The 144,179-nt window shown below is 40.2% G+C and overlaps 5 protein-coding genes across 7 annotated transcripts; 2 read left to right on the plus strand and 3 right to left on the minus strand.

Moving 5' to 3' along the window:
• Positions 1–422: 422 nt before the first annotated feature.
• On the minus strand, positions 423–19,208 carry mef2b (myocyte enhancer factor 2b). The gene is made up of 9 exons (XM_036141375.1): positions 18,921–19,208; positions 12,901–12,976; positions 10,252–10,455; positions 9,636–9,764; positions 9,301–9,484; positions 8,387–8,535; positions 8,046–8,160; positions 3,517–3,613; positions 423–2,348 (listed from the first exon to the last, which is right to left on the minus strand). The coding sequence occupies exons 2-9, from the start codon at positions 12,952–12,954 to the stop codon at positions 2,033–2,035; spliced, it is 1,248 nt and encodes a 415-aa protein (XP_035997268.1). The 5' UTR covers positions 12,955–12,976; positions 18,921–19,208; the 3' UTR covers positions 423–2,032.
• Positions 19,209–29,287: 10,079 nt separating this feature from the next.
• tmem221 (transmembrane protein 221) lies at positions 29,288–35,191 on the plus strand. The gene is made up of 3 exons (XM_012871652.3): positions 29,288–29,945; positions 32,006–32,091; positions 32,792–35,191. The coding sequence occupies exons 1-3, from the start codon at positions 29,641–29,643 to the stop codon at positions 33,322–33,324; spliced, it is 924 nt and encodes a 307-aa protein (XP_012727106.1). The 5' UTR covers positions 29,288–29,640; the 3' UTR covers positions 33,325–35,191.
• Positions 31,607–39,943, minus strand: borcs8 (BLOC-1 related complex subunit 8). 3 transcript variants are annotated; one of them, XM_012871656.3, is made up of 6 exons: positions 39,785–39,933; positions 39,471–39,583; positions 37,632–37,696; positions 37,420–37,527; positions 35,301–35,392; positions 31,607–32,624 (listed from the first exon to the last, which is right to left on the minus strand). In XM_012871656.3, the coding sequence occupies exons 1-5, from the start codon at positions 39,819–39,821 to the stop codon at positions 35,323–35,325; spliced, it is 393 nt and encodes a 130-aa protein (XP_012727110.1). In that variant the 5' UTR covers positions 39,822–39,933; the 3' UTR covers positions 31,607–32,624; positions 35,301–35,322. The 3 variants fall into 3 exon arrangements, with proteins under 3 accessions (XP_012727110.1, XP_012727111.1, XP_035997269.1); XM_012871657.3 differs by lacking the exon at positions 35,301–35,392 and having other exon boundaries at positions 39,785–39,934; XM_036141376.1 differs by lacking the exons at positions 35,301–35,392; positions 37,420–37,527; positions 37,632–37,696 and having other exon boundaries at positions 39,785–39,943.
• A 16-nt stretch (positions 39,944–39,959) lies between these two features.
• On the plus strand, positions 39,960–52,166 carry rfxank (regulatory factor X-associated ankyrin-containing protein). The gene is made up of 9 exons (XM_012871653.3): positions 39,960–40,190; positions 40,289–40,393; positions 40,558–40,659; positions 48,758–48,823; positions 48,903–49,003; positions 49,093–49,218; positions 49,340–49,406; positions 49,509–49,589; positions 52,100–52,166. The coding sequence occupies exons 2-9, from the start codon at positions 40,291–40,293 to the stop codon at positions 52,150–52,152; spliced, it is 699 nt and encodes a 232-aa protein (XP_012727107.2). The 5' UTR covers positions 39,960–40,190; positions 40,289–40,290; the 3' UTR covers positions 52,153–52,166.
• A 93-nt stretch (positions 52,167–52,259) lies between these two features.
• On the minus strand, positions 52,260–58,120 carry LOC105932467 (nuclear receptor 2C2-associated protein). Its single transcript, XM_012871654.3, has 5 exons — positions 58,042–58,120; positions 57,811–57,901; positions 54,056–54,161; positions 53,860–53,927; positions 52,260–52,808 (listed from the first exon to the last, which is right to left on the minus strand). Exons 1-5 carry the CDS (start codon positions 58,077–58,079, stop codon positions 52,686–52,688), a joined length of 426 nt encoding a protein of 141 aa, XP_012727108.2. The 5' UTR covers positions 58,080–58,120; the 3' UTR covers positions 52,260–52,685.
• Positions 58,121–144,179: the final 86,059 nt, after the last annotated feature.

Genomic DNA, 144,179 nt, shown 5'->3' on the forward strand with positions numbered 1-144,179 from the left:
CCTTGAACAGGATGAATAAAAAGCTTATAAATAAATTCACCTTTTATTGCAAGAGCTTAATATCACACTGAAAAGAAAAGAAAAATGTAACATTTAATCTTACTATCATTGTTTATTAAAAAAAAAAAAAAAACACAATGGATCCCCTAAAAATTTCTCTAAAAATGCTGCAGTAACACTTTGTAGTTTTGGGCCCATTTCAATGAGGGCGCAGGGGGAGGGGGGACAAATGAGTCTCCATAAGAACCATTAAAAATAAAAAGCGATCCATATGCCAATTGATGTGTTTGGGAGGCGTGTGAGGAAAAAGCCTTTTTCAAGCTCAAACTTGAACTGAAATATAAGTCCACGGAGACTAAGACTGAGTTTACGGCAACAAAAACTTCAAGTGGATTAAGTGTAAAATAAAGGTTGAATATCTTGTGTCTACTGATGATTACGGTGGAGGATCTAGGCGGCTGTGGGCCTAAATATCTTCCACTAGCATGACATCCTGAGCTTTTTAAAATACCAGGAGATTTAAAAAAAAAAGATTGTTTTCTACCAGAAGACCAAAACGGTGTCACCCCAGGGTGTTTTAACAAGACTACGATCCAAAACCTACAGCCAAACTAACCCAAATAGTTCACCTGGTCATATCAGTCTCTAGACCTGCTATGAAAAAAAACAAAAAACGGTGTTGAGCTGAAGAGAAGAGCTCATAAGCGAGGACCCAGGACTACGTAGTGTACCACCAAATAATCGTGTTCAACTTAACGGATTTCTCTTAAGTTTTCAGTGTGACACGACGCTGCCACCGTAAAAGATTTGTTAAACGTAAAGCCTTTACACATCTCTATCTGGGCCGTCTATATGTCTACAGGGCCACGTGGATACGTCTTTGGCTTTTGCTGCATTTAAGGTAAACCCTGGGGGTATAGTATTTGTGCGTCGGTTAAAACGATTTGCCTCATTTGGAGATAAAATAGACTTAAATCCTGAAATGTGTCAAGCCTGAGAGCGAGAAAGAAATTAAAGGGTTAGGCTCCAGTACTGACCGCTCTGCTTTAAGGCCGGCATGTTCGCTTGAAGTGTGAAAATGCTTTAGTAAGCGTTTAATTGATCTCAAGATCATCTGAGAAAAAGAATCCAAAACTACAGGGGTACAGTCTTTTTAGAGCAGTTAACATTTGTGATTTAAGAGTAGAAGCTTTGTTTTTTTGTAAATTGTTGGTTTTACATACAAACTAACCCTACTGCATTCTGTTAGACTGTTTCCTGAACAAGACCCGTATAGCTCACTTCAGATTCAACCCTTATTCTTCCAATCGAGCCTCTTGTTTTCTGTTGCAAAAAATTTCCTCACTTTATTTTTTTATTTATTTTTTTATTTGGCTGACCCATGCTGATGTTGTAAAAAACACATATCTCATGTTGTGTAGGAGATTTTGCCCTACAAGTATATTTGATTGTACTCTCAACAAACTACAGTGGAGGATTAAGGCAGAGTTGCTGTTAAAGCCTCACTTTTCTTTAAAGGCGAGCAAATATGTATGGCAACGACAGGTTTTAATGCATTTTAAATACATCTCCATGTTTGTATAACTTCTATATATTGTTTTATGTTTAGGATCAGTTCAGACTCAGAAAATGTGTCGTCTTAAAGGGCAAGTTAAATTTGCAGAAACCTTCAAACGACTGGGAAAACTGAGCCGGCCGTTCGGTTCTGCTCTGCCTATTTTCAAAAAGCTGCAATACAAAACAAATAAAAGAAAAAAAAAAACATAATCAAACTGTGTTCTGTTTCGACGCTGAATGATCTAAAACAAAAACAAAAGTCTTTATGCATCTATCTCCTCATAGGATGAAGCAAGTGATTGAGGGGAGAATTTCTTTTCCACCCTGGAGAGCCCAGCTCTGCGAGAGGAGACAAAGAGGGGTGTCCCTCACTGGAAACGTCTCGACCCCCCCCCCCTCCCCTCTGGGTTTCTTGGCAGCTGTGTGAACGGGGAGGTGGTGGTGGTGGTGGCACTGCGCAGGCTGCGGCATCCGGCTATCTCTGCCAGCCGTCGCTCATCTCCAGCTGCCTGAGAGGCTGCCCCCTCTCCTCTCCGTCTTGCGGGTAGCCGCCGGCTTTGGGAAGCTCCTTCGTCCTGTTGGCCGGGTGGGCTTCTGGAGGGCTTTGGCGAGCTAAATCGGGGTTGCTCGAAGGAGAATGCTGCCTGAGGTGGTGCAGGCGAGGGGAGGACCGAGAGCACATGTGGTCGGGCGAGCTTCGCTCCGACTTGATGCTGAGGTTCAAGGAGGGCAGATGTGGAGAGGTTGAGGAGCAAGACTGAGACGGGAAGGAGCACCCCCCGCTGGACATCCTGGATACAACAATTAAAAATATTAGTTTAAGGACATTTGTACTGTAAGGGCCTTAGGCCTGCTTAATCACAGCTTGTGTTAGTGTGGGAATGTATTGTTCTCATGCTGATTCAAAATCAAGTTTTCTGTGCTATGCTCAAGTATTCACACCCCTTGTCTTTTTCACATTTTACCAAGACAAAAACCCCAAATTTCAAAGCATTTTATTAAAATCCTAATAAAATGCATTGAAATTTGGGGATTTTATGTTGTACACTAACACACACAAAAAAATCTGCCCTTTAAAGAATAGTGGAGAGAAGAAAATATTAGAAAGAAAACTGTAAGGAGTTGACCTGAAGATGAATGTGGCTAAAAACAGAGCAACACTGAAAGAAAACCTGCTAGAAGCTCCAGAGGACTTGAGACCTGAGTGACGGTAAACTTTCCAGCGGAGCTACAGAGAAATAGTTTCTATCAAAGCACATTTCATGTTTTAAAATGGCCACGTCAAAGCTCAGATCCAAATCCAAATAGAAATCTGTGCCAAGACCTGAAAATACCTTTTCCACAGACGAAGAAGCACATATTTCCATTTCTGGTTGAGTTAATTTTATAGCAGGGTACACGCTCTTTGCTTGTTAGTTAACATGTTTTACATTGCAGTAGTCATGTCAAATTTAAGCAATAGTATCAGCTGAGCCATGCTGAACCAAAAAAATAAAACACACCAGATGGCCTCTGACTAAGCTATTTGTAATTTTATCACAGACTTTTTTTTTTTGTTTTACTTTAATTGGAGAGAAGCCTGACCACGATTGTAATCTATCAACTCTCAGTAACCTGGCGGATAAAAACCTTATTTCCTCTTTTCCGTCACAGAACTCAGTCTTTCAATGTTGAAGGTATTCGTCTTCAAACTTGTCTCTGTTTAAAAGGGTAAAATACTGCAACAATATTCCTGTCGTTTAAAAAAAAAAAAGTTAAATTAACTTTTCTAGTCGGCTCCCTTGAGGGAATGAGTCACATCGATGTGAGAAAGGTGACGACTGAATCATGCAAAAGTTGACGCATTTTTTTGTGCCTAATTTCACGAAACATAGCCAATCCCCAACGGAGGAATAGTTGAACGAGAAACTGTTTCAGACGAAGCTTTTTGCATTTACAAGAGCAGCTTTTACGGCTTACCCTGAGCTTATATGTGGCCCCTGAGACTCATGCTGCCAGGGATTCGCCGTTCCTCGCTGAAAACTAACAGAGTGGAAGAAGCCAGGCTGGCTGTACTCTGAAACACAGAAACACACAGGGATGTTAGGATGATTATTTTTTCAAAATGAACGACACACATGGACATAAAACATCTACGGTGTATTACAAGATGCACCTGTGGGGTATTTTTAGGAAATAACTGATACCAGCTTTCTTTCTCAGAATAAGATAGGAAAACGTTGTACACAAAAATTGCACAATAAACCATGCTCATTGTTTTGTTAATCTAACAGATCTGGGATTTCTTGGTAGCTCGGTTCAGGTTTGCCGGACCAGGGACACGTCTAAAAGTAGCAAGACACCAGCCCTAGCGGCCTCACTTGCACAATGATTCATAAGTCCTGTCCTGTAACCTCAGGTCACCTGTTGCCTGAGGTTATCTCATCGATCTAGCAGTAAGGGCTGCACGGAAAGCGAACGAAACACTTATTATGTTTTTTGTGGTGTTAATAATCTAGAGAAGCAGAAAAACAACTTCTGCAGTAACTTCTTTTTTTTTTTTGCACTGGTTAACTTGAACTGCATCAAAGTACGCTACGGACTGAACTTTCAAAGAGTCGTATCAAGACACAGTAAACATGCCAGCCTTTGCTTAACACTTCAAAAAAATCATCAAGAGCGAGACCTGACTTTTTCGTCGAGGACTGCAGCCGCACGTGTCGAGTTAAATATATATTTAGAAACATAAGGCCGTCAAGCAGCAGCCGCTGTTAAGACAAAATATCTGTTGCTTTTAAGAAAAATGGATAGTGCAGCTTCCAGAATGTCAGTGCTAAGTAGTCAAAATATAGATGAAATGTAGGTTTTTGCTTTACTGCACTTGCTGCTGAGTTTTCAACCAGATACACGGCACTGACTTTAATAATCGGACTATGACTCAGTATTTTCAAATGCTTATGCCTAAATAACTCAGACGGACATTGGGGACAAAAAGTCCTGATCATGACATGGTATAAAAATGTAATTTTACCCTTAGCAAATGTAAAGCTATTAAAATAATTTCCCACAGTGTGAAAACTCCGCTTTAAAACAGGATTTTAATTAAGTTGAATTTCATATCTTTTTGGAAATTATTCAGCAAAATTCCAAAAATGTTTTCATTTTTTTATGATGATGCAGAATAATGCCGAGATGTTTTTGTTGTGCTCCCTTATCTTTAAGACGGGTCAGCTCGTGGAGCAAAGATCCGAGGACAGAATTTGATCCTCAATTCCCCTTTTAGATAATTATGCAGTGGCCGCCGCCGCCGCTCTCAGGCCTTTTCCCTACTTTGTAAATTCTTACTTTCATGCCCCATTCCCTAAACCAACCACCCATAACCTTGACAACTCAGCCTAGCCCTACTCCTGACTCACACCCTGATCACCAACTACATCGATGAGCCATCAAATTATTTATATACCATTATGTTTATTAGCCAGCGCGCAGTTGTGAACTGAAACAAAACTTACACAGGAACCGAAAGAGAACTATACAGGTTTTCCTCTCTGCATGCCCTGATCGGACTTGACATCATTCACGAGCCGGAAAGGCTCTCAGACTGTGGCCGCTCAGCGATGTACTGGGTCTGATAGCGCTGTTGAGAGATTCTAGCTATTTACTATTGCGTGTTTGAGGCATGCAAGCCTTTAGCAGCATGTATATATGTCACAGGGATGGAAGCAACAAAGAGTAGAAAAGCTCAAAATTAAATTGCAAATTAGGCTGCTCTATGACTTTTGGGAGTTAGCAAAATGCCATTTTAGGGTTTAAGTTATTGATCCCATTACAGCTGGTGTAAAGTGTGATTTTGTTATCTTTCTGGACAGCCGAGGACCATTTAGCTATTCCTGACCTGCCATTTGCTGTTAGGAAGCTGCATTTGAAGAATGGACAAGCTGGGGTCAAGAGTCCGTGAGCAGGTTTCATCGCAATCGCAAGCCAGGAAAGTTAAAATGCTCACAAAAAACCCAGGAAAAAATAGAACAGGGAAGTTGAAACTGCCAACAGATTCAAGATTCGTCTTTAAAACGGATGTACTTCCCACTGCAATGGAGGTGTCACTTTCTTATTAGCGTCACCTGCCATTTTTAGTCTTAGCTCGTGAAGAGTGCAGCAGGTTGAGTGCACCTCTAGCACAAGCATTTACATTTGTGGTCTTGTTTCGGCGTCTCAATTTGCCCATCCTACGGATATCTAACAAGTCAAGTATAACCATTAGTTCACAGCCTTCGGCAGAGACGTTGGGCTTGTTGGGGGCTCTGCCTGTCCACAATGCTTTAAAAATATACTGTTGGAGCTAAAGCTAAAGCTAAAATATATATATATATATATATATATATATATATATATATATATATATATACTGTTGGAAAAAGAAAACAGACCAACGCAAAATTGGGAAGGAAAACAATACATTGTTTCCGATTTCTTACAAAAAAATCTTAAAAGTGAGCCGTGGATTTTTATTTAGGCCCCTTTGATCTGATGCCTCTAAATATAAATTTCCTTTAAAAGAATAATTAGCAGATAGGCACCACTTGTGTGTAATTTTATCCCAGAATAAACACAGTTGTTCTCCAAAGGTCTCAGAATCCTTTTTTTTTTACAGAACACTGCTAAACAAACTGCATCATAGAGACCAAGAAAACACAGCAGACAGACCAGGGATCAAGATGTGCAAAAAACTAAATCTGGGTTATGTTATAAAACCTAAACTGATAATCCAGCCATGGAGAGAATGAAACAGCCTATGGTCACTCAGGAAGCGCCACAGACATCCACAGCTCAGGTAGGGGAATCTGTTGACAGGACAGTTATCAGAAGCAGGAAGAAATCTCAATCAAAGTTCCCCATAAGCCATAATGGATACACTGGAAGTATGTGGACGAAGGTGCTCAGATCAGATGAAACCAAAACAGAATCTTTTTGGCTCCGTGCAAAACGCTGCGTGGGGCAGAAAACTAACACACCGCATCGCCGTGGACCAGAGGTGGGAAATCCAGGTTCAGAAAGTAAAAAGCCTGTGCATAGTTTAGTTTCAACCATCTGCACTTCCAGCTCCACAGCAAAGACCAGGACTAATGTTTAAATTACAGTGGTCTCAAATCCAGTTCTCCAGGGCCGGTGTTCTGCATCTTTTAGATGCACACCAGACTCCTCCTATTTGATGCAGAGCTCTGCAGAGCTTGGCTCAATCTGATTACCCTCATAGAGTAAGGACTCTTTAGCCAAAGCGGAGGGATGTCAGCAGTCGCCATGATAAGTGCTGTCCCAATAGTGCAGTCAGCAAGGAAGGAGGTAGGAAAACGAGCCTGAATGCTCCCTCCCGTGGCTAGTTCTGCCTAGGAACCTCCCGACGTCCCAAAAGGTATCCCACAATTCTTTGCATGACAGGACGTATAAGCACAGCCACCTCACGGAAATAAACGAAAATGAGTAGAGAGCGAGCGGTTTGTAGTTCATTCACAGAAGGCTGTAGCCCTGGATTTGACTCGCATCTTCCGTGTGCGTTTCCGTCACGTAATGACGTCGGAGGTAAAGGTTGTCGGAATTCGGCACAGCAGTCCGAAACTCCTTTCCTCCCCACCATAGAGTTCTTACACCCTGTGAACGGTCAAGCAACAGGAGCTAGGCATTTCATTCAGGTGTTTAGGGCGAGAGACACGTCTAAAAGCAGCAGGGCCCCAGCCCTCGAGGATTTGAGTTTGGTGCCAGTGGTTTAAAATCCTATTTTTAAGAGAACAAGATAAAGAGAAACCAGGCAGGGGTTTTACTTTCTGAAGTAGGATTTATCCCAAACTCTGCGATGATCAAATCTCTCCCCAAAGTGAAACGTGGTGACGACAGCATCGTGCTGTGGGGACGCGTTTCTGGAGCAGGGATAGGGAAGTCAGTCAGAGTTGATGGGAAGGTGGATGGAGGATGAGAACAGGGCGATCCGAAAGAAAAATCTGGTGGAGACGACAAACGCCTGGGACTGGGGTGAACGCTCATCTTTGAACAAACAGCCAGAGCCACAGAGGAATGGTTTAGATCAAAGCATATCGCAAATCAAGGTCCAGACCTAAACCTGGTAATCTGTGGAAAGACTGATCCCAGATGTTCTCGATCCAGATTGACTGAATTTGAGAACTAATTGGTTGAAATTTCAATCTCTAGATATGCAAAGCTGGTAGAGGCATTCCCCAGAATTGCTGCTATAACTGCAGCAAAAGGCATTTCGACAGAATACAAAGATTTTTATTTTTTTTTGTAAAACAAAATTGGAGAAATCATGTCTAATTTTCCTTCTGCTTCACAATTCTAATCGGATTTCTGTTAGTAGCAAAAAATATCTACAAAAATCAATGCAACATAAAAACAAAATGTGAAGAAATGCTCCAGGGCTTGGAAAGCGTCTTCAAAGCCTTTTACCCACTGGATTACATATTTTATAATTCGAGAGAAATAATTAAAAACAGATTTACCAGCGGCTCCAGGGGAGGGAAGGCCGTAGCCCCCCAAACTGTGACCGAGGAGCCCCGCTTTACCCATCGCCACCATAGAACTGCCGCCGTGCAGGCCCTGGTACAACAGGCTCCTCTGATGATCAGGAGAAACACAGACAGTCAGACACAAAATGTGCCGTTACATCAATCTCTGCAAGACTTGTGATCAGTAATACAGTGAGAAATGAAGTTATGCAAAAAAGCAAACTGTGAATTTATATTACAATCGGCATACATATATAAAAAAAAACATGTATTGGCTTATAAGCTCAGCAAGTGGCGGATTGTTTCATCTGAATTACCACACCGGTGGCACTCACAGCAGAGTTGTGGTTTGCTCTTGCAGCCCCCATGGCCTGATTAGCAGCATCTGCCCGCAGGTTTTCGCTGCCCAGGCTCAGAGGAGGAGGGCTCTTCATGTCCAGAGCTCGGTTCAGGTTGCCATGGGAGAACACAGAGTAGCCGATGCCTAACCAGAGGAAGAGACCGGCAGGACGTGAACGGAGCCCCAAGCTTACTTCACTCATTGAGGAATCATTTATTCAGTCACACATTTTTTCCACCTCCCTCTGCTCCAATCTAAAAGCAACAGAAATGAACTTGTTGATCTAAGAAAACTTGACATATTCGGTTTTGAGCTGATGAAGATGAAGATGTAAAAAAAATATATATATATATCATTCAGAAACAGCACCAACCAGCCAAACTATCAGCAGCTAATGACGGGGTGATGAAGACTGTAAAAGAGGCCGACGTGACAGGCAGGTGTGATGCATTCTGTGTAGAAACCACAAAACTGGTTCTCGCTGCTGTTACACTGGTGGAGGGCCAGTTTCACAAAACAGGCTCATTGCATGTGTGGATTAGTGTACACACACCCACACACACACACACACACACGCGCACACACATACACACACTTCCTGTGAGTTCACAGCCAGCTGCACTGAGGGCTGACAGCATACACATGAAATTCACAGCGAGAGCGCTCAGGGAGAAAAATAAAAAGAATGGCGGATGGATTTCTGCGCCAGGTGCTCTGCCTCACGTCGAAGGCCCTACTCAGCTCAGGGAAGAAATGCTTCAAATGTGATTTAGAGTGAATTCTTCTTTTTATTACTTCTTTTGTGTAATATATATTTTTAAATCACAATAATTTGTGGGTAAATCACTGTACCGATTTTGGCTCTGCAAAGAGATTCATTCTGTGTTTTGTGGGAGCTGCTGTGCTCACCTGCATGTGGCGACATGAAGGCGGGGTGCGGGGCAGCGGGGCTGGCAGATCCTGGGCGAGAGCTCAGAGCCTTAAACCCGCCGGCTCGGTGGGGGGCCGCGCCGGACGCCGAGGAGTTGGGGAAACCGTTCTCACAACCGGCGGACACGAGGAACTGAGTCTCGGGCGACAACAGAGAGGGAGGCTGAGGGACGAAAGCGTAAAGAATCAGAACCACAGTGCAACTCTTAAACTGCCACCACCTGGACGTCCGTGGTGGAAAATCTGCGTGTGTGTGTGTGTGTGTGTGTGTGTGTTGAGCGAGTGAGCGAAAGCAGAAGTGTGTGTGGACTGACACAGAAGCGCTGGCGAGCCACAGAGAGATCCATGCTGTCGCTGCCAGGATACTTGTCCGCCGCAGCCTGCACGCTCTCCTCGCTGTCGAGCTCTGAGCCGTCCAGGCCGACGCCTTTTCTGCGCAGCGTCTGACCCGGGGCAAAAGAGCGCACGTTGAGACACACCCGATCACAGCCGCATGGTTTGAAACTACATCATCCTGCCTTAAAATTTCATCATCAAGTAAACTATTCTGGTGATAAGACCCTAGCAGGGCTGACACGATGGGGTCATTTTCAATAGATCTCATCTGTCACTGCAACCTTTTCAACACTCTGCGTCCTTTAATATCTTTGACACTCTCGCCTGTGTTAGCTGTGTGAATGCAAATAGCAAAACATATTATTGGGATGCAAAGTGTGAATTCATAACACTTACGATGCATGTGAAATATATCAGCAAACAATTGTTGCACTCCAAACAGTGCCTTGCGATGTTCATTTAGCAAAAAAAACCCCACATTGAGATGACGACTCATGGTCGATACGCTGTGGCCAGACTTGTGTTTTTTTTTTTCTCTTTTAAGGTTTTGCAGGATTTCTTTTAAAAATCTGAACACCGCCCCCCCCCAAGTACCTCCAATATGTCGGTGTTGGTGCGACTCTCGTGCGGCTCGCTGTACTCTGTGTATTTCAGCAGCACTTTGTCCATGTCGGTGCTGGCGTACTGGAACAGACGGTTGGTGCTGTTGAAGATGATGAGGGCGATCTCGCAGTCACAGAGCACGCTCAGCTCGTACGCCTTTTTCATCAGACCAAACTTGCGTTTAGTGAAGGTCACCTGCCACGGTAGGAACAAAAGTAGAGCTAAACAGCATGCCGCGAATAAATGCAACACATAATATCCTTCATTTGGCTTGGATGATTTATTACATTAAACTAATAATAATAATAATAATAATAATAATAATAATAATAATAATAATAATAATAATAATAATAATAATAATAATAGTATTAGTCACTGCATATACAATTATGCATATACCTCCTGTTACCCTCCCCCCAAAAGTCTAAAAAAGTCTCATATTCACACATCGTTTATAAACTATAACAGTCTAGACCAGGGGTCTGCGGCCTGCAGCTGCAGAACCGCATCCGGATCTTTGGCCCCTCCACTGAGGCTCTCATAGACCCGAATGATGATGATGAACTTTGTTGTCCCAAAGGGAAATTTGTCTTGGTGACAGACTCTGGCTGCTCTTTGTTCAAAAACAATGAGAAATGTTTTTGAATAAACGGAATAAGAGAGGGTGGTTTTAGCTGTTTTTTTTTTCTGCTATTGACTCGCATTGTAAATTTGGCAATAGGTAGATGGACATGAAGGCGGTTGGTGTGACAGAAGGAAATGCAGAAGATAGTGTTAGATGGAGACAGATGACTCACTGTGGCGACCCCTGAAAGGGAGAAGCCGGTTTTAGCAGTTTTTCTGTGCGTTAATATCCTGATAGAATATCTACAACGGAAGGGCACCGATGGTACAAGCCTTTCATTTGTGGAAGGAGATCACGCCGCTGGCCTCATTTTAAAAAATAAAAAGATTTTTCCTTTGGAAAAGTAACAGGGTTTATTTTATTCACAAATCTGGAAACAGAAACACCATTTTGTTTAATTTCATTAGCTTTCAACAGGAAACGCTCCATTTTTAATGTGATAAATGCGGCCTTAGACAAACTTTTCACTTTATTGCAACGGGGGGCAAAAGTGGTTCTTTGAACTGAAATGATAGCTGATCCCTGGTCTAGACCGAATAGCGCACATCCGCCAAAATACTTTTCACTCTGATAGAGAAGACTGCACAATGCGTTCAGACACAAGCACCCTCATCCCTCAAGATGTGTCAAATACTCAAGACACATGGGACTCAGACAACACAAAACCAACCGTGTTGAACATCTAGAGAAATAAACAAGTTGTGCACACTGGTACTTTTGTCTTGTGACCTCAGACTTCGTTCACCTCGGTTTTCATTGCATATTTTTAACCTCCGATGTTCGCCAAACGGCAGGTTTGGTGAGCTGTGTACGCTAACCTTTAAATTAACCTTAATTGACTCTAAAACACTTTGCAGTAACTTTATGTTGGCGTGTCCAGTTAATTTCTAAAAGCTCTATAAATGATGAGTTTGTTGACCTTAAGATGAGCTTTGCATTAGACAGCAGGACTTAGATCTGGTTAAATTTACAGCAATGCTTCATAGAATTTCAGTAAACTATCAAATTAACCCACTGGAACGCATCCTGGGCCACTGATGCAACGCATGTCTCAATAATCTCAATATGCACCGTTTCAGCGTCTTGCCAAGACTCGGATAATCATTTCAAAAGCTGGTTACTCACTGGAGGTTTTAACAGCTTTTATATTTAAAACACATTTGAAGTTTTTTCTTTCTTGTAGGACAAACTGCCACCAGTTTCAATTTGAATTGAGCAAAAACTGTACTATATTATAAAAATGTAGCTGTTTGCAAAGAGTATTTTTGGGGATTTTCAGCAGGTTTGCTGCAAAGTGCAAACACGATATAAAACAGGATCAAACCTCCCAGTCAAAATCTCAACACTATGAGCTTTTCTGCCTGTCTCATAAGCAAATGTTTCAAAGGCACTGTCTGACTTAAAACAAAAGTTAAAAGTTATAAAAGGATTTACATGCCAAATAGGGCAGCCATTGCTCTGGTTGTTTTGCACATGCATAATATCACCCTGTGTTATTTTCTTCATGTCAGCACTGCTACGGCTTAACATTTGTATCTAAATCATATCAGTAAAAATATGTCCACCTGAAATCTGACTTTTTGACATTGGATTTCTGAATTGAATTTTATTGCAATCCGATCTTTAAATGTTGACGTCGTCTGCTTCTTCTAGCCTCTTCCTACGTATAATGGGACACATTTCTTTTTTCATGCTTTGGTTTTCTTTAACCTTTTACAGATTTTTGATCTTCACTGCTTCTGTTTTGCTTTGTAAAGAATCTGTTGACCAAAATTTTGTACAAAGCCTGCTATATTAATAAATAAAAAAACTTCAATTCTTGTTACATACATTGCAAAGTTTCAGCTGTTTTGAAAAAATTAATTTTAATTTGGAAAAAAACAAATAGGAATGTAGTGTGAATGAAACACTTTCTTGGTTCTTTATGAAATGTTTGCTTTCAGCAGCAGGTATGAAGGTGATACAGAAATGCACAAACAATCTGAGACAGTTATTTTTGTGTGTCGACTCACCTGTCTGTTCCTCTGGTCAAGAATACGAGAAATTTGGATTTTCTTTCTCCCCATGTTTTCTGGCAATACTCTAAACCTGTGAACAAATAACAACAAATATTTAGGTCACTGGCCCTGGAAATTTTTTCCTCATATTTTGCCACGTGACAGCCATAAAGTTGCCAGTTTCACAGCTAAAGAAAAGCATCCCCACACTATGCTGCAGCCACCACTATGTTTCACCATGAGGATTTTGTCCCACTGGTTATGGGTTGTTGAAACTGCAAATGACACTTCTTATGGCTTATTGCCACTTTTAAATAAAGTCTAGATTTGTGAAGCATGACTAAGTTGTCCTGCCAACGAATTCTTCCGGCTGAGCTTTTTATTCACTAATATTCTGTATTAATTAAATCTCAGAGGCCCTTACATTACACCTGTGTTTCTATTTGAAATAAAATTACACACCGATGGCTCTATTTACAGAACAAGTGACTCCTAAAGGCAACTGGTTGCACTGGATTTTATTTTAGGGGTATCAGAGTAAAGCGGTCTAAATACAAATGAAGGTAACATTTGTCAAATTTCCATTTATACGGAATTTTGAAAACAATTGTACGCTGTAAGAAAATTTGTAAACATTCAGTGTGCACAAGCACTTTTGCATGGTTTTCCACAGAATAATTAATTGGGGTTCAGAGAAGTTTATGTTTTTGGAATATGTGAAATGGTGCATAAAAGAAAATATTCTGACACATCTCATCTGCCTCGGTTCTTCTTGTAGATTGTGTTTGTGCATAATAACATTTATAACGTTCTTTAATTTCCTTACAGAGGGGCAATAATGGATGTTTCTATTCCATCCTAGTCTAATTTCTGTGCAAATATTTCTGTCCTTATATAAATGCGTTTTAACGGATCCGTATCCTGGCAGCATTAATCTTGGTCAAGTAAATGTAACCTTTTCTGGTTACATTAAATCAAAAATGTTAAAAAAGTGGACAAAAGTAGACTTTCATATAATACAGAATTGGAATTTTTTAAAGTAAAATTCACCTCTTAATCAACAACAGTAAATGCTCTCACATCCGTATATTTCTGATGAGAAAATGTCCTTCGTTCGGTTGAAGTGACTCAGGTTCCTTCCTCTCAGTTCACGTTGAGGGGGGGGAGTGTTTATTTTTACCACCATAAGGCGATGCGGTCTGAAGTCAGAGCCACTTTTGCCAGACCATTTGTCCACGCAGACTGAAAGAGTCCGCGCGTTACTAACCCCCCCCACCCCCCCCCCCCCCCCCCAAGCCTAGCAGCGCGGTGCTCGAATGCGCCGCTTGGCCCCAAGAGACGGGGTTAAAAATACAGTCCACGGCTCCTTTTTAGAGGTTCAGCAGGCAATAGCTTAAACCAAACAGCAGAAGGAAAACGATGTGAGTGTGTGTGTGTGTTTTTGAAAGATGGCCCAACAACGTGAGCCACCCACTCCTCTCTCATGCACAGCTAGGTTGGAGAAAAAGCGGGACCCTGAAGGGGCAGAGGGCAGAGACATGGATAGATTGCGGCTGGCTTGAGAATGTTTTGAAACTCTGTTTTCTTTATTTACTCGGTGTCAAAAACCTTGCTGTTGTTCCTTCTCTAAGGAGCTTCACTTTATAGAAAAGAAAAAATCTGCTACCGTTGCCGGAGTCCTATGCGCTTTGCTTTTACCTCACATTGGTTATTTCATCGTCGTGACATGACCGTACGATACATCTCTAAAGCCCGGTGGAATTTCTGCTGGTTTTTCCCCCTTAATTCTGGACGTGTAGCGGAGTTTTCTAAATTTAGCCCGCTTGCCCCTGCTTGATGCTGCTCGAGCGGATATGGCGCCCGTGTTCCCATGACCCCTGAAGTGCCCGCTGCCCCTCAACGTAAGCTTGGCACAAAGGCATCTGGGTCACATCTGGTGGAATCCACCTCTTTGACAATTACCTTATAAAGTTAGATGAAATCTGCTGCACCGTGCATGAGACACACAGTAAAACCTGCCGACCAGCCAGCGCTACGGTCAAACAAAGAGCGTAATGGACAAATCGGACCACAAAAACCAGTGTTGGTCTATCTGACTGACAACTATGATACCACAAAGAATTCACACTTGGCTCGGGGGCAAGCTGTTGAATTTTTTTTTTTTTTTCTTTCTCACACCAGAAGTGAGACAATTTAACCTCATATCAAGACATTTTATGGGTGGAAAGACGGGGAAGTGGGACATGTTTGAAGCAGAGCAAAAAGATCCTTATCTCGCGTCTTTACAGAAGGTTCCCCTCGTCTACCAAATAACCAAATTAAAGCTATCAAGCGCCACAGACTGCTCTGTGAAAAACACATCACTAAAAGAGTAAATATAGCCACGCATCCAGCCAGGGAGCGCAGAGCTGGCTGCTGAGCTCTTTGTGGTTTCACAGGTTTGTCAAGAGCCTAAAGGCCAAGACAGGCAGGAAAAGCCTGGCTGCGCCTCACAACTCATAATGCAACATTTCCCATATTAAAACGGCTATTTGAGGTCCGCATGTATACAGATCTAGTCAAGGCAGGTGGATCCACCTACTCCTCGTGACCTTTCATCTCTACGGTCGACTCCTGAACAAGCCGACCCTGAAAAAGAAAAAAAAAAAAACGTATCCTATTTGTATTTTCTTGAAAACCTCATGAATACAAGGCAGAAGTACTGTCTGTACTGTTGATTGTACACATAGAAAGCTGCCCCTGGGTCTGTGATGGGAAAAGACTCCATCAGATCTCTAAGAGAGAGCAGAAAACACAGGGCACCAACACTCGGTGCGGCGGGTATGCTCAGTAACCCACCAGGGATCCTCTCACTGATTACAGGCGGAAAAAAAGGACAGCATGACTCGTGTAGAAAAAAGTCACCAAAATTAAAGTAAAACAGCCCAGGCACATTTCAATCATGCTGATGTTTTATAGTGTATGGTCCATGTGTTCCTCCTGCAGTAAACCTTACACATGAATGAGAAAGGGGGGGGGGGGGGGGGGGGGGTAAAGTGGGGCATTTGCAGAGAATTGAGGGTTCTGCTTCGATGGTTTCCTTTCCATGAGTCATTCAGCTCATGGTGGCATGTAAATGTTTCAGAAACATGGTAGACACGTGCACGCACATCAAAACTGAGGCAGCTCGCAACTGATCGTTTACATCAAAAGAAATTTCAGAGAGCTATCGGCATTATAATGTGTGTTAAATGTGGCGAGATAGGAGGTCATTTGTGGTGAGGGAGGAAACGCACTCAGTCTCTACGTTCTCCACTTTGCAGTAAAAAAAAGAAAAAAACTTTAGGTTTTTGACAGAGGGGTGAGTGAATTCAGACAGATGCCCGCTATTATTGTATGAAATCTAAATGCAGCAGAATTAATGTGGATAACACCAGAATGGATGTGAGATTAGATTCACAAATGGACACAGCCCGATCATTCTTTAAATGTTTTAAAATTCTGAAAAAGGGGAGGTAGCGGTGTGTGTAAGGCAACTAATTAATGGTTAATATAATTAATGCCTTTTCTGTCAAACTGATGTCCTCCAGCGACAGAGCACGGTAAATTTGAGGAAGGGCAGCAACAAAAAGCATTTTAGTCCTTAAAAAGGTTAGCTGTTTAACAACGTATCATCCATTCTTTGGGAAACATTTCCGTTTAGTCACACTAGGTTTATTTGTACGACGCCAAAATACAGCGAATGTTGTCTCTAGGCATATTGCAGGACAAAAACTTTGCCCAATCCCTTTTCAGTTTTACAGGTCCAAATGCAATTCAAATTCAAATCAGGCCAAGTCATTCTAGTAAGGTCTACTTGTCACATTGAAGACTAGGTTATTTAGAGTGTTTTTTTTAACTATTTTTACGCTTTATGATGTCACATGTGCACTGTTTTTTTTTTTTGTCTTTATCCTATGTGTTTTTTTTATGCTTGTTTTCGTCGCAAAGCACTTTGTGGCTTTTGACCTGTAAAAAGTACTATATAAATAAAATGTACGTACTTACATGCAGGACCAATTACATGTGGCCATTTTGGGGCCAATCATAACGTAGCAAAATTAAAGCCCGTTGATCAGATGACGCCACTTGGTAAAAAAAATAATCTAAGGAAGCGCGGCCGATTGTCTTGGGTCGTTGACTTTGCAGGAGTCTTCGTGTTACACAGCGGCAGTAATGTGAGGCACACTAACATAGATGCAACTTTATGTTCACTCCCGAGAGAAAATAATAATGCAAAATATATTTACACAGGACTATAATACGGTATTTAGCCATAATTTATTTATATTTTACGTTAAAGGGTTGTTGTAGCATTGCACCGTTTGGTTGTTCAGATCGTGTCACTAGTTTTTTCTTTTTAAAATGGAGGTAAGCCAATGTGGGTAGCAGCTTTGCCAGATTTGAAAAGCATCTTGGCATCTTTTTTTTTTTTTTTTTTACAATCAGTCTGTGAAGGCCTTATACACCACTTGTTTCTCCTTTTTTAAGCACATTTTAATATTGCATGCGTGTCAAACCATGCTTCTATTTTTTCTTTTTTTAGCAAAGGTGACAAAAGAAATATGAACCAATCACGCTCAGCTTAAGGGAATGCATTAAGGTTGTATAAACACAAGGCTTCCATGCAGTGCAGTTTAAAAAAGATATTTTGTTAAATTATTGGTAGGTGCAGACGTTGTGTGGAGCGATTTGGTTCTTCCCTTCAGTTTAGGAACCTTTTAATGTCTGGATGACACTTTGTTGAGGGTCACATAACTTGAAAGGTAGAAAAGGTGTGCATACGACAAATGTTTTTAAGGGGATAGACGGAGAAGGAGTGGAGGAAAAAAAAAGGTCACTAGGAATTTGAATTGCATCAAGCTTTTCATTCAGAGAAACAAAACAACATTAACGACAAAAAAAGACTTCTTTGGTTATTCCGTTAGACTTTGAGACCATGACAAGATGTGGAATATTGCGTTCATGCAAATGTTATGTATTTATATATTTTTACACATTAATTAATTAACTTGCATCCCAGTGGTCTGTGTTTACATGTGGGAGCACAAAAGTCTATTTGTGTGTGTGCTTGTCAGCGTGAGGGTCAGACAGTTCATCCGCTCGCTTCAGGCCTGAGCAGAGCAATGGCGAGGAAATTTTTGTCTAATTTTAACTGGAGATAATTCAATTGCCTTGATATTTTTTGATCAGACAGGCACTGGTGGGCACGATTGGGACTTTTGACCTTTCCGTGAATAGAGAATAAAAGATTTCAGGACTTGTATGTATTTGGTGGGCAACCATTCAAAGGTTTCTCTGTCTGCAAATAGGAACTAGGCCTCAGTGAAAACTTACCACAAAATGGCACAACCTCAATTTCCTGCAAAAATCTATCTATCTATCTATCTATCTATCTATCTATCTATCTATCTATCTATCTATCTATCTATCTATCTATCTATCTATCTATCTATCTATCTATCTATCTATCTATCTATCTATCTATCTATCTATCTATCCATCTATCTATCTATCTATCTATCTATCTATCTATCTATCTATCTATCTATCTATCTATCTATCTATCTATCTATCTATCTATCTATCTATCTATCTCAATACTTTTGGAAGAGGAGGTATCATGACGTGGGCCCATTTTCATACAATGGAGGGTTATATTTATACAATGACCCGTATGAACCTAAAGTCCAAAGAATCCCAAAATACAAAGCCTGGAAAACGTTTGTGCATGATTAAACCTAACAAATTGTTTATGTCAGTCAAAATAGAGCGTTTAAGAATAGCCCGTCTGTCCCCGAGTTGCCAAGCACCTCTGTCTAATATAGCTTCATCCACAGACAGCTCTTAATAACACAGCAACAGGTACTTAACTCACAGCTGTGTCATGAAATCTGCCGCACAGGAAACCCGACAAAATGCTGCTCATTTCCCTTTAAACTCCCCAGAAAAAAAAACACCTATATTTACAAATATCTAAACATATGTCATTAATAAAAAATAGAGCATAATCTCACCCTTTTTTCTGTCGAAGTCCTCTTTTTTTTCCTGGGGTTCCCACTTGATTTGTTTAGCAATTGTTATACCGCACTGGACCAGTTTTAGAGACGACAAAACAAAAAACGTGAAGTTGGCAAAAAGGAACCGCAGGGGTTTATTAAAACGAGCAGAAGGAGTCCCGGCGTGCGCTCTGCTGCGACGCTGATGAAGAAATATTCACCTGATGCGGACGCAGCGGGTGGTTCAGGAGCGCAGCGCTCCGCTTTCCAACAGCTGGCCGCTGCTGCGCGCCGCCCGCCTCCCTCTCACCGCACACCGCCTCCCCGCTCCTGCCATTGGACGCGCTCCTCCGCCTCCCATCCGGATTCAAACGCACCCTTCTCCAAAACATACCCGCAGTTTTTGAACAAAAGGATGAAAGAACAACTTTTTTTCTATATATGTAATACATATGATAAAGAACACCGACTGACCCAAAAGGGGATTTTTTTTCTTTCAATACAAGTTAGATTTTTTGTGGGAGTGCAAAGTCTTCACATGAAGGAGGTGGCAGGGTTTCCATTGTAAAAAGACAATGCCGTCTGAATACAAGTTCGATTAAAGACGGTGTCAAAGTAACAAACAAAAATAAAATAAAATAAATAAATAAATAAAAAACGAAGAGGTTCAGATAAAACCGAATTTGTTTTGCCTTTTTTCATCTAAAAATCCCACACAAATTATTGAAGTTGTTTGTCCAAAACTTAGAAAATATATGTATGTAATTGAATTTATACTTGTAAAAGAGGTAGTAGGCACATGCCACCAATAGTAAGGTGTACCAATACTACAAAATTTTAAAAACACTAACGTTTTCCAGGATTGAGACAATATATTTAAAGTTCTTTTAAATGAGTTGAATTGCTGTTTTGAGTGTTTTTTTCTGGATGTATGAAGCATATGGGGTAACTTGGCTGCCGTTCCCCCACCTGTTGCTGTGCACATGCCAGCTGGCTGAAAAAGATAAAAAACATGTCTAAGCATAATATTGTGGGAATATTTCAAGTCTTGGAAAAATATGGGCAGTCATGGCGTTAATAACCAAAGGATGCCAACCAACCATCTTATTAATGTGTTGTTAGAAAACTAGCAAGCTACAAGCCTGTAAACTAGCTCATTGTAGTCTATGTCTCAATGTTGCATTGTTTTAGCCGCAGTAGGAATCAGCGTGCCTATTTGTGTTGAATGAAAGCAATGGAATCATGGCATGCATTTTTTTTAAATAATTGTGTAAATACGGTTTTATATATATATATATATATATATATATATATATATATATATATATATATATATATATATATATATATATTATTTTTTTTTTTTTTTACAAATTGTTATAGTACTATTTTGACATCTGTGGAACATTTTCATCACGGTCGGGTCTGCAACACAACCCCAAAACTCAACAACTTCTCCCCTGTGTTTAACAGTCGGATAGGTGTTATTACTTGTGAGCTTCTGCTACTTATCAAAGGAGGGTTATATTTCTACCATGCTATAGTCTATCTAATGCTGCTTTCCCACAAATTCTAAATGTTGTTCTGTTAAGACATTTCCTTTACCTTCTGGCTGCCGGAGGAGCTCGAGCCAGCTGAGTTTCCGTGTATGACATCAAGAATCTAATTTCTTCATAAGCTTCAAAATCTGCATCCCCTGCTTCTGACCTGTAGTTTATGGTGAGCTCATGTCTTGTAGACATGCCAAAAATGGTGCCTATGTATCACTTTTGCTTAATTGTTTAAAGGTTTAAGGGCCATAGCAACAAAAATGTTGATTTTTGGTGCCCACACCTTGTAGCAAACAATGCTATATAAAGCTTTGACTTCTTGTGAAGATTCATCACCATTTGCAAAGTTGTGAGCAGTTCAGAGTTATTTCCGCATTTAGAGATTGCAACCTGGATATCGAGTCAGTTTAAAATAACAAACACTGCATAATTATGAAGCAGATACAAGAGAGAAGGTCACTTATGCATGCTCTTTTCTCAGCTTGAACACTAATCTTAAAGCATCTTTTAAAGTAGTAGGGAATCAATAGGCAAAACTTATTTTCAGAGCTATATAGCGGCAACTAAAAACAGCTAAAACTGTATAACATTGGTTTAACCTCTGCATGGAAATAAAGGAAATGTCTAAATGAAGATAGCAACTGAAAGCACAACATGAAAAATGTTTTATTTCTGGAGTCAACAGTAATCTGAGATTGTCTGACTGTTAATTTAGGCAGAGTGATTTTAAATACAACTGTCAGAAATAGAATAAACTTATTTTATTTAGAGTTTATAACATGAAGGGAGTTTGCCATATCATAGCTGGTTTATCAACTTTATAAGGCCGTGTCAGGATTTAAGCAAATCTCACTGTTTATATTGACAGTACAACAACGAGACCAAAGAGAAATCTTTGAGGACAAATCTACATTTTTCTAAACAAATTAACACAAAAAAGAAGCACTAACCCGTGACGTAATTTTTTTTTTTTTTACCTTATCTTTAAAAAGCTTGAGAGGAGGGTGATATCTGATTTAAGGGTTCTTGTGTTGAATGCAGCGGCGGTTCTAGCATGATCATCACTCTGGGTGACAAATGTAAACAACATTTTTAAGAGACCTTTAAAAACTATAAATGTTTTATTTATAGTGCAAATGTTTAAAAAATCATTAATGTGCTTGCATTCATAGTAAAATAATTCAGTTGAGGACATTTGGCCTTTTAATGAAATTCTTTGAAGAATTTACATTTGCAGCAATATCAACTACATTTGGTTTATACAGTGATGTTGTGGCCTCTTTAGACTTAGACAACTTTATTTGTCATTTAGTATGCACAGAGTGCATACAGAACGCAAGTCTAAGTAGGTGTGCGGAGTATATTGCACATTTATCATTATCACTGTACATATCGTGCATATAGAACAACCTGGACTGCAATAAGTTTTACCTAACTAAGCTCTGTGTGCTAAGGTGTTGCTCAGCCATAAAATATTTTTGAAGGTGAAGAAGTGGTTAGGTCAATAAGAAACAACACTTTTTAGTTACTTTTCTAAATCGGGAATTATTAATGCAACTTTCACTAATATTAACACAAAGCAAATGTTTTCCTAAAATCCTGAAACTCTAGTTTAAAGGAATCTCTTTTTCTTAATAATCTTGTCCAGGTTCTATCGGACTAAGTATTTCCAATATTGAACTATGGATGACCAAATGCTGTCCAAAGTCCTTATGCCAGTGGGACAAAGCCCTTGAGTTTAGAGCTGGATGGAAGTGTCACAAACAAATATGGAAATAAGCATTAGTAGCCAGCTAAGGTACACACCTCCATATGTTTTTGGAGTGCATAGTTTGTACACAACACATGACATTGCAGATCCAGCATTTGAGAAATGTAAAATGGTCTGGAATTTAAAGCAACAAAAAACAAAAACGTCCTGTAAGAGGTAGGGGCATCAGAGTTTCCGGGGTTATCACATTATTTAGTGACAGGCAAGGGTGTTATGGTTTAGCATAAAATGGAGAGACCAGCAAAGGCTTAGACTTGTCAAGCAAGAATGGGCCAGAACAAAATAGTAAAGAATCCAAATCTCTTAACAAGTGATGCAGATATGGTGAAAAGACTGAGAAGGTTTAGAAGGTCTAAACCTTGTGTGAGAAAGACCGTTCATATAATCATGATTACTATATAGATTTAAACAAATCAAAGTCTACTGAGCACTCAGACATGTAATCAGTTACTAGTCTATACATATTAACTTTGTGTTGAAATGCCTCCAAATTCCATTGGTACAAGTTCACCTCAGATGAATGAAAATACAGTCTACATGTGCTTTGTGGTCAAATGAGTTAACGTTATGCCTGCATTTGGGAATGTTTGGGTTTGGGTTTCGCCGGCGATAAAGACGATAGACCACTTAACTATGAAATGTGGTGAGACTAGCCTGTGTAAATGTTTCTGGATGAGAAGACGTGGCTGATTTGAAGATCTCTATGGGCACTATTGATGCACATGAGTATTTGTGACCCTGACCCTCAATGTGACGACTTGCTTAGGGTGTCTTTGGCTCTTTGAACAGAGCAATGCTAGACATCATTCTGAATGACTTGCAGTACCAACACTTTTATCGATATAGTTTGTGCGCTTGAGTGACCTGTCTACAGTCTATATTTGCATCAGACGAATAATGAAGAGATGAATCAGATGAGCACAGACCGTGGAGCGGCTGGATCAAATACAATTAATCTATGGTCATTTTATTGAATAGCAAATAGTATACAACAAAACATCACATTGTTTACCTGGGATCATTCAACAGATATAGCCTAAAAATATCTTAAATACACTCAACAAAAATATAAATGCAATACTTTTGGTTTTGCTCCCATTTCTTATGAGATGAACTCAAAGATCTAAAACTTTTTCCACATACACAATATCACCAAAAATTTATCACAAACCAGTCTAAATCTGTGATAATGAGCACTTCTCCTTTGCTGACATAATCCATGCCACAACACAGGTGTGCCATATCAAGATGCTGATTAGACACCGTGATTAGTGCACAGGTGTGCCTTAGAATGCCCACAATACAAGACCACTCTGAAAGGTGCAGTTTTATCACACAGCACAATGCCACAGATGTCACAAGATTTGATGGAGCGTGCAATTGGCACGCTGACAGCAGAAATGACAACCCGAGCTGTTGCTCGTGTATTTAATGTTCTCTTCTCTACCATAAGGCGTTACACAACCACAAACCATGTGTAACCACACCAGCCGAGGACCTCCACATCCAGCATGTTCACCTCCAAGATCGTCTGAGACCAGCCTCCCGGACAGCCACTGAAACAATCGGTTTACATAACCAAAGAATTTCTGCACAAACTGTCAGAAACCGTCTCAGGGAAGCTCATATGCATGCTCGTCATCCTCATCAGGTCTCCACCTGACTCCAGTTCGTCGTCGTAACAGACTTGAGTGGGCAAATGCTCACATTCACTGGCGTCTGGCACATTGGAGAGGTGTTCTCTTCACGGATGAATCGCGGTTTACACTGTTCAGGGCAGATGGCAGACAGCGTGTGTGGCGTTGTGTGGGTGAGCGGTTTTCTGATGTCAGAGTTGTGGATCGAGTGGCCCATGGTGGCGGTGGGGTTATGGTATGGGCAGGCGTCTGTTATGGACGAAGAACACAGGTGCATTTTATTGATGGAATTTTGAATGCACAGAGATACTGTGACGAGATCCTGAGGCCCATTGTTGTGCCATACATCCAAGAACATCACCTCATGTTGCAGCAGGATAATGCACGCCCCCATGTCGCAAGGATCTGTACACAATTCTTGGAAGCTGAAAACGTCCAAGTTCTTGCATGGCCGGCATACCCACCAGACATGTCACCCATTGAGCATGTTTGGGATGCTCTGGATCAGCGTATACGACAGCGTGTACCAGTTCCAATGAATATCCAATATCCAGGAATGGCCATTTATTGTGGGCAGTCTAAGGCACACCTGTGCACTAATCATGTTGTCTAATCAGCATCTTTATATGGCACACCTGTGTTGTGGGATGGATTATCTCAGCAAAGGAGAAGTGCTCACTATCACAGATTTAGACTGGTTCGTGATCAATATTTGAGGGAAATGGTGATACTGTGTATGTGGAAAAAGTTTTAGATCTTTGAGTTCACCTCATAAAAAAATGGGAGCAAAACCAAAAGTGTTGTGTTTATATTTTTGTTGAGTGTAGATATAACACAAATATATAAAAACATTTGAGATAAAATATATAAATGGGTGCAATAACAACATGCAGAAACTTAACAGCTGACTGGCATTTTCACAGCTTGCAGCGAATGTAATTGGCTGTGTTTTCTACATGTGAAACTCATATATACATGCATTACCTCCAGACTGACATATTACAGCCTGTTTCTTTCTGTTAATTTTAATGGTACCTACTTATAGCTAACAAAAACTCAAATTTCAGTTTGTCAGAAAATTAGAGAACAACAAAAAAGAAGTTTTTAAAAACACATGTTAAGGGGGCCCAGTCATGTACTAGACCCCTTTATAGTGCATCAACAGATTTCTACCCAGGTAGCTCTCTCTGTGGTTGCATAAAAAGGCTTTGCGATTAAATTATCCTGACCTGCTGACTTATAATAATAATAACAATAATAATAATATTTAATGCGATTGCAACATACATTCCAATGAAATTTGTTCTCTGCATGTAACCCATCCCCTTGGGGAGCGGTGGACTGTGCAAGAAACCTTTCAGGCTCAAGAAGGATTAAGAAAACAATATCAAGATGAACACTTCCTCTGATTTTACACTGAAAGCTGTTAGGGTTTAAGGTAGATCTCATATAAAGCTGTACATTTTAACTAAGACGAAGACATCCAGAGGGAGCAGCGGTGTGGTTTGGCATAGGTGGCCGCTATATGGAGCTCAGACACCAGGAAACCCCTGGAAGCTCGCTCGGCTGAGAGGGCCAAAGCTTGCGAGCTAAATGGTTTGTCTCCGCCTCTCTCTCTCTGTCAAACATACAGTTTCAAAGAAGATAGCAGAGGAACTATGCTTTATTATATTATTAGATGTGTGATCCATATATTAACCAAGACAATCTTGCATAGGCTATACAGTTATTGAAACCTTATTTGTATTTTTTCTTTTATTTATGTTTCATTTATAATGGATTATTTTATTAGTAATATTATCTTTATTGTCATTGAAACATACATTACAACAAAATTTGTTCTCTGCTTTTAACCCATCACCCTTGGGGAGCAGTGGGCTGCCATGTGCAGCGCCCGGGGAGCAATCTGGGGTTAAGGGTCTTGCTCAGGGACCCAGGGTGCCGGCACTGGGGATCAAACCGGGTACTTGCATCCTTCTCTGAGTGCAAACGCACTGCTCTAACCACTCGGCCAACACTCCCCTTGTTTACTATTTCTTGCAGATTTCTTTAAAGTGTCACCAAAAACATATAGGCTTGAGGTGTATCAACCTATGTATGATTCTAATATATGAGCTTCAGTTTTTTTAAATTCAGTGACTGAAATAAATCAGGTTTTGGATGAGACTAATTTAATGAGATGTTCCTGTAAATGTCCAATTCCTTCGTTTCAAACAAGCACACAGACCAGGAACATCTGTTGCTACAATGGATCGGCTGAAATCACTGATAAAAGCAGGCGACACACAGCGAGAAAGGGAGCAAATATGGAAAAATCTGATTTAAAAAAAATCAAAAGGAGGAGCAGACGTGCTGTCAATTAATATATTTAGTGGCAACAAATGAATCACTGCGTGAGCCACATTATTGTCTATTTCTGGGAGGCACAACAATGTAAGGCACTCCTAAAAATAATAGGGTGACAAATTAATAGCACAGATAATCTGCGTAAGTGTGGATAACAGCTTCATTTCACTGCCTCACACACAGTAAGACAAACAACATGCAGGGGCATACGACAATGCATGCTCAGACACACACACACCATTTGAAATCCCAAGAGGTTAGTCTCAAACTGTACATCTGATGCAATAGTTAGCAACATCCCTGCAGACTGCCACCGCCTTTACCTCCAGGATTCATCTACGAGGGGGCCGTGAGCCTCAAAAAGAATAACGCAAACGGCCCTTCTGCACACACAGCAAGCTGATCAGCTGCTGCAGAGGAGAAAACCCATCTTTCCAAAGCGGGGTCTTTATATGAACGTGTTTTTTTTTTAGTCAATTTATGTGAACTCTTTGTTAGTGTAGTGGGTAATCGAATCACTACCTTATTCACTCACTACTTGGAATCAGTGACAAATCAAGTAAAGGAGAAGCTGTGCAGAGATAAAGGTGCTTTTGAGAAGTTCACATCTTTTTTTCTTTCTTTTTTTTTTTCATTTTCCTGAAACTTCTCACTTCTGCTTTCGACAAGATCAGCCACGTCCCTTTTAGAGCATGTGGTGAAGCTGTCGGATTCAGAAATAGCCTGCATGGTCAGTGTACATGTGTGAGAGCAATTGTTCACATTGTGCATCTTTATAGCTACAGCCTTATCTACATCTCAACAGAATAAGGGTTATACCTTTACCTTCCCACCAACCCCCAACTTGTAGAAGAACAAATAGGCCTTTGTAGCAAAAGTCACTGGCTTCAAGTGTGTCAAGGGGCTTGTGGTCTAGCAACGTGTTGATGAAGTACATATAAAAATAATTTTGCCTTAAGTGAGAATAAAATGAGAGGTAACTTGCTGTTAAAATGCATCTCATGTAAACTGTATTTCCAGGGAATCGAGAAAAGGGATTTATCAAAAACTGGATAAAAATTAAAAAAGCACATTTTATATTATGAAGCTGCTCTGCTGCAAGATTTCCAAGCTTCAATGTAATGTACAGCTGACCCGATCCCATCTTGGACACGAGGAATTCTAGGAATGTCCAATCTAGTCATGCAGGGAGAAAAAAAATCTGCGTTATTCATCACGTCTCCTTAGTTTAAATGCTTTATTCTACCTGCAATAGATAATGTAGTGTCCTGCTGAAAAGACCAGCAGTAATCCTTTAATCTCTTCACGACAATGGCTGTTCATATTACAGGATAAGAAGTAGGCTAATCTAAAGTTAGACGGGGGCCTTTTATCATATCTACACACGTGTTTATGAGGCAATAATTTTGCAGCCAGTTTCTGAAGGCAAACTACATAGCAGAATACATAGTGGCATGCATGAATGTAGTGTCATCCGAGTGAGTTTGGAAAAAACCTCTTACATCATTTTATGTACAAAATCCATTTAGTATATTTTGTACATGCAATTTGTCAAACCAAGTCAAACACCTGATTTGATGTGATGTATGTGGGGTTATTCATTTTTCCCTAATTCATTGATTTCAGTTGTTTATAACCAAAAGGCACATGAAGGACAAGATGTGGGCGTATTAAATAAACAGCTCTCTCCATATTGACGGGAACCCCGTTTTTAAAGCCTTAAAATAAATAGATTTTTCATTACAATCTCACTGTAATAATTGAAGAAATACCCAACCTTGTAGGAAAAATAATGGTGCATGGCAAATTGTTTCTCAATATCTCAGGGGCCGCATCTAATGGCACCCTAACATATTTTTTAAAAGGAATGAGCATTTTAGGTAATTTATATTTTACTTTTTAGATTGATCAGAATGAACTTTTCAACTGTAATCCATGTCTTACTGTTTCCCTTGTATATAAATATGACATGATACCAAAGCACATTTCTCTTGACCATACTTTAAATTGTGAAAGGCAAGAGAGCATGCCGTTGAAATAACGCCAGTGTACGTTGATCTTAAAGCCGGAAATGCCTTAAATATAGCTACTCGAATAAATTTGCTAATTCTAATCAAACATAAGTAAAAAGTTTAAAATGCCTGCTGTGATGAACAAGTTTTGAAGACTACGGGCGTTAAAGACACAACGCACAGTGATGCGGAGGGTGAGAGAGGTGAACAAAAGGTTCAAAGTTCACAGTATAGCCAGGAGGACATTTAGAAAGGACTTAATGGGACAGTAGTCATGGGCCCCAAGGTTTCGAAGGTCCCAAGAAAGTTCTAAGCCCACGTCACTGTGAGCGGCTTCTGTTTTATGGATTTTGTGTATACTCAACGTGCAACTTCTTGAACAAGGTCACAATTAAAGGTACAGTTCAGGCATAAAACCAGCAAGCTTATACATCACCACGGCACATTCCGACCTGTAATAACAATAGGGGCAGTGTTTTTGTATGGAAGAAGTCATTTCTAAAGTTTATGCCCAGTTTATAAGGAACATTTTAGAAAACAAATAAAAGAACCATCTTGTAAAAGCTCTATTTTCATGTAAACAAGGTAAACAGTCGATGAACTAAATTCGTATTTCACTATCCAGTTATTATATATAACAGCTCCCCTCCATATTGACGGTACATATATATAGCAACTAGGGTCTTAGGGTCCCAAAAAAGGAGTCAAGCACAGGGGACCTCTTCCTCATAAATTCGGCCGTTCATTTTAATATTTTTTTATTACTATTATTCTGTTAAAACGCGTTACCAGGGGTGCCTACACGTGAACATGGCCTATCTTCACCTTCATTGAAAACAAAAGTGGATGAAAACTGACCATAAATCCTTAAGATAAATTAAGTCAACAAGAACAACAATACATTGAACTAGAACAAATGAGTCTATACATTTTCAAAAGATGTAACTCATTTAAGATTACTTTATGAGTAAACCATTATTTATCAATCCAAATTCCAATTGTCACAGAAAAAAAATAGAAACTGATAGTATTTTATTTGTGTCATATAACAAATATACGTGACACAGAAGTTATATCATGTGCTCTTTCACAGGTTCATGTCTTGGCTCAGCGCGCTCTCCAATGGATCCGCCGAGTCATTGTTTCCGACTGTCCAGGAGAAAAAGTCCTTTGTTGCCGCGAACTTTTTAATCTGGGGATTTGAAGGCCATCACATGCTCAGACGGAGCAGCGGGGCGCACTGCCGCTTCCAGCTCAAATCCGCATCGAGGAGGAAAAGTTTTCCTGCGGACAGGACAGCCGGCCGGGATCACTGGAGGCGCGCAGCGATGCCAGCAGCGCACGGCGCAGGACCGTAGGGACACTTGGGACTCCCGCTGGGGGGGACAACGGGAAACTTCCCTGTTCAAATCCAGGATAAACATGGCGCTCAAGTACAGCCAGCGATCTTTAATTGTTCTGTCTTTACTGGGGGTGCTGTCGGCCATCATGGCCGTATTATCGGTGATCTTGATATTCCAGCTGCAGTCCCAGCGGGCGGCGGTGAAGGAGCCCTCCACCGCCGCCTCCTACTCGTTCATACCCGCTGACGTCTGGGCCGCCCTGCTGCCGGTCTCCACGGTGCTCTCGGCGCTGTCCCTCACCCTCAACTTGAGCTCCGTGGTCGTGTGTCTCCTCCACAGCTACTTTTCCACGGAGGTCTGCAGAGGGGATCAGGACACGGAGAGGTATTTGGCCCGCAGCAGCTCAGCCAACTGCCTCAAGGCGCAGTCGGTTCCGTCCAGTTGTGGCGCAGATTTAAGCCTTCGTTTTATGGCTAATTAGAGCATTAATAAAGCCTGTTGAAGGAGTATTTAAACTGTGTTTAAACTAGGAGAGATTCGTTTTGTCGCTGCAAAGTTAGATCCACTAGTTTTAACACGCAAACTGCTTTGTTTACCAGACATTAGAAAGACTCCAGTGTTACTGCGGGGAAAAAAATAGTTTAGCAATTTTATTGAACGCTGAAAATCCCCATTTTAAAGGTCCGAACTGTAAAGAAGTAGAGCGTTTGTTATTAAAGTTGCTATGTACCTTTAGGGAACTTAAATGGTTCCCAGAAAGTCTCATTGTTTATATTGGAACTAGCCCTCAGAGAACCTTTCAGGAACATCCTTTAAATGGTTTGTTAAGGCTTCAGATGCAAGAAACATTCTCCTAATGATCTCTAAAGGTTCTATTTGGGAAGCTGAATTTAACCTTTAGGGATCTTTTAGGGGACATTCTCCAAAGATTCTCTAAAGGTTACATTATGACAGGTGCAGATCACGTGAAGGGAACATTTTGCTTTTTGCGAGGAAAATCTGACATACTAGCCTGGTTATTCTTTAGGTCTTCATAAGGTTCGCTAAAGGTTGTCTGACGATTAAACTGTAAAGACTGATCATTCCCCGAAGGTTCATTACAGAATGGCTAATTTAAAAATTACAGATAGCCTTTAAGGAACCTAATCTGTTCACAGTTCCTCAAAGGTTACATAAAAGTCGTAGACAACTTTTAAGGAACCAAATAGGAAAACACCTCTCCTGTTATCAGAAACTCTCACTGTCGATGTTGAAGCTAACCTTTCAGAAATATTCGGTAAAGGTTCCCTTAAGGTTAAAAAAAAAATCAGGAACTTTCAGAGTAATTTCTCAGTGTTCTATGAATTCCGGCTAATTGTTTTAAACTTTAGGGAACATTCCAGTAAAGTTAGTTTGCCGGGAAAAGTCTTGTATGCTAGCTTAGCCTAATGTTTTTTTTTTTTAAGGTTCCCTAAATGTTCTCTGAAGGTTACCCGTGGAAGTTGACGGATATCTAAAGAGAACATGCCACAATCCTTTCCTGAAAGTTGCGCTTTGAGGGAACTTTTCTTAAAGGTTCTCAGGCGGTCAGATATAACTTACCCCCAGACAACGTTCCCTGAATGTCCTTTGAGGTTCATACGCAGCCTAAACTTTGGGAAACATTCCCTGGAGGTTCTGGCAAAGTTTGTGATTGCTTTTAGCCTTTTAGTATTAAATGCATCTTTTTGCAAAAATTCTTGAATATAAATGGATTTGAATATAAACCAACTTACAGAAGGTTAAACATCACCAGAAGCCGCTCCCTTAAACACGGTAATCCTGGAGTTAGGTATTTTAATCTTAGTGAAATATATCTGAACGCTGCTTCACATCCTACATTGGTTTCTCTTTTCTATTCAAAACAGTTGCTAACAAAACAAACAAAAATAAGCTGCTTGCATGCGTTTCTTCTCGTGCCCACACAATCTTCTTTCATTGTTAATGCTACTAACCACAGCCTTGTTCTGGATACTAAACTTAACCTTTATACTTAGTGTTAAAGAAAACATGGTTTAAGAGGTGTAAAAAAAAAAAAAAAAGGAAAAAAGAGGGGCTAGCTTGTGTGCCAGAAAGCAGAAACACACACACAACGGATCCCATCTAAACAATGGCCTTCCTCTTATTATGCACCCAGCGCACGGCCTCTAGCTGGCCCTTCCCACGTCAGTATCAACACCAAAGCCTGGGACCTCCCTGGTCCAGGCTTTGGTGAATAAAAGGAGAAATAATTACTTGTGTCACAGTATGCATGTCTAAAAACAAGCAAATAACCAGAAATCGCATGTTTACAACAGACAAGATAAACTTTTCTGGGAAAACAAATGCATCAACACAAAGATAATGTTCCATCTTTATTAACGGAGCATCAAAAAAAAAAAAAAAGAGTGCAAACATGGGTGCTGAAATGGGATCTCTTTCAACAGAGCCGACTGGTTCCTTCTGGATAGCAGAGCTGTACGGCATGTGGCTATTGGACTATTCTGCCTGGGGGTGTCTGTCTATTTGGCAGGTAAGGACAATGGAAAGAAAACCAACAGTACATTTTCACAACGTTCAGTTACTAGTATTTGCTGTTAAAGCATCTATCCCTAAATCTGACATGTCTGATCGTCTATAGACATCTATCTGTACCTAAAAAAACCCCATAAAAATGAAAACTAGCATCCACAGCAACGCTGTTAAAGTGGATTTTCAGCAACAGAGGCATACCAGCGCTGCTGCTTTTCCTCTAATCCTGCCGTCCAGTTTCAGAGAACAATGCATTCTTTGAGCAGCCATGACTTCAGTGTTTCTAATGCTGAAGCTGGCAGTGCTGGGGTACCCCGCTCCACAGAGTGACTTGTGCTTTAGCAGATGGGTGGTGGTGGAGGGGGGGGTCGCTTCATTGTGATGCTTGGTTGTCTCCCCTTGACCCCACTTCAGCCGCAGTCGAATGGTAGACGTGCAAGAGAACGTCGAGGCCAACTCAGGATGTCGCGTTACATCCCAGAGCTGTGCCTCTCCCCCCCTTCCTTCAACATTCCTGGGTCCATAGTCCGTTTCCTGCAGGCAAACAGGATATCAGTGAGAAAAGCAGCTTTCATTATGCGTTTAGTTTACGGTTATCTCGCCCCTTTAATGACTTTTATTGTTTACTGGTTGTGTATAAAAGTGCTTTCTGCATGGGTAAGTCTTCAACCTTTCTACGACCTTCTCCTCTTTCTTGGCAGCAATGTCCATCTTCATGCTCCTGATATGCGAGATGGAAACGGGTATCGCCAGCGCCTGCGTACTCTCCTCTGGGATCATGATCCTGCTGGTGGCGGTGATACACTCCCTGGTCAAAGCTTCCCAAAGCGCCAAGCACTACAAGGGCGACCTAGCCGACACCCTCTATCAAAACGACCACGGCGGCATGCCCATCTCACGGCCCTGCGAGCTGAGAGTCGGGGTGGACAAACCACGGATTCACCGCAGCCAGTCTCACATCCAGCATCCGATCTCGTACCCGCCGTGCGGCAACATCAGGCAGCGAGAGCTTTACCAGCAGCAGTACTCCCCCACCGAAGGCTCTCAGAGCCAATCCAGTGATAAGGATGGCTTCAGCGGCGGCGGGAGCTGCCCTCGCATGCACCGGACCTTGTCCACTGAGTCCGGCTTGCTGCAGGCTCAGGTGAAACCCTGGAACGGGGTCAACAACGAGATGAGGAGCGTTTTAGCTCGCAAATCAGGGATCTCGGCAAAAGACTCAACCCTCGTGTGAGCCGCGGCTCTTTTCAGAGGACGATAATTAGAGAACTGATACACGACCGCACGTGAGTGGTACATGTGAAACCCCACAGCAGAGGGAAAGCTCACAGTTTCTTCAATGTACAAAAGACAAGTTTATCCTGTTTGGCTGCATTCAAAAAAGGCCCGGGTTTTAAAATGGTCAGTTCACGTTATGCGGTTAATATCAAAACCTAATGCAGCAGTTTATTTGACACAGGCGTCGACTGGTATTAGATTCCTACGGTATGATAACCTGAATGAAAAACACCCAGGTCTTACAGCATCGTGTAATTTACACCACAAAAATAAAACAAGAATTTATTACGATGAAATTGCTTTTATATAAAACTGAAAAGCAACAATTAAAAAACGAATCAATTACAGTACACTTTTTTTTAGATACACCAGTGGTGCCATAGTTGGGGCCTTTGACTCCACATAGGCTGAAAACCGACAAGCAGGGAGTCTTGAGATCCTCTCCAGGAATCAAACAATATAATTAAATTGATCATTTAAAGCCTTGAATCTTAGAGGTGATTGAAAAAATACTTAGAAATAGATAAAAATAATACTTTCCCTGTTGATGTTGTTTTTAATAGTCCTGTATAATTGATATGGTAGCACATTTGAGCTCAAAATGAGTCATACCCCTGACAGATTTAGATTTAGGGTAATCCTCGAATTTGACCAACAGGTTTCTTGTGACTGGGAGTAATATTAATAATTAGGAGCAGTTCAGCCAGAGTCCTGACTGGATCAGAATCCAGTGATCCAGTCAGGACTATGTGCAGGGAGATAAAGATTAGCGTCAAGGCAAGGAGGCCTTCCAACCTCAAAGACCTGCAGCTCATCACCAAAGTTAAATGATCAAAATAGCAGCGGAAACATGGAAAAGCTGATCAGCAGTTTTAAGAGAAGCTGAATTTCCACAATACCCAAAATGTGCCAAAAAGGATTTTTCCGTCAGTTAACAAAAAGGGTATAAATAACGTGTTTTTCATGATTATCAAAATAAAAACTTGTTTTTTTAAAAACATTTTTTTCATTATCTTGTGAGAGATGCAGGTCTCATTTCCTATCAAAACAAATATCTTGGTTGGGTGAAAATAATTTTGCACCTAAATTTGCCAGGAGTATGAATAGTTTTGGGCTTAAATAAGATTTGGAGCCACAAGTCTCTTCCACTTTTTTTTATTTCATGGGTCAGAAACGGACAATTCTGGCAACCACTGATCTATACCATGTATTTATTGGTATTTTAATAATGGCTGAAGCACAAATGTATAAATCTAGTGCTGAATTGATCAGTAGTTCTCAAATACATGTGTTTTTTTACTGGCAGAATTTCCTGTTGCTGTTCTGCATTTTATAGATGAATAGCAAGCAGATAATTGTTCAGGCAAAAGCTGCAGGACTTGAGATTGGTGGGATTGCATTCACTTCCAAACCAGAACTAGACATATTTTTTATGTAGATATTTCATGGCAATATTTCCAAAGAGCTGAATTAGTTTTTCTCCTAAATGAGGGAAAACTATGGAATATATTAATATAGACAATTGACCAGCAGTTCACAGTAGAAGAATTTAAACTACAAGAACACCATGATGGAAGATTTATGCAAATTAGAAACTCTGACGTCGTTGAGCAAGTCCATGCCTAAAACGACCTTTCATGAACTTGATTTAAGTAATATACACACCAATCAACTATTGATCTGGCACTTCCATTATAATACCAAACACACATTACTGTATTAAAAGGCTTTACATCAGAAATGTATGACTGATGTGCAAATGTATGCTTTCATGTGTTCAATATTATCTCATATACACCTTAAATAAACTCTAGAAAAAAAAACAATTTCTGAACTTCTATTATGCTCACAAAACTCTGCCACTTTCTGAGGCCATTCAAAACAAAGAGACGTTGCCTTTCAAAGCGCGTCACATCTAGAGGAACTACTAACCTTGGACACATCTGTCCAACGTTCATGAGGAAGCAGATGAGGTTTGGGCGGCAGGAACAGGGGGGCCGGGAGATGAAGTCTCATCATTTTGTCTGCATGCAGGTGTTTATGGGGGAAAATGAGCAATGGAATAAACAGGTAAATGAACAAGAGAAAAGAAACTGAAATATTAACTGAAATGTTTTTTTTTTTTCAAATAAGGAGTAAATAAAGCAAAGGCAACAAAAAAATATAATATGGTGGAAATGAAAAAAAAAAAAAAAGTACAATGATCTGTAAGCAGCAGTTTGCCTTTCTTATGAGGAGAAGAGGACAGACGAGGTTAAACCACGTGTTTAACCATGGGCAGTCAAAGCCCATATTTACATGGCATGTGAACCCTGATACCAGCCTAATTAAGCACTTTTCAACAGCTCGTTATAGCCGTTTCAGCTCGGAGAAAAGGTCACGGTCAAAGCAACCAATAACTGAATTAGGTTCTATGGAGAAGGCCAATCGGTGTCACGTTTCACGGACATGAAAGAGCTCAGCCATACTTCCTACAGTCACGTGAAAAACTACAACACCCCATCTCTGGTTCAATTACAGATAGACACCAACAATGAACCTTGCTTCATTCATGAAATAAAACATAGAGTGCCTTGCAAAAGTATTCACCCCTTCAGGTGAATGTACAGGGGGTGTAAAGTGTGGGTGAGAGTTTTTTGATTCTGACTGTGGTAAAAATGATTATTGTTCCAGGATCTGGAGACTTAAGTTAAGCTGAGCAGTCTGAAATATTGCAATGCATGTAAACACAGATTTTGCCTTGTTAGGGTTTGTAAAAAAGAAATCACGGGAGCACCATCTTCAGCTTTGTTAAAAATCTGAAGTGATTAAGGACACATTCATTTTACCAAGTCTGAAAACATCACAACAATTGTATTCTGGTGATGGTAATTTGTCTATGGTCTTTCCTGACAGTAGACAGACAAAATGATTTACAAATGAGAGGTGATTGGTACATGCATGAATAGATACGGCTGGATTGTTTATGTTAAATAAATGATGGCGTTAAAACAGAATGGTGTTTATTTTAAAGCATACATGGAAGCTCTGAGATGTTGTGCTGTCTCCCAAACATCTCCAAATTGAGTCATTACCCACCATCAAAACGTCTAGAGCCTAAAAAAAAATCCCGCTAACGAGCCTCCATTCATGTGTTATTGATCTGCTAAATTCAATGGAAGTACAGAAACAGCATGTGAGAAAAATTAATGGCTTCAATGACTGAACGGCTCACAGAACATCCTTCAGCCACATTTACTTCAAGCGATCCTCTTCTTCACGACTCTACAGTCTCACATTATTGAGGAGGAATTTTGATCCTCTTTTCTTCACAATGATGCTTTTCACCGAATCTTTGGTCTGGAGTGTGACTGGGCTAGTGCAACAAATTCAGCCGTTCGATTTTCTCAGGCATTCTTTTGTGCATTTGCAGCTGCGTTCTGGAGCAGTGTGCAATACATTGCTCAATTAAATCAAAGGAACATGTTGAAAACACATTAAATCCCAATTGGGAAAAAAGATCCTGCTGGATATCCGTAACATTATGGAATGGGTAAGGTGTTGGGAATGAAAGGATGCCACATGATTTGATGAAAATGATCAAACCACGGAGGGTTTAATCTGAAGTCACAAGGAAAGTGAAACTGAGACATGAGGCTGCAGGCTGGTCCAATCGGCTGAAAGGTCATTGCAGCAACTCAGAATGGTACTCAGTAGTTTGCCCCCCACCACATGCTTGCATCTATACCTGACAGCGTTGGGGCATGCTCCTTATGAAATAACAGCTGGTGTCCTGGGGAATCTCCTCCCAGCTCCTCGGCGGTCAGAGGTGCTACCTGGTGGTGACGTTTGAATCTAAACTTTATGCCCGTGAGAAGTTCTATTAAGTTTAGATCAGGAAGCATACAGTCCAGTCAATGGTATCAAGTCCTTATTCTCTCTTTGCTTTTAGGGATTAACATTAACACGAGAACAGCTGAGGCTGATTAACAACCAGCTAAACTGCTAAACTGACCAGATCAATGCTCCAGAAGTAAAAGCAGTTGTCGTCAGATTTAGAAAGAGTTTGTACCTGCGTCCATGACTGTTACTAATCTGTTCCTTCATGGTGATGGCTTGTCGAAGAAGGCTGTCAATGTTTTTGAAATACACACTGCTGTTGGTCATGCTTTTCACGGCACTGCATAAAAAAAAAAAAGAGAGAACAGTACAAGAATAAACTCCAAGTAATTGGCAGATGAGGTTCCGCTTAATAAAAAACAATCACACCATGAATCTTCTCACCTGCATGCATACTCTACAGAGTAGATGGCCCCCTGACTCTGTTCTTCCCAGCTCTGCATGTCTGTCTGTGCAAGCGAGGAAGGCGATACCATCAAATAATGTAGACAGATGTTGAGATTAACAAACTTTTACAGCCAACAGTGCAGTTTGTTTAATTGCAAGATACCACTTCGTGCGTGCTTCTTCTCAGAAAAAAGGGTCAATGTAATGTTTTTTTATGAAGATAAGGGAGTTTTTCTGTCAGGTATTCCCTTGAATTCCGACATGATTCATTTAATTTCCAGCTCAAGTTACTTTTGGCCACCATGTGTTAGATTGAAAAACGGGATGTTTAAAAAGCAGAACTCCGAACGGGTTCCTTTAAATACTCTCTGTCTTAGAGGCATTTCCTATGATTTGCCTTGTGTGCGTATGAAAATCAGAAATTCTAATATCCTTGTTGCCAAAGTGAATCAACAAACACAAGGATGATGTCATTGAAATAAAAGATGCATCACCAAAACACTAATCTGTCCGATTGCTCTTTGCCTCCTCTACTGCTGGCTGCTAACACAGCTTAGCATGCGTAGCAAAATACTGCAATGTGCCTGTCAGACAAAGTTGTCCTGTCGAAGGAGATTTACACACGATGTCACAACGTTAAAATGGTTGTTTGGCAGGCGCACCACACATTGCGTTTAGATATTAAATATATATTAAAAATCAAATATTCAAGCAATAATCTCTTGAAGGCTGTTACAATTGTCCCTATACAAGAAAGACAAATTGGCCTTTGTGGAAATACTTTACAGCGACAGACCGTGTGTAAAAACTACACAAGTTCTCAATGTCAGTCTGATCAGGGTTATTCACTTTAAAAGCCTCTGAGCAGCCTGACTAATTACCCAGTTGACATCAACTCCTTATGCCCCCCAGTGTTATTGTATAAACAGCAAAAAGGCAGAAGGTATAATTTCTGCACGATATGCATTTGAAAACTACGACCACATTCAGTAGGTGTTTATACCATGTTTTTGCTTAAGCCTATGTGTAAAAAATGAAAACAACGTATAAATGTAAGCACTGATAAAACTGAAATAAAAATGTCAAATGATTATAACAGCAGTAGAAATAACTGTTGTATTCCCATGGTAAATAAATGCAATTAAATCCCTTCATATGCTTTATTTTTTGCATAAATAAAGTGTGACTGTGAAACTGTTATTTTTTCTCCGGGTTATGATACTGTTAGAATATCATATTGACTCAGGCCTATATCCTTGTATGTATTTTACTTCATTTTCAAATGGGCTTACAGCCAATGATTTGAATCACAGTAAGCTGAACAGATATGTAGCCATTGTTTTCAAAATAAGATACAAAACTAGATGAACCTTTTAGAGGAGGGGGAACTTCGGTCCTCAGGGGTCGGTGTCCTGTAGATTTCTGATCCGTCCCTGCTTCAACTCTTAACTCAAACTATTGAACTACCTTAGGACACTGGCCCCTGAGGGCCTGGAGTTGGCCACCCATGTTGGGGACAGTTTTGTAAATAAATTATTTGCTTATTTCTGGACACCATTTTACACTGGAGCAATAAATATAGGTAGCCAAGCTACGTAATTTGCGAATCGCAGCTAAACAACACAGGTCGTAATGCTTTACCAGGCAGATCCGAGGCCAATCTTTGCGTCCACTAGACGCAAAGATTAGATCCACCAGACTAGATCCACTGGAAGCACAATGCGCTGCAGATTGTATTTTAGAGACGCTGCAGATAGATGTTTGTATTTTAGAGACGCTGCAGATAGATGTTTGTATTTTAGAGACGCTGCAGCATCGAGCAGCAGGGGGGAGTACCTTGTGTTGCACCAGCTCGGGCAGGGACCTCCTGACGTGCTCCTGCAGCCTGTAGAGAGCCACTGACGGCTCGTTGGCCAGAACGTACATGCTCTCCGTGAATTTGTCACTCACTGTGGGGTCAGACAAGCCCAGACAGGAAAAAAAATACCTTATTCGTGTCATAAAAAAACATTAAGAGGGATACAAACACTTAACGCCGTCATGTGTACGCGTTAGCTTAGTCGCTAGCTTGTTTAGCAAACACCTTCTAGCGCAGCAACGTTACGGTTCTTACAGAGTTACAGGTTTAATTAATCTACTTATTTATTTACCTCTTCTAACTTTTAGTTGCATTTCTTGGTCCTCCATGACAAAAGCACGTTATCTCTCTCTTCTGCAGCCGACAGCGTGAGCAACAGCGTCAGCTGATTCCCACTTCCGTATTATTGTCCAGCTGTGCAACACAGCGAGCTTCCGGGCAGAAACACAGACTCTCGTTTTCTTCCTTCGCGAATGTGGCCACAGATGCTTTTGATACCCGAGACGGGCTGCTGAGCCAAGTGTAATTTTATCCGATCCGCTCGAATAACACGTTTACTGACCAGCAGGAAAACTCAACAACTTGATAGTTGTACTTTCAAAACTGTTCGGAAACCCAAACGATCCGGTGTTGGAGCTGAAAATATTTACTTTCAGTTTTCCCGAAAGGAAGTGCGTCTGTGAATACGGCTAGATGAGGTGAGGGGATCTTTTATGTTTTAAAACTGTATATTTCTAGTTAACTCTCGCTTGTTTGTAACTGTCACGTCATCTGTTATGATGTTGTTTTTACGTAGTTATGATGGAGAGCAGAGATGATGAAGAGGTAGCAAATGGCCATCACGTCCAGCCGTCTAACGCTGCTGAAATCTCCTCCAGTTCAACACATGGAAATTCAAGCGGTACTTTATTCTCCAAAAGCGTTCAGCGTCCTGACGCATCACCTTATTAATGTCATCTGAGGCCGATAGTCTTTGATTGGCAGGACTGTAAAAAAAAAATAAAAAATAAATAAAAAAAAAACCCACCTCCGTGTTTACTGATGTTCTCTCTGATTGGTCTCTAGAGATCATGGACGTGGATGAAGATGACATCTTTAAACACTCCACCACGTTGACCAACAAGCAGCGTGGGAATGAAGTAACAGTGCGGCCAGCAACATTAGACTGTAAGTAAACACACTTAGAAGCTTGCGGTTGCAAAAAAACAGGAGTCCAGTCATCATGGGCCATAATGATGATGATAATTTCCTTAATTATTTGGAACTTTTGATCTTCCGTCCCAGATATTCACTCAATTATTTTTTTTTAAAACAAATTGGGTATACATTTATTTAACAGACTTTTAGTCCACATGCACGTGAAAAACAAAAATAAAAAACACTGTAAAGATTCCAATTTATTGTGGGCTTTTAGTGTGTTCAGGAACAGTTCAGGAACCACCAAGGCTGGAGCATAATATAAAATGCAATCTGTTGGAAAACCAGTGTCACTGTCCACAGTGAGAAGTTGTTTTGCATCACCATGGACTGAAAGGTTGTGAAACCACAAAGAAGCCCACATTTGAAAACCTTGCAGATGCCCACATGGAGACTCTGAATGCATTCTGGTGAAAGGTTTGGTCGGGGCAAGGAGTGCATTTGGAGTAGCAGAGGCACCAAAAAACAGAGTTCCAACTGTGCACCATTATAGCGTCATCCTGTGGGCCGTCAGCTACTAGAGGCACTGACGCATTGGAATGATTCTTCAACTTCTCATCTTAACACCTAAACAGTGACATCAGTGGTATTTTCAGCGTGACAGCGATCTTAAATAAGCATCAAAACTGGTTTTGGAATAGATAGAGCAGGCTAGCATCTGGTTTCTGGGATAGCTCCATTCTCAACCGTATTGAAGATTTATGGACTTTGCCTAAAAGTTGAGCAAGAAAAACCAACCATTTTAAATGAAATGATCTCTGCCTAAAAGAGTGGTTGAATATTCAGTCAGAAGTTTGTTGATGGCTACAAAGAGCCAGCAGTAGGGCTACTTCTGGCTGAGAAACATTTAACCAAACATTGGTCGGGGTGAATGTGTATATTAGTGCAGGGGTCTTCAATTCCAGTCCATGAGGTCCGATGTCCTGGAACCTTCAGACCTGAATCAAATGGCTGTGTTACCTCCTCAGTGTGCCGTCAGGGGCTGCATCAGAAATGTTCTCATTATAGCTCCTAGCTCCTGTTCCTTGACCTTTCATGAGGTCAACAGTAGGAACTCTATTGTTGGCAGGAAAGGAGCTTCAGTCAGCTGCGCCGTTTTCGGCCAGCCTTTAACTCCGACGTCATTACGTGACGGAAACGCACGTGGATGATGTGAGTCTAATCTGGGCCTACAGCCTTCCCAAAAAGAACTACAAACAACTCAAGTTAGGCAAATATATATGCAAAATAACCAACGTGTACAGCATGAACACAAAATCAGAGTTTAATTTTCAAGTTTAATGTACACATACATTATAATTCATCACATCACAGTTTAGGGTTCCTTAGCGCCAGTGAGGGACATTGCAAGCTCCCTATGCTAGGAAGCATACAAGCTCCTTTTACCTTCCTTATTGACTGCACTATTCAGACAGCACTTATGGTGCATGCAGATGCACTTTTGCTTTGGCTAAAGAGTTCTTATGATTAGACCCTGTCACATGGACGACCTTGAGCGGTTGGGTTTTTGTTCAGTGAGACAGAGTCTTGAACCAGAGTCAGGTGGAGAACAGCAGCAGTTTATTTTCCACTCAGCATCCACACAACACTGTCCTTCACAGCTGACACTGCAGTCTTAAATAGTCCCAGCTGTGCCGGACCAAACCATATTAAATTGACAGGGGAATCTCTTAATCAATCTCCACCAATTTACATAAAATACATTTTATTAAATACCATACTTCTATTTACTTTTTATAAATATTTTTCCATTACACCTTAAATAAACACCACAAAAACCCCCAACAATTCCCCACCCCCTAGTCTCCTCAATGGCCTCTCCCAAAGCTATATATGGCGTCTGGACCCCCGGGGTAGAATTTGTCCAAACACCCTGGAGAGGACACAGAAAAGACAGGTGAGTCACTTTACCACAGCACTCCTCACTCAACAGAGTATGCACACATTTGCTTAGTTTTTCCTCACCATTAGCTCATTGCTCTGTGGTAATCATTATGCTCCTCCACAGGCACCAGCAACCAACCTCCCTCATCAATGAGGAGCAGCTGTGCAGAGCCCAAAACAAAGGCCACATACCAATCGCCAAAATGCTCAATAAATATAATTAAAACTTCTTGTGTGCAAACTTATTGCTGTGCAAATCTCTGCTTAAAGTGCGAATGCTAAATAAAGTGTTTGTTAATACAGTGCAGAAATACCTTTTAAATGCCATACAGTGCTATATATGTAAAATAGTCCCAGTAATGAAGATCTCTTCATTACATTTCCTCCCTCCTCTCTTAAAAACACAGTACCTCAGTCCTCCGACATTCTGGATAAACAGTCAGCAACCACATTAGCCTTCCCTGGCTTGTACTGCACCGTGAAATCAAATGGCTGCAGTGCCAAGTACCATCCAGCGATGCGGGCGTTGGCATCCCTCATTTTTCTCAACCACTGGAGGGCACGATGGTCAGTCTCTAAAATAAAGTGACGTCCCAAAAGATAGTACCTTAGAGCCTCGATAGCCCATTTCATGGCCAAACACTCCTTTTCCACTGTTGAATATCTTGTCTCCCTGTCAAGCAGCTTCCGACTCAGAAACACCACAGGTCTTCTTTCACCGTCCACCTCTTGTTGAAGAACGGCTCCAAGCCCCACTCCTGAAGCGTCTGTTTGTAAGATGAATGGCTTAGTGAAGTCTGGTGTGTGTAAAACTGGATGAGTACATACTGCTTGCTTGAGATCCTTAAACGCTCGATCACAGTCTTCCCTCCAGCACACTTTGTTGGGGGCTGCACCCTTTGTTAGATTGTTCAGTACAGCTGATCGCTCTGCAAAAGAAGGTATGAATTTCCGGTACCAACCCACTAAACCAAGAAATCCTCTCACCTTCTTCTTGGTCGTTGGAACTGGGAAGGAATGTATTGCGTCCATCTTCCCCACTTGAGGCTTTATTTTCCCAAACCCAATGACAAAACCCAAATACTCCACTTCTCTCTTAGCTACATTACACTTCTTTGGGTTAACAGTCAGTCCAGCCAACCTGATGCGGTGTAGCACCTCCTGCAGGTGAGTCAGATGCTCCTCCCAAGACCGGCTATACACCACAACATCATCTAAATATGCTGCAGAAAATGCTGAAACATCTCTCAGTACATGATCCATTAAACGTTGGAATGTTGCGGGCGCACCCTGGAGCCCAAATGGCATGACTCTAAATTGGTACATACCAAAAGGAGTTTTGAAGGCCGTCAGCTCTCTCGCTTCTGGTGCCAAAGCCACTTGCCAGTATCCTTTGCACAGATCCAGCGTTGTGATGTAACTTGCCGAACCGACTTTCTCCAGTAAGTCATCCACCCTGGGCATCGGGTACGGGTCAAAGTTGGACACAGCATTTAAATGTCTAAAATCTATACAAAATCTCAGGGAGGCGTCTTTCTTTGGCACCAGCACAATCGGGCTGCACCACTCACTCCTAGACTCTTCAATTATTCCCAACTCCAACATCAGCTTTATTTCTTTTTCCAGTACCGGAACCAAACGTTCTGGTATGCGATAGCTCTTTTGCCGACTCGGTGCATCTTCTTTCAGCCGAATCTTATGTTGGACCAGTGATGTAAATCCTGGAACTTCTTTAAAGAGCTGAGGGTCCAAGAACGGTTTGATTTTTTCCTGCTCAGTAGGAGACAGATGAGAAACGTCAACCAAAGCACAGTCTGACATGCTAGTTGGGAGAAATTTTTCGGTCACTTCCTCATCCTTAACTGCTCTCACAAATAACTCCTGGTGCACAGGCTCTTGTCGGCTGCGAAACTCTTTCAACAAGTTGACATGAAAAGTCTGATGCTTTTTAGCTCTTTCCGGCATGTACAGTTCATAAACCACTTTACTCACTTGTTTGGTGATCTCATATGGTCCATGCCATTTTGTCAGCAGCTTGTTGTCACTGGTAGGCAACAGTAACAGAACCTTCTGTCCTGGCAAGAAGACTCTGTCTCTGGCCTTCTGATCGTACCATGTCTTTTGATGTTGTTGAGCTGCTTTCAGGTTGTCCTGTGCAAAAGATGCCATTTCCTGCAACCGCTCTCTCATGTTAATGACGTATGCTGCAATGTTTTCACCCTCTGGCTTAGCGTCTTCCCAACAGTCCTTCAGTAGATCCAGCGGACCTCTCACTTGGCGGCCATACAATAACTCAAAGGGTGAAAAACCTGTAGACACTTGTGGAACCTCCCGGTAAGCAAATAACAGGTACGGCAGCCATTGGTCCCAGTCGGCACCTGTGTCAGAGACAAACTTGCGCAGCATATTTTTAAGAGTCTGATTATATCTTTCCACTAACCCGTCCGTCTGGGGGTGGTAAGGGGTGGTCTTAAGTCCTTTAATCCCTAATAATTTATAAACCTGCTGCAAAAGTTTGGACAAAAAATTTGTTCCACAATCTGTGAGAATTTCTCTTGGTATTCCTACTCTAGAGAACAACTGCAGAAGACAGTTAGCAACATGTCGGGCTTTAATGGATCTGAGAGGAAAAGCCTCAGGGTACCGTGTCGCATAGTCACATATCACCAATATGTAACGGCAACCTGTAGAGCTCCTCTCTAATGGACCCACAATATCCATGCCTAGCCTCTCAAACGGTGTCTCAATAATTGGCAGCGGCTGTAGGTGGGCTCGGGCTACTCGTCTGCCTGAAGTCAACTGACATTTCCCACAGGAACTACAAAATTTTGAAATCTGGGTATACATTCCCGGCCAGACAAAACGGCTACTGATTCTACTCAGCGTCTTATGAAAAGCCATATGACCTGCCCATGGAATTGAGTGGCCCAGCTCCATGACTTTGTACCTGAACTGTTGTGGAAGGGCTAATGCGTCACCCTGTCCCTTCTTCTGATACAAAATGCCTCCTTTAATAATGTAAACTGCATCTTCCACGAAGTCTAACCGGCGCTGATGAGTTCCCCCCCCAGTTACTTTTTCAAACCACGGTTTTAAAGTAGGATCATCTCTCTGGAGTGCACCTACATCTGAGGGAATGTCAAACTCCAACAAGTTATTTGGCTTAGACAACTGTCCTATCCCTTCATCACCTGAGCCTTTGAATTTCTCCATTCTTTTCTGAGCTCTTGACTTTTTAGTTTTTCCCGGCTCTATTTCCAGAGACTCCCCATAAAAAGGCAGCTCTTCCAACACCGTCTTTGCACTTTGAGCTCTTGTGACTATATTACAAGGTTTCAGTGATTCTACTGGTATATCAGATTTTGGGCATAAATCCTGGGCCTCTCTGTTGGTAAGCATATTCTGACTGGTGAATAAGGTCAAAAAGAGTGGGGATATCATTACCAAGTATAACGGAGTACGGCAAAGAGGGAACTACAGCTACATGTACCAAGTATGTTTGACCTCCCACTGTCAAATACACCTCAGCACTAGGGTAGACATGTTCATCTCCATGTACACATTTTATCTTAACCCCCACCCCACTTAGCTTTTCTTCAGAGATTAAGCTAGCATGCACTAGAGACTGGAAGCACCCAGAATCAAGCAAAGCTTCTTCTTTTTGCCCATTCACTAGAACAGAAACTGTACAAACCTTCTTTTGCACAGCCTCAATAGCTGGTCTTGGCACTGAACACAAAAGTGATGGCTTTGATTTAAGGGCGGGGCAAAAATGTTGCGTATGGCCAAAGCCATTACAATTGTAACATCTAATATCTTGCGCAGAAGACTTGTGAAATGACTTTTTTACATTAGGAGGTCTTTGAGAAGGGAGCTGCTTTGAACTAGAAAAATTTCTAGCCTGACTTTGACCAGAGCCCTGTTCACCCCCAGTGGACTTACTTGATGGGGCATAGTGAGTCTCTCGGCCAAAATAGGTGCTCTTGCTCCCTTTCCTGGCTGACGTGAAGACCTCTGCAAGAGTAGCTGCTTCTTTTGCTGTCTTCGGGTCGCGCTCACGGATCCAGATCTCCAACTCTGGATTAACCATTCTTAAAAACTGCTCCAGAATTATCTGCTCGGATATTTCTTGCACAGTACATTTATCAGGTTTAATCCATCTTGAAAACAAGTCTTTTAATCGCACATAAAGTTCACGTGGCGTCTCACCTGCTTCAATCTTCAGGCATCTGAAGCGGCGTCGATACGTATCAGCAGTGATTTCATATTTTGCCAGAATTGCCTCTTTCACTTTTTCATAGTCCTCAGAGTCAGCCATATCCATTAGAACATAGGCTGTGCGGGCCTTACCGGTCAACAAAGGGACCAGACGAACCGCCCACTCATCTCTAGCCCAGCGACACACCTGGGCCATCCTCTCGAACGTCGTCAGGAAATGCTCAATGTCATCATCCGTGGATAAGGGAAGAAACTTTGGTTCAATTATGGTCCTGGAACCACGAGCCAGCTGGACATCACCACCATCTGATTCTTCTGTAGGTGCTTCAGATGTCGTGGGTTGAAGATGTGCTTCTGATACATCAGATTTTCCAAGTACAGCATGCACTTGAAGCTGCATTTGTTGGAATTGATGCTGTATGCTTTTCCACCTCTGCTCCTGGCGGGAAAAATCTTTATCAATCTTCAGGTCTCTAGCCACTTGAGACCGCATCATAGATTTCACCATCACCGCCAGTTCCTCCAACTTATCTTCAGGGTTGGTTGTTGCCATTGTCTCCATTTCAGAGGAAGCTCCAGCTCCTTCCTCAGGCTCTCCCTCTTGGCCTGGCTTTTTTCCTCCTCTGGTCATCATCTTCTCTGGCATGAACATCCCACTCCTGACACCACTTGTCACATGGACGACCTTGAGCGGTTGGGTTTTTGTTCAGTGAGACAGAGTCTTGAACCAGAGTCAGGTGGAGAACAGCAGCAGTTTATTTTCCACTCAGCATCCACACAACACTGTCCTTCACAGCTGACACTGCAGTCTTAAATAGTCCCAGCTGTGCCGGACCAAACCATATTAAATTGACAGGGGAATCTCTTAATCAATCTCCACCAATTTACATAAAATACATTTTATTAAATACCATACTTCTATTTACTTTTTATAAATATTTTTCCATTTTATCATTACACCTTAAATAAACACCACAAAAACCCCCAACAATTCCCCACCCCCTAGTCTCCTCAATGGCCTCTCCCAAAGCTATATATGGCGTCTGGACCCCCGGGGTAGAATTTGTCCAAACACCCTGGAGAGGACACAGAAAAGACAGGTGAGTCACTTTACCACAGCACTCCTCACTCAACAGAGTATGCACACATTTGCTTAGTTTTTCCTCACCATTAGCTCATTGCTCTGTGGTAATCATTATGCTCCTCCACAGGCACCAGCAACCAACCTCCCTCATCAATGAGGAGCAGCTGTGCAGAGCCCAAAACAAAGGCCACATACCAATCGCCAAAATGCTCAATAAATATAATTAAAACTTCTTGTGTGCAAACTTATTGCTGTGCAAATCTCTGCTTAAAGTGCGAATGCTAAATAAAGTGTTTGTTAATACAGTGCAGAAATACCTTTTAAATGCCATACAGTGCTATATATGTAAAATAGTCCCAGTAATGAAGATCTCTTCATTACAGACCCTTTCTGATGCAGACCCCTGTGTTAGACCTATGTATAGTTCACACTGTGTGGATCAGAGAAAATCTGCAATACATTCAAACTTCCAGTGTACTCAGTGCTTGTTTTCTAAAATCATTGAAGTTATTTGTCATACCATCGGTCCATCCAGATAAAATTAACTCGATTAGAATCAATAATGAAAAGCACAAACGAGTGACTTATTTCCACAATGAATACATTTAAATCTCTGTTAATCAGACATGGTGACATTTGCAATAGTAGTTCCACTTGAAAAATATTCTTTAATGCCTTTGTGTCACAAAAAATATTAACTTTTACATTTACACTCTACAACTTTGAAGGTGTTTTATTTCAGATATATCATTTCAGGCGGAAATTGCTCCTAAAACCCTCTGGGCTTAAAAACTGTAGATGTTTCACTATGTCTCTTTTTGGACTAATTTGACTTTATTGGATTTTATAACCCTCTTCCACATGCACCTCACCCCCCACTAGCCCTGTCTATACATCAGCTGGCAGCTCAGGGTGACGTTTTACAAGTGGCCGCACATCTAAGTAAAGGTAATAATCATGTCCTGCTGTTAAACATTAAAGGATTCCAAGTTTCTGCACATGCAGTGTGTTATGTTTTATCTTGCAGACGGTTCGGTGCTCAGCAGACAGGATGAGCGAGGCTTTACGCCTCTGATGTGGGCTGCTGCCTTTGGAGAAAAAGCAATGGTGGACTTTCTATTAGAAAAGGTTTGGGAAAAAAACAGATACGTGTTGAATGGAAACTCCTTCTACAATATTCAACAGAATAAATATTGCATAGAAATATATTTTTAAAGGGTGCGGACCCCAATACAATTGCGAGGGAGCGAGAGAGCGCCCTGACTTTGGCCAGCTCTGGGGGTTATGTGGACATCGTTGAGTCTCTTCTCAAACATGGAGTGGACATTAACACCTACGACTGGGTACAGTTGGGACTTAAGATGTTTCCTTCACAAATACACAAGATATATCAGCAAAACAAGTTATTATATATTAGAATATAACCATAGATTCTTCTTTTATTGTTTTTTTTTTTATACTCAGAACGGTGGAACTCCTCTTTTATATGCTGTACGAGGGAACCACATCAAATGTGTAGAAGCCCTACTTGGTACGTTGCATGTCTTCGATTCATAAAAAAAAGAAAAATACTAAAAAAGATCAGTAACACTTGGTTAAATTGGTTTTGTCTAACAATAGTGCTCTCTTCCAGACAAAGGAGCAGATATGACCATTGAGTCCGACTCTGGCTACAGTCCAATGGCCTTAGCTGTTGCACTCGGACACAAAAAAAGTATGTACCAAAGTGAACCACAAACTTCAGTGTATTTTATTCTGATTTCATGTGATAAAAAAAGGAAAGTAGTGCAAACTGATGAAATGAAATGAAAGAATAGTTCAATGTAAAAAAATTTCATAAAAATCTGAAGTGTGGTTTGTTCAGACGAGCTAAATATGTCGGCAGTTTCAGCTGCAGGTCTGTGGAGCTCTAGCCACTTTGCATGTAAGAGATTGGAATATTTGCCCATTCTTCTTTTCAGTATCACTCCAGATCAGTCAGATTGAACGGATTTGGATCTGAACTGCGACTGGGCCATTCTGACACATTAATATGACTCGATCCAATTCAATGGTTCTGGAACGTTTTCCAGGCACCAACATCTTCACAGGCTTGTTTAAATCAGTAGTACAACAGGACATATGCTAACAGTTTGCAGTGTTACATCATTGAAAACAAAAAGATGTTTTATTACAATAAATAAATTTTATCAATAAATGTATAAATGTATAAATTAATACATTTTATATTTTAACAAAGAAATAAGTTGGAATGTTAATTTAAATGTATTTAATTCTCTCACACACATACAAACTGCAGAAAATACAGGCAAAGTTGTTCCCGCTGCATTTATTCCCGTTGGCTGCTAAGCCAGCCAAGAACAGGAGAGACCAATCCAAAATGCTGGCGCCGCAGGATGCGCTCCAGCACGTAAGAGGTATATAATGGTTACGGTACCATCCCCACAGCATAATACTTCCCCCACCATGTTTCGCAAATGTGTCCAGGGTGAAGGACAGGGCTAGATTTCCACCACACATTCTGCATGTACTAGATGAAAAAAGCTTGATTTTTGATCTGATTGTTGTGCTTTTAGTGGATTATTTTTTTAAACATAAACCCATTTCTAACTACCAAACAACTTGATTTGTGGCCTTGTTGTGTTGCTTTGTCTACATTATGGTGTTTGTTCACCAACGTCCTTGACACAATGTTTGGGATCTTAATTCAGCCTGGGAAGAAGTTACACAATCAAACTCAAAGTATCGACTTCTGGTTGACATTTGTTGCACAGAATTTTGTTCTGGGGTATCAAGAGTAAAAGGGGTTGAAAACATAGCAACACACACTTTTAGGTTTTTGTTAAAAAAGGAAGGCTATGTATCAATCATCACTACTTGCTGGATTATTGCATGAAATCCCATTAAAAGCATTAAAGTTAATAGTTGTAATGTAACAAAAGGTGAAAATGTTTAACGCACAAAGCCTTTTGCATGGCGCTGAATACAAAAGGATATCTTCTCAAACTATTATAATTACACTAGATTAGCAATATTTTACTGCAAAACTACACTGTTCAAAGCAATTAAAGAAACACTTTTAATTAAGTATAACATCAAGTCAGTGAAACGTTTGTAATATTGATTTGGTCAGTTCGGGAGTAGAGGGGTTAATAATCAGTGGTGTCTGTTTTGAAGTGAACAGTGACACTAAAGGGGCAATGAGACAACCCCCAAAACAGGAATGGTTTTGCAGGTGGAGGCCACAGACATTTTTCCCCAATTCATTTTTTGACACCTTTTTAGTAGTTTAGCACCTGAGTAGGGTCAGTGTCGCTGCTGGTAGCACGAGGTGATACCTGGACCCTGCAGAGGTTGCACAGGCAGTCCAACACCACCAGCATGATGCATCTGTAATCGTCATTGCCAGAAGGTTTCCTGTGTCTCCCAGCACAGTCCAAAGAGCATGGAGCATGGAGGAGGTTCCAGGAGACAGGCAGTTACTATAAAGAAGCTGGACAGGGACGTTGGAGGCCCTTAACCTGCCAGCAGGACGGGTAACAGGATGAGCACTGCTGGAGCCCTATAATGAGCACTGGTCTCCTACTGGTGCATGAAGATGCCCGGCCTTTTGTGGCAAGAGTATAGTGCCTGGAGGAAGGTATTGATACCATTGACTGGCCTCCATGCTCCCTTGACCTAAATCCGATAGAACCTCTCCTGGACATCGTGTTTAGGTCCATCTGACGCCTCCAGGTTGCACCTCGGTCTGTCCAGGAGCTCAGTAATGCCCTGGTCAAGAGATAGCCCAAGAAACCCTCCATCATCTCATAAGGAGCATGCCCCTATGTTGTCAGGCATGCATACAAACACATTGGGGGCCATACAAGCTACTGAGTACCATTCTGAGCTGCTGCAAGGACATTTCAGCCAAATGGACCAGCCTGCTGCATCAGGGTTAAGTCCTCTGTGGGTTGATCATTTTCATTTTTATCAAATAACGTGACATCCTTTTGTTCCTAACATATTACCCATTCTATATTAGTATGGATATCCAGTAGGACCCCCCCCAACTGAGATCTGATGTGTTTTCAAAGTGTTCCTTTAGTTCTATGGAGCAGTGTTTTATCGATTTTCAGGAGACAATAAAAAAATATATAATAAATCTAATCCAGAACACACACCATTTTTTTAAGGCTGCTGTCATTAATAATCTGTAAAAACATATTTTTCTTTCTCTTCTAGTTCAGAAAGTGTTGGAGGACCACATTTTGAAACTCTACAAACCACCGACATGACGGCAGTTACAACACAAAAAAATAGGTGAAACAACAAAAAGGCTTCTCTGAGACCCACGCAACGTTTAGAGATGGTTAAAAACATCCATCACAGTCCATGACTTTTTTTTATGACTTAGAATGTGTGTAAAAACTATGATGATAGAATGAATAAAACGTGATATGTGCTGCAGAATTATTTTGACTAAAATTGAGAAACAGCATTCTGTATAAAAGTTGAAATAAATTTTTATTTTTTTTGACGCGAGTGGTCGTTTAATTCAAAAAGGCACGGCGTGCATCTGGAAACCCAGCAAACCTTGTACATCACCTTTGACCACCGACATATCCAACATGCGCATATTTCTCTGTTTTACTGATGTAAAGAGTGAAACCTCTGAGCGGATGTCTGAACGCAGCCATACCAAAAAAGGCCACGTTCGCATCAGTTCACAAGGTGGCACTGCAGATGACATGTTTTCCAAGTGTCACCACACCACCGCGTACTTTGGCCAGGGGTCATTTCCTCTCTCATGAGAGCATAAAAAAGATGGTCACGAGGTTCTTTCCCCCAAAATGTCCAAAGAGTAAACAATGATTCTCCCAAAAAAGTCTGCACTGTTCTCAAACAGTATTTTTACTTTGTCCACGGTGGGGGCCTCCTGTATGGGAAAGCTGTGGGTGTGGAGTTAAGAACAAGATAAGGTTGGTAATAATGAACAGTGTGTTCAGAAAAAATATTGTCCGATAACTATTATGAGCCAAACAGCACAGCAACAGGAAGCGTGTTTTGCTCTTTACAGTAACATTTATGAAAGTAGATTAAATTTGTAACAAATATGTCCTATTAATATACTGCAAAAAATACCAAATAGCTAATCTAGTCGTTTTTGTTTTCAATAAGAGGAATAATATTGGCAGTTTATAGTGGCTTTAAACTGTCACCAATATATTAATTCAGTCAAATCATCTTAATCTAGAAGCGAATCTCAAATTTCTTTTAGTAATTGAGCTCAAAAAGTGAAACTCGTGGTATAGATTGATCACACACAGAGCGATGAATCTACTTGGACTTTTTTAGAGCGCATCCTTCCGTCTGATGGCAAGCTTTATAGAGAGATGCAGACTTCATTTTCGAGCAGGACTTTAAAGACCTTGGCCCCCCTTAGCTTTATTACTCAGGAAACTAGCCCATCTTAACGTGAAAACCGAGAAATTTTGAAGGATTGCGGAGAAGATGGGATACAACAGAGCCAACAATGCAGGCAAGCTGAAGGTCACTATTAAAGCAACCTGGGTGAGTTTCATGAACACCTCAGCTGGCTGATCCCCTCCATGCAACGCTGCATTGATGGAATGATTCATGCAAAAGGGGCCCGGACCAAAGACTGGGTGCGTACTGTAAAGTCCACGGACATACTTCTTATTAAACTTATTAGATTTATTTGTTAAAAATGTGTTAAAATGTACAGTTTTATGTAACATTCTCTTTTTAGAAACAGAATTTTGGGCTCGCATCAACTTTAAGCCATGTTTAAAATAATGACAAGATGTTTGTAATATCGCTCAGTGAGTAATAAATCATTATAACATACATTTTTCACTTTTTGAATTGAACTATAGATATATTTACTGGTATTTTAAATTTGAAGAGAAACCCCGTCTTGCAAAAACGCTACAACTTGATTGTAGCCCTCGTGTAAAATGTTCAGTGAGGAGGGAGGATATCTGAAGACAGTTATTGTCTTCTGGGTAAAACTGGCTCAGCCCTAAGAAGTCTCCGTCTTTGAGGCGACCTGCAGAAAGCAGACAAATAAAAATAGTTTACACCACCTTGTCATGCTTTGCTACAGGAAACTCTATAGTTAGACTGGTGATTACTTCTTTCAAAAAAGCCACAGGTTATGAGATCGTCAGCTCTTACCTTCTAATCTGCACGTCTTGGCCGAGAAGCCTCCCTGGAATTGCAGTTTTACCTCAGAGACTTTTACAGTTTGGGGAAACTCCAGCGACACCCACTGACAGTCCCCCTGACAAAGATAAGGTGTTGATAAAATTCACACTGTGACCTGTGCAGAACAATGAAAGATCTTTTGAAAAACTGCAGTTTTTTTTTCTGAGCTTCCTAAATGTCTAGAAAATAAGATGCACTTTGAAAAAGGAAAAAATAAAGGTTTAAACAAGCAAATAGTTCATCGATGTTTCAAGTAAATACTTATTAAAAAAAATTATTAATAAAATCTGATGTTGTGAACTCTCAAATCATGAACTGAGATGCATATGCAGCATGCTCAGCAACAGCAATGCAACCATATGTGATATCGCTGCAATTTCTGCCATTTCTATGAATATGAACAATGAGCTTTATGAACATTTTTTAAAACAGGAAAAAAAGTTTGCTTTGAACCATTTATAGAGAAACATAAGCAGCCTATACTGTGTTTGCTAACATTAGAAAAATGTGCCACTTTTAGAAAGCCAGCTCTCCATGATAAATCCTAATGTTCTAAAAAAAAAAAAAGAAAAAAAAGAATGTTTTTAGTTTTTAACTGGACATAAGATAATGGTATTAAGGCAAACCGTATAATTTTAATGTCTTGCTTGAAAAAAAAAAGAAAAAATGCAATTGCTAGTATGTGGTACTTTACTACAATTAGCATCAGAGTTGAACTACCTGGCATTACTATAAACTATTATAAACTATCTTCAGCTCACTTTTGCACACCCAAACAGAAGACAAAAGAAGTCTACACTAGTCTGGTTTAGGGCGATACATACTATTGTGAATATATATTATCATAGCAATATCACTGTGCTTAGTATTCATATCACAGAGGACAATAATTGTTTTCCTAGTGCCACAAGCTCACATTTAGTACGGCTTAAAATCTTACAGCAGGAGAAGCCCACACCTGACACAAATTATAAGGCCATAATGTTTAGCTCACAGAGACAGTACAGATGAGAAGTACAGTAGGAAGAACAGTGCTGAATTTATCACAACCGATAGAGTGATCACAATATTTACCAATAATATCGGCAAGTTGCTAATATCCTAATATCATGCTGCTCTTCTCTGGTGTAGTGGTCCTGAAACATTTGTAACAGGGCACAACTGCTAAATTGGTCTAAAATCTATATTTCAAAAGTCCAAAAATGTCAGATGGGGTAATTATGTGGATAAGGCTGACCCCACAGTAGATGATCAGAAATGCAGGTTCCCAAAAATAGCATTAATTCAAACCACCAGGTGACACACCCTCAATACAATAATCTGACAAGATAACATATTTTAAGATCACAGTGTGCAAAAATATAAAGTTAGAGTCTAATACCTGATAGAGTTATCAGGTATTAGACAAAAACAATAAACAGAGTAACTAGATTTCAGGGTCAAATCCAGTAATTAAACCAAAAAAAATATGAAATGTAATGATATTTTTGTTTTTGTTGCATAAAAATTATAACTTTAATTTTAAAAGCGGAGACAATAAAACACAACAGCAGAGCAGGTAAAGAATTTTTTTTTTAGATAAATTACAGTGTCTATACATTTCAAAAAGAAATACATAATTGGAAACACATTAATGTATAAAATTATCAATATTTGTACCATATTGCTGTGACTGTGTTAAGACTCCATGGTCCTTCCAGCTCGTAGGTTGGGAAACATTTCAAGAGTTTTAATTAAAACTAAATAAATGCAAGAGCTGAAATAAAAAATTAAATGATAGCAAGAGCTTAGAGCAACTGTATTTTAAATGTTGCACTCTAAAATTTCACAAGTTTGAAAAAATTAAAACATTTATCTATTAATGTTTGGCATAAAAAATTAACTTATAAACCATTATGTGTTTTATGAATACCGTACTTGGAAGTTGGCATATCTGCGTTCCAACAAGTAGATGAAAGAAAATGACTTTAGATCTGCAGTTGTCAAGGTACCACGGTTTTCATGAAACACCCAGTAGCACCCTGTAAGCCTGGCCAATAAACACAACTATTAGAAAATCTTCCTGGTATTTTGACTTGCAACCAGAACAGTGTAACATCATTTTCAGATCTGTGCTCCAACTTCCAACTAACATCAAACGCAGCGTTACCTCGTACTGACATGACAGCATCACACAATTCTGCAGATCTATCAGCTGAACATCCCAAATATGTTCTATTGGATTGAGATCTGGTGGCTGTGCCGGCCACTGGAGAACAGCAAAGTCGTATCCAAGAAACTAGTCTGAGATGAGTTGGGTTTGGTGACATGCTGCATTCTCCTGCTGCAAGTTGCACAATGTGGTATTAAGGAGACGGACATGGTCATTAACAGTACAGTGCAGTGTTTTAATGATATTCAGTTGGTGCTAAGGGGACCAAAGCTTGCAGAGAAAGTACCCACTGTCCATTATACCACCTCCACCAGATGGATCCAAACTTTCATCTGGTCTACACCAAATTCTGGCCCTACCATCTAAAAGACTTGTCGCAGAAGGGAAAGTTTTTTTTTACTCATCGTCCAACTTTGGTGAGCCTGTGCGAACAGTAGCCTCAGTTTTCTGTCATTACCTGCTGCTGGTAGAGATGGTATAAAGCAGAACTTCATCCAAACTGTTGCCTTTCAATCACCTTGAACCAATTTGTTCTGTCTTCGCTGACCTTTGACATTAACCAAGCAATTTACCACATCCAGATTTTTTTTCCTCTCTGTCTGGAGTATTCTTTGTAAACCCCTGAAATGGTTGTGAGTCAAAACCCCAATGGAAACTGGCATCAGACCAACTGATACCAAGAAAAAGGCCACGTTCACGGTCATTTAAATCCCCCTTCTTTCCCATGCTTAGTTTTAAACTGATCTTCACCAATCTACATGCCTAAATGCATCACGTTGGTGTCATGTGAGTGGATTATTTGCTTTGAAAAAATAAAATAAAAAGGTCTTTCTTTGAATTTTAACATTCTCCATCATTGCCTGGTTTGGGAATACCATCTTCCACAGGATACACTATCGGCTGTACGTGAGCAGCAAATGGTGTGAAAAACGGGAGCCCAAACCACCGACAGCAGTGCGAGTTCAAACTGCGTCCCTCAGGCCGTGGATAGAGGCACAGGAGTCAGGAGCAAAAAAATGTAAAATAAAATCCTCTGTCCCCATACAACAGCTTTTTTTTTTAATCACACAAAGTAATCTTATTATTTTCTAATGATTTTATTTTTGGTGAATTATAATGTTTTGTATCGTGTGGGATGTTGGATGTGAGCCGAATCTTCAGTTGCACTGTTTAGAAACCAAGTTTCCCATTTGGGACAAATAATAGATAGTGATTTAAATTAATTAATTAATAAATAAATAAAATCAAGCAACTGATGAGGTGTATTTACATGGCCAATGAGTATATATGCTTTATGTATTTTTTAACATATTTGGTAACTAATTTTGTAAATTATTTTTACTCCTTAGAAACAATGGCTATTGATGAAACTTTTATGAGGAAAAAATAAATAAAATCCAAAGCTCTCTGGGATGGGTTTAAGCCCCCATGTTTCCAGGCCTGAAGAACACATCTGTCAAGAGGATTTGTTTCTTCTTAAAGAAACAAGAAAACACTTTTTACTGGAAGATATAGAAAAATAAATAAATAAAAAAACCTTGGAGACTGGGAATGTTTTTTGTTTTTTTTTTACCTGGTCCGAGCTCCAACAGGTCTCTTCATTACAGTCGAACATGAACTTTTTCCCATACTGCTTTACGTCCCTGTTTAGCACCGAACTCACCCTAAAAGGACAATAACAGGAAGTTATCTGGAAGCTGTGCGGAGCAGAAAGTCAAGACGAACTGATGAAAAGCTGCCGACCAAACACGCTGCGGGAGCACATTAACTGTTTCTAAATAAATACCGAAACACTTTTATTTACCTGCTCTGTGTTTCGCTACAAATCAACGAGGAAGCCATAGCCACTGCTGCTGGAATCTGCCGTCAAGTGTTGCGGCAACGAGGTGTTTTCTTTTTACGACAGTAACATCAACACGTTTTCTTTCAGACGCTAGATGGTGCTCTCGATCCATGTAAATGCTGATGGGATTCTTTGGGATCATAAATAATACTTTTATGTCTGTGATTGATGTCGCAGGCAACAGAAAGACAGGTCAATCCATTTTCATTGACATCTCCATAGACAATATATAGTATAGAAAAAAACAACTCTATGGTTAGTGAAGTGTCATTACAGTTGTCCAGCACCCCCTGCTGTGGTCATTGTTGATTAAAGGTCACTGAGATAAAAATCTATTCAGAAGAGAGAACCACAGTCAGTGAAGCTGAATCAATCAGCTGCAAATGATGAACAGATTAATAAAAGAGACGTATTCAGAAAGACTGTGCACAATATGTTTTTTAACAGCTGACTGCATAAACCTACAAAAAAACAACAACAAAGAAAACTAAAACAGCAATATTAGCTCTGGATTTCACCGCTTCTCTTTGAGACCATATATGCACATCTCTATTTCATGACTTGGCAACCATTAACATGGAAGAGCAAGTATGTGTGTGTGTGTGTGTGAGTGTGTGTATTTGTGAAGAGTTTAGCCTATCCAGCTCCATGGTTCATTACTGATGGAGAAGTCCTGCAGAGGCTTTGTCACAGAGTCCCCTCAGTGCAGATAATCAATAGGTCTGAAATACAAAACCTGATGAAAACCAGCCTCCTCCTTGAAGACTGCCCATAAGGGGGTTCTGAAGGGTGATTGTGTTGTCAGGTTTGGACTCTCTGCCCCACCCTGTCATTCAGAAACCCCTCTGAGACGTGCACCACACACACACACACACACACACACACACACACACACACACATACAAAATCATAGCTTATCTGCACCCAATGTCACTTTGACTTTGTGATCTGATGAAATGCTGGCTCGCAAACGGTGATTGGGTGGAAATGCAAAAAAAACATTTACATGACTGCCAGGTGGGAAATATCTCAAGCTTAAGATTGCACTTTGCCAATTTTTTCCCCCCCAGTATTAATCTACTTGTTTGTCTGGTTTGTAAATACCTCTAAATGCATTTAAAGCTGCTAATCAGATGTGCTGCCACAACAATTACCTTACCAGGTGCTCATTAGTCTGCATGACAAAAATAATCTCCCGAATCGAAGCCACGTGGGATGCCCACCTGGCTAAAAGTCCCACGAGGGCCTCTCGTGAGTGAGTGATGAGCTGTTGTTCCGAAATAAAATGATGCCCATGGGGGTCGCTAATGATGCCAAGGTGGGCTGCAAGTGGGCCATTTGAGGTGGTTAGCTTACAAACCAATTTCATGGATATCATTGCTTTTCCCAGCTTACATGTAAATATGGCCCCCTTTTTCTCACAGTGAATAGGTAATAACTGTGTGACTGGCTAAATACAGTCTGTATCAGCAAAACCAGAAACCCAATGTAGCTTTAAGATGGGGTTTCAAAGAGGAATAAAGAAAATCAGTTCAAGCACATCTGTGAACCATATGAGTCCCAATTATTGCTCAGAGTTTGTTCTGCATTAAACCTAATTAAGGTTTAGGCTCACAACATGGGGCCATTTTGTAGCCTGTGGACAGTCCCATGCGGTGTCCAATATTTATCCCAGTTCATTACCATATGGGTCTCATTTATAAATGTTGGCTGAGTTGTAATGAGTTGTGGTGTTATTGCAAAAAATAAGCATTCAAATTTTGCAAAAAGGAAAACATCTCCGGGGAAGTATGGTATAAGTGAAGCTTGGGGTGCTGTGTCCTAAGGGGGACAAAACTGAGCCTGGCTCAGGTCACAAACTGACTTTCTGTCTGGGAAGGTTCTGGATAAAGCGTGCTTGTCAAATCTGTAGGCTTATCCATGCTGTGTATGCTGAGGATTAAAAATCTACTTGGTATGTTTGAATATTTAGAGCCTATTTCTACAAGTACAGCCTAAAAACTTCAGTACCATTTCAGAAAGTGAAACTCATATCTAGATTTATCACATAGAGTGAAATATTTCAATTCTTTAGTTTTTTTTTTTGCAATTTTGATGATTACGGGTTACAGATAATCGAAACAGAAATGTTCAACTTCTGAAAAAATATGTTAATTTCTATGCTCTCAATACTAGGTTGGGCCACCTTTTACATGAATTACTGCATCAGGGCAGCATGGCATGGAGGTGATCAGCATGTGGCGCTGCTGGGGTGGAGGAAGCCCAGGTTGCTCTGAAAGCAGCCTTTGGGTCATCTGCACTGTTGGATCTGGTGTCTCCCATCTTCCTCCTAACAATACACCACATAGCGCCACTAGACAATGAATTCAGCATCTTCATAAAGCTCGTCAGCAAAAGGAAGCACGGAGTGTTCTAAAACTTCTTGAAAATGGCCGACTTGACTGTGGACTTTAGATAACCCAGTGGGCCAACACCAGCAGACGAAATAGTGCCCCAAACCATCCACTGACTGTGGAAAACTCACCTTGGACTTCAAGCAATGGGGATTCTGGGCCTTGCCACTCATCCTTTAAACTCTAGGACCTTGATCTCCAAATCAAATGCAATCTTTAATTTGATGCGAAAACAGGACTTTGGAGCACTGAGCAACAGTCCAGTTCCTTTTCTCATTAACCTAGATAAGATGTTTCTGACATGGTCTCTGGTTCAGGTGTGGTTTGACAATATCTGTTGCCCATATAGGGTATTTGTCCATGCATAGTGGCTCTTGATGCATTGACTCTAGCGTCAGTCCTTCCCTTGAGAAGCCCACTCAAGTTATTGACTGGATTTTGCTTAACAATCCTCTCAATGATAGTTATCGGGTTCACCTTTTCCTACCAAACCTTATTCTTGCTTTCAGCTTTCTAGGACTAACTTTTCACAATATTCTTATATTCTGAGACAAACAACTTTTGGTTTTCCTGAGCTGTCTGCCATCAAAAATACAATAATGGCTTGAAAAATTTCACTATGTTTAGTCTTTATAATATATGAGTTTCCCTTTCTAAAGTAACAGACAAAAAGATTTAACATTTTCATGATATGCTATTTTTCCAGCTTAAGTAATCAAAGTTGTAGTACATAATTTAAAAACCTTAAAAAAGCCTAAAGCCTTATGCTTCATAAGCTGTCTGAAATTAGTCTGACATGAAGACCCTTAGTGTCCGTAAATCATTTAGTTCAGGAATACATTTGGTGTTCTTTGAGGCTAACTAACTTTATTAAAGCAGGAAATGGGGAGAAACACGAGGCACATCTGTCGAAAAGTGCAGCAATTAGCAAGATCTTGCGTCTGGATGCTGCTGTCTGGCAGAGCTCCACGTTTATATCCATGTTGGAATTTCATGCTCCAGTTTAAATGAGGTTTGCTAATTAAGTTATTAAAAAAACAGAACCTTTGCTCAATACGTTCTGTCGCTTTTTACAGAGTTGAATCATTTGTGAAATAAATACGAAGAAGAAATGTCGGTTTTCATTTGATGACTATAGATAAATTTGTCATTGATAAATCAGTGGGCTCATTTTCTTACCTCAAAATGCTAATCACACGAGATTTAGACAAAATACAATGGCAAATTTTAACTGAGAAATTTTACTTTTTTTTATTGTTTATGAATTGTTTAATTTAAATTAAACAATTCATAAAATTGGCAAAAAATTGGCAACACCATTCTTGCAATAATAAACACAAAGTAACTGTACATGGCAAGACCATTTAAACAATGATAAATAAAATGTGAAAACCAGAACCCAAACATCCAAGAGAAAAGAGAACATGGAAAAAGTGTAAAAGAAATCTCTCAAGACACTGGAAGATCTCCAGAAAAGAGGGTTCAACAGTGATTTACAAAAGGAAATAAATCCATATTACACATATTGTAGAAAACTAGCTAGATTTAGGAAACAGAAAAAATGGGCTGTCCAGATTTTTTCTTTTACAAAAGAGAACACAGTTTAAACATGGCACAAAAAACCTGAAACAAAACAAAATGATAATTTAATACATGACATTTTTAATCAGACAATTTACAAAAATGCATCGCATTTCCCAAAACACAGCATTCCAAACACCATGTTTAGCATTTCAAAGCATGTCTGTTTAACTTTAGAAAACAGTCCTAAAAATATTTTCAATTCACTAATTTGCAAAGATGGATAAAAGACAACAGGATTTTTTTTTTAAATCCTAAAACAAATTTATAAATTGAAGAGAAATGAAGCAGCAGAATGTCTGAGCTAAATCCAAATGCTCTTAAGCATCAATAAATAGAGGCAGATGACATAACGAACACACCATAGAACGGCTTCCCTTAGATGTCTGAGACTGAGATAAAACAGCAGCTTTGTAAATATACCAAGTGGCAAAAGGCCAAAGTTTTAAACAGCCATCTCAGCTCAAATGGAATTGAAGACAAACTTTAGTTTTTTTTAAAAACAAATTATAAAACCTTAACAAGCTTCTAAAGCAGCAGTCTATTATTTTAATAATCCAAAGAAACTTCTAGGTTCTCAGCTGAATTTGATTGTAAAGATAGGATCCCTTCATCAGTCTATTTTTATCCGAACTGAAAAGCTTCAGTTGCTCATGTAGCACACACCAACACCTCAAATTGACCCAGTCACTTAGAAGAACTGGTTTAGAAGAACTACAGATTCCTTCACAATTCAGGTGGGATCCTGACATCTTCAAAATGCCTATTGGTGTCAGAAATCAGTTTGTCATGATTCTTGTTCATTTAGCAATACAGAAAGCTATGCAATGTTCAATGATCAGCTATAACTTTAAATATTGATTGTTAATGTGTTAAACTATGAATTTGAGTGTTTTTTTTAGTCAATGACATAATTATGTTAAAACCTCTTGGTTTCCCTGTAAACGGCTGACTGAGTCAGAAAGGGGCCATTCAGTTGTTTTTTTTTTTGCATCATACAGAACGTTCCTCTATTTGTGTGTAAAGCCAAATTCCGTTTTTTGGCAGGTTCTTATTTTCCTTGGTGACCTGGAAGCAACAAACACAGCTGAGAAGGCTCTGGTTGCAGACCGTGGAGATCAGTGACAAGCTAAGGTGCGGTTCCAGATCTGGCGGGACGCTCCATGACAGAGGGTGGACAGACCAGATGTACAGCAAGACGCCAGCAGAAGTGGAGGAGCTTCAGGTCGACTGGAGTGCCAGGAAGGCTTGAGGAATTCAGGAACTTTCAGAGGACCAGGATGATGATGACCAAAGAAGTGGGAGGACCGGGCAGAAACATGAATGGATCTGTGGAGGTGAAGCCAAAGGTTAGGCAAGGAAGCAACATGAAACAGGAGACAAAACAAGGAGCAAGATTCTGGTCAGGTACCGCTCAGGTGAGCTAATGCTCTGACACCTTCCATCTGTCTCCAGCTTGCCTTAAATGCTCCCCTAGATGGGCAAAGATGGGAAACACCTCTGCTGGCATCCGCCTACCGCACCCTGCAGAAGAAAGGTAGGCAGAACAAGCACACACCTCTGCTGCCCTGAACCACATGCCTGATAGGTTTATCCTCAAAACACTTCTGTGTTACGATCAGCATCATTTAGTAACTTCTAATTCTAAGAACTTTTCTTTTTTCATCCAAACCAGATCCAGATCAAGATCCGGACTAACCAGCTGCTCAACGACCTGGACAAGAATGGACAGCCTTAAACTCTTTACCGACAGAGCCAGCTGTTTTAATGCAGCGATGTAGTCCATTGTCTTATCCAAGAGACAATAGGATGTGTACCACACACCTACATCCAAGCAGTTTCACACAACAACCCGGGTCGGACCGTTCTAAAACACACTCTCCAGTCCTGCTGTGGTGGTTTCGGTGTCCCAAGAACTAGTCTGTGAAATTGTCAGGATCTCCACAGATGTGATTACTTATGTTAGGTCCTTGGGGATCTTGCTATTTGGCATTTTATGTTCAGCCCTAGATTCTCGTGTACGGTCATCTATCTAGTTTCTATTCAGCATATATACATAGACGCCCCGCCGTCGGGTAGGCCATCTTAGGTCAGACCAAGCTGCAGTCAGAAAGAATACACGTCAATTCAGGAAAATGTACTTTATGTTTTCAGACACTCTGAATCCAGTGAATTCTCAACCGATTTCTAGATAAATTAGCTGACTGAAACGTCACCCTTTTAGGGGCTACATGAGATCAATTGATTTAATTAAACTAACTTAATACATAATTTCGATTTTGTATTGACAGAGTTAGCAAACTTCCAGAGCTCCGTCCGAGGATGCCCGATTTTTGCTCTGCTTATGGGTGCGCAAATAAAAAGACCCTACAAACCACATCCTGGGGAATTACCTTCCATAAGCTGCCTCCTATTCATTTTGACAGCAGCTGTCTGATCTGTGGTCTGACCCAAGATGGCCGCCCTGTAGGCACGTCGGCCTAGCGGCCGGCAGCGTCCAATGGGGCGTCTACGTATATAATGTCTATGGTCAGGTCAGCCGTCTTCATATGTCATGCTACCTTGCTTTGATCTTAACCCTGCTGTGTGCCTGATTCATGTAAGTCTCTGATCCTGTAAGTCTGCGCTTTGAGTCAATAAATTACATTCAACTCATCATGCAACTCCCCAGCTCTTGTCTGCACTTCGGTCCGGCTTCTGAAAACCTGACAGGAATCCCTTTGTATAGATTTCTGAGAGAGGATATCTTGATGAATGCTAGATTTTATTCATGTCATTAATTTCATTATTTATAGTGTTTATTTCCTTGACATCGAAACCCCTTCTTTTAGTCCAAGGCTGGCAGAATAATGTTTTATTTGTAAGTCAGTTTTTGTGTGTTGCTTTTGATTTAATAATTTTTAGTCAGAAGATCGTAATTTGAATATTCATAAACCTTATAGCTGATTCAACCTATTATTACTTATTTTGTACCTGTAATGTTTTAAGCATACTTTTTAAATAGATCTTAATTCTGAGGAAAGTACAGAAATCTCATTCCTTCGTGTGATAAACAGTGCTCAATGTAAATGTCAAGAATTCATCCTTCAAACTGATTTTAATTGATAATCAGATTGGTTGGTTTATAAACATCAATATCAATTTAAGAGTAATAAAGCTATACTTAGAAGTTCTGAGCTGTCACTATCTATCTATCTATCTATCTATCTATCTATCTATCTATCTATCTATCTATCTATCTATCTATCTATCTATCTATCTATCTATCTATCTATCTATCTATCTATCTATCTATCTATCTATCTATCTATCTATCTATCTATCTATCTATCTATCTAATCAGTGGACAGGTGGTGGACTTAATCTCTTCTTGTAAAGAATAATTTCAAGAATGAACGGTGTCCAAAATAAAATCTTTGTTAACCTTCAGAAGCTTTGCAACAAAATGCAATAACCTTCTTCGATACAAATCTATTTAATAAAATTAGGCCTGGAAAGTCCATTTGTATGTGTGATACAAAATGTTGCTATGGAAACACTGGAGCACATCAAGACTTAAGATTTCAGACAAACGTGTTGGCCTTTCTTACCTAAATAGAAGAGGATGTTTGATCACCATTGCAAAGTTCATCCGGTGATTTAGTGTGGACATCTGAGATGATATGCAGACAATGTGGGACCAAACTGAATGCTTGCAACCCATCCATGGTCCTCCTGCAGGAGCAAGCTGGAGATATGGCTGTGAAGAGAGCTGACTTACGCACTGCAGAGGTGACAGACAGGATTACAAAGGCTGAAATAAGTCCAACAAGGGAAAACCAGGAAAATCCTAGAGACGCGATCAAGCCTGTGATAAGGCAGGTAGGCATGAAAAGGAATGATGACCGTCTGCTTAAAGTTTTCATTGTGCTATTCAGGTGAAACAAAACTGTCCTTGCACATAAAAAATCTGTATTTTATTTAGAATTTAGATCTTGCCTTGACTTCCATTCATTCATGTCAACCTTTTCTATGGTATAACCCTAAACCTAACCACTACCTATACCCAACTGACACTTTAGTCCTAAACTTAACCTCTAGCCCAGAAAAAAAGGTCCTCACTTTACATCAAAGTCCTCACACACACACACACACATCCAATGTGACATTGTTTCACTAATACAAAGAGAAAACCTTAGTATTACACAGCCGCACATTTGAACGTGTAGACAATATATTTTCACATATTCAGCTAGTCTTAATACACAGTCGAGACTTATTCAAGCCTGTGCTTGCTCTATGCCAACCAATTGCATAGCCTGTAACTAGACAGAAGCCAAACTTGTTATCAATGCTGTCATGATATGTTACATTTTCTGAAGGATGGTTAGATGCTGTCAGTTCACGTTGCTGCAGATTCACTCTACAGAGAGACTGCCTGATTGGTTGAACAGGGAGGGATAACACGGCGTGAGTCTAAACACACTTTGCTAGTTAAAAGGTAAGACTCAGAAACGAGGCAAAAGTCAAACATTCTCTAGAGACTTGTTTACTAAGACCAAACTAGCTGATGCTTGTCAGCGGTTTATAAGACAGGTGTTTTTCTATCACAGTATAGCTGAAGGCAGGATTCACAATTATCAGCAGTATGGTTCCTGAAGGCTGTGTATAGCGCAGTGACAGGTCATGGTTCATGAAACATACCTTTTCCTCCTTCACGCACCAGCAGTCAGAATCCCTGCTTGCCCATGATGTGGCTTATGGGCCCAAAGGACAAGCTTCGATCACCCCTGTTCGAGTCTGTAATCCCACAACCACAACTGCACCCCTGGCCTTTGATACCCGAGCCTATAGTAATGAGCGATGCGCCGGCAGGTCTCACAGGAGACTGAGGTGTGATGAGACAGTCGAGCGTATCATTTTATGGTCGGGTCATGTGGATTTGTCCAGAGGAATAGCATGGGATTTTTCATTCTGTTGAAAATGCCGGTTCAGGTTGTGGAGGGAGAACAAAACAATGGGGGAGAAATTAGTTGGAGGGAAAAGACTGTGACATTCTTGTTGTTTCTCCAAGGTGCTGGTACATTTTACAATTACACACCAGCTACAGAGCAAAGACTGGTATACTTGCTTTCCTTTCTCTGAAGTCAAACACTTGTCTGTGTTCTCTTCCCTCAGACGAAAGCTGCTCAGACTTGGAAGGGAGCCACTTCTTATTGTATGTATTCCAGTGGGGGAGAATGACAACGCTGGTAACCCAAACCCTCATCATCTTAATCTCTTACCTTACTTTATTCACAAAAACAGACCTTGCAGAAATGATTTATACTCTTTGAATGTTTCCACAGCTTACTGCAACCATGGAGCTTTTAAATGAAAGTAGTACATAGGTGAAAGCAAAACATTTATGGTTTTCAACCTTTTTTATGAATAAATATCTAAAAGTCTGGGATGCATTAATATTAAGCCCCCTTTACCCTAGAACCCCTAAATAAAACTCAATGTATTCAGCTCACCTTCAGTAGTCCCCAAATTATTAGAACGTCTACCTATATGTAGTTTAATGTTAGTATGAATATGTCTGTTCTTTGAAGATGAAGGAATAAGCTGGACAGGAAATGGGGGAAAACTGCCAACCTGGCAAGACATGGCAGGTTTGCACCGTGGGTCTGCTTTCCTGACATGGCCTGTCTCCTAAACTGACATGTTATGACAGGAAAATTAGCCCCAAATAAAGGAAATCCTGGAAGAAAAGCTGTTAGAAGCTGCAAAAGACTTGAAACTGGGGCAGATGTTCACAGACCAGGAGGACAATGGTGCCAAACGTCATGTTATGCGTCCAGGGAGTTTCCTGACCCACTTGCAAAGACTAGCACGGACACAGAAGTAAAAGGGACGTTTTAAATGTTTATTTTCTATAATAAATCAAAACAGTCTGCACACTCTGCGGGGAAACTACTGGAGTTGGTGGCATCGAGGGAAGGTGGTCACTTGACACAGGGGTGGATGATAATCCAAAGATGTGCGGAGCAGTAGAGGTAAAGGCAAACCCAGACGATGCTCGGGTTTAGCATCCCAACAGGAATTGGAGCAGTTAACGTTAAAAAATGAGCAGGCAGTGGGCTGCAGGGAGTTCGGAGCGGCAGGGGATTTCTGTGGCGCCTCCACAGCAAGGTCTGTCTTGAAAACTTTAAGCACAGGAAATCCAGAGCAGCATGGGAAACCTGCAAAAGCTCAGCAACCTGAGAGGCAGAAAGATGAAGAATGACTTAGAGTTGGTTTAACAAACACAAAGCAAAGAATCTCAAAAGACAGAAGTCATGAAGAGTTTGACTTGGCTCTACCAGGTAGGTTGAATGTCAGGTGAAGAAGAAGAGCCGTCTCACAGCTCCTAATAACTATCAGCACCCTGACGAGGAAATTGCCTGCAGGTGTGCATCAGGGGCCGGCAGCAAAGCTCACCAGCAAAGATCCTCTGTTACACACACACACACACACACACACACACACACACACACACACACACACACACACACACACACACACACACACACACACACAAGCAAGACATCCATATGTTACAGATCAATCATATTCACGTGTTGAAAGGGGCCCATTAAAAAGCTGATGGCTGTTTTCATTTTGTACAAAACTCCTGAGCCTAGCTGTTCTTGCAGTAAATACGGCAGTAGTCCACTTCATGGCAGGGAGGAATTTATTTTTGCAGTTCAAACATGATGCAAACAACCAAACATTTTCTGCACACAATCTCTGTTGTAAAGCCATTTCCTATTGCTTTGTTATATATATCTTTGGTCTTTAATAATTGTATTTATATGGTGTAATACAGTGCATTACAAAAGTATTCATACTTTCCATATTTTCACATGTGACAAATCATCTAAAAGCTTTGTGTTTCAATGGGATTTTATGTGATAGGACAAAACAAAGTAGCACATAGTTGTACAATTGAGGCAAATTTTCTGGCATGCTGTTTTATGCGGTCTCAAGGGGGTCAACTTGTGGAACCGCCTTTTGCCGCAGTTGCAGCTACAAGTAATTTGTTACTGGGCCTTGGTTCCAAGTGTTTTGCTGTCTCTAACAGCATATCTTCAAAGATTGTATTTGCCTTTATCCCCCCATCAACTGACCAGCTTCTCTTTCTAAGCTGAAGAAAAGCCTTCACACAGCATGATGCTACCACCATCATGTTTTACCCCAGGGATGGTGTGTTAACAAGGGATTGCAGTGCTATCTGTTTTTTGTCACACATAGATTTTGCTAGTAGATTGAAAGTCACATTTTGACAAACTGCAAGCTGGAGTTATTATTTTCTTTTAGCAATGTCTTTCTTCTCTGCTCTTCCATAAAGATCAGATTTGAAGGTTGCACTACTAATGCTTGTCCTGTTAATAGATTCTCCCAATGAGGCTTTGGATCGCTGCAGCTCCTCCAGAGCTATAATTCGCCATGTCGCTGCTTCTCTGAAATAAAGCTCTCGTTGCCAGTCCTGTCAGGTTAAATGGATGGCCATGTCTTGCTTGGTCTGCAGTTGTGACATATTTTAAGATGATTCATTGAACAATCTAATCCTGCTGTGAAGCTGTCCGTTGTGGGTTTTGATCTTCATGACGCTGTTTGATCACCAATGCGCTCTAAGAAACCTCCGAGGCCTTCACAGAGCAGATAGATTTAATCATTAGAATGAACTCTAATGATTAATTGTTCAGCTTCCAAATGCTATTGATTGGGTTTTATTTAAGGGGAATAGAAATAAAGGCCTGTGAGCGCAGATCAATTTCCCACATTTCAGATTTATATTTGTTACAACATTTGAGTAGCATACCCCTTCCATTTCACAATTGCATACTGTCAAGTGCTAGTCTACCATATAAAACCCAATAATGTACAAGCGTTTTGTATGTGATAAAACACACAAATGTTTCCGAGCTATGAACACTTTTACAACACTCTGTATGCATTTGTGGAGAAACAAAAAGGAGAAACAAAAGAGTATATAATCTATAGAGTAGGTTATGATATAAGAGACAAGTGAGTAAATGATTGATTGGATACATGATTTAGAAAGAGACAAATTTAGGCTGAACCCCCATGTGTATTTTGGCACTTACTGTTACTGACCCCTTAATTTTTAAAGGCACAAGATGAAGCCATGAAAAGTTGTCTCGCAAAAACAGAACACCACCTCAAGAAGCCACTTAATACCATAAATTGCTGCAGATCCTTTTTACTTAAACACAAACAAAGCCAAGATGTCCGTGCATGCCATGTGAATAGTAAGGCCGCACCAAACATTAATATTCTACCTTATCATTTTGTTAGTAGAAAATGTTGTGTTTTATGCCGTTTGGGGATGATTGAATCTGGTTCCAATCTGATAACGTGCTGAAATGTGTGAAGGTGGATATAAACAAATATATATATTCATGAAAACCTTTGGAATAGAAAACAAAGAGAGCTTAGGCGGCTTTGTTTGAGGTACTGCCTTGAAAAATCTCAATTAGCCCTAACACTTCACCCTCCCCCTACCTCACAATGAGGTTGGAGAACCATTATTCACCCGTGTGAACTTGTGAAAGACAACATTGCATGTATAGGGGGATAGAGGGAAGGATCGAGTTGGTATTCGGCCTTCACTTCCAGACAGCTGTTGTGCATCTGAATTACAGGAGTGTTTGTCTTAACCCCCCAGAATTGTTTCTACAACAATCAAACAAGATAGTGCCTCCAATTAGGAGTTCTCACTCTCATTAAAGCTTGTTGTTTCCTTGTGGATCTGACAGGTGTGCAAAGCCTTGCTTTGCTCTGTTAGGAAGGGGAATGTGTGCAGGTCTGCTGAGCTGACAGCGTGCGCACGGATATGTCGCCAAGAAGGTCTGGTAGGTGTTAATGCTGCGGAGCGACGGCAGCAAGGTGACGAGTGTGAGGGTGATGTTGGTTTTGCACAGACTGGTCGGGGTTACATGGTATGCACTTCACAGTCTGTGTGTTGGCATGTGTTAAAACATGGAAGTGTTTCCATGCTATAAGGTGGGCTTCCCCTTTAATCTATGCAGACAGGTTTGTAATGGGAGCCCCGAATGGAGATGGGGGGGCGCCCTCAGCTCATAGTCCACCCCCCGTCTGAAAGATGAAGAAATAATAGAGGTGGAGGATGGGCTTGTGTGTGTGTGTGTGTTTGGAGGGGTGCAGATGGGTTAGTTGGTGTGGAAGTGGGGGGTTCGAAGTACAAAGACAGGCGACGTGTTGTCCTGGGGATCAGGGGGCTCTCAGTCTGTCTCCGAGGCAACAGCATCAATGTCAGGGTCGATTTGCTCGATCCCCACCTGCTTGCCCACTCAGTCTGGCCAAAACCAATTGAGTCCCCCGTATGAATGGATTTCAAAAGCATCACTGATTTTTATTTCACTGCTTTTCATGTGCATTTCAAACACTTTTTTACTTTCAAATCTCCCTATCCCAGGCCTCACAATAATGTGGGCATCTCCTCTGGCCTCAACTTTCTCTCACAAGCACACCCACAGCACAAGAAGATGAACTCACTAGACAGATGCCATACTGCTGAGAATGACAATTTGCCTTTGGAAATCAGTTTCTGGCTCCATTGTGTTCCCTAAAATTGAGTTAGTCCATCAGTAGAGACTCAACAGCCTCCCCGTTTTCCTTCCCACCCCCCTTTTCTGCTTCTGTAGAGCCTTTAATGATAAAGTTAGAAGAGGGCTGAGCTTTTATGGTAATGTTTTAAATTAGAAAAGCGCAGCACATTATGCAACTTCCAGAGAAATGTGTTCTGTAAAAGTTGTAATGAAAAGTTATTGTGCTGGGGAGCAGGCAACAGTGCACAAATGGCAACATATAACCATTGTTAGGTTTAAGCTCGTAATTAATGGGTAAAAGTGCAAAAGTATATAAAATAAGTAGTGTCGTGTAAAGACCTCTGTGTTTCTGCTCTTTTAGAGCAGACTTGTAGCAGCTTGTGTGGCAATTTTTTTTCTGATGGGGTCAGGCAGTATGCAGCCCGAGCGAACAGCATAGACAGCAGCCTAATTAACGACTGAATTTAAAAGCAAACAAGTTTTCCATAAGAACAAGTGGTTTGGAGATCCATCCATCTCATGTTCACCCGCAAAACATCTGGAACCATTCAGTTATGTTCTTTTGCACAGACAGCAGGACTGAGCAGACTATAGTAAAACAGTGCAGGGATGGCTGGAAGGCAGCAACTCCAATCAGGCAGAATTTCCTTATTGGATAATTTAATTAAAAAAAGAATAGAAATGACCTTTATTATCTCTCATTGGGGAAGTTCACGTGTCCTCCCAACAAAGTGAAATGTTAGTGGAAGCATGTAGATACAATGGTAAAAGATATAAAGCAAAAACTAAGAATAGAAGACTATGCAGTTAGGACAACATTGTAGCACAAAAAAGAAAAAAAAATACTGTTTAGTCAGTTGTTAGAAATAACAATCGATGAATCAACTAATTAAGGTGATTTTAAGAAATGTGCAAAACGTGTATGTATATTTATGCATGAAAAATCACCAACAGACTATTGACAAGAATGAAAAGACTGGGCAAAACCTGCGGAGATGTAAACAGCAGTGATGGTTATAAAGTCTAACAGCCGCTGACTGGAAGCACCTGCGATAACTCTCCTCTGTGCATTTAGCATGCAGCTAGCTGTCCATGAATAAGCTTGCAGCTCTGCAACAGCTTCATGCATGGGGTGGGAGACACTGCCCAACAGTGATGTCTACATACAGATATCCTTGCAAGGTTACCAGATCTCAATCTTCTATGGTGACCCTCAAGCTTTACCAATAGTTCTCACTCCAAATAAAGAAAATGTGCCAGCTCCCAAATCAAAATACCTTCTCAAATGTTACTGATTATGATTTCAGCTGTAGTCTCCTGAAGAAAACCACAGGCACAGAATATGCAGCTGGATCATGACAAAGTATTACTGACCACATTTTTTCAATGTTTGACAGAAATTAAGTTACTAGTAACATCCCACTTATGTGAAGCTGACCTAAACCCACACCCTAGTCTCACTCAATTTGCCAATCCAAAACAGCCAATAAATCTAAAAGGAAACAGAAGCCAGAAAAGTGTTTGAAGAAAAATGCAACCGATTTTTCTATAGAGCCTGCGAAATGATCTAATATTGAATTTTAACATCGCCATGGTAGGCGGTTGAAAAGTGGGAATACCGGTGGGCTATGGCGGCAGAAAACAAATGTGTCTAAAAGCTCTGTAGAGATTCCTACAGAGCCTTGTAGTTAACTTTAACATCTAAAAGGCAACGAGACGTGTCCATGCACGGGAAAAAAAATAAGTTTCAACAGAAAAGACCCTCAGTTATTAACACTAAAGCCACATTCACCCAATCTCACTTGAGAATGCACACACATTCATTCACCGATTTGCAGATCGGTAGGCAGTTTGGGGTTAACAAGGTGCCTTGCCCAGAAGCACACTGACATGTGAAGCTGGTATCGGATTCACAACCTTCTAATTGCAAGACAACTGTTACACCCACTAAGTAGCAGGAGCCTGGAGGAGTCTTCTCCTCTGAGAACGGGTCATCAAAGGACCTTTAAAAACGAAGGAGATACAAACCTTATTCCCTATGCCCTTTTGATTTTCTCTCCTCTTCGTACTTTTTAAGGAATGCACTGATATGAAAATTTGGGCCAATGTCAATATCCGATATTAAAATGTCTGTTATGTCCGACAACCGATATTTACCAATGTGCGCGCACACACACACACAATTCTGTGATCGTACAATTAAAAGTTTTGTACAGACTGAAAACTGCTATCAGAATTTTTTAATATGGGTTACAGTCTAGACTGTTTTCTTTTTAATCATCTCTGCATCATTTAAAACCCCCACAACCCTGGCTGTGATGCATCATTGTCACATGCAAACGAAAAACACATGACCAATCCGCTGCCCTCCCTCTCTTGAAACGCAGGCACAAAGGGCAGGTAGTTGGAAATAAACATTGTGTAATGATTAATGCTGGTGAACCCGATAGTCAGGCGGACACAGAGTTTTGGCAGGGCACAGCACAAAGGATGAGATATGACGTACTTGTATTGAGTGGACGACTGAGGCAGGTATATGCTGACAGGTGAACAGGTGACCAGAGTTAACAGTAATCAGTAGCAGCAGGTGGAGCTGATCTAGAGCCGATTGGTGGCTGGAGGGAGACTGAGCTGATTGTACAACAGCTTAGAGGTGAAGGCTGATGAAGAAAAATCCAGAAAAGTCCAAAGCAAAACAAACAAAAATCTAAATCATGACACATTGGTTGTTAATGTCAGCCTGCTATTGGACTGATAACGAAAAACACTGGCCAATAACGATGTTAATGCTGATATACCATGCATCCCTACCATAAATAAAACATAAGAACTACAATCCCATGATATCTTATGTTAACATTACATGAATAACAAATTAAGGTTTTAAATAGCAGCAGACACCCCCATTTTGCTAATAAAAATAAATAAAGCGCAGTATGTTAAAATTATTAAGAGATCAAGAATTTTTACACTCTTTTCAAATGGTAATTTGGACTCTTGAGTTCTAATAACATCGTATCTCTAACTGTGACACTGTATCTTATAAATCAGCATTACAATCCAGGATGTAAAACAAAATCTTAGGTACAAGACGATCTGAAAAAAAAAAAAAAAAAACTGTTACGGACGAAATGATGGAGAATAAGCAATGAGGTCAGCTCTCTAGCAATTCACACTTCATGCTTTGTTTGGCATTAAGTCCTTTCAGCAAAATGTTTTTCACTACTGAAAGAAAAAAACTTTTATGAACCCATTGTCTTCAAGTAAAATTAAAAATGATCTGCATATTTGGTTTGTATTTTTTGCGCCTTATTTAAAATGTCTTTGCTCCAAACGTATTTTTTTTTTAAAAGTCTGATTACAGCAATCATCCTTTCATCAGAGCTTCCAACTATTACTGTTTTTCAGTTTCTTTTAAACTTAATAACAAACATAACAGCAAAAAGCGAATTTAAAATAACCTATTATCTTTAATAAATGTTACCATCTGGATTAACAAGTCTCGAAAGTTGTCATCTAAATTATTTCTTTTTTGACTAACAACTTAATTATGACTGAGTGCACCGTTGTTGTGGGCTGTATCAATCTTGCTCTCCAGCCATCAAACATGCCATTGTCCCAGACTGTATAATTTACTCTGAACCCCCCTCTGGCGCATTTTCGAAACTGGATAATTGTGTTTTTGTTTACAATTCAGAAATTTTGTACTTGTCTGCAGGTGGTGAAATCTAGATGCAATTACTTGGAGAGTGAATGTTCTCGACTCAAAGCAATGCATCAACGTCAAGCAGGACTGATATGTGCAGGTAAAATATGGTTTTCTCTGCATTTGGTGAAATAAGTTCCCAACCCTGGTAAAATGAAAATAAGCTCCTGTGTATGCCTTCCACAGGCAGTTTACCAGATATGGAGGTGTAGATGGTTGGTGAAGTGATAAAGAAAAATAAGAAATAAACACAGTGCACCTAATATCTACAAGAATGCAGCCAGATCCTCCATTCACAGAAAGACATTACAGATGGATATGGAAGTTCAGGGCCGCACATCCTCTGCTTGTGAATGAGATTATGGAGAGAAATTTGATTTGCTCTTTCATCTCTATCTAACTACTGAGCTTCATGCTCAGAGAGATGTAGGTTTTATGAATGCACTCTAACAATAGAATCAGCCCACCAACACTCCAGTGCTTGCTGCAATGCAGACTGGGATTCTGAAGAGGTAGTTCAAATATCTTAAAGTAATGTTCTGGTGGGGATTTTAATGCCTGCAGTAGACAGCAGTGAGAACAACCTCACATTTGAATATCAGGAAATTCTCACAGGAAGATCAAGTCAAAGGCATGTCAAAGCAAGGACAGTCCCTGAGAAGATAACAGAAATACCTCGGCGACAATCTCAAACATTTTTAACAATTCAAGAGACTCCTTTATTATAAAGCTTTATACAGATTTCAGTTTTGCAGTTAAGATTGATCTACACAGAGATTATAGTCAAATATTTTGGAAGGAATCTATGACTGATTACACCAAAGACTGTAACGAGAAGGGAGTTAGTACCAGTACAAGGAAAATAGCAAAGGATTAAAGGGGAAAAAAGACAAATTAACACTAAAGAGAAGCCCAGGAAAAACATAAAATCACAATAAACCAGTGCGCAAAATGATCTACCCACTGAACAACTCAATACAGCTCTATAGACCTACCCCAAATTTAGGCCTCCCCCTGGAAAAACAGTGATAGAAGTACATGATAATCAGAATACAATACAAAAATACACAAAAGAAAAAAAGAAAAATAACTGACTGGAAAAAACAAACTTTAAAGTCCTGAGGACCATGGCAGCTTTCTTGATTTCTACGATGATTTAGCTAATTTCTCTGGCTGGCTCGTACATCACAGGCTCCGTGACATTTCACATTAAACGTTGGTCTTCAACTGGAGGATGTCTCTGCATCCAGGATCATCACCACACGGGCAAATCAGAGATCCTGGATGACCAAAGAGGTATGAAATGCAGCGTTAAAGTGTGGCGACAGGGAGGCACTCAGATCAGCCAAGGCGCACCTGAACAGTGCCATAAGAACAGCAAACCGTGCCTGTGGCCAGAAAATCCAGGGATTTTTGCCACAAGATTTATGTGGCAAGGCATGCACACCATCACAGACTAGAAGGCTGCTCCTTTATCCTGTGAGGACGACACAGACTTTCTCAACGCACTCAATTACTTTGGTCGGCTTGAAGCTCTCAACAACACTCCTGTGAGAAAATCCACACCTCACCCAGATGAACAGGCACTTGTTTTTTGGTTTGCTGCTACATTCCTGACAAATGTCACAGTATTTTTACGTGTTTCTATTTCTTTCCCCTTGTTTTTATTTTATAAGTTTGTTTTTTATTGCACATGCTCATATTCATAATTTTCTTTTTGGAGTTTTTACCCGGAGCCTTACATGAAGTTTCCGTCAAATGTACATTGTAAATGTGCAGCTGAATGACAGTAAATGTCTGTTTAAGTCTAAATGATGCCAAAAGGAATATGATAAGGGCTTTTATAAGCCTTTTGGCAATTATTCCCCATATTTTCTTCTCATCTACCAGCAATATGCTTTTGTAAAAAGAATAAGACTTGCAACCTGAGTTGGGCATATTTAATTTAAACATGGTGCGAATCATATTTAAAAGAGCAATTACCATAGTGTAATATCTGAGTCTCTGTGTCTCTCTGAACTAGTCTCTTTTCTAAAGTGGTACACTAACTAATGAAATAGTTATTTCATGGCTGAAGAAGATCTCCATACTGTTTTCGCTTCCATTGTTTTATCCAACCAGCACGCTGAAATTCATGTCTGGCCAATTTTACATGCCTCCAATATCAAAACTGTTGCTTCATTGTTCCGAAAGACTAAATAATTACAGAACAAATATTTTCATCCCGAGTCCATGGGGAATATTTAACTAATAGAGCTGAAACAATCCTTCACACCATAATATTCTGTCAGGCCCGTCACATTTTTGTTATTGATTTTCCAGCATTTATAAGGTACACTGGGCTGCAGGGCTATTTCTGCTGCAGCAGGGGTTAAGCCGAGCACGGGAAAGCAAATCCGAGGTAGCTCTTTGCAGCTTATTTCTCTGTTTATTTCTCCGCCTGACTCGTTCTCCTACATATGTGCACTCACACGCCATATCTAAGTCGTGATGGGAAAAATAATAGCTTTTTAGAAGCTCTGTGATTGCGTATTGAACCATTCAACATGCAGAACACCTATTTAATTTTTTTTTTCTGGATATGATATTTTATTTTGAATCAAAACTTTGCAAACGTTTCGATTCTGCTAAGGTTGGTCACAAGGAAAGTAAAACAGACAGCAAGAAGAAAATCTACAATGAACAACAATTTAGCGATGTTGTGTCGTGATGGCTATAAAGTAGGCATGTTTAACCTTTTCAGAGCAAAGAAGTATGTGAATAGTCACTGTAAAAATAAATTACACCGTCTTTCAATAAAAGTTTTATGCATCAGGATATAAAAAAACTCCAAAAAAACTTTCTAATAAACTGGTTCTAAAATTGGTCAATCATAGAACCTTGCACCGACCAGGAAAAAAATCTCTTTATATAAATATAAAGGGATTTATCATCTTTTATTATTTACATTTCTTATCATTGAGGTTTCAAGACATTAGTTCCTTCAAAGCCCTCTAAGAAATCTACGACGGCAGGTCAGTAGCAAAACTTTGATTCTTTTCTTTTTCAGCATTTCTGCTCTAGATTTGCTGCTGTGTTTCAGATCGTTGTGTTGTCGATGACCCCGTTTGCTTAAAAGGGGTTGTGGGTTTTGACCAGGTTAAAGCCTTTGGTCAGCTTGGCCTCGCATGTCCGTCATCCTGCAACACAAACACTTCAACCAGTCATAAAACCATAATGGATGGAGTGTTGCGCTTAGAAGTGAGGTGTGGAGAGGAGGGGAATGTGGTGTGTTTGACCGGTTTTCTAAATATGGTTGTAGCCAATCAGAGTGACGTCAACTAAGTATAGCTGCATGTCATGACCCCTTTTGAAAAGCCACCACTGGTAGACTATCTTCTGAGATTATCAGCCAAAATCCATGTGATCTGCCCATTTTATTTTACTTCCGCTTCTGCAAAACAGATGTAGTTCACACCACAACTACTAGAAAGTATCTAAGTACTTCTAATCGTATCCCTAATATCAGAAGCAAATATATTAACCAGCATTTTTGGTATAAGTACCCTACCTTGGCTGTATTCACAACAAAACAGGTATACAGCTAATTAGCATGACCTGTCCAAAAAAGGTTAACAGAACATTCTAACTTTACCCTCCAGTGGGCACAAATGTAATGACTGAAGGAATTTCAGCCTGGGAAAATGACAACACTAGTTGAGGTGAAGTCCATCATCTAAAAAAAAAATTTCATAGAGCTATACAAAGGGGTAAAATATTTACCAATTTCTCCTTCCCTTGATGAACACAGTAGATTAATCTGTTTGATGTTTCCAACAACAAAGAAAAGCATAAATATTGCCCCAGAAACGGATCAATTTAGAACTGAAACTCAATATGTTTAACGTGTGACTTGATCACGCTGCACTATAAAGAATATTATTATTTTTTTGTGGTTGTATGGAAAATCTAATGGTGTTAAATTATGTTCAATTTGACAAATAAGATGCAGATGGATAAATCCTTTTAAATCACTTCTTTTTCAACTGTCTTCTTCTGATCAATTTGGACATCAATGAATATTTATTGATAGGCCTGCTTGATTACTTCTAAAACTTAAATGATCCAGTTCCACAATTCAGTAGTGTACCATAGACTTTATTGTCCCAACTGGCATTTTAATGTACTTTAAAGCAGCCAATTAGCAGTCAACAGCTGCTCCAATTCTAAAAGGAGTAAAGTGGAGCTAGCACAGGGACACAGCTATAATTTTACTTCTTTGCCAATGTATATATAAAAAAAAACTTTTTCACCCTTGTTATGCAACAGTAATGGACTTTTAGCAACCTGTGTGCCGAAATTCTGTCAGAGTCTGTATGTGCATGGCATTGTTGGAATATCCAACATCCATACTGAATATATTTGTTGGGAATTACTCAGTTAGGAGCTGGACCAAAATGCAGACATTAACTCAGGAGTAGTGTGATAAATTTAAGGATTTAATGATACGAAAACAAGAACTTAGAACTAGAGATGAGGAGAACAGGATGTGGAGCGTGGGCAGATAACAGGTAGTAAAATTGGGAAGGTATGTTATCAGGCAGTTTATCAAGAAAACCCAGAGATGAGCAAATACAAACCGGGAACTTAATTACAGAGGGACAGTGGAGAATGACATTGAATGCAGGTGAGTTAACCTGGAGAAACAGCTGGAGGCAAACAGAGACTGAGGAATGGAGGTTAAGTAACATAAAATGAGCTAAGCTGAGACACAACGAAGCTGTCAACCAAGGGGAACTGAGATACAAAGAAATAATACTAAATGTACAAAGAACTGAAAACAAGAATACAACTAAAACAAACAAACACAAAAGCATGAGCTAAAATGGCAAGACCTAAATTAACACAAATAAACATAAATGAACAGCGATGAAATTCTGAAACCACAAACACAAAAGATATCTAAACCCAAACACCATCATATGTATCATTTTTAATCAACTGGACAGATAAGCGCCAGACAGTGCGGCTGGTAACAATAAGTATTAACCTGTTATTTACTGTAATGTAGATGAACAGCCCTAAGCTTGCTAGACAGTGTAAGTGCCTTATGACCTTTGCTATTTTTAAAACTTTGGCTTAGTTGCTCTGTTGTGACAGAAAGAAAAACCTCCTGAAAAGACAACACCACCAATTTCTGCTCTGGTTTGTCAAGCAGAAAGTTAGGAGATTGACTGATGTGACAAACCACAGTTGTTTGTCTTGCTGTTTCTTCAGTATTTGAAAAAAATCTATAATTATGCAACAATATGAAAAAAGTAATGTATGCTTAAAAAGTAAAAAAGAAACAAGCCACCATGAAATTATTCCCTTTTATAATTCAAAATATTTTACTAGTGTCAAAACTTTCATTCTCTTGTCACATATAATGAAAATTAAAGCAAAGAGAAATTGTGATAAAACTGAATTTTAAAATTCTGCTCTGATGGCTATGTTATATTTCATAATGAGAACCTTAGTTGTCTTGACATTATTCTCTTCTCTTTTCCCCTTGATTGTTCTTGGTTGTGGGAGGTTTTCATCAATTGTTTTTTTAAAGAATGAAAGATTTTCTTCTGTTTTTAATAAATCAAGTTTAGTTGAATTGCAATTAAATGCTTGTGCAATAGGAACAAAAAGCCTCTGATTTCTTCAAATATTTAACAAGGTATTATGATACAGAAGAACATCTATTTTGTTGTACTTATTTTGATTCTGGCCGGCTGTCTGCTCCTTCCCTCCCCTGCTGCACCTCCTGTGATCCTCTGGCAGCAGCTCATCAAGCTAACCACCCACACCTGTTCTCCTGCCTTTATGTACTCAGCTCCCACAGTACTATGCTGCCAGACTATCGGAACTCTTGTGTGAGTAGATTTAAGCATTTGTCCTTGATTGTATGCAAATCTGCCAACTTAATTCTTGTTCCCTGGATTTCTTTGTCTCGCTTTGCCCTTGTCAGATGCCTCATTTGGCTTCATAGTATCCTGGATTTTGACCTGCGATCCTCACCAAGCCCTTGGAATCTGCCAGCTTCTATGCCGTGATCCTACCCAGATCTCCCACAGTGCACCTGTCCAGATTGACAGCAGAACGTCTGCCTGGTGTTGTGTATGCCCCTGTCTAGAGATGTCTGTGTTTGCCTTCTACAGGGTTTCTTTTTGAATTTAAATAAAACTTTTGTACTCAAGCGCTATGTCGGGCTTTAATATCAGATTCTCTGCCTCGACGTGCAAAAACAGGATATTCTGGCCATGATGAACCTGTCCCCAGCATGCGTTTTACGATCAGGTGCCTCATGTTAGATCAGGACTTTTGGATTCAGCAGCAGGAGGAAGAACACCCTGGAGATTCTGCCTTCCCCATTGCTGCTGGAGTAGATGGGAGGAGAAAAGTCTGTGTTCGAGGGATCCAGGCTGGCCGTTCCACTTCCCAGTATCGTCTCGAGACGGCGCCTCGAACAGTCATCTCCCTGCTGAGGAGGCCTTCCAGCTCCATCTCTCCAGCCTGTCTCCATGCCACAGCTCTCTCCTGCACAGGAGGATTCAGCCGGATCCTGCAGAAAAGGGATGAATTAGGTGGAATATTTGTCCTGAGAGGCTGAGAAGGAGCTATGCAACTCAGCGGTGTCCTTGAGAAAAAGTAAAAAAAAAAAAAAAAAAAAATCTAAGACTGTCTTCCTTCCCACAAACTCCTTTTTATTCTTGTAGTATTACACAATCCCAAAGATTAGCTGTGAAGATATAGATCTATAACCTGCAAGCTACAGGTATGCTTGTGCCATCATTCTTTCCCATGGTTGGAGATTTATTTGTGCTTTAGTTCCCCTGTGTCCTTTTAAAAATTCATGCGAAAGATAAAATGTCAATGACTTGCACAAATAACAAAGCTAAACTGGAAATAACTATTTTTAATTTAAATGCTGAGAAATTATATTAAAACTTTCTCAAAACAGCATGGGGGGCTCACCACAAAAAAAGAACAGACACTGTGATTAAAGCAGCTAATAAATGCTTCTGCTAAATTAACTTTGACCTGAAAATAATTAAAGCATGGGATATGTGCATTGGTAAGTTAGTGTGTAAGGCATGAATATTTATGAAAGACTGAATGTGCAGCTTTGTGTAGCATAAAATATAAACAAACCAATATATAACCAAAACCAAATTCATGTGTTCCTTATCAGTAGCTAACTCCAAACCACTCCTCTTGTGTGGACTCTTTAGCCAAAGCAGAAGTGCGCACTTCTGCTTTGGCTAAAGAGTCCTTACTCAATAGAAGTCCTCAGATGGAGCCAATGAGAAATGTTATGGAAGACAAAGACAATCATCCCAAAACACAGCAAGACTGGTGGTACCTATCAGTTTCATGAAACTTGAAGCATAAAAGAAGCTAAGTCTGTGTTGATGAAAAAGACCAGTTTTTATTTTATTTTATTTTTTTCATTGAAGCATAGAAGGCACTGTTTAGGTTTAGCTTTTTTGTTTTGTTTAAAATAGCAGTTGATTGATGACGTTCCTGCTTTTTAAATGAAATACATTGGCGTTTCTTACGCATCAGGACCTTGCAGAGTTGCAAACATACTCTTCCCCGCGTCTTAATTCACCCTGACACACACCTCATGCCAGGCCGCTCTCCTGATGATTCCACGCAGCTCGAATGAGGTGAAACATAGTGTGAAGATGTGGCTCTGCATGCAAAATTAAAGCGAAGTTGATTTATCACAGGAGCTGATGTTGCGGGGAGTTTACCATGTAAGGATGGGGAAACCAGATAGTCATGCTTATTTACACACATTTACACATAACACTGTTGCTTTTTTTTAAGACCAAGCATGGAGAAATCATCTTGGCTCATAAAACCTGTAGCGTAGATCCACTACATCATTCATGTCTCACCAGATCTTTGACGAGTACCTCTTTTTTTCCTCCGATCTCCCGAAACTGTCTTTTGCCACCCACACACTCCTTGTTTGTGTCCTATTCTCAGCCAAGAGTATTTAATGGTTCCTTCTGTTTGTTCATAGAACCTTTTTAATACCAATATTTGTTTTTCTAACATGAATCGTAATTTCTAAATAAGAGATAAAAAGTTCGAAAAAGGAAAACCTTCATTATTAATAAGATATGCAAAGCTCCAACATGACTTTATATTTTACATTTGAGCAAATAAAAGAAAGAAGGCTACAGTATTGTCATGTTGCCAAATTAAAAGATTACTCAGAGCCTGTTCTAAAAAATGGAGGTCCTGCAAATTTAAAAGCAACAAAGCATGAACATGGAGCTCATTCTTTAAATATTATGACAGATAAGAAGCACAATTTCTTTGCTGCAATTAGATCTTTAATTTTGACTTGAAATAGTAGCACAGACATGGAAGAAAGTGTGATTTTAAACATGCTTCACTAATAATCAGCGTGACAAAGTGCTGTCCGAATAAACACACGCAACCTAATTCTAATAATAAAGTGCATAAAAGCCACAAACATGTCTGTAAATATGCAACAGAAATGCACCTCGCTGATTTGACATAATTTAGTTGGAGTTCTATGTGTTTTAAAGTAGATTGCTGAAATATTAAAACAGAGAATAAAGCAGAGAACAGTGTGAACTGTAGCCTTGAAGGATATTTGCTACATTAGCCTGATTTCTTCTATCCAGTACATGTTTGCATCATTTTATTTGCTATTGTAGAATGTATATTAAATGTGATCTTACCAAGAAACAGTTTTAGTCTTTTCATAGTCTCTTCCTTCACATCTAACAGACTGTTGACTGAGAAGACTGACATGTTTTCCCCTTCATTCAATTAAAAATGTCTTGAACGATTCTTTTCCAGTATTTGTAATTATATATTTTCAACATAAACTAACTATTAATGTATCTTAACTGTGACCCCTGTGTGTTTTCAAGCACTAATCTATGGGGCAATGTGATGTTTACTATTCTTTATAAAAATGATTGTTTTCACTTTAATCCTGGCATAACTATATCTGTGTAAAGGGGCAGAAAACGATCAGTGTAAACACTGTGAAAATGTTATCAGTAGGTGTTTTACAAAACTACATTTATTCTCACGTAGTAATCATCTAAAATGAATTATATAAAGTAACAGCAGAGGGGAAATAATTGTATATCAAACAAAGAAACAGGTAGCACAAACTAGGAATCTTGTTTTTCTTTTGCAGATGAAAGTAGAAGGTGACTTGGAAATTCCCCATCATTTTGAATCAGTATTGGCTGAAAAAAAACTATGTGAAGTACTGTTCTCAATCTGGTTCTCAAATATCCGACAGCAGCAAAAGCACCACAGTGGAAAGGCACCCACTGTCTCAATTTGGCTGATAATTTTCACCTGTGGGTGTGTCCAGTGTTGCCAGGTTGGGCAGGTTTCTGCTCAACTGGGCTTCTTTTGAACACATTGAGCAGGTAAAAATGGCTTCGGGCCAGTTGTTGAAATTTGGGCTGCTTTTCTCAATGTTTGGTAGGTTTTTAGTGAGCACTATTCATAGGTAAATTCTATCAAAATGGTCATTGTGTGGCAGAAAAGTGAAAAAGAATCACATTTCAGTAAAATGTTTCCTTGCACTCATTTTATTATTTATTTTGAAATGTCGAGTCTGGGCTGCACAGCAGTGGGTAGCGCTGTTGCCTTGCAGCAAGAAGGTCCTGGGTTCGAGTACACCCCTGGGTCTTTCTGCATGGAGTTTGCATGTTCTCCCTGTGCATGCGTGGGTTCTCTCCGGGTACTCTGACTTCCTCCCCCAGACCAAAAAAAAAAACATGAATGTTAGGTTAATTGGTTTCTCCAAATTGTCCTTAGGTGTGAATGGTTGTTTGTCCTGTTTGTCTCTCTGTGTTGCCCTGCGACAGACTGGCCACCTGTCCAGGGTGTACCCCGCCTCTCGCCCAGTGAATGCTGGAGATAGGCACCAGCACCCCCCGCGACCCCATGAGGGGTAAAGCGGTTTGGAAAATGGATGGATGGATGTTGAGTCTGTCAAACTTCATCATCAATGATTAATAGTAATTGGGTAATTAAGTGTCACTGTCAAAGGCTACTGGTCAAAGTCAATTGTAGATGCCCTAAATGGGGTTAAGACTGCAACTAATCATCTGAAAAATATTTCATGACTGTGTATGAAAGACAAATGTTAGATTGATCTATACACTGTGAGAGAAAGAAAGAAGATTTGTATGTAGTTAGATATACAACTTGTGTTGGTAGGCTACTGATAACTTCATATGACGAAATGACTGAGAAAGTATAGATATATGTGTTATGAAAAAAAATGGCATGTGGAAATTAATTTACACCCTTCTGAATAATCAGTGAAAACATCACGATGAGCTCTCAAGTCTTTACAGTTGGAAGACATTCTTGCCCTTAATGTTGCTTCCAGTCAGAGGAAATATTGTTTTGTTTTTTTTTTGGTAAAAGTGAAAGATTAGTTTAAATATAAGTCCTCCAGGGGCTTGAGTAATTCGGTACTTGTATTTAGTTCAAACTGTCATCTCCAAATGTATGGGGAACTTAATGCTATTTTTAACAGCGACCACTATTCATCTTGAGAAATACCCATGACTTTCTTTTTTCTTTTTCTAAGTTGACTCAAAGCTGAACAACTGAGATTATTTATTTAGATGCTTTCCTTTTATAATGAATTTGTTGGATATCTTTATTTGACTTCATGATCAGCTGGCTGATTTTAAAAAAAAAACGTTACATCTGTTCTAAAAGACAGCTCAAAATAAATGACATGCTTAATCAAACAAAAGGGTACTAAAGCTTGGAAATAATAGAAGTGACACTTCCTTGAATGATGAATATGAAGAATCTTCTAAACACTAACATAAAGCATGACCAGAAATGGATATTACTAAAAAAAAAACTCCTAAATAAAACAAAAAGTGTTTTAATTGTAGTGATAAAAAGGATGTGGACATTTGTTACCTAAAATGTTCTTTCTTGAAGTATATCATTTGATCAATAAAAATGTAAAAGATGTTCCTTCATTGTGGGATAATATTATATAATTCCACTACCATTCATCCGCCACCACACCTCTTACTCTGGTAAATCAAGCTAATAAAAACACAACTTTTCCTGTAAAATGTCCCCTCTGAAGATTTGGGTATGTAAACAACGTGTGGTTTGTATGTTTGCAGTTGCTTATGTCTTCAAGGAAGCATGAAGAGACATTTCACCACATGTTAAAAGCCATAACACATGAGCGCATCTTAAAAAAGCGTTGCATCCGCTTTCCTGCATGTCTAACCGGCGCTTAAAACAGGAAACAAAAACACACACAGCTTTGTCTTTAAGAGCCCCCTCCCCAACCCCTCCAGCAAACATCCATGCATTCTGAAATGAATTCTTCAACGAGATCATTAGGCGAGAACTGGAGGTAACCATATGGACGCAGCTGCTGCTCCGTTCAGTCCATTTTTAAAAGGAACGTCTTTTCAGACATCCTGAAGGAGGCACAGCAGTGAGTTGATGGTTGCATCTAAGGAAAGCGTCAGTTCTGAAAAACACTCATGGATACAGAATATTGCTTATTTTCAGCTAGTTTGATATAGAAGAAACAGACTGTTTCGAAGGCTTTGTGACAATGTCGTATTGTAATGTTCCAAGTGAGTGCACTCACCTTACCCACAACCATCCTGCACAAACACTCAAAAACGGCACTGAAGAAACAAAACACTTGCAAATTTAAACTTAAAATGGCTTAATGGTAAATTATACAATCCTCTTTTGCTTTTTCAGTTTCTTTTTGATTCATACCGAAGCATATGACATTCAAATGAATCCAGCCTGCATAATGTGACAGTTGTGAGATGAGAGGCAGCATAGTGACTGCTTTTTGACTCAAAAAGACATGAAGATTTAACATTGTGGATGAGATTTGGAGCGAGTTTGTGAAGACTCTGGACGTTGTTGGGCTGTCATGGTTGACACCCCTCTTGAATGTCGCATGGGGCAGTGATTCCCGACCCTGGTCCTCAAGTACCCCTGCCCTGCATGGTTTAGATGCGTCTCTGTTCCAGCTCACCTGATTCAAATGATTGCATGACCCCATTTGCAGCCAATAGGTGCTACAGAGGCCTATTAAACATCCATTCATTTAAGTCAGTTGTGTGGCAGCAAGGAGATACCTAAAACATGCAGTACAGAGGTACTTGAGGATGATGTGGTTTGTTGGCTTATTTGGGTCGTGACCTCCAGCACGCACTGGAGCACTTTGCTGCTGAATGTGAAGTGTTAGGAATAGAGTCAGCTACTCTCTGAGGCCATGGTTCTCAACTAGAATAAAGTGGACTGCCCTCCCCGGGCTGGGGGTCAGTCTCTGTCTCAAGTGGAGGAGTTCAAGTACCTTTTGCATCTTTATCATGAGTGATGGTAGGATGGATTAAGAGATGGACAGATGGATTGGGGCTGCAGCTGCAGTAATGCAAGCTCTGCTCTGGTCTGCTGTGCTGAAAAAAGAGCTTAGGCAAAAAGCAAAGTTCTGGATTTAGTTGTTTCATCTACAATCATGACCGTAAGAACGAGCTCTCGGAGCATGGCAGGGCTCAGGCTTTGAAACGGGGTGAAGAGCTGCTTCTTTGCATCAAGAGGAGTTACTTGAGGGGGTTTGAGCATCTGATCAGGATGCTACCTTAGCACCTCCTCTGGGGAGTTTCCGGGCTCGTCCCCAGGGAAGAGCCAGAACTCCCTGGAGGAACTACATGTCCCATCTGGCCTGGGAACACCTTGGGATCCCCATAATGAGCTGGGGAGAGGTATATCTGAGTTTGTCTCCTGGACCTTTTGCCCCCGCAAACCGATCCCATATAAATGGAAGATGATGGATGGATAGATGCTCTGAGATGTTCAAAGGTTGGATTGTTGTTTTATAACCTAACTGTGCTTTAGACTTCTCCACAGCCTTATCCCGGAGCTTCCAGGTGTCTTCTATGGTCTTCCTGATGCTTTTATTGTCAAATGTTTTCTAAGAAAGGTAGCATTAACAAACATGTGCACGCCCAGACTTGCAGACATATACCACTCGAGCAACACTATTGAAAATGCCTTTATTTGAGTGACATTTAATTGAACTGAATAACATATTCCACAGACGGTGCTCTTGATATTTCCAGAAGGCAATCTTTGTTACCATAAAGTTGCTATGTTTGTTTTAATGCATTTGAATACATGTTGAAGTCATGGTCTTTAAAGTTGATGATCTTTTCCTGCTCAATTAAATCTCTTCACTTCTGAACGTAGAGAAACCTCTGCAGCCCAAGACGGAAAGATTTGGAGGCCTTCCCCAGTTGAATTCCCCATTCCTTTCCCAAACCTTTTCCAAAGCTATGAGGGATATTTAGAAAATCCAAACTGGACTTGAAAAAAGATAGAGTTGAAAAGTTTTCAGAGCAAAAGAGAGAAACAGTCTGACACAACTAAAAGTCAATTAATAATGGTCTTAATTTTCATTCTAAGCTTCAATCAGAATTTCCCTATTAGTAATTAGATTGGTTTGTCTTGTTTCATCATTGGATTACTAATTGACATGCATGTGATTACTAACAGGCTATTTATTGATTCAGTTTGGGACTAAACAAAACCGTTCAATTTCCAACCAATTTCTGTGTAATGAGACTGATATGTTTTACCAGCTAAATACTACTGAGGAGCATACTCCTTCTGTGATCACCGACCTGCACAGAGTAACTGCACTTAATCATATTCTTTCAAATTATCATTTATTGACGCTCTTGTGGAACCAACAGGAGAGAAAATAGTAAAAATAACAATTCTGACAAAAAAGACAGTTTTGGCACTTTTCAAATATGTTTGACTGGAATTCATTTTCATCACGATAAATCCAAAACGTTATCATGATAAGAACTTTTTTACAATAACGATACGATAAATACCCATCCCTATTATCAATTAATGTTGCACCATTTATGATCCTTATCACTTCCCTACACTCTGATGCTACTCATGCATTGTGTTTATGCTTTAGGAGGGCACTGAAGTCGTTTTTTTTTTTTTTTTTTTTATCAGATGTATCAGAGTAAGGGGGCTGAACAAACCTAGACTAAATTACAAAGTCGTGTATCAATTTCCAGTTCATTCGCAATGATGTTGCTCTGTGTTGTTCTATTTTAAATAAAATTCCAATAAAATATATATAATTTTATGGTTCTGACAAAATGTGAAAGTAGTTGCATGGTATGAAACGCTAGATGCTTTTGCATTTTCCATTAATCTTCTTCCAGTCGTTTATGACATATTAAGCATACACTAACAGTCAAATTTCTATCAAACATTGCCATTTTAATGCTTAATTGATGAACATAGCAACAGAAATTGTCAAAGGTCAAAACGAGATGCGAGGAAAGAGATTATATGCACGATGTCATAAAAAAAAAAAAAAAAAATCTGACAAGAATAAATGAAACGACCCGATGTGTTGCAGCCTCAAATCCACAGGGAGCTGTACAGCTGGACACCAGGCATATGGACTCAAACCAACCAGGTCTTTTTGTGGCCTTCAATTTTACAAATTGTTCTCTGTGCCGGTCTATCCGCACATGCTGTCTTGTGAGATAAAGCCAGGCTGAAGGGGGCCTGGACCACATGCTGCGACTCCAGGCTTAATTATGCCAAGCAGCAGACTGAAAGAAGCGTTGTCAGATGCCTCGGTTGACGGATCACTCCGCTGAGCCTCTACGGGGTGCGCTCTCGCCGTCCAGCAGGCCAGCCTTTACAGCAGGACTGCTTCCCGGTCGACTGGCAACTCCAAAAACGCCCCTGGTTTGTTTGGATTCTCCTTGAGAAGCTAGTGAGCATGAGGGAGGAGAAAAAGGATTAAAGGAAGCACTTTTGGGGAGAGGCGTGTAAATAACATTAGAAGAGGGAATATACACAAAAAAAAAAAAAACTGCAGTAGGTGGAAGCATGAGCAGAGAAAATGAGCTTTTTTAGTTTTCCTTTTACCACAACTGTGCGGCTCTCGTTTTTTTTTTTCTGCCAAGTGAGCAGCGCAGACTTTGCATAGCTAAGCATTTATTTTATTGTTCCTGTCACCAGAGTCAACACCACGTTTGTTGAATAGTCTGAAACCAAATCACCCGCCACATAAAATGGCAAATTGACATGCTCTGGTGAAGAAATGTTGATGAAAAGATGACCTGCCGATATGAGCCACTCTGTAGGCTGATAATGAAAACCGTATGAGAGCTGCCATTATGTACAGAGTTACAGTGTTCTTGTAACCCATATGCTAATTAATGCTGATCCCTGGCTCATTATGTTGATTTATAGCAGGCCTTCAGGAGAGCTGTTGACTGCAGAAAAAAAAAAGTGCTCCATTAAAAGACATGACGTTAGCATTACTCGCCTTTTGTGTTGTTGAGTGTGGCTCAGAAAAGCCTTTGTATACGAGTGATGGTGAAATGTTCATATAATTCAAACTGAAAGCTGCAGTACTCTGAAACCAGAAGCGTATAGTTTTATGTGATTGCAGCTATCATCTGAAAATAATCTGTGCGCCACTGATGGCTATTTTCCAAACCATAACTTTCATTTTCTATTCTCTGCTCTGCCATTATTTCCCCTCAATGCTTAATATTACTCAGCTTTTAGAGAGCTGAAGTTACGGGCAATCTATCACAGCAACCTATTTTTGTCTCACAGCCTAATTATCAGAGGGTAATTCATTTAGAACAATAAGGCTCTAGTGGCACTACTGTGCATTTAGTGATCATCAGTTCCTTCTAAAACATATGATACTGATTACCTGAAATTTCACAATTTTGCAGTACCTTTAAACGCTGGGTAAAAATGAGAAAGCCCGAGACCCCATAAAGTAATTGGTGCAGATGATGTCGCAAATACACAACAAAACTATGATTTAATATTATGTTTTTACTATCCTGGAAAAAAAAAACATGTCATATATCGTCATCTCCTGCACATTTGTTGAGGAAGATGCAAGACATTTTGAATTGAACTAACTTTAAAGGTGCATAGCCATGTTATTTGACTTTTTTATATGTCAGTAGCTCACTCTGATTGCATACAAAGTTTTTATGAAAGATTTTCACATCATGCTGGCATATTAGTTGTTATTTTGGTGTTTTGTGTTTTGCTTTTGCTCAATTTGTTAGTAATTAGAGCCATTCCTGTATGTTAATAATAACAACGGGAGTGCGTCACTGTGCATGTGCAGAGGTAAAACCAGGAAGCAGCTAACGACTATTAGCATCTCCCAGCCAAACTATGAAGGATGATCCAAGATCCAGTGTAAAAAAAAAAAAAAAAACGCAAATAAAATATGATTCCAAGAGGGAAAAGACCAGATTAGCGCTGGGAATACAGTATGAACATTGGTGTTCACTGAAGCGGACACTAAAGCTGCCGATTGCTCAGATGTCACCACAGAGTTGATTGAGTAAATGTTTTCTAAAATGAGGCTCTTAAAGTTGCTGTAGATTGGTGTATTTAATTAATAACGGTAGGTCTTCGCTCATGCTGAGCTGCCGCTTTACTGCGAGGCATTGCAGAGCGTCAGGCTCGGTCCGGCATTATTTAATACTGTTTTATTATTTAAGCAAACCAGCTTTATGATAGTTCTGCGATACTGCCGGTAGATGGCGCCATGTCTGTTTATATCCGATGTAGGGCTGTATTTAGCTTCAAAAAGGACCATACAAACACTACTAGGATGGAGGCTTGGTGTATATAACCTTATTCTATTATGATCAAACATTTTTTAAGCAATTAACGTGGCTATATGCCTTTAAAGCTAGAATGTTCAGAAAACATACTGTTAATGTTTAAAGGTTGCAGCACACATTTTAATATTTTTCCATCCATCCATCATCTACCACCAATCCAAGACTGAATCACTGAGGACCAGAAGACACATCCATCACTCTCCCCAGCAAAGCATTTCCAAGCCATTTCCCAAGGTATTTTTTAAACCAGAAGGGATATAGATATAATAGTCCCTCCACCTGGTTCTGGCTCTACCCCAGGGTGTCCTAACACCAGTACAGACCTGCCTAAAGAGAGCAACCAAGTAGGAATCCTTATCATATGCCTCGACTATCTCAGCCTGCTCTTTTCGAGCAGCAGCTCCACCCTCACATCAATCCTCATGAATAAGCTTCTTACCCTATCCATGGCTAAATCCAGCCACCCTGGGGAGGAAGCTCATGTTTAGCTTCTCTGGATCTTGTGCATTTGGTCATGCTCCATCAAATGGGCATGAGTAGACTGGAGAGCTTTCCCATCTGGCTGAGCTGTTCTTTACCTCTACAGACCAAAGTACTGCCGACAATACTGCTTAATTCATCTAGCCATCTTCTACTCCAGCCTACCATCACTCATTGGCAAGATACGTATATAAAGGAACTCCTCCACTTTAGGCACAGACACATGAAGTGGCGAGAATGAGAGTCGGCAGAGGAGCCGACTCTCATTCTTGCCACTTCATGGAAGGCTGTGGATCGTTCCAGTGAAAACTGAAGGTTGTGGACAGAAGGTGCGAATAGAATCACATTGTCTGCAAAAAGCATCAATCAGACACCTTCTTCCATTACTGCACCTTGAGATCCTGTCAATGGGATGGACTAAACTTGTAACACAATGCGCCCCATGGTTCTAAGAGTTATTTTCACATCCCAACCAGTGTGGAACTGAGCACACACAAACCATGTGGCAATACTAGACTCCTCCCATGACACGCCTTGATTTACATACAAATATATGCAGTTAGATGTAAATAAGCCATGGATGAGCGATTTTCATGGCTGCACTGTTAAAAATGTGAAAAAAAGGGTAATGATTTGCAGACACTCTTAAATGAGATATGCAAAAACAAAACCTTGGCAAAAACTGATATTTCATATGAAAAATAAAACATACATTAACAATGTCTACCACTTCCATGGGTCATATACACTTTTATTGTAAATGAATGCAGAGCTGCATAGAGGAAAGACTGAGACTGTGGTGTGTTAAACTTTACTTAATATGTATATTCACTTTAGAACTGAAAACACAGCTGCACTCAGGGGCTTGGTAGAAAGCCCTGAAACTCCTGTTTAACCAACAAAAAAAGGAAGACACTCATTTTGACAAGTTACAAGAAATGTTGACGTAAAAACATGATGGTGTCTTCATGGCACTCCCACATGCACGCAGGCTTCTTGTGTATCAGGAGACTCAACATTAATTACGTATATTTACTTACCAAAAACCACATTGTGCTACTTTGTAATCGGTTCCAAACCGTGAGAATAAATAAATTGCACCAGGCCAGCTCAATGCAATGTCAGGCGAAATGGATGTAAATACCACCTCTTCACACAGATATCTTGCTTCCGTGATGGTGCTTTTATAGCAGTACAGTATATGCACAATTGATTTCTTCAATTATATCAAGAAAACCAGCACTAGCGGCAGACTGAATGATGATAAACCTACCATATGGTTGATTTCATTTAAAAAAAAATACATGTGTTATTTTGAGCTTCAGTGGCATGGTCCCAATCGGTCTGCTAGGTCCTTCTAAAATGCTTCAAGATGGGTGGCAGACCCAAGCACCTAAAGTGGTCTCTAAATAAAAACAGGCTTTGTATATTTATATTGTATATAAATGGATCAATTAAACATATCATGCTTTGTTTTTCTTCCTTTTCACATTGAAATCATTCAGTTGTGATTTATATAATGTCAAACAGGAATATTTTGGTCTGAATTCCTTGTTTATTTCCTCCATATTCCCCCCCTGCTCTTTAAATCTAAAGCAGGCCCTTTACACCTCCCCCCTCCAGGGCACATGTCATTTTTGTGGGATGCTGGGAGATGGTGTAATGAACAATCAATGACTTATCCACGTGTAGCTTTGGCATCCTTCAGCTTTGACTACAAAATCACTCCGAGGAATAAAAATTGGTGGATTCAGAAAAGTGGTTGGCCGGACATCTATGACCTTGTTTAGCAATTCCACAGCAAATACTGTGAGATAATACTGTGAGAAATAATAATAATAATAATAATAAAAAGGGTTTAACAAATAGGACCAAAAAAGAATCTAAACATAACTGTACAGCACCTGGAGAGACTACATAAAAATGTTCTGCACCCCCGGAGACTGACACAACCAAATGTATTTAGAGGCTTTAAAAGTGGATTTAGCAGGATATTTCCCCAGTAACTGTTTCTCATGCGTCCCAGATATGTGTAACAATTCTTTTCACATCATCAAAAGTTTTGCATCGTACAGTCAAGGTTTTGCCCAAGGGGCCAATAACACTAGACATGTAACTATGCCTGTCATGGAGCTGCCATGGAGCTACTCACATTTTCATGAGTTTAGTCAGTTCATTATTAATACATGCAAAGGTCTGCATGGAAAACTGTGAGCACAGGCTTTTGTACAATTGGGCCCTTTGGTAGTTCTGGATGATGTCCTGGAACTATTGAGATGATTATTTTTGATATATAATGCTTAAAATCACGTTGGGGAAAAATATGCATGATTTACAATTTACAGTGAGATCAGAATAGGCTAGATAGAGAGACTATTAAATTTACATTAAAGTATGGGTCATATAAGTAGTGTGAATGTTTTCCTTAGTACATAAGACAGGTTTTACAAATCGCACCTGTATGTACTATGAATTCAAGTGGATGTGGGCTCTTAAGCCAGCTGGTGTCCAAGCCTTTTCAAACGCTGCCTGAACTCTTGGGGACACCCTACGTCAGTACGGTCTTAGCTTGAGTCTTAGCAGGGGCCTTACTGTTTGGAATCTTCTCCAAGTGCATAGGCGGGTTTTATCCAGGTATTGTGTTTCTGCACTTGACTGATATTCAGTATACTACCTTTTTTTTCATGGAGTCATTTTAGCCACCCACCCACACACACGCTCTTACATCAAGATCAATCCTTTTGTACGTTTTTGAGGTCGAGCTTCTGCAATTCTTTTTCTCTGTTTCACTGCCAAAATGGCTCACTATTATCTCATCCAAATACCTTTATATGCTCTTTAAAAAAAAAAAAATTATTCCACAAATAACATTTCTGCTTTCTAATGTGCATGTAATCTTGTATATACAACTCACACCTTTCAGGGATATTGCAATATTGGAATTTCTCTCAAATAAAAAAACTTATTAAAACGTATTTCTGTCGCAGGACCATTTTGGATGCTGCCACTAACAACAAAGAGCACATCAATCTTTGTATTTCTCAGGTAACCAGAGTGTGAAGCTCATTAAACATCAAACCAAGCCCCTCTTGCTTCTGCACCTCTGCCTGGCCAGTCAGAAAGCTTCTGATTGGATATGTGTTTATTACAGACCAAGTAAGGCCTAGATAACACCCTCTTTCCCCCTCCCCTCCCCTCCCGGCTTCATTCATTATAGATCACTTGCCCCCACCAGCCCGGCTTCATTACTCCCTCATTTACAGCTCCTCTTCTCCTTCATTTGCTGACTACTGTTTTTTTTTTTTTCACAGGAGCCTAACTGGCCTCCTGGTACAGCTGTCTCAAACCCCCATCAGCTTCCATCCTTTCTTTTTCTTTGTTCTCCTCTTGCTATCCTTAGACCCCTCTACTCTCCAGAGTTCTTGCATTTACCACAATGTACTTTAACCCCTCACTCAGGCAGCCTCTCTCTTGATGATAAATGATTGAAAGCAGTGCATTGATTGACTTATAATGCTGGAGTCAGCTTTTTTATGGTCACTGACCCAGGAACTGGAGTTTCCTCAGGTTCTGACTCCAGAATATTACATACAGATGCTTTTCTCAATGGGTCAGGTGAGAAATTACCTTATTTGTACTGTTTATTCTTTTTTACTGTATACTTGCACGTCGATTATTCTTACTGCATGGCTACCTAAAACAGATCCTAGAGCCATGCAGTTAGCTGTCTAGTCAGTTACATTGGAAATCAGAAAATATGCAACATCAGGGCCTAAAATGAATCTTTCTCCCACATAAAATGATTGCGGTTGAAACCAGACCGTTACTCTCACTGAATAAAAGCACATATAACACTTTTTTCACTGTCTGACATTAAATCAGACTAAACCTCTCCTGTTAAAGGTCAATTAGGATTACCAAAGTAATTTCTATTTGTAAAATACCAGTGCCCGTATTCACAAAGAATCCCAGGACTAAAAGTAGCTCTGAGTGGAATGTCGCGAATTCAAAGATTTTTCTTAAAATTGTACCTCAGTGAGATAAAAGCTATTCACAAAGCAGCCTACGCCTTAAGAGAGCTCCTATAATGAAAAAAATGTTAGGAGTAGTGAGGAGGACATTTAACGAGTCGAAGAGTCTCTTAAGCAGGGAAGATGGTGGAAACAGAGAGAGCTGATTGGCTGATCCACACCTCAACAGTGGAGGACATGAGCACATAAACTTCTTTAACAATCATACAATTACAATATGTAGATAAGACAAACTTTACTATCCCCATAGAGGGAAATTAATTAGTGTCAGCGGCCCGACATGGTTTTGTAATGTTATTCAGGAGAAATAAATACTAGGAAAAACATTAAATAATCCTGAATAAATGTACAAAGTACAGATGAATTTTTATATAATTTACATTTACAGAAATGGAAAAAGTTGGAGAGAAATAAATACATAAATACACACTCTAGATGAGATAAGAGTTGAGAAAGTATTTTTTTTAATGTGTATATCAACAGCCTAAATGATCAGCTAGAATTTTGCTTGTGTGAGTATCATCTCTGCACCGAGAGCTTCTCAAAAAACACCAAGACTCCCAGAGAAAAAGGTGCATTCATCTGTGCTTCAAAGTCTGCCTATTTGTGTCATGATCCATAAATCAATTTACCTTTCACCTCCCCTCTCTTCTCTGTGCTGTGTGGGACAGAGATGTTTTTTTTTCTCGCCTTTTTTTTCTTTATTTTATGTTGGTCGTTTTACCAAATCCGTCCACTTTATACAAGCCAGCAATCACCTGTCAGTAAAATGCTGACAGGTGAGAGCACATTAATATCAAGTAGATGAAGTAGTAAAATGACCAGTAGGGTGAGTAAACAGAAAGCAAATCAAAATGATGATGACACTGTAAATAAGGTGCATTCAAACATTTTATTACTATGAAAATTTTTTAATTTTGCCAAGTTTCCTCATTATGTCACACATTTCTTAATCCAGTCTAATCTGTTAATTTCTCTCCTTTGAGTACTAGGAGAGAAATTACTACTTGTACTATCCACGACAGCTCTTAAAAGACAGCATCACACCTAGCAATGGGGCCAACCACACTTCCTCACTAAGATAAAAAAATTCTCTCATTTCCTTACTCAGAGTCGCTCTCAGCAGTGATCTGAATCACTCTTAAGATAAGAGTCCTAGGTAGGAATTATTTGGGTAAGATAGGAGCTCTCTGAGAGGACTGTGAGAGTATTTGTGATTATGGGCACAGAATAATATCTATCTTTATTGACAATTTCTCATTACTTTACAACCTGTTTTACAGATGCAAAAGTTACTACCAGCTGTGGATATTTATAGGCAACATACACATTGCTTCCTTTTGTGACATCAGGACACAAACCCAAAAGAAATCAGCAAAGATATCTAGTTAACATGTCATATCCACTGAGATGTGTTAAGATCTGTACTGTTTGGGTGTTGCTTTCTCCTCCTCCTCCTCCTCTCTGCAGGGTGTGACTGGCAGGTACTGCTCCACAGCTGGTTTCCATCTACCTCTCATCAGTGGTGCTTTATTAGGAGCTGGAACCAGGAGGAAGACGTCAGATAGTTAGCGCTTCCAGTGTGATATGCTGCTGTTGTTCCAGTTGCCTCCAAATCCTGACCCTAATCCATCTCTTGTTGAGAACTCCTCTGTGTGGGCTCTGCTGTAGCCTTCCTCCCCTCTGAGTTCTTCCTGTGTGAGGTTCGGTTCTGCTCCGCTCCACTGATCCAGCCCAGTGGGGGGACTCGCCTCCCCCTGGTACCATCCTCTGGTCCTCTTCTCTAAGCTAAGAGCATTCTGTTTCATTTGCTGGGTTCCTGTAAAACCTCTAGATACTCACTTACTTCTCTCCCTCAGTACTACGGCGGTCCCGTCCAAGTCCTGACATCTATCTCCAGTTACCTTATTCAAATAAAGCTCTTAAAGTGCTTCCCTTTCTCTGTGAATGGTGTCTGTCATCATAGCAATTAGCCTAGCATTATGAATTAACACGATTTCCAGATTCCTCAGAGTGTCTCATTTATCTTTTCAAACAATGATGTGTTAATATAAACAGCATGGGAATTTGCAGCCATCATACTGAAGTTGTCTTTTGTCATGTGTTAGATCTTAACACATTTCGGTTAGATGTTTGGAGCCACCGCAGACCGAACGTAAAAGACTGAAGATGCTGGCTGAAGCTGGAAAGACTCTGTGAAAAAAGTCATGAACTATAATGAGTTAGAAGGCCACTCGAATATAGCCTTAACAACATTTTCTAACTAGCAGGGCTAGTGTTAGAAATTTAATGCTAATAACAAAGTAGGCCCGACAACCCAGCCAGCACAGCGCTGCCCAAAGATGCTAGACCCAGCAGCAAGCACAGAGCAAACTACATCCTGTCTGTACATCCAGGTGCTCTAACACTGTAATATAGTGATACCCTTCCACCACAGTAGTTCCCTCATAGTTGGTGAAAGCAGCACCAGCAGTCGAAGATCCTGTCTAACACAAGTTTCTTGCTCTTGGCTTTAGACACCGTCAATGTGTCCATCACACATTCCTGTCTCCAAGCTTCATCAAGGGATCTTCATGCTTCCACACTGTTCTCCTGACCTCTGTTGAGGTTCCTTACAACTTCCCGCCACACTCCCATGCTCTCTTGAGGGTTCTAGGGGCCCAAGCTTTGCATGCCAGGAGTCCTTCAAGGGTTCCAGCTGATGCAGCATCCCTTTCATGGGCTTCTCAAAAGCCTCCAGCTGCCCCAAACCCTTTCTCAATGTTCCACCTATATATTTGGATGTGCCTCTGAAGGTTCACTATAGGCTCCATCATTCTGTGGCCCAGTCTAACTTCTCGATGCCTTTTTCTTGACCTCCTGACAATGTTCTCTATGGGTTTTCCATGTCTCCTGTTAGGCCATCTGACAAGGCTCTCTGTGGGTTCTCAATGCATCCTGACCAGCATCCCCCACCACCATAGCTGGTTTACGGGGTTCCTGCACATCAAGGCTCCAGGGCTGCTGGAACCAGGGCTCCTGTGCCAGCAGCATCCAGTTTAGTTTCTAAGACTTCTAACTAAAGCCCCAGCCATTCTAGCATGGGACTCTGAGGTCCTTTGGTGGACCCAACACACTCCAGAATGCTCAGGACAAACTCCAGGTCGCCCTCCAGAACTCTGGTTCTGTTTTTCATTTCTTGACTTACTGCTGCCCAGTTCAGGTAATTTTTTTCTTTGTTTTTGTCTTGTTCCTGTATACACTCTGGTCCTACTCCAAACCTCTAAACCCACATTCCAAAAAAGTTAAAAAAAAAAACAAAAAAAAAAAAAACAACAACTTTTTTTGTTGTTGTTTTTTTTTACTTTTTTGGAATGACCATGACCTGGATGACTGAGTATCTTCACCTCTAAACCCACACATTACTGCACCCAAAGGTTGTTACTTTATATATACACACACAATATATATATATATATATATATATATATATATATATATATATATATATATATATATATATATATATATATATATATATAAATGCTGGCTCTGCACCTGCAGTGGCACATTTAAAAACAACCAATCATGCCTTATACGCTCACGTTATTATTCGTTGTTGTTTTCAACTCGGGTGGTGGAGCTTCAAATTATCTCCCTCAGAGGAGGGCCACTTTTGGAGTTTGTGCTTCACCTCTCTGCAAATTAGCATCAGTCTGTGTGGATGGTTATGCACCCTGTAAAGATATTCTGTGTCTACATGAAAATTAAAATGCAAAGATTTCTCAAGCTAATTGGAAGCAAGATGGGAGTTGCAATTGTGTGCAAGTGCTTTCTACTTTATTAATGAAATGTACAGTGTAAATGTACTTGCGGGTTGGACTACCCTGAAGGCATGGCTCCAGGGAAGGGGTTAAGTGCTGGGGGTTGCTGTGATTAACTGTGTTTTTGTTTTTTGTTTCAGGTATTTCTTGCATGCTCACTTTGTCTTTGACTGACTCGCTTCTTTCTTCTGTCGGCACCCCAGCCTGCCAGTAGGTAGGAGGCAGATGGCTTCCTTTTCATTGTCTGGTTTCTGCAGGAGGTTTCTTCCTATTAAAAGGGTGTTCTCTGCTCTGTTGTCCCCTGCGGTTTTGTGCATTCTCCAAACAGGAGTTTGAATCAAACTTGAGGTTAAATGCAGTCTGTTGGCTTCATTTGCAGCACAACATGTTAAATGTTTTGGATTTGGTTATTGTCTATTTAACTTGATTTTGTAAAAATGCATTAAATTTAGATTAAATCAGACGTGATTGAATAAGATTAAATTGGACTGTTTTGGGTTGCATTTGAAACCAAATAAACTGAAATAAAGCAGACTGAATTAGACAAGCTAGGTATGAAGAAAGTAAATCAAACTATATCCAAATTGATTTATTTTGGATCCATTTACTTTTTGCATTATTTTTTTATGACCTTTAGGAGAATAGGTTATTATTCTACAGAGAAATTATCAGCATCTTGTAGGTATTAAATGTTCTTAAGCCTGACTTAGTTTTTGATTTCATGTTCCTCACAGGAGCCTACAACAAGTCACAGTAAAGCATTAACATTTTTAAACCGAATATTGTTTCCACTTTTGTGTACAAGACAAGGCAAGTTTATTTAGAAAGCAGTACAATCTACATTACTAATACAAATGGACCAAAGAGGGGAAAAATAGAAGAATAAAAGATATTAATGGATTTACAGTGTTGACATGGAGTAGCTGAACATCTGCTCTAGGGCTGGTCTACCTGCTTTGGATGCAGTGGTTGGGTTACCTCAGCACTTGCTGCTTGTTTGGAACAGTAAGACTCAGAAACTCTTCATAAACACCAGAAAAAGTCACAAGAGTTATGTTCAAACCTGAAACTTAAATCCCGTTCAGCACTACCTCTTAATCTTTGAGTATGGTTCATATGATCCTCATGGTGATTACCTGGAGAAAATATACCCATCCACAAGTACTAAAGATCCTACCTGCCTTAGGGTCTTTGCTTCTGATGTAGTCATGCGTTTGAGTCAGAAAAACAGAACTTCAAACCTGACAACCTCCTCATCAAGTCAACAGGTAAGTTGTGGAAAGGTCGATAGAAATACAAGAAATATCAGTGAACATGTGTGTCTAAAGCAGACTCTACAATATCTACAATAGCTTTGATAATTACAGCTTTGCATCTGATTATTTTTAATTACAATGTTGAACCTATGATTTCAAGCTGAACACAAAATACAAATTACACAGTTAATTATCTGTATGTGAGCCCTGATATCGTAAAATGGACATGTTGATGTGCCTCTGAAGCCATGGCTGTGCACTTTTGTGTAGGTAAAAAAATGTTTAGAAGTGGGACCCGTAAAGCCTAGATCCTTTGGCACTTACATCCAAGATAGACGTAATTACAATTTAACCTCGAAAGCTCAACATCCTTCTAATTTGAGAGATAATTACTATAAGGGCCAGGAGCAACCGTGTGAGGTAAAAGAGTTATTTAATCTCAAGATTAACAAACGTTGTGAGAGGGGACACAGGCTTTTCAGTTCTTGCATTTTACATTGAAATCATTCAAGTTTGGTCTATATAAAGTGGAACTACAATGCTTTGGTCTGAATTCCTCATTAATTTACCGGCACGTTTCCCATTTTAGCCCAGTTCTGAAGTGTGTCTAAGAGGAACTCGTGTGGTGCGGTATCTTCAAATCTAAAGGATTTAAAGGCACCCCGCCCACTCCAGTTTGCAGACTGTTCCACTTCAACCTGTTCAGCCATTTTTGTAGCATGCTGGGGGACAGTTTAATGAGACTGAACATTTTCCACTTGTAGCTGCAGCATTCTTTAGCTTGGACTACAAAGAAGACTCCAAAAAAATAAAAATAAAGAAAGAAGCAGTTCTGCAGCAAGTACTAATTGTTCACAAATTGTTCAGAAACACATTATAGAATACAGAGAAAACTGAGCAGCTTAAAAAATATGACCCAAAAAAAATATAAAGATATTTACGCAGCACCTGGTCAGACTACATTAAAATTTTCTGCATTTCAAGACAGTCCAAGTACACAACAAAATGTATTTAGGGGTTAAAAAAGTAGATTTTAAATGATAAGTCCCCTTTAACACCCCTTTTTGATATGTTACTGAGGACCCCCATGAAAACGAGATGCTTCATCTCATGGGGCTGATCCTCTAATAAATGTTTATAAATAAATAAATAAAACACATTTATACGAGCTGTTTTTAGACTTTGAACCTTTAAACTTGGTGTAGTTTCTATATTCAGTTTTAATTTCAGTCCCGGCTAAAAGACAAATGAATGAGCAGATTGCTGAAAGGTATTAAACCTTGGCAGAGTGCGTTGAAATAAACTAAAAATAAATAAATAAATAAAAACACAAATGGTGGGAGGAGAATCCTCAGGAAACTTTAATTAAACAGAATTAGAAACTAAGCCATGGATAAATAAATGAAAACAACAAAATACCAGGTGGATAAGACACAATCCAAAAAAAGTGAAGCCATCAGAGAAGAGCAAGGACGAGTTCATGACAAAAACATATGAAGGTATGTGAGCATGTGGGCTGCATGGTATACAGGTGAAGGACAGATGAAAAGAATGAAGATGGAGGAAGTAATCAAAAGCCTGAAAGATAAACATACAGGGGATGCAAAACCCCTGAAAGCACACTGCACGATTAAGGTATAGAAGAAACACAGAATGTCCAGAAACAAGAGGGCAATTCAGATCAAGAATGGGAGAAAACACAGGGAAATGCAATCCAGACATATTTACAACAGGAAGAAGGTGCCAAAATAACATGAAAAACTTACTAAACAGTTGAGGAGGACAAAGAAGTAGATAAATGCATCCCTAAAAGTACATTGTGCATTGGAGACTAATGTAAGCAGATCTGAAGAGGTTTGTTCAGGATGCAGCACATTAACTCGTAAACCACCATCATGGTACTGCATATCTGCTTTGCATTTAAATGGAGTAGTAAGCTACGCTGTGAAAGGTAAATAACGCTCAAGCATTGCCTTCCCATTGAATTAACACTGTAGTCAACAAAATTTAGTCACCGGCAAACCAATTCTGCCAGAAACCTTTTGGACACCTTAAAAAAACTCAGCAATTGAGTGCAACAGCTCTCACATGCCGTGTAAACTGCAACATTTGAGTCCATGCTGCAACATTTACACAACTGCTGGTATTGCAAGTGTTACAACAATAACCCAGTATTAACGTGGCCTAATCTAATCTTACACCACACAAATACTCTGCGCTGAAGTTTCATTTCCAGCAAGTCTGTTGAACTTTTATTATTAGGGGAAAAAAACAGCTCAGCAGCATTATAGTAAAAAATCAATGTACCCTGTCCAGAACAATCTGAATTGCACACCCTTCATCCTAGAACACATGCACTATTCAAACCAGGAGCCCTTCAAAAGAGAAAAAGATACTTTGGAAATTTGACAGGACTTTGTGCTGCAAAAAATCTGCCTAATTTCCTCACATTTATACCTTCTTAATAATTTTTTTTGATACAATATACAAAACAATATTCACATTTCCTGGAACAAGACCGAGCAATGTTGACCTGTGCACAGCTAGTCTTAAAAATGATGATGTCCCTGAATTGTTGCTTGTGCGTCAAACAATTGCGGGACTGAGGAAAGGACCGATGGACTGACTTGGTCTCAGAAGGCGAGGCAGTTTTAAAAAAGATATAATATTAACCTAAAATCATAGCATGATCTCATCTCATATGTTATTTGCAAATTTAAAAAAAGCTAAACATATGTTAGGAGTTTAAAAATGCAAGTACATTTTCTCATGGGGATTGCAGATGGAAAAAATCTGCCTTGGCCTCAGTGTGTCTGCTGACTTTTTTAACCTAATTTCCTAAATTAATTAAATAAATTATGTGCCAAGAAAAAAATATAGAAAAAGTACAGCTTCAATAACTTTACTAACAAAGCTGAAGCAACAACAGTGTCTTGAAACTTTCCCAGTGAGTATTGCCAGAGGACACTTCAAAAGAGAACACGGCTCACAGCTAAATACATGCATTAAATATGTGTTCATTCTGATATGGCTGCTATAAAGGATAAACATTTTTCCCTTATTGTATTTATTTATGTTTTAGTGCACATGGTGGCCTGGAAAAACTATAAAAATGAAAAGTAGCTCTTACTAGTACTACATAAAGCCACTAACAAAAAGAGATGAGTCGTATATATGAATGAATGTAAACTTCTTTGTGAAGCTATTGTTTCCCTACTGCCTCTTGTCATCTTATAACCACAAGCTTCAAGGCATTTTGGGGGGGATTTCATGTAAAAGACCAACACAAAGTAGAGCACAGGTGTGAGTGGCAGAAAAAGGGTAAATGGCTAAACATTTATATATATATATATATATATATATATATATATATATATATATATATATATATATATATATATACAAACAAAGAAGAAAATATAGGCAATAATAAAGCTATTCTGGTTCCACTATTGAAATAATGTAATTTAAAGTGCTCTTTTGAGATGGACACAAGCCACCAAGAATGTCTCATCTACTCTTGTCTGATGAGACAAAAAACAAACTTTTTGGTTAACATGCAAAGTGCTACAAGTGGAAAAAAAAAAACTAACAGCTCGACACATTTGAAAACATGCTGAAACAAGGTGGTGACAGCATTTTACTTGGGGATGTCTTCATCAGCAGGGACAGGGAGGCTTTCCAGTGTTGCTAGGACCATGAAAAAAGTGACAATCCTGTAAGAAAAGCTTTTATATGCTGCAAAAGAAAAGACTGGGGCAGCCCAGTTTCAATGTTATGGAATAATAACGTTAAAATTACAACCAGAGCTACAATAAAATAGTTTGTAGAATGGGACAGTCAATGCATAGATCAAATCCAGTGAAACACCAGTGGAAAAACTTAAAAATGTATGTTGACAGATGTTCAAGCTCCATCTATTCTGACAGAGCTTGAGCAATTTTGCAAAGAATAATGGGGCTAATTTTCAGTCTCTAGACGTGAAGCCCTGGTAGAGACATACTCCAAAACGTACAGCTGTAAAGGGAGCAAAAGTCTGTCCTGTTAAGCTTCGACTCAGAGGCACGGCATATAAATGGATTTTTTAAAATCCTTTTCCTTGCACCTCACAGTTACGAGCCTGTCAGATGAAATGTATGGAAGTTTGGGGTTGTAATGTGACAGCGTGAAAATCTTTTACAAAGCCCAGGAAGCATTGCTTTGACATGGCAGAGAACTTCATTAGTTCCCTCGGCGCTCCACTTGTATCATCTGTCATCAGCTTTCTTCTTAGTTATACGTCTATAAGGCTTTTAAACATCAATATATCCATCACTAATGTAGTTTATCAAAGAAAAGTGAGGTAATGTTTTTCATTGTGTGTGTTTTTGCTCTCAGAACGTGATTTTGTGAAATAAAGTGCAGTGAAATGAATTCCTAAAGCTCATTATATGGGGAGTAAGCTCATTGTAAGGCACAGAAAAGGCTTGTAAACCAAGGGTGCTGCTTTGTGCGATAAACTGTTTGATGTTTATAAGCAGGCAACTTATAGTTTTTCTGATTTGAGCTATGAAATGACTTTGTTGTCGTGAAAAACTGTCTTTCATCATCTAAAAGGGATATGCTCTAAACCTATCTCTCACAGTCAGGCAATGAGTGACTATTTCATGTTTTTCAAACACCAGAAGCTATAGCTAATAGTCTTTTTTACGCTCTTTCAAGGCTTTGATTTAACTGTAGACCAAACAAAATGCAACTCTGTATGAGTTTTGATTGTGGGTAAAAGGAAGCAAATCCATTACGTCCCTAACACCCCTAAATCACTTTTTAGATCTTGTCTAACAAGACTTAAGAGTCGACTGCAAAGTCCGGGCCACTTCTGTGGCTCTTTACATTATTTGGCCTTTTAGGGGTTTTCCTGGCCAGGACTTTTGGGCTCCACTCTTCATCTACATACAGCACCACCAGCCAGCAAAATGAGCTGAGGTCATTTAAAACTGCTGACAGTTTCACACAAGTTAAAGTTATACTTTGTCAGCATAGTATTTACATAATGACAAGGTTCATATAAGGCCAGGTTGAAGTTTTTTTTAAATACCTCTGCGGTTTTTCTGTTTTTATTCTAACCCTACCCATGGATGCTTTTATATAGCTTATTCCTTTCTTTCTTAACATTTGGCCCAAAGAGTAATTCAGTAGTAATTCAGTAGTTCAAACACTCAAGTAATGTTTATATGCAGCGCTTTTGGTTCATTCACGATACATAAAGAAATAATGTTGTCTGTGGCAAAGACGCCTTTTATATTTCTCATATGAGTCCTAAAAGCATTACCAGTCAGAAGTAAACATTATCTCACCATGAGCACACATATCATATTTATTTTTTTATACAAAAATACGGCGCAATGAAGGAAAATCTGATTTTTTTTTCCAATCATAAACAAGGATCATTAATAACTGGCTGAAGGTTTGACTATCCTGATCATAAATGGTAGTACTCCTTTAAACTGTGACGATCCACAGCTTTTTATGCTTTGGTTCTCACTTAGGGTCTCTCTACATTAGTACCTATGTTTGTGTTGAGCAAAAAACTTGAGCGAGCATAACTTTCACCCCCACCCAAAACCCATGCTTTGTAGAGCAAGTTGCAAGTCGCTTTGGATCTGCCTCTATGAGCTCGCTACATTTTCCCTCTAAGATTTTTTTGCCCATTCCTAAAGCCAAAACTGCCCCAGCTCCTTTATGTTGGATGGTTTCCGCTTATGAACAGCAATCTTCAAGTCTGACCACAGATTCTCAATTGGATTGAGGTCTGGACTTTGACTAGGCCATTGTAAGACACTTATATGTTTCCCCTTAAACCACTCCAGTGTTGCTTTAGCAGTGTGCTTCGGGTCATCGTCGTACCGGAAGGTGAACCTCTGTCCCAGTCTCTAATCACAGGCAGACTGACAGGTTCTGGTCAAGAACATCCCTGTATTTAGCATCATCCATCTTTCCTTCAACAGTCCCTACAGCTGAAAAACATCCGTATGATGCTGCCACCACCATGTTTCACTGTGGGGATATTATTTTTAGGGTGATGGGATGTGTTAGCTTGACGCCAGATATAGTGTTTTTCTTGGTAGGCTGTGATGGCACACATCATATAAACACCCCCCCCCCCCTCTCTTCAAGACTCTCGCTGGTACAGCGAGAGAGAAAATCAGCAACAAGGTTCACCTAGCCTAGTATATAGTGCACCGTAAACTGAAACGGTTGCAAGGTCATGTATCAGCAGGTAATTCGTCCATTTGTGTCCTTCATCTTCTTAAGCCACTGGAGCTCTTGATGATCCGCCTTTGTACGATGAACTGTTCGCCAAAATTGGGACTGTACAATACAGGCTGCTTACTTAATGACTGCTGGATGTCATAAAATGCTGCCACTGCCTCTTCTGTCCATTGTATTTGATCGGGAGAGCGGGATCCTGTCAGGTCAGTGAGCAGAGCTGCCTTGTGGGAGAACTGGGCAATAAAACAGCGCTAGAACCCAGCCATGCCCAAAAACGACCTCAGTTGCCTCCTTGTTTGGGGAAGAGGGCATGATTCCATCTCCTTGATTTTATCAATCTGTGGCCTGAAAACCCCTTTTCCGATGACATGGACACGGCAAAGATGCACTTTGATGAATTTGCTGTCAACCCAGCTGACGGATGGTGATCCAGAACAATGCGCGGATGTTCCATGTGCGCCTCCCAGGTGGTACTGTGAATGATAATATCATCCAAGTAAGCAGCAGCAAACTCAGAGCAGTTGTGCAATACCTGATCCATAAGTCGTTGGAAGGTGGCCGGAGCTCCATGTAATCCAAACGGCAAGACTGTGAATTGAAACAGCGCCCATGGCATCCTGAACGCTGTGAATTCTCTGGATTGTTCAGTGACTGGGACCCGCCAGTAACCCTTACACAAATCCAATGTAATCAGATGCCTTGCTTTTCCAAGGCCTTCGAGCAGGTCATCAATCCTGGGTGATGGGTAGGAGTCAAAATAAATAAATTGAAATAAATAAAAAACCCTAATGCTTCCATCCTTCTTGGGCACCAAGACCACAGGGTTACACCATTCACGTTTAGATTTTTCAGTGATCTTTAGCATCAGATCCACTTCAGCCTTTAAGGAAGACAGCAGGCGTTCTGGGATTCGTTGCTTTCTTCTCAAGTTCCAGGTAGAGCCTCCAACTTTCTTCCCACTTCTGGACGCCCTCATAAAGCTCCCTGTGATCCTCGTAATGCTGCTTCAGGCGCTGAATCTCAGCATCATGCAGAGCCAACAGCTCCTCATTAAAATCCTCACTAAAATACGGTGTGAAATCCTGTCGCTCATCAATGCTAAAAAAAAAACACTTCTCCCAAAACACGGAGATCTCTGATCGGATGGCTTCTGTCACGTTTCGGATGGTTTGCAGCTGGAGCTTCTCTAAGTGCTGCACCTCTGTTCGGAGCGCCGCCAGGTTCCTCTTCCTGGATGCCCCCAAGTGTTCATTGAAGAGCTCCCTCTCCTCGTGGGGAACCTGTAGTCGCTCCCAAAGCTGCTGGATTTTCTCTTTGTGACTCTCGCAGGTCGCCTCGTTCTCTGCCTTACATTCCTCCAGCTGGCAAAGGAGCAGTTTGAGAGCCGTGATGTTGTCCCTGGAAAGGAAAGGCTCGCCATATAAACATTGTAAGGTGATAAAGGAATAAACTAAGAAATATGATTAAGGAATATTTAAAGTAATAACTATAAGGTGAATTAAAGAGAAACCAAATTGTTGTAGGGTGTGCTCTTACTCTGTGTGAAGTGCACACAAATTAACATTGCAAGGTCAATTCATGTTGTATTAATACTCTTTTTTCTTTGTTTGAGTTACATGGGTGTTTGGTGTTTGGTTCCCCCTCCTGGATGGGCAAAAGGCATGGTTAAGGGCCGGATCACTGAAGTGCAGCTCATGGCCTCATTGGACTGAACCAAATGCCTCATGCCAAGTGGGGGAGTGTTAGGGGGTGTTTTAGGTGTATTTCATTGTTTAAGTTAGTAGTTATGTGGCAGCCATTTTGTTTCCCCTTACTGTGTGTCTATGGTTTAGCTAAACCAGTATTTAAGGGCCCTTGTGTGCCATTTCATTAGGTCAATTTGGTTTGTGTCTGTCTGAGTTCAGTATTTTGAGTTGATCTCTTTTGTTGGCATGCCGGGTAAATTCCCAACTTTGTTAAATATTTTTGTGCTTTTGGGTAATTAAAACCCACTTTTTTTTTAACCCAACACCTCTGTCCTCCACTCTGTACAGCTTGGTCCTTCGACGTAGGCAAAAGGCCCGTTTACACTACACTTTTTTAACCGAGCCGAGACCAGTCCGAGATCGGTAACCGAGATAACTCTTGTGTGTAAACGGTCAGCAGACTGAACTGGACCGCGCTAAACATAACCGGACCGCGCTAACTGCAGACCAGTTCCTGAGCAGGTCTCGGCCTGTTTTTTTTTTTTTCTGGCCCGGTAATCTGATAAAGAGCGCATGAGCAGACGGCGTCATCCCCTTACAGTCAGCTGACTGTCCACGGTTTTTCCGCCGTGTCTGGCTGCACGTCCCAATTCACCCTCCATTCAGACAAATTTCAGACATTCATAAAAATACTAGCTTCCTTACCATGCCACACTGTTTCCAGAGATGATTCTGCTTAGCAGTGTGATGAACCTCAGTGTCTGTTCTTGTTTCCTGCGTCTGTAAATCCTTATTAGACGTTTGTTTGTCTTATCCACATGCCAAAAGCCGACTCTGTCTAACCATAACATCCTGAATGTTACTGGTGCTGCCGTTTTGCTTTGCTCGGTCCCGCCTTCAATCCCAGAGAGCGGTAGTACCCCAGATCGCCAGTAGGAGGCGAGGAGCAACCAAGGAACCGGGATAGTGTGGTGTGTAAACGGTCGTCTTGGCTTGGTTAACTGATCCAAGCTCAGACTGGTCTCGGCTCGGATCGGTTAAAAAAGTGTAGTGTAAACGGGCCTAAAAAGTTCTATTTTAGTCTCATCTGACCAGAGCAGCTTCCTCCATACATGTAGGGAGCTGACCGCATGTCTGTTGGCAAACTCTAAATGCGCCTTCTTATTTTGGAGCTCTGTGGAGTGTATGGCTTGTTTTGTTTCTATGAACAGATCCTCCATTCTCTGCTGTACAGCTCTGCAGCTCCTTCATAGTTACCTTTTCTGTGCTGCCTCTCTGCTCAGTGCCCTCCTTGCCTGGTCCGGGAGTTCTGGTGGGCGGCCTTCGTTTGGCAGGTTTGCTGTGGTACCATGTTCTTTCCATTTAAAGATGATTCATTTGATGGTACACTCAGACACCATCAAGTATTTTTTTTTATCAATACCACCCTGACTTTTACCTCTAAGTAACTTTGTCCCTGACTTGTTTGGAGACCTCCTGAGTCTTCATGCTGTGATGCATCTTTCTAAGTAGTGCTGGAGCCTGTGGGGCCTTTCAGAAAAGCTTTATTTGTACTGACAGATCGCACAGGTGGACTTCATTTCACTTATCTAATTTTTTTGTGTTTTGTTTGGCACTAGTGGCCTTTAATGAAAGTATACTGCCAGAGAGAGGGATGACAGGCAGTCATTGGCTGGAGTTGAACCTGGACAGCCGTGGGTCACGTGCGCTTCCCCTTCACCACCACCGCGCCTTAATCATATGACTGTTGAAGGTAACTGGCTGCGTCAGAACTTTTTAGTAGCTTCATAGAAAAACGGGGTGGATACATAAGCACATGCTAATTTTAGATTTTTTTAAATATATATTTTTTCTCATTTCACTCTACAAACCTTGCACACATCATCACATAGAATATGATTACAAAAGTGCTTTATAAATACACCTGCCTTGACTTATTTGTGCAAAGTATCATCATCATGTTGGAAAAAAAACAGATGTCAATATTATCCCCTTCCAGTTCTTAATTTTTGATGAAGTCAAACATCTTTGGAACCAGTCCTCATTCTTCTTTATCCCGGACACCTTTTTCGATACAACCTGTATTATCAGCAGCAAAATGGTCCCTCAACATGATGCCACCACCACAATGGTTGACGGTTGGGACAGTGTTAGTTTGAAAGTCTCACCTTGACTTCTGTGTGATTTCTAGGTTATTCCTTAACATCCTTACCAATGTTTTTATTTTTATTTTTATTGAAGTTGATGATTCGGGGGAGTCACGTGAAATATAGACATAGTTGGGTGCTTGAACACAAAATAATTACAAATACATTACAAAACTGATTTAGAAATGAATAAAGGTGTGTGGTGGGCTCCTATGTGGTGGCATATGGCTTCCAGGGTAGCCACGAGCAACAGAAGCTACCCTTGGCTCTTGATGGAGATCCGTCCCTTTTGACCTCCCAGGTCCTAGCATCCATTCTCCCCAGATGGGACGGTAATGTGTCCTCCTTCTCTTGGTCCTTTAAACTATGGATGCCAAAGTAAAGTTTTGGCTGCTCGGCATGTAGGGGACTCTAGGGGGATCTCCCCTGTTTGGTTCTGGTCAGTTTTCCTGCTGAGGGTTGGTGTGGGCCATGGACCGCCAGGAGGAATGGGTCCTGTGGTTGGTTTGCTAGCTAGAGAAACTCCAGCAAGCTCCTCTATATGATATACCTGAAATGCTGTAACATGATGTGAAGAAAAAAATATATTTTTGTTGGACTCAACAGTCTAATGTTCAGTTCACTTTTGCTGTTTTGTGAAACTCAGAATATTCTGAAAGAGATATAAGGTGATAAAGCATATGTTTTGATTTTTAATTCAATAAAGATTTATTCACGTAAACTTAAACGTTCTCGTGTCTTTAATAGCACTGTTGCTTTACTTGTTCAGAACTCTGGACAGCTCCTGTTGCAGCCTGAGAGGCTGCAGTGATGTGCTGCTTTCTTACCATTAAGGTTCACTGGCAGAATGCCTTATTACTGCACATAGCAACACCAGCAAACAATAATTCAAACTATTCTAGCTATGCTTGAATTATATACATTGAGCAAAGCTTAAATCTTCCTACATGGACATGGAGACTCTCCCACTAAGAGTCTCCATGGCCATTATTGCATTATTTTTTTTATACACTGGCTTCTAAAGAGTTGTATTGTTCATTCTGATGTATGTATTCAATCAGCTCTTTTGCAAATCATTTTAAATTAGTAATGCCCCAATATTCTTTTACAAGTACCCAAAAAAGTTTAATCAAAGCTTTAATGCAAAAAATGCATGTTAGGTCAAACCCAATACTTTCTATTTCAGCCTGTAAACTAAACCTAAGGGCTGTTTGTACATCACTCTAATTCCGTTGCCTTAAATAGGTTATTACAGGTAAAATGTTTGGTTGAGATCACTGCTTAGCAGCCAGGCAACATCATTCGCCCCTAAGGTCATTAATTACAGACCAAACGGGACTGTGTTCCACACAGTAGCCTTAGGATATCAAAATTATTTGTTAACCAATTCCTGTGGCGTTTATTCTATTTAAAATATTTTCAAAGAGTACCAAACACAAACACATCAAATTATTTGTCACTAAGCACCAGACTGCAGCAGGTCAATGTTTACTGTAGTTACCATAGATTATATTATGGTGTTTATACGATATAGCGCTTTGTGTTGGTCTATCTCATTAAATTTTATTAAATAGATTTAAGGTTTTGATGTTAACATTTCAAACCAAAGTGATTTGATGGAAAATACTGCTGCAAGGTACTGTATCAGTTGTATGCACCATAGGAGATGGTGTTTAGTTTATTGCTCTGCAGAAATGTCTTGTCTTTGTGTTATCCAAAGAACCCCCCTTCCCCAATTATTTACACCCACCGTCCTTCTCACGCTTGGCCCCCTCGTGTTCCGCCTCCTTTCCCCTCCCCTCTCCTGCTATCTGAACAGAGAGCTCTCGGAGCTCTCTTTTGTTCAGTAGCGCTCAGCTGCTGGAGAGTTGAGCACCACTCCGGCTGACGCTCATCCTCTCGTCGCGCCTCCTCCTCTCCAGAGGACGCGCGGACTTGGCTGGAGCTCCAGGCAACATTCACTCAAAAAAAACAACCTTTGATCGGTCTGTCTAACAACGTGATGCCCAGAACCAGCTCGTTTGGACCCCACTGAGCAGGACCCAAAGGCTTTTTAAATTTATTTTCGTTTTTTTTTATTTTTTTCACGCGTCGTTGGATGGTTTAGCAGGTTCACTCTCTGTGGCTCTACCACCTGCACTCTGTCAAGGCGACGCTTCCGTTAAAAAGCCGCAGCATCACTCTACATTCCTGTGGACATATCCCGGCTCTACAAAGGTGAGGGCAAGTTGTTTCGTCTGCTTTTCATTATTCATGACGGGAATTAAAGTGATTTTAGGTGCTGACTGAGCCAAACATGCAAAGTGAGAAGCATATTTGACTCACTTTCTTCTGCATAATCCTGATAAATTAGAAATAAGATTGCAAAAGAGAAAGACGTGAAGCGAAGATCACTTTTGACAGCACCTAACTAAATGAGTGCACTTTTGAGTTTAGCAGGGTTTATTTTCAGTAGTCATGTGACCTCCTGCTTTTAAGATGAATTGAATATCTTAGATACTTATATGCCGCTAACCTTTCCAGCATCTTGGCTTTATGACATAATTATCCAAGCATGCAGAATCTGTTAATTGAGAATTTATGTTAAAAGCCACGTTCCCTCTTTTGTCTTCCCATCCTGAAAGCTTAAAAATGGCAAACTTTGTACAGGATTTGGATCGACCAGCAGCCCACCTCCTGTTGTAAAACCCATTTTTCCCCCTGCATAGCTTCAGACATCTTTCGAATTGGACAAAAGTCAATTAGCTGTACTGTAAAGGTGCCACAGTCAGAGCTGATAGCAAAACAAAAGGTGAAAAGAATATGAGGCAGTATCTTGGATGGCACCTACAATCAGCCAGATGGTTACCTGAATGATCTCTGCAGGACGTAACTTTTTCTTCTGACAGCAAATGTTTGTAAAATGATCAAAATGCTGGTCCGAACCACGGTGATGTTCTGCAGCACATTTTCTAACTAGATATTTCCCTGTAAACAATGTTGTTGAGGATGAATAAGGAAGCTGTGTTGCTTCCCCCCAGTTTTAATTTTAGCAAGTACATGGCAGCATTTCAGATTTTGGATGGCAGAGAGGGGGGAGAAAGTGCAGAGTTTCTCATGACCCCTTGGGAAATTAAGCAGAGATCCAACCAAGCAGTTTGTGAAATGCTTTCTACTCCTGCTTCCTTTCTCTTGCCTCTTATTTGGTCTGTCTGCCTTGTGCTCGCTGCATGTCTCAGGTATTTCTACACACATGACTGCACAGTCATCTAGGCACCCTTTGTAGGAGTTTGGGACAAGCTGTCCTTGGCAAAACTGATCTAGCCCTCATTATCTTTGATAATTTATCACCCATTATCCATACTAACCTCGTCCTGCAGGTATATTTTGACTCGGCTTGTTGTGTGTGGACACAGGGCTTCTGAAAGCCAAGTCAGAGCCTATGGACATGCCAAACACTTTTTAATCGAGCAGCCATGTGTGGATCTTTGTGCATATTATGCATGCCAGCTGCTGCTAGTTTCTAATTCATTTGGGCATCATTTGCTTCTGTTGCAAGAGTAGGGAAGTGGCTCTCCACAGGACTATGTTTAAGTCCCTCTGCCACCATTTATAACTAGCCTCTTCTTGTGCTTTCATGCATATTTCAGATCATCTTTTGTGTTTTCCTTCTTGGTCCCCTGGATTCTCTCATGATCACGGTCTTTTTGCACCCTCGGTTATCACTCTTGCAGCACGGCTCAGCAGTACTGTCATTGTTCTCAGAAGAGGTGTTCTTTTCTTATGTCTTTGCCGGTTCGCTGCCCCTATTTTCAAATTTTGTGTGCAATGAGGCATTGCAATGGATGAACAATATTTCTTCTGAGAGAGGCTTGCTGCCTCTCAGTGGCTCCGCTCCAAGTGTGGTCGAGGCCAAAAACGGCCCTAAAATGTTGTCAGTACATCTCAGGAGCGACGGAAGGAGAGGAGAAAAAGGGGAAAAGACAGAGCCTGGGGACAGTTTGATGGCATTATCTGCTCCTTGCATGAGGTTGCCATTGTCACATATTTCAATAACGTGTCTTCACTGGCTGGCTGCACTCGGCTTAGCGCAGACACTTGTAGCTGAAGATAGGATTTGGCAAAGATTCAGTTGTGCTCTTGAGTTGCGTCCAAGCAAATTGGTAAACTGTATTTTTTTTTTCCCTAACGATTACTGCTAATGTAGGACATTAACATCCCAACAATGAACCTTCTGCTACGCCTAAACCAAACAAAGCCAGCCCCGGCATGGCAATGGAGAAGGAAAAAAAAAAGGTGAGAGCAGCCAAGTGGTATCAGAAAAAGGCAATCTGTTTTAATTCTGGTTGTTGAACGGGGGGAAATCCAGTCAAGTCCAGCTCAAATTCACTGTTGTCTCTGGTTTAGACATACATGTCCCAAGTGAAAATTCAAAAGGGTCAAAGATGTGAGTGATGGCAAATATATATAACCCCAAGTCTGGTTTACTCTCCACTCCAGCATGGAGCCTGTGTGATGTAAATTTTGCTGTCTATATTTGCCCACCTGGACTTCCTGTAAATGACCGCAACCAGCCCAGCTTTTTGTGACCCTATTGTTGTCCTCATCAATGGCATCTTGTGACAGTGACAACCTTGTTGGGTTTATGGGTGCTCTGTCATTTTGGTCAGACTTGCAGATTCTGCTTTTTGTAAGGTTTTTGCACGTGATGCGACTGGGACTCGCCAAACAGGAAGAGCAGCGATAAAGTCTGAAAGCACATTCTGTTTTGCAAGCTTCAGTGCATTTGAATTTTACCCTTAAGCTTTATCCAATATAATCGGTAAATCTGAATTTCTGCCATGATTTTGCCAATGTAAGAAATTAATATTATATTAATAAAACTGGTAACAGATGGAAAAAAGGATGAGCGTAGTCAAGCAAATGCAGAGTATGATAAAAGGCAATCTGTTTGATTTTGGCAGTTCATCTGGTGAAACGCAGTCAAGTCTAGCTTGAAATCCATTTTTTTTTATTGTTGTGGTGCTATAAGGCAGCTCTGATCCTGATGTGGTAGCAGCTGAAGTATAACTCCAGTTCTTTTATATATATATATAAAAAGTATGACTCTATGCGATGTACAGGAAGGAAGTCAAACAGGGTTGGTGCAGAGACCATAAGGTGTTTGAAGCAGGCAAAACAAACAGAAATCCAGACCTGAACATGAACCCTTCAGTAGTGGAGAGTACAGAGAGCATTAGCTTCCTCTGAGGACAGTTTATGATGACCTCACCTGATCAAAGAACATCATTTGCAATGATACCAGGACTGGCGAAAACAGGGAAACTGAAAGAAATGCCCCTCCCTACCACCATGCATAGAGTCCTGCAGAGAAAAGCTAGGGTGGCTGTGAGGGTCTATGTAGATCGCTACCCTCTGTCCGAGATGTGTTGTGGAGCCACTTCAGGAAGTGAGTATTGAGAAGCTCCCATCAGACAAGCTGTTCAGAAGTACCCCTTTGTCTCAACTGACAGGTCACAAATTGAATGTAACCATTAAGTGGGATCTACCTGTGGTGTAGATACAAATCAATGTAGGCTTAGGGTCCAAGGTGGCAGAGCAGAGGGGATGCCAGAAGATTCCTGCAAAGAGGGTCTCATTTTCAGACTTGGATAACCCTGATCCCATTAAGCAGAAAAAAAACCCACACAGCAGCCCACATGCAGCCTATTCAATCCTGCTTCTATAAACAATCATCACAGTACGCAATCTGAGTAGTCTGCCAAAGCTACGTAGGTGCAGTTGGAGAACCCTCGCCATACACCAGCACACATCACCACTTAGGAAGTGATCCGCTTGGTTTCCCCTTTGCCTCCGTGACATGCTTGTTTCGCTACCTTCATGAAGTCTGTACCTGTCTCCGCCGGAGCACGTCACTTTGCTTGAGTGACAGTCGCACGTCCGTTTGTACCCTCCAACCCGGCGCCGCCGAGCAGATGGAGTCAAGCGGGAGAGGGGCTTCTTCTTGCTCCGCTTTGGCTGAGAATAAAATAACCTGGCATGGCACTTTGAACCAGCTACTGCACGTAGAGCCAAGCAAATGAGCAGCGCAGCTGGGCCGGCGTTGGTCAGCGGCTGAGCACACAAAGCCCAGGAGACGCAGAGGCAGGAGAAAAAAAAAAAAAAAGGTAGCTTACCACAATCCCTCCAGACGCTGCTCGTTAATATTCATCAATCACCCACCTCCCATCCGCCCTCCCCGAGGCCCCCACTCTTCACCCCTCTCCCACTAAATGTATTATTCAAAGGTAGCATTTTCCCTATTAAATACTATTAATAAATAATGACATCTGGTAACAGTTTTGTCTGCTGAATTAATGACAGCTGAGTGTATTTTGTGGCAATTGGAGGTGTTGTTGAGGTGGATTTCCATTCCGACACCTCTCCTCTCGCTGCTCTCCCTTTGTCTCGCCTCTTTTGTTAATGTCAGCTGGCCTGTCAGTTGATCCGAATGGGACTGCATCTCTCTCTATCAGTCACCTTCAACGGCATGCCGGAGGAGAAGCAAATAGGGTGAAAGCTGTTTATTTTGCCATTATCCTGGCGTGAGATAATACTTAGAAAACACAAAGCTCCCTCTGGCCCCCCCTTACGTGATTGGTGGACACCAAGTCGTCTGCTTTAACGGTCTTATTGTTTTCTTTGATGTGAACATAAACTCGAGCGGGTCTAAACATTCCCAAAAGAACGCAGACACAGTGAAGCATCGCTCAGGCATACTGGCAATGCAAGCATCAGTGTGTACAGGCTGTAGCTATCAAACTCTGATGAGCTGGTAAACACATTGTGCTTGAGAGGCCCACAGATGGCCAGTGTTCTCCTTGTCTTTTGTGCTCAAATCCCCGAAGGAAACACAGGCTTTTTTTTCCCCCTCACGTGACCGCCTTTTTTATCTTAATTTGTAGAGTTACAAAGGGATCCCCCAGATCTCATAGCTTAATTCCAGACAGGAACATCGCAGCTGAAAAGTTGGGGGGAAAATAATCTATGGTTCCTGAGAGTGATTTCTGTTTGTCTTCCTCCACCTCAGCCTATCTGAGAGGATTCCTCACAGCAGGTCTATTTATAAAGCCGAGGCAGCCGCGTGAAAACTTATAAACTTCCCCTCGCTAATCAGAGATGTTGCCCTGGGGTTTCGAAACCAATCACAGGGGAAAGTGGGGAAGAATAAGAAAGTTGTGTGGTTAATTTCATTCACAATGCGGCCACAGGTTAGGCCCTGTCTGTTGGGAGTCTTGGGTTGGCTTCTGTTTTTTGTTTGTGAGCCTTTCTTATAAAAGGGTGAGGGGGTTGATCGTACAGAGGTCCATTGTTTGAAATCTGTCTTTTGTAGACATGTGAAAGGCCAACACCACCATAGCGCATAGTTGTGAAGTGAAATCATACATGGCTTGTTAAGTTAAATATCTGAAAAAGCATATGTAAAAAGTATCTGAAATACTTTATAGAACCACTCTTTGTAATCTTTTGAGCTATGTCTCAAAAGAGGTTATGTCTTTTGGGCAAGTTTTCTGCATCTAGAACAGGGGTCAGCAACCTTTTCAATTGAAAAAGCCACATTTGCCCCCATTGCTAAAAACTAAAATACGTCAAGAGCCTCAGAAATATGTACCAAGGAAATGAAACTAAAATGTATTAAAATTTCTAATTTTAGAATTAAATCAATCAACTAAGTTCTCCAAGGGGAAAATACTATCTTATTTCGTAAAGTGAGGCCAGCTGAGTGAGTCGCTTCCATAAATGTTAAAAATAAAGAAAGATACAGTAGGTAGCCTACTTAAAAACATAAAACGCACATAGTTTGATGCTAAACACTAAATTTGTTTTTAAAAGCCTCGCTGCCTGTCTGTTGCAGATATTCTGTACAAATGTTGCGTAAAAACATGCAGCTGAACTGCAAAAAACATCAGTTTTTTATTGCTTTTATAATAATGTTTTACATTTTTTTGAACATGTCCTTTTGCATTTATAATTAAAAATATTTCTTATTTGGTTTTATAAGAAAGTTGCAGGGGTAACAAGCCACATGTTGCGGACCCCTGACGTAGAAACTGGCTGTGTGTTTAGGGATGTGTTGCTTCCACGGTTTATTTGTATTTAGCACCCATGGGAATCAACTCTGAGCCTCCCCTTTTCCTCCCATGTGGCTGCTGTGTTTCAGTGGGGCGATGGTGTGTTTAGTTTTTTGGGCTTTGTTAGTTTTCCACCACAAATGGCGTTTTATGTTTAGGCCAATGCTTCTGTTTTTAGTCTTATCTGAGGAGAGCATCTTCTTCCATATGCTTGCCTTGGACAGGACCTTTGTTTTTGTTTTTTTGGCTTTATTTCAAAAACACAATTACTACTCAAATCCCCAGATTGCCCATTATTCCATATTACTACTAGCTAAACGTTGTCCTTTAATCTACTTTTCTGACTATATGTGGGCTCAAGCTTTGTATGCTATGTTCTGAATATTTTTAAAAAGGGGTGAGCGGCTAATTTTTTTCATGTCACTGGAGATTTAATTTTCTAAACCAGCAGCTTTGTGCATTTCAGTGAATTCACGGACGTATAAATAGATGATGATATAAATAGATTAAAACACAACACCTGGAAGAAGGTAGTGTGCCTGAGCTGTAACACAAAGAGCAAAGAAAAAAAAGAAAGAAAAAAAAAAGTCTTTATTTTGAGATACAGTGTGTTTGTGATGTGTCATATCATAGTTCAACATAAAAATGACATGAAGTGTAAGGCCATTGTGTTGTTGCTGCTTCATGCTTAACACTAATAAAAAGCCTCAGTATCAGTCTCCAATTATGGGGAAAAAAAAAGTTATTCTAGATTATCCTCTTTAGTTAGAGATGAGCAAAAGATGTATGATGAAGCAGATGGTATTTTTGGTTTAAACAAATTGACACATAATAATTTTATCAACCAAAACAAAATGCCACTCATCTCCCATGCACATCAGGACCACCTAGGTGTGTTGCAGCAATGCATGCCTTTCTAACACAAATGGGACCGGGCATAATGAACTCTTTCAAACGTTCTGTCACACTGGTCCTATTGTTTAATGCTCTTATGTCAAGATGCCAAAGAAAGTGATTGTGCAAACGCAAGTTTGCATTGACTGAATGGAGCAGAGAGCAAAGAATAGGTCTGTCACTGGTAGTCAGTTAACTGGCAAAACGAAGGCTAGAACTTCTTTCCATCACTTACAAGTAAGCTGTTCTGAAAGGCTGCAAGAAACAATCAGGGTGCTGAGTGGTTGAAACCATTTTTTTTAAACTATAGTTTGGTGACATACAAGTGGCAAGTGTAAAAAGCAGCTGGCCGCAGGCTCCAACTAATGAACCAACTAATATCAGCTCAATATTGTTGTGTCATTATTTAAATAGCGACAGCTAAAAGGTGGAACAGTATTTGAAATAATATTACTTGAAACCTATTATAAATTATGGAAGATGCTTATTTTTAAATTTTTAGTAAAACAAATACATGAATGTTATTGACAACATTAGAACTGTAATAATCACAAAGTTGTATTTTTTAATAGTTTGTCGCCGTCTAAATTTGGTCATTTCCTACTGGCCACTAGGGTCCGCAAAAACCCTCCATCGAGGAAATGATGGCGCCAAATACACAAGCTGATAGTGGAAATGGAAAGACAGATAAGCAGAAGAGGAAAACAAGCGGGCAGCTTGTTCTGAAGAAATACTGTGCAGAACTCAATTAGAGCCATGATCCATAGAACCTTTTCTGTACAAGAGAAAGTTTTTGTTATTTTTTTTCCAAAGTGTCGCCATACTTCGCATAGTACCGCTGACACCTCTAGCAACCTACTAATGGCAATAAGTCTTAGAATCTGGCGGTAAAACACACTTCAGTTTCAGGTGGGGGACGAAAATAAAGACAAAGAAGTTGCATCATTGTTGAAACCCAACACAAAAGGACAACCTTACCTCTTTTATTTAGAATTATTAGTTAGCAAAGTTAATGTGAAAACAACACTTTTCCACATTCGGCCTGAATTTGTGTCTGCATGTTTGCTGAATTTCGAAATCTCATCACAGCGGATCTGTTTCCATCTAACGTAAAACGAACTTCTTCTGCTTAACTTCTTGGCCTTTTTGGGTGTGAATTCATCGTCACGTATGTTTGCGTTCTCTTTGGTTGGCACCATCGTGAATCACCACTTCTGCCGCTTATATGTCACGTCACAGCAAAAATCTCCTTCAACAAGCCAATTTCACCAAGGAGCCTAAACATGTCCGTCAGCGACTCTGCAAGTAATCATAAAAATAACAAAAAGTGGTTTTCACATAAAGGCCTGTGAAGCTTTTAGGTTCAAACACCATCAGTGGATGGAGGGATGTAAGAAAAGCAGATACACAGAACAAGTCAGGAACAGCGGTATCTATCTGCCAACCTCCTCATGGGAAATTTGGTCTGACTTGTCAAAGCTCACACTTTAGGCTCCAATTAGATCTGTAGTTCATGTCCGCCTTGCTGCCGATTGCAAAGCAACTCTGTCCCTCCCTGTATGTGTTGTTGTGTGCCAGCAGCCAGTGTGTGTGTGTTTTTGTGAACACGTTACTGAAATCCAGAGATGTGCTGAGGTGAACTGAGCGAGCAAGAAAATGAAAAAAAGGGTGAAAAGGCCAGTGAGAGAGCTGTGTGCAAGGACTGACACCCCTGGCATTCACTGCTGGATGTTGACTAATCTACCCATCTAATTTATCCACAATTAATTCTCCTCTCAGATTCTCCCCGTGCCAAACACGACAAAATAAATGATCACTTCTTGGCCAGCCTCTGGTTCTTTGTGAAGGTTTTAAATAAGCTCTTCTAAGTCGGCATGTCTGCTGTTCACCGCCGAACGGGCTTTAACAGTGGATTTGTGAGGCCCGTAGCAGGTCAGAGCAATTTGCGGTGGTCCTGCAGTTGGTATGAGATTGCCAATGTTCCACCAAAGTGGCTTTTATGTGGAGCCATGAAGCATGCCGCCTTTAAAGCTCCCGAGGCATTAGTGTTAAAGGAAGTGGTGGAAGGCGCTGCTCTGCAGGTATGAGAACAAGTGAAAGCTTCAAACCTTTCCCTCCAAAGTTGTTCATAATGTGAAGCTTGGTTTTTCTTGTAAGAGGGGTATTTATTTTTGTTAGATTCTGCGCAAGAAGAAATGCTTTTTTTTTTCTTTTAAATCAAATTCACATTTAAATAGCGTGTAGTTCCTCCTTTCTATGCAAATGCAAGAAACCACGACCGTCACCAAATGCTTTTTAGTGAGGGGTCCCTCTGAATGTGGATTTCAGCTTTTGAAACATACAATGCTTGATTATCTAAACCGGCAAACAAACCCTCTTTCCAGAAGGCATAATATGACTGTACTCTTGTGCTAGGATCAGATTTTAGGATTTGGCAGACACACAGTAAGCTGAATGGTCCAACGAGTCCCCAGTAAAATGAGACAAAGCCCGCATTTCTGTTTACTTCATTTTGTTCACAAATTTTGATGTAGGATGCTGCATCTGCCTGTTGATCTCACTGTGAAAAGCGAATAAAACCTGGTTTTAACCTAAAAAAAAAAAAAGCTGTTCAATAGCTAATACAAAGTATTGTCTTTTTATTTGAATTCCACGCAGCATTTGGTGCATTTCATTGGATCTATACCCCTCAGGTTGGGGCTTACTAAATTAGATCATGTGTCAGAATGGTCCAATCACAGTTCAGATGTAAATGTTGCCGAGAATGTAGGGCTAGAGGTAAAATTCATGGCCTTTCACAGAAACTCTTCATCCAGTCCGAGCTTCGGCTGTTACAAAGACGAACGGGTAAACATTTTAGTCTCTAGACGTGCAATGCTCGTAGAGACACACTTCAAAAGACTTGAAGGGGGAAGAATATAAGTTTTACAGGCTTCATGGAAACATGTTGAAACACGTTTCAACAAATTCTTCCACTTAGTCTATCGCATAAAATCCCATTAAAAATACATTAAAATTTTTGTGACCAAATGGAACAAAAAAATAAATTAAATAAAATCAGGGGGTTTGAAGATTTCTACAAGGCATTGTTATATGGGTTTGTTATAGTTTTACCATTCTGCTTATTAGCATATCTCCGCGGATAGCGCCACTTTTCAGTTCTGCTACGGTAAATTCGAAATGAACTGCTGGGGTGCGTCCCACTTCTGTTTTGTAATTAACTGTCAGGCTGCAGAATTAATAGAGATGAAAATGAAGAGCCTTTGCTACAGTCACTCAATCGTTAGTTCGGCAAAAATGATATTAATCATCTCTCTCCGTGTTGCTTGTGAGTTCCTCTCTTCTTGTCTTGCGTGTGAATGTGCATCTCAAACATCTGTCTCCAGCTTGAAGGAGGCTGCATCTGCTCTATCCCTGTTCGATAGGGATTCTACCGCTCAACAGCTGTAATTAAGCAGGCTGTCTGTCCTAATAACACCCTTTGAGCAGAAGTGCTGGGGGCCCCCTGGATTGCTCCCGGACCCCTGTGATAAATGTGGCTGCTGCTCTCAGAAGGTCTGCCGGGCAGGCGGTGGGGACTGGCTCTGTGTGTGTGACAGAGTGGTTGGTGTGGGAGTTCTGCTGCATCCCCACGTGTCCACCACCTCAGTGCAGAGATTGATGGGATGGGGGGGCTGCGGCCGGTCGGTGATGGATCTGCGCTGGACTGTGGGCTGAGCCATCTGACTTGAGTCTGTTGCTGCAGGGGTTACAACAGCTGCTCTGGAGATTGTGTCGGAAAGCTGGGTGTGCTCAGTGGAGAAGTCAGATTTATTTCTAAAAAGGCTGAGTCCTGACTCACTCCAACTGTTACATTAGAGCACCGTTTTCTTAGTGGCGAGCAGCTGAAAAACGTGGAGAGAATGTACAAAGCTGTGCAGTCTCCTCACATCTTCTCTACTGGTTTTGGACCTGCTGTCTGCTTTATTTCTGCATCCGATTCAAACAGCAGATTGCACTAATTACATGCAGGCACAATTATTTCCAGTTCTTCTGTCTCTTAAAGCCACAACCACAGCGGAGGCAGTGAAGTCATCAACAAGACAGGGGAAAGACTTTTACTTTGTAATCATTATTTTTAATTAACAGATAATGTCAAGTCCTGACTAGAAGGCGCATTTGAGAACTTCTGACCGGAAGAATCGTGTCAGAATGGTGTTTCTAATTCAATAGGTGGTGCTGCAGATTATGAAACACAGCGGCTTGTAAAATTGTTACAATGATGCTACATAAATATGCTGGACTATTCATTGGAATATTTTATCAGAAAATAAAACAACACTTTATTTCAATTCCAAATCCTTCCTTTTAATTAAACTTCAAACACGGTATTTGTTTGTCGTTTGTGGGGTGGTATTTATACCTCTTGCAAGTTGTGTTTACAGAGGTAATTTTGTTAAGTTTTGGTTAATAACCTCTTCAAACAGATGTTTGAATCTGTTTTTATGGTCCACAACCACAAGGTTAGTATCATGAATTTAAAAAAGGAATGACTTTGATTTTTTACACAAAATTGGGGGGAAAAAATTCAGATGAGAAAATTGATTTTCAAACATATCAAGGAGGCCTCATAAGGAAATGAGATGACATGCCTGACCGGCCTGTGTCACAGTTAGCATTCTGCATATTGTGTTTTTCTCATGGATTAAATGTAAAGCAAACAGTTCTCGTCCAACAGAGTGTGATGCTGTTCACGCTTGATCTAAATGCATGTGCAAAACCTCGATTGAATGGGAGCAAACTTCACCAACAAAATGAGAAGCTCTTTGCATGGTAGCGCTATGTTAAAAGCAGACTTTAGAGTTGCTTTGAAATGCCTGTTTTTGATGAAGTCCTTTGATTTAAAAGCCCTTGAGATGTGTGCTCAAATAGTCCAGTTGTTTGTATGAAAACTGTATGAAAACATGTGTAGGAAAACCACACAGAAAATCAGGACTGTTCAAGCTTAGAGGGCTGCAGTGACCTCAGGCGTTTAAGGCTGAGCTCTAATTGGGCCTTGTCTTCCATGACCTTCATTCTTTGACAGAAAGGGGATCGGAGGAAGACGCCCTCAAGCTGAGGTTGTCTCCTCTTCTCTGTTACCGTCCTCTTCATGTCAAACCACAAACCTTAACAGCGGGGGGAAAGCATGTTTGAACAGCCATTAGCTCACCTTTCCCAGTAAAGCTTTTTTTTCAAATCAGTGAAAGCTACCTGGCGTTGTGCACCAGATGTTTTAGCACTTGTGTGCTTCTCTCCCTGACTGTATTTTGTGTATGTCCTGGTTGTGGACTCTCCGGTCCAGCATCCACAAAGTTCACAAAAACTTGAATTGGCTCTGCAGTGTGTGATACGATTTACCCCACAGCCATTAGCAGTCAAACTGTGTGTGCTTCAGGTGTTCTTGGAGGGTATTGGAAAGGAAATACTCCCTGCTGCCTCTGTGCACCGATTTTAAAAGACCCCCCACGATTTATTTGGAAAACATTTCTTAACCCACCTGCCATCCCTTCGTTGCCTTAAAGGCAGTAGACGCTGAGGGGCACATGGCTGTTCGGTGGATTCCAAGTGGCAGGTAGATGTTCACAGTGAATCATTAGATATTCTGTTGAGTGAATTGTGTTTATAAGAGCATAACAATGTTTGCTGTCATGGTGCCTTAAATCTATATCTCCAGAAAGGAAAATGTTGATTCCCCCACAGCGCTCTTCCTTTGAGCCCATGAATCAAGGCGGGAATTGAACTTTGGTACGCTGAAAGAGGCCAATCGCGCAATCATGCTTATTGATTGGAGTGTTTATTCTTAATCAAGAGCTCAGACAGGACAGCATGTTCAACAGCTCATCAGCACACACTGCAGTAATCACAGCATTTGTGATTTCTTCTGCGTTACTACAAATAGACTTAATTGGGGGGCTGCAGCTCCTGCGACCATACTGCATGAGAAGAAGCCGCTGAAGACGTTCCTCAGGAATAATAGCACTCTGCTAATGCAGATTGACATAAGCATTGGAAATCAATTGCCAAGGTTATGATTTAATGTTATGATTCTTTTTTTTGTCCTGTTTTTTTTTCTTTATGAATTCTTTATTTTAACGTTTCAAAGCTAACAATTCTTAATTACACAGAACCTTGAAAATATATAAAAGTATATGTTACGGCCACAGTTGGCTGGAAGAACAGGCTAACATAAAATTAAGGAGTCTAGTTGGTAAAATTAAAGGTTTATTTACACGTCTTTTGTAACAAAAAGAGACAATGTCCAACGCATTGGTAAACCAGATGAACACAAACAAAAGGGAATTAAATAGAACAGCTTCTCAGCAAAACAAACCCAACTAGAAAAAACACAAACAGGGAGAAGCACTAAACTCATCATTTTCAGGCATACAAAAGCGATACCTAACCAAAACTAATATCCAAGTTGAGTCTTTTCAAATTTAACAAGCTGAAAACTAGCAAGCAGACAGATGGCAGAAAGTAGAGCATTCACAAGGTTCTCAAACCAAGAGCGTTTCACAAAATGCTCAAACAGCACACGGGCGTAAACAGTGTTGACTGTTCAAATGCAGCTCCATTCAATGTGGCTTTCAGAGAGTCTTTTAAAGGGTTGAGGAATGTCTGGATTGGTCCATGGCTTCTGGAAATGGTCCACACAGGAGCTCAGTATGTTGGAGGCGGGTCCAATGTCCTTACAGCCAATCCCACACATGCTACCACAGCACAGCACAGTCATTTTTGCATGGTTAAAGTAGAGTCCATTCTGCACTACTGGGTGAAAAACCGACAGCCGTGACAGTATAGAAGAGCATTAACAAAGGAGTTTAAATACGCCCCGAAAAAGAAAAGAGACAAAACGAAACAAAAGATCCAAAACAAACAACAACAAAACATGAGAGGAACAGAAACTCGTCTTGTTTTTGTGTGCATTCAAGAGTGCATGCCAGCAGCATGTGTGGGCCACCACTACCCATTTTTTTGTAAGTAAGGATTTGCGGCTGCTTATCTTGTCATGTATCTAACTGGCAGAGCCCCATTTCCCTTGTGGCATCTGCTCTTTACGTTGGCTGTCAGATAAATGACCTGTTTGCTTCTCTTTGGCAGAATAGTACCTTTCAAAAGGTCAGGGTAGCTTCACTTGGGATGAGAAGCCGGCCGATCCGGACGGGCTCTGCTCTTAGAAAGACTCAGTTCTGAATGTGTTAGCCCATTAGCACAAATCATGTATGGCTAAGGTGACTGCCAGCCATGTCTCAAACCTGGCTTTTAGTATTACATTTTCCTTCCCTTCATTTTTACTCATCACCTGGTTTCTCTTCAGTTACAGTGAAGAGAATAAAAAATGCCCTCAGTGGATTCTTAACACTGAGTAACTAGTCGGTGCTTACAGGTTCACTGGGGAGCGGGGTTTCTTTGCACAGTGGTCAGTAGGGGTGATGTGGGGTATATCCTGGACAGATAAAAAAAAAGGACCTGTCTGTAGAAAGTTTATCCCCAAAGAGGTTTCTGTGCTTAACCAGAGCTGATACCAAGAGCCAGTTCTCCACTGCTTCTATAAAAGAACCAGTGTAATTTTCCACAGACAGAAACCCAACTTGGTGCCGTCATAATGTCACTATAAACATCTCGTCCAGTAACTATTTGATTCTGTATCGTTTTTTAAAGAGATATACAAAATAGGAAAACTATTCAAAAACTGAAATTATATTATCTATATCTATCTCCCGATAGATGCCATAATGTGTTTGGCTTGGTTTATTACCACTCTTTTAACACAAGGTGTTGATGAATGTTTTAGTTTCAGTTACTGCTAAGTCACTCTGATCGCTACCAGCAACAATAGAAATAAGAGCTAAACCCATCAATTGAATCAGGAATTACTGACATGACTCAATAATGTTAGTAATGATGTTTCAGAGCTGAGATGAAAATAGCATTTATGCATGTAGTGGAAAATAAATGCTGTAAGCAGCTTGGCGTGACACATGGACTTACGTATACTTAGAATAAACATTTGGAAGGATAAAGCCACAAACCCCCTGTTATTTTTGTGCTAATCTGACATTATTCCTGATGTTGAAAATCTGTGTTTTTATTTTTTCTGTCATAAATTTGGCTGATCAAAAATAAAATTAAATCCACAGTTTTAAACGTGGGACTCATATCAATTTTATTCATTGTTGGTCTCTGCCAGCCCACCTCCGTCTTCTGATGAATGACATTTTTGCTTCTGGCCTAGCAAAGACTTGAATCTTAAATAGCATAAGTTCCTCTGTGTTGGAGCAGGTGCATGCAGCAGTGAAAACACAAAGGACTAGTGCTAAGCAAGTATTAGTAAAAGTGCTAACAGCTGTTTTATCTTGCACATGGCAAAAAAGAACTAAAAGTAAGCAACATTTTCTTGAAATTAGTTTACGTGTCCTTGATTAGAGCAGCTAAATAGAATGATCTGCCAATGGAATAAAACGTTTAAAATAGGAACAACTCATTACCATCTTCTTATGTGCAGTATATCTAGTTATGTTATTTTAGGGGATAAAAGGCTCATTCCATTGGCAGACACTAATTTCAAGCAAATGTTATTTTATTCAGATATTTATTTAGATAATCCTATCTGTGAAGTTGAGTATTCTTAGCCCCATCAAGGCCATGCATTTGGATAGTTTCATGCACTTCCATGTAATGACACAAACTAAGCTACTTCTGCAGCTTAAACAAAAAGTTGTCCAACACAGGTGTGTATATATATATATATATATATATATATATATATATATATATATATATATATGTACCTTACTTCATCAGACCCGGAGCCCTGAGTGCATCAGCCATCTCAGTCCAGACGAGCCCAATCTTAGGAACAGCTAATATCCTAAGAAGGTGGGTATAGAGGGGAAAATAAATCAGTTAATTACTATTTCAAGTTTTTTATACAGTCATATTCAATAATTTAGAATGTTATTTCAAGGTACATTTATTTAAGTAACTCAATTTACTAAGGGAAACACATTTAGATTAAAACAGGTTAATGATGTTTGAAAGCCTTTTTTTCTGTTAATTATGCTGTTTTTTCCACTTCCAGCTACTAAAAACACATAAAGGCCTAAAAGTTGTTTATTTTTAAAAGGTACTTTTAATCTGACAAACAAACCACTGACTAGTGAACTAATATTCTGTAACAATTAGTACATGTGACACAGTTTTATCTTTAGATCTTGCTTTGCTTTCATTTTCTCTTGATCAAAAAATCTGGGGAAGATTGACAAAATCAAAAAAAAAAAACACTGCTTCATGTGGACATTGTGGACAATATATGTATATGTTTAGAGGAATTATATTAGAGGAATTATATTATAATTATACCTTCATTTTGTTACTCTTAGCAAACATGAATAATTCATGACTCATGAAAACAGGACCAGCCACAGCGCTTACCCTTGGCTGGCAGTTTTGGCAGTTCTTGGCCAGACTGCCTTTGTTTTGGGGCGCAGCTGTTATTTGCTAGCATTCTGCCAGAAAACCAGCATCAGTGTTATCGGGCCAGAGCTCATAGCTTTGTGTCCTCACCCTTGGCAACAGACACCAAATGTTTTGGTTTGACCTTCAGATTATCAAGTTCAGCACTTTCCCTTGTTTTTCTCGGAGACAAACACCTGCTTATTTTGTCATTATCTTCTGCTCCTGTCAGTTCCTCACGCCGACATAGAATCAGGATCAGCTGCGTTGGCCCAGATTGTGTGCACAGATTAGGAATTTGACTTTGGTTTCAAGCGCTCAGAGCCTACAGACATTACATATCAATAATTTAGAGAAGATAAGATAAATCTAAAAGGAACAGCATCTACATGTATGCATATGTAAAGCCATTTTGCAATTTAGAGAAAAGACAAATAGAAAAAGGCAGGTTGTGATTGTGAAATTATTCTTATTTTGTTTCAGAGCAGAGCGGTTTACCACTCAGGCAGTGAGGTGTTCATTGTGTTCATCTGAAAGACAGCCTAAGGGAAGGAACTGACTCTGTGGCGGCTGGTTTGTACAAATAGCGCTCTATTTTGCCGACCTGTTGGTAAAACTCCAAATGGTCTGTTTCCAGGATTGAGTAATATTGATAAGGATTCAATAATATTCTGAAATATTGAAAATTAATATGTGTGTGTGTGTATGACCACGTACTGTGACTCTAACAATAGATTTTTAGTATATTTTTTATTTTTTTTGTAGTTCTGCCTAAATCTGTATTTACTTTAAACATAAAGTATGCTTTTGTTGAATAATAGTTAGGTAATGATACTAAAGGAGATAGAGAAAAAAAAGATTGATCGGCCGTAACAAGATCATCTATAATGAACAGAATCTGCCTTCATCAACATGGTCTAATCTTTAATTCTCTAAACATCATGCTGCACACCCGTGATTAAAAGTGACAAAATTACATCTCCAAGTGTATAAGTTGCGTTGCACTTTATTCATTCACTCTGCCTCTCCTTGTGCCTCTTAATGTGTTAACAGTCAAGTAATTCTGAATTACTTGTGAAAAACACAAATCAGTGCTGTGAGACGCTTCTGAGAAAGGATTCCCTTTGTATTTCCTATTAAACATCTCCACCATCACGGTCTGCTTGGCATTGAACACTTCACCCAATGGAACCCTGCAAACTTTACTGCTCTGAAACACGAATGGATGTGAATCAAATCTTCTGTTTTTATCTAGAGTCACTTCTGCGCAGGTTCGCTCCGGGCGCTCCGGTTTCACCTCTAAAAGGCGTGCTGGTCAGTTCGGCCATTAGTGGCAGCGCGCTCAGTCGCAGCAGCTCAGGCTAACCCCCCATCTGATCTACGAAACTTCGTTGTATGTACCTTATATGTATAATGACAAATAAAGCATCTTATCTTATCTTCATGTGGTTATCAGGCATCAGTCAACCAAATTTTAACAAGATGCACAGCAATGCTTCCAAAGTGCATTTCTCTTTATATATTGTTTAGACTGGAGCCTAAAGCTTTCTTGACAGCCTACAGGCAAGATGCAGTAGTCTGTAAAGCCCTTATACAGAAGCTTAAGACAGACGTATTCTTCTTTCTCAGAAATTTAAGCTTTCTGTAAAGTTGCTTGCCCATTGGTCTTAAAGAAGTAACTAGGGGGAAAACAAACAAACTGCATATATGAAGCCACTTTTTGAAATTTAAAAATATTCCTATTTTATCTTGGATGAAGATAGAAAATGGTAGGAAGAAATGAAGCCCTTAGTGGAACAGTTGGCTCCACTGACAGGAGAGCATTTATCAAACTTGATGGATCACAGCAGGTTAGCAGGTATGAGCCTAGAGAGAGTAAGAGCATTGTGAGGCCGTACAGGTTTAATCAAAAAAATATTACATCAGTATTCAGCACAACACTGCATGCAAAGATCAAACTTGGTTTGATTTTTTCCTGGAGATAATTACCAACTGTGTCTGTAATTTGATTCAGTTGTTGCAGTGGGACCCACTATCTGATACATGAATCAGAATCGCACATCACGCCTGCAGAGCCCCATTACTGTGGAAATGCAGGAGGACAGCCGAGAGCCCGTGGCTGTGTGTTGTCACGACGAGATGTGTAATTATCCAAAGCCGGCTGACTAACTGCTGCAGGTGCATGAGAGATGGCAGCAAATGAGCCAGAAGAGAGGTCAGAGCAATGCAGCGGAGTGGTTGCATGCCAAATTCAAGGTTGAGCCTGTTTTGTTGAATAATGTAGAAATATTTCATTGGTGTACCTTTCTGCTTTAGTGCCAGATCAATATACAAAAGCTGCATTCTCTCGCTGTTGGCTCCATTCGCCGTATTCCTCATTCCGAGTGGATGAGTAGCACTGCTGTAGTGAGAATAAATGGTACGCAAGGGTGCAAGGCTACAGTATGAATCAGGCACCTTGTTTGCACAGCTAAGAGTCCAGGTGGAAGAGGTGGAGGTTAACATCACCAATCAGGGTAATTAATTGCTCCAATTTTGTCATTAAGTGCCGAGTTGGAACCGAGAGCTGACACCTGCAGGGTCTCAGAGAGAGGGAAGAGTGAAACACAGGGGGAGATGATGGTAGCAGAGGAAGTAATGACTCTAAAGTATCAAGGAGAAAATAAACTTGTAGAAACTCAATTTCTTCTAGCTCCAGAAACAAGACATGCTGCGGTACTAAAAAATTGGCATTTTGTTTGAACTTGTTTTTTTCCATATTAACCTCTTAATCCACACTGATGTCTGAGAGTTTTTATGGATTAAAAACAATTCATAGTTTGCCATAACTTTAGATATTGATCCATGCAGTAAACTCTGAATCTCAGCTTAACTTTTTTTTTTCAATCCAATGATTACTTGTTTGAAAGCTATGGTTTGTTTATATGTTGATATGCTACAGGGGCGGCCAGCCTAAACCACATGAAAAAAGAGAGGGAAAGGAGTTTATTTTGCCATTCTAAGTCTTAATAATATTGTCCAGTCAGTAGCCTGAATATCGCTGTGATGTCCAGCAACCTGCCACTTTCAACCAGAAGCCCCGCCCCTTGGGGGCGATTTCAGTCCAGTTGACAATCTCCACAGGTGCTCCCGTATGTAATCATGGTAAGAGTCTTTTTATTTTGGACACAGCAAATCATTTCTATGGGCTCTGGGAGGACTTGCCCCAACGTGATTTTGTCGCACGCACTGCTGCACGCTTGGCTGATATGTACATTGCGTGCACACATCAGTAAAATCTAATCTAAATATCGCTGTGGTTTCCATGATAGCAATATATTGCACACTGTGCTAACAGTGATTTCAAGGCCAAAATAGTAGATCAAAATTGTTTGTTTCATGTCCACAGTGTAACTCTTCTACTGTAGAAACAAATTTATTGTATTTTGGAATTTAACTTTTTAGATTTACAAAAATACTGCACTGTACGTACAATTCATGTATTCTGTTACCATCTAGTGGCTGAACAAGAAAACACATTAAACATTGTAATGTAACAGTGTGAAGTTAGCTATCTGACTCTTATTTATTAGAATTTTACCAATTAAACAGTCAACTTAGCATTCATCATTACATTCCCCCCTGAGAACTTTATCAAGAGCCACCACTGACATGGTGTTTAGTTCGTCTGTTTAGTTTGTAGAACGGGATTAAATACACAACAGAAACCTTGTCACAGTGACTGAGTAAACTAAGACTCTGTTTACATTTCCGTTTGCACGGCAACCGTAGAGACGGGACAATGGTGTAATTCTCTCAGCAGGGTCATACCACTGGTTGGTGCTATGGTCTTTAAAACTCAACATGCACACGCATATAGCACCAATAGTTGAGATAATGGGGTAAAATAGGAGGGGAGCCATGGTTATATTCAGAAAAATGGTCTGTACTTTTATAGCGCTTCAAGTTCAAAGACCGCAAAGCACTTCACACTACATTCTGTCATTCACCCATTCACAGGCTACGGTGTAGCCACAGCTATACCCTGGGGCAGACTGATAGAAGTGAAGCTGCCATACAATTGGCACCACGAGCCTTCTAGCCACCGACTGCAGGCAACACGGGTGAAGTGCCCAAGCCATCAGAAAATGTTTTTGTGTAAGTAGATCTTGAGAAAGCAGTACATAATCCAAAGTCTGTCTCTCAATGGCCTTGAGGCAGCCAACTCATGCCATTCAGCTTGAGACATAAAAATAACCAAGTCCAGCGAGAACTTTCCCTAAAAGTGTCAATGAATGGCTAGATCTTCTACAGATTTGGCATGCTGAATATTGGTTTCTGTTTTACGCTATGTTTGTATAATTTCTGTGTTTAGTTCCTGCAAAGATGAATGTTGTGCTTTTCCTTCATGCCTTGGACATTTTATGTGTCAATAGTAACTTTAAGTGTGTTATGATCCAAATCCAAAGCGATCAAGCCTCGGGAAACTGAGAAAATCTCAGTCAGATACAAAACCTGCCAGTCTTTGAGGGATCCTCTGGCTGGATTCACAGCTCTTGTACTGAGATTTCCCCCATCAGCAAAGATGACAAACAACTTTGTGTGAGTTCCATGAAGAAAGGTTCAAGTGAGAGCGAGTAAAACAGCCTGATTCGGACCACAATATGGTGTTTCATTCTTTTTTCTTTTAAGGCCAGTTCTGGTGTGAAAAAAGTCAAAACAATGGGTGTTCCAAAACTGTGAATTCCTCCTTTTTAAAGTATTATGCTGCAAAGCCCTTTCTTTAGACTACAAATAGAGGAATAAAATGTTGATTAAATATTTTAAATAAAAGTTAGACTTGAATCATACCATAAGTTTTTTTCATAACAACACCATTCTTTGCTATAGTGGATTAGTTAAGGTTGGCATCTTTTTGAAAATTGTTTGGGTTTTGTGTTATCAGATTAAATCATTATTAAACACACATCAGGTTAATAAATAATAAATGTTATAGTTGATATTTTAAATACCATTTACAGAAGGGTTTTTAAAATAATTTTGAACTAAGAAGTAATTAGTTTTCATTTATGCTAAAATAAATATTTATGCTTTTTGAATAGCTTGACAGTTTATTCCAAAATCTGTCCTTCAGACATACTTTTAATTATGAGTGATTGGGAAAGTGATTTATTTATGTAAATGTATAAAGTTTAAGAACTCTACATGCTGCAAAGTAAAGCATTTTTTTTCTACGACTGTGACTGTTGTGGTCAGGGCATAGCTGCTGTGATTAGGTCTCTTATGATACAGCTGTGTTTTCCGTGGCAAACAAGAAGTTATCATAAAGTAAATAAATAAATTTTGCATTGAGCAAAAGAGAAAGTCAATGCCCTGGCCACTGTAGTCATGGATACGCAGCTAAGTGCGTGGATGCATGTATGGGGAATGTTTACAGCTCCTGGGGTGATGCCCAATTTCTGCCAAGATGTTCCCTATTGATCCAGCATAGAGTAAAGAACAAGACAGGAGATTGGAAGGTGACCGAATATAAGTTACAGAATATTTCAAGATAATTTAAAGTTTTTGATAATGGTGGACAATGCCTCTTATAATAGGTAAAAGTATGTATAGCTCAGTAAAGTTCTGTAATACTTTGAGATACTTTGCCTGAAATTCTAAAATACTATGTAGAAAACTAATACTGTACATTACCCTGAAAACCCCACCCTCACCCTGGAGCATAAGTGGACTAGAATCATTGTAGGGAGATGCTTTTCTCAGCAGGGAAAGAAGCTGGTCGGAGTTAATGGGGATATGATTGTGCTAAACCCTGGCTAATACAGGAAGAAAACTAGTTAGAGGCAGTAAAAGACCTGAGAATAAGATGAAGGTCTCCCTACCAGCAGGACAATGAACCCATACAGCCAGAGCTACAATGGAGGGGGTTTGATCAAAGCATAATGCATGTGTTAGAATAGCCCAAAGTTCAGCCATAAATCCAACTGAGAATTTAAGGCTAGACTTGAAAATGAATATTGCAAATACCCTTGAAGTCTCACTGAGTTTGAGCTATTTTCAAATAATAATGGACAAAGATTTCAAACGGCGTAACGTTTGTGGAAACATGCCCCAAAAGACTCGCTGCTGTAACTGCAGCAAAAGCTGATTCTATAAAGTATTGTCCCTGGTTGCTGAATATAAGTGCTAGCTGGAATATTCAGATTTTGTTTATAAGGAAATTAAAATTATTTATCAATTTCCTTATGTTTCACAAGTTATACTACATTGTGTTGTTCTCTAGCATATAAAATGCAAACAAATTCCTCAGAAGTTGTTGGTTATAATATATAAAGTATAAAAAGATCTAAAAGACAAATACCAGAAATAATTTTTCAATACATTTGGAATTTTCCCCAAAAAAGGTGAACAGGTGTTCAAAAGAAGCAGATAATATTGTCCTATTTTTAGAATAAAGATGAAGGATGAGAGGAAAAAGTACAAGACAAGTTTAGAAGACACAGCATATTAGAAGCTTGTACATTTGCATACACATCCAGAATAGCTACCAAGGACCTAGATTCAGATGTATCTATTCAGAAAAGTGTTTGAAGCAGTATCTTTTATAGGCTCTCACATTTATGCACACACTTCGCAAATACATAAATATTAGTATGCATCTTAACTGGGGTGAGAGAAAAAAAATATCAGTTCAATAAACCCTACGGGTTTAAAAGTCTTAAGTGCAGTAGTTTAAACGTTCTTTATTCCAATTAAAAGCCCCTTTGTGCTTCAGTAAATAGTTCAGTGGGGGAATAAAGACAGGCAAGGAGATAAATCGCCACTTTAAGCAACCCAATAAGTAGGGTGTCATCCACAGAAATAGGCTCTCCATCTGTGGCTGTTGTGTACAAGTGGGCTTCTGTGTAACAGATGGTCTAAACAAAGTTGGCCTGATAAAGAGGAGGAAAGTTAACTTTGTACCCTATCTCAACTCTTTAATAATTTCTTACGTTATCGATTTCTTCCAGTTTTTAGTCTGCTTGGCTTTGCATTCCTTTTTGTTCTGCCTCATTTAATACCTTCACAACACTCACTGCGCTCCTTCACCTGCTCCTCTCTCTGCTGATCTGCCTCTGTGGTGATTTGTAAACTGCGTGTTTCCACTCGTGCCAAAGGCTGGAAGAGGTCACATTGACACTTTCTGTCTCTGATACTGATATGAGCCTCTTTGTTTCACATCAGTTGCAAAATGCATGCCTGTGTGCTTATATACCAGCGCCCGGGAGCTCTAATCTCTTCTTCAGAGCATCACTTGGTACAGGCAATAGGAGTCGGGTTTGAACTCAGAAAGAGGGCTGATTAATTTCCCATAAATAAACAAATGCATATGTCAGAGGGCGCTTCCCTTCCAGGGTTTTTGTCTGCCAGGATTTACTTGCAATATGACTGAATATGCCATGTTCATAAGTGATCCGCAGCCTTCGGGAAGATTCATACTGCCGTGTGCTGGTTGGTTCTGAGCACTAATGCCATCACACACGATACCGAGGCTTTGAAACATGGCAGACTAATAGCTTTGCTTTCAGTCAGTAACGGCGCAGTAAAACAATAGAGACTGTTAGGGTTTTATATTACTACAATACATTCAATTAGCAGAAGCCCTAATCTAAGCAGTTTTCATTGGGGAGCATCGTTAGGGTTCAGTTTCTTGTCTTTCTGATTAAAAGAAAACCACTTTCCCTGCCTAACGTCTTTTAGTTTGACGGGAAAAGTCCTATTAAAACTTGTGGTTTCGTTTCACTGAGCCTAATTGATAAAAGAATCAACCAAAGGAAATATTGGTATAGTTTGTTCCGATTTTGTTCCCTTAAGTTTTCTTTGCTTTACGTTGTCAGCAGTTGGTCTCTGCTCGGTCTCTGCCCTGAGCGCTGAGCTGGTGAAATGTTACTGGGAAAACACACTGACACTGTGGACTCATCAATAAGATGAGTGAACTGTTTTCACTGAGTGTTATCTTTTGTCTGCTAACACTGTTGTCAGCTGTGTAAGCAGTCTATTTCTCCTTTAATATAGACACAAGGGAGGCAAAGTCGCTTTGGCACTTTAGGGTCACACTGGGGCTCCCTCACTTTTGCTCTGAAGATGGATACAGTGGATATGATTAAGCACTTTATGCAGATCTCTAATTATGCTTGATCAGATTTTAGGCTGCAGGTCCTAATTAATTTCTAATAAGGCAAAAATAAATGATTAGTTTTGTAAAGTAGCCAAAGGCTTTGCTTAAAATCTTTAAATACGTCCTTGGAAATTGGAAAAAAGCATGCTATGTATGCCCCAACTCCCCTACTTCTGATGTTATTTATGGTTTTTCTGAAGATATGCTGTTATCAGATTTTTTTTGGCCAGTTCACAATCCTTGTTTTTTGTAAAGCTTTTGCCAATAACTATTTTATCCAACTGTGATTGCTTGCTAAACTCTATATTGTAATTTTTAAATTTAATAACATTTCTTCAAGCCTTCCGGCCAAAATTGTTATTATTCGTTTTAGGAGCACATATAAACTCAAAGTGACTTGAGAGAAGAAATACTTTAAAAGAAAGATAAAATGATCACACAATCTTTAGCACCTTGTATAAGTGGTTAGTGAAGTTTGCACAGATTGCATCACAAAAACTGTAATCTCATGTGTATCATATGTCATGTAATTTCTGATCTTAACACAAGGATTTCCAGAAAATGCCACATTTCCAAGCCCAAATGACACCTGAAAAGGATGAAACAAAACAATTTTGCTTTACTCCATTTCAGCCTTCCTCTTATCTGCTTGAAGCCTTACTCCCTCTCTCGCTATCCTGCAGCTCGAGCAAACCACAGTTTGTTTCCCTTCGGATACCGCTTTACATCTCTCTATTTAAAAGTGAATTCTGAAAGGTAAACATACTGATTCTCAAAGTAGAAAAACATTTTTACTCACTCACAGCTTCCCCACTAAAAAGGTGTTGTTCCCTTGGTAGCGCCTTGTAACAATGTAAGAGTCTAATGTTAAAGGGTAGCGCTATTGGCTCGTTAACGCTGACCAAACATGGTCAGCGTTAACGAGCCATGGTCAAATATGGTTACATGACCACTTTCCTATTCCTGGATTTTAGCACATCCTGCTAAGTGACCAAACTATCAAATTCACGTAGAAGTAATTATTTCCATCAATGAATTAAACTTTAATTGCACATAGGGCTGAACGATTTTTGAAAATAATCTAATTGCGATTTTTTTTTTTCTTAATATTGCGATTTAATAAGATTTTTTTTTCCAGTTTAATTTACCATGTCTTTTTAAACATATACAAACAACAAATCAATTTTTTCCTCGCCGTGCGGATTAGTTGCTAAAAGATCCACAGCATCTAAACTCAGTGCAGAAATGATTGCGTTCTGCCTACAATATATTTCAACCAAAAGTGCAATTTTGACTTTTCTCTGCATTAACCACAAGCAACAAAAATTACCTCTAAATAAAGATGTTTGTAAACAAGGACTATTTAAAACAAGAACTTTTAATGTTTGTATTGATCAGAATATTATTCAAGAGAACAGCTTTTAGTTGATTTGGACATAAATTCTTGTTGAACATAAAGTGCAACCAACAAGTAAGTCTATGTAATAAACTGATTGACCTGTACGTAATGCTCTGTATGATTATATAAACTTTAAAACAAGTAATACAACTAGATTATCTCACCGCTGCAACTCTCTTCCCTTCAATGTGGAGGCAAACCCAATTTAAACATTCGCGTCTGATTCACTAATTGTTACATAGCCAAAAATTGCTGACCTCTGCGATTTGAAAATTGCGTTTTTTTAAATTGCGATTATATTGAAAATGCAATTAATTGTTCAGCCCTAATTGCACATAACAACTTTGACATCCTCTAAAATCTTTATTACACTATTGGCAAGTTACATAAAGTGGCCATAATTGTTACATTATTTCTAAGTATTACGTTATTCTCTATTGTTACACTGTTGCTTGCCACAGCCATTTTTACAGGTTTATATAGGATTTAACTACCTGTTGTACACATGTAATATTAAAGCGATCAGAAACATCTGAGCACCATCAGAACCTTTGTTGGTGCAGGTTTAAGAAGAAGAAAAAGCATCCAGGATGTGAAGGACTGTCAATTACTCGTTGGAGTCAGTTAGAGCTGAGCTGATGAAAGACCTGCCTCATGTAGTCTGGTTTCTTTGTTCCTGTCTCAAGAGATGAGGGAAAGCAGGGCTGTTGATGCTCCGCTGCATCCCGCTCACCCTCGAATGACTTCTCCCCAGATCAGAAAGCAAACAGAAATCGAACACACACATGGCATCAGACAAACATGTGCCCATAGCTGCTGGTGTACCAACATGCAGATCTATGTATGCAAACAGCATAGATCCAATATCATCCATTATCCTGCCGCTCTCCCAGAGAGACCCGCGCAGCCAGAGAGATGATCGCTGTGCCGGAGATTGATTCAGCGTGTTGCTGCTAATTACTTCATTCCACCGTTTCAACTGTCTGTTGAAATCCAATTATCAAGCAATCTGTGTAGTTTACACGATCGGGGTTGCAAAAAAAAAAAAATCAAAGTAGAGGATTTGGGTTGTGTAAAAAAAGAATGTGAGTCAAAAGAAACAGTAAAGACATTAAAAAAATCTGTTGATTAAAAAAGAAAAACTTCACATGGCAGTTTTTTTGCCTGTAAACAGGGACACAACTAAACCTCACAGGACGTAATTTTCTTCAGGTTGTAAAAGGACCCTTCATGGTGCATAGGCCTGTGATGGACTGGTGGTCTGTCCAGAATGACCCTGACTCTTGCCCAAGGACTGCTGGAGATTGACCTGACTTGAATAAGCGGGTATAGATGATGGATGGATGGTGTATATGCTGGTTGGTCTAGCCTTCAGTGCTGTCATACAATGTTTTCCATCTCACAGTTGTCTTCTGCTTTAGATTTTTACTTAAATAATTTTCAGATTTTCAAAAAAAAAAAGGAAGGACTTCTTTAATCTAATAACTGATTCTGCCACCATTGGTGGTGACAGTTTCCACTAAGTGCTTGTGCGAATAGGCAATGACTCTTTTCCATTGTTTTGGAGGAATTTGGCCCTCTTTCCTTTGTTGAGTTGTTAATTCAGCTGTGCCAGATGGTTTTTGACCAAAGCTTAATTGGATTATTGTCTATATTTGACCAAGACACTTTCTTATGGGGGGATGCACTCAGAAACGGACTTCCTGGTGTACTTGGATTATTACATAATCTAAGTGGGTTTGATCTTAAATTCAAGGACCAATGGCTGGAGATTCTCTGACAATCAGTCAGATAATGATCTGGTACAGAGCACAATTTGTGGTTCCCTCCATTACAGGCTGTTGTCTAGGTCATGTAGCCCTATAGAATCACACTACCATCACCATGTCTGACAGGTGTGATCTGAAATGCGGTGTGAGTTTTATGTCAGATTTAACAAGATACACACCTACCAGAAAGGTTTACTTTGTCTCATAAGAATATTTGACCAGCAGTCTAGTGGGTTCATCAAGATGTTTTCCGGCAAATATAAGATGGGCCTTTATGTTCTTGTCCAGCATGGGTTTTCATCTTGTAACTCTCTCATAGATGCAATTTTTGCCCCATGTTTGTTCTACTGATGGATCACACAAAAAGCTTTAACAGAGGCAAGTGTACCCTGAAGTGTGTTAGATCTTGCTCTGAGTTCCTGGATGGCTTGCTGATGGACTTGTGGATTCATTTTGGTAGGCTGGACAATGCTTGGAATGTTCTCCACTGTTCAATGCTTTCTCCACTGGTGAATAAGGGTTCTCGCTGTGGGGCGGCACAGTGGAGCAGTGGGTAGCACTGTTGCCTTGCAGCAAGAAGGTCCTAGGTTCATGTCCTACATGGGTCTTTCTGCATGGAGTTTGCATGTTCTCCCTGTGCATGCGTGGGTTCTCTCCGTGTACTCTGGCTTCCTCCCACAATCCAAAAACATGACCGCTTTGTTTGGCCTCTCTAAATTCTCTTTAAGTGTGTGCGTGGATGGTAGTCTGTCCTTTCTATGTGTCTAAAGTTGAGCTCAGCTCCACAAAAAATGTGGTCAGACCTGGCAAACTCATGATGTAAAAAACAGGGGCAATTATATTTTTACACACAGCTGTGGTGGCTGTAAGCAGCTTTGTCTAAGTGTCATAATATCATCATTTGAAAACTTCAGTTTTATTTATTGAGATAATCTTGCTGCTGATGTCAAATCTTGTTTGGTGACCTGCCACTACGGCTATACAAAACCGGGACAACATTAAGGGCTGATGCTGTCCCGAAAATTGCAATGTCAATATCAATTTTGGTTATCTCTCTTGTCTTTGTTTACCATTACACTACTCCACTACTCGCTGTGAGCTTTAGCATCATACCCACTAAAAATCTACATCAGTCCCTGGCCAAATATATAAAGGATAAGTTTGGAATCACTTTCTGACACTCATAATGTTGAATTCTTTTAAATATTGCATCCAAGTACTTATTGCAATATTGCACACACTGATATTGCGATGGTGATTACGAGTTAATATATTGTGCAGCTCTATCTGAAATATTTTCGTGTGACAAAAACAGCACTATTTGTATCTGCTCAGAGAAGTGACCATCCACTGCCATCTCTAAATGTCACAAATTAACTCATTGCACCTTATTATTTAATCCTGGCAAAGAAGCAATAAATGTAGAAGGGACAAACACTTACAATAACATCACATTTTCCTTCTGAGACCTTATTCCAGCCTTTAGCCTCAATAAAAACATTGGGTTTTATCACCAATTCAATTACCACGACAATAATTAGAAAGGTTAAGACGTGCTAGAAGGAGAAAATGTCAAGCTATATATCTAAAGAGAAGATATCCAGGCCATAAGGTTGTGTCAATAGAAGAGAAACCCTCTGGGTATCTCAGCTGAATTAAAATGATGACAGCATGTAAACTTTGCGGCACAGAGTAAAGCCCACGGCTGGTTAAGAATTGATGCCCATGGCAGCAGGAAGACAGACTCATAATGACATCGCAAAAACAGCCCAAAACTAACAATCAAGTGCACCACAAAATAAGAAAATATCTAGGAGACATAATTTTTTTGCTTTTCCTTCAATTTGATTTATGTGCACAGCATAAGCGACTCACTGCATGCCCGGTGCATCACCCTCTACCATTACTTGTCATTTAACGACAGCACAAGCTGCTGGAAGCCGCAGCAGGTATGCCTTTACCCTCAGACTGAAAGGAACAGGGCAAGGGCAGGCATCAGATAAATAAGTGAAGGCAGGTCTCATCAGTTCGTATTCTCTCAAATGAGTGTGCCTGAGAATCAATACAGCTCAGGGATCGTGGTCTGCCTCCACCTCAGACCTAGGAATTGTACTTGCACTGAGGCATCACCATTCCCCTTTGTAATAAAGCTGGAAATAGCAAAGCGTTGCCATGAAACCCCAGTCTCTCTCCCACTCTGTCACTTTTCTCCTTCCTCAGTCTCTCCTCTCATCTTCTTTCTCTGAGGCTTCCCCGCAGCTGTTTGTCTTCTCTGCATCTTCCCTTGGTGCACATCGGGGCACCGTCTCACACCTTCCTCACCTTTTTTTATTTACACTTTACCAGCGCTCAAGGTGTTTTGCCTCTCTTAAAAAGGAGTGTGGAAACATCTGCACGCTTTCGTGACTCATTAGCAACCAACATGTGATTATTTAATGAGCAGGGAGCACACTGAAACCACTGCCACAATTAGCATGCTTACTATCCTTTATTCCTTCCTTGCCCATTGGCGTGTCCTTTGTTAGTGTTTTCAGCATTTGATTTATTCTTTCATTCCAGCGTTTGATTTCTTTCATCCTTGCATTTTTATGAAATTGCATTAATTCTATTTCATACTGAAACCAGGTTTCCTCCATGGACTCAGTTTGAGTAATT

The sequence above is a fragment of the Fundulus heteroclitus genome, chromosome 9, assembly GCF_011125445.2.
Source record: "Fundulus heteroclitus isolate FHET01 chromosome 9, MU-UCD_Fhet_4.1, whole genome shotgun sequence".
Classification (NCBI taxonomy): Eukaryota; Metazoa; Chordata; class Actinopteri; order Cyprinodontiformes; family Fundulidae; genus Fundulus; species Fundulus heteroclitus.

What these genes read in the sequence shown, in the direction of transcription:
- tmem221 (XM_012871652.3), top strand. Translation starts at nt 29,641, where the DNA reads ATGGCGCTCAAGTACAGCCAGCGATCTTTAATTGTTCTGTCTTTACTG. An exon ending in GGGGATCAGGACACGGAGAG is followed by an intron (nt 29,946 to 32,005) that starts GTATTTGGCCCG and finishes CTCTTTCAACAG; the next exon opens with AGCCGACTGGTTCCTTCTGG. An exon ending in GGTGTCTGTCTATTTGGCAG is followed by an intron (nt 32,092 to 32,791) that starts GTAAGGACAATG and finishes CTTTCTTGGCAG; the next exon opens with CAATGTCCATCTTCATGCTC.
- LOC105932467 (XM_012871654.3), bottom strand. Translation starts at nt 58,079, where the DNA reads ATGGCTTCCTCGTTGATTTGTAGCGAAACACAGAGCAG. An exon ending in CCTGTTGGAGCTCGGACCAG is followed by an intron (nt 54,162 to 57,810) that starts GTAAAAAAAAAA and finishes TATCTTTGTCAG; the next exon opens with GGGGACTGTCAGTGGGTGTC. An exon ending in AAGACAATAACTGTCTTCAG is followed by an intron (nt 52,809 to 53,859) that starts ATATCCTCCCTC and finishes CTCCACACCCAC; the next exon opens with AGCTTTCCCATACAGGAGGC.
- rfxank (XM_012871653.3), top strand. Translation starts at nt 40,291, where the DNA reads ATGATGGAGAGCAGAGATGATGAAGAGGTAGCAAATGGCCATCACGTC. An exon ending in GCGGCCAGCAACATTAGACT is followed by an intron (nt 40,660 to 48,757) that starts GTAAGTAAACAC and finishes ACCCCCCACTAG; the next exon opens with CCCTGTCTATACATCAGCTG. An exon ending in ATGTGTAGAAGCCCTACTTG is followed by an intron (nt 49,407 to 49,508) that starts GTACGTTGCATG and finishes GCTCTCTTCCAG; the next exon opens with ACAAAGGAGCAGATATGACC.
- borcs8 (XM_036141376.1), bottom strand. Translation starts at nt 39,821, where the DNA reads ATGGAGGACCAAGAAATGCAACTAAAAGTTAGAAGAG. An exon ending in GCAACTAAAAGTTAGAAGAG is followed by an intron (nt 39,584 to 39,784) that starts GTAAATAAATAA and finishes CTGACCCCACAG; the next exon opens with TGAGTGACAAATTCACGGAG. An exon ending in CCGAGCTGGTGCAACACAAG is followed by an intron (nt 32,625 to 39,470) that starts GTACTCCCCCCT and finishes GTTTGCCTGCAG; the next exon opens with GAAACGGACTATGGACCCAG.
- mef2b (XM_036141375.1), bottom strand. Translation starts at nt 12,954, where the DNA reads ATGGGGAGAAAGAAAATCCAAATTTCTCGTATTCTTGACCAGAGGAAC. An exon ending in TTGACCAGAGGAACAGACAG is followed by an intron (nt 10,456 to 12,900) that starts GTGAGTCGACAC and finishes CTACCGTGGCAG; the next exon opens with GTGACCTTCACTAAACGCAA. An exon ending in CTTCATGTCGCCACATGCAG is followed by an intron (nt 8,536 to 9,300) that starts GTGAGCACAGCA and finishes TCCTCTGGTTAG; the next exon opens with GCATCGGCTACTCTGTGTTC.